Here is a 144,179-nt window from a genome sequence, read left to right on the forward strand (position 1 = left end):
TGATGAAATACCACTGTCTTCCAGCGGGTTGATACCACTTTATGAGTGATTAATGAAAGACAGAACTATGACATTGGAGTAAGGATCAGCAAAGATCCCATGATCTATCCAAATGAAGCTGCCTCAGTCATCATTTTCAGAATTCTATGGCTCGTCTTGAACAGATAGTGGCTTGCATCTTTGGAGTTGGAATAGCAGTTAGCCATGTCATAAATGGTGGATATGAGAAGCTAATGATGCATGTATTCCACTTGCTAACCATAAGTGGGAAAAATAGTTGGCAAGTTGGTGCTGCACTATTGGTTGTTATTTGAGGAAATACAATTCTTCAACGATTCTCAAATCTGTCATTCCACATGACCTGTGTCATGGATGCCAAGTTGAATCATATTGTTGTCTGAATACATTTAAAACATTGACTAAATATGCTGAAACAAAATGCTGCAGTGGGTGCTTTGTTCTGACTACTGTATGAAGAAGCTTCAACAAACATAGTGGGTAACATTTCTACTATGCGGAAATTAGATAATAAATCCATTGACATCACAGTGGAAGTAGCGGAACAACTCAGAACGGTCAAATTTTGAAGACGTTGCAAGAGTATGTTTTCAGTGGATGCACAAAGGTGGACACAGGTTTGTCTGAAGGCATTTAAAAAATCCTTATCAAGCGCAATATCTCAGCTGGTGCTTCAATGCTGAACAGAAGGAGCCATTGGGTGACTGAAGATTTATTTTCCCGATGACCTGTCAGTAATGAATCAGTCTGCACCACAGAAGGTCTCACTGAAAAAACTGCATACTCCCCACTTCATCTTGGCCCATCTTTTGTGCTCAGCCACATTTCCAAAAAGCAAAACTGCTTGACATTCATTCATTTTTTTAAAAATATTTTATAAAGTAACAGTTTCTCTTGGAAAACATAATGTGTATTTTAATATCATGTTGAAAAAGAGCATTTTACTGAGGAAAATGGTGGCTTTGATTACAGGAAAGCTGTGTTTCCTAGTCATTAAATATTTTCCATAACTTATTCCTCTGTGAAGGGTCCTGCTCAATAGGCTGTGCCAACAAATCCATGGTAAATAGATTGAAACTTTGAACTTCCTTTTCTGCATTCTGAACTCGTTGTTGTATTTCCATCAAGAATCTCTTCTGTACTGCACAGAATTTACAAGTGATTATGGCAAAATCTCATGTCAGCGTTCTAAATCCACTTTCTCTTTCTCTCTCTCTCTCTCTCTCTCTCTCTCTCTCTCTCTCTCTCTCTCTCTCTCCATTTGTTTATTGTTCTTTACTAAATTCTGCACATAAAGGGAGTTCATTCACTGAGAGTTGTTTCTATTTGAGCATTTTCCATGTATCTTACTCAGAAAACTGATAAACTAATGCAGTTAGCTTTAGTTTGATGTTATTTAATGTTAACTATAACTTTGGCAACCAAATTTTAGATTTTCACTGTCAACTTAGAAAATTGAGGCAATACTTAAAGAGATCATTTGTGATCCTAAAATGTGCAGGGAAATCATGTTCCAATAAAGCAGGGAAGTATCAGATGACAAGCTATAGGTAATGCTGACATGGTAGCAAGAGGCACAAATGTAAAATGATTGCTGACTGATTCTTAAACCAGTGTGGAAGCTTTGAATGGTTTTTCTGTTCACTTATTCTCAATCCCTTGAATAATATTCAGGCACATTGATTGCATGGTTATTCCCACATTACCCTGTGGAACAATTAGCCTTTTTCTTCTGTGTCGTGCAAGTACGGTAAGGAGAGACAAACAGTAGAACTCTGAAAAACTGAACTTGGGAGTCAAGGCAGGCCAAGAATACGAAAATAAAGTGATAGAGTTCACATACGAGCAAAATCTATTATTTGTGCACTGAGCCATTGAGGAATTCTGTGGTAAGCAGATTGAAAGGTCCACTATGAACAAAATATCAGGCATCCGTTCAAAGTATTCATTGACCTGACGATGTTAGGCCTGCCAGATTCACAGGATGCAGACAAGTGCCTTTGAGTTGCAATTGTCAGATTGTCAAGCTTGTGTGGGAGATTCAGTGCAGCAACTCTATGTGACCTTATCTGCTTCATGCCAACTTTTCTCTTGCAACTCTAACTAAAAATAGTTCTTGGTAACACCAAAACCAACAAGTGAAATATAATGAAATAGGAATTAAAAACAAATAAAAAGTGAATAATCTTTCTTCAAACATTGTTTTGTATTTTCTTATCAATAAAATGTCTAATTCTATTGCTGCAAAATTCACAGTATCTATTTCTTGGCTATTACAAAAAATGGTTTTGGTGTGTGTGTGTGTGTGTGTGTGTGTGTGTGTGTGTGTGTGTGTGTGTGTGTGTGTGTGTGTGTGTGTGTGTGTGTGTGTGTGTGTGTGTGTGTGTGTGTGTGTGTGTGTGTGTGTGTGTGTGTGTGTGTGTGTGTGTGTGTGTGTCCATGCGCGCATCTATGCAAGGTGCCACATTGGTAATGATATTTAACTATATATAATCCTGCATGGTGATCAAACAATATGCAATGCAAGGGCAACAGTGCTCTAAAATGAAGCTCAAGCTTTCACCTGATCTAATGCTTAGGCTGAAATAAATCTCTGCCAATAATGAACTACCAGCAGTTCCATTGATAGATAAAGACTCTTCTGAGATACAATGGTTCCTGACAACTGTCCATAAGCCTATTTCTCCATATGTTAGAAGCTACCATCATATTCCTCACGTACATAATATGCTGCATATTCTTTCATTTTATTGAATAATCAGCCAAGAACTAACCACAATGAAAATAACATAATATATCCAGCACCCAGTTATTAATGAATAAACTTTATTTTTTAAATATTATCCTTATTGAAAATGTTTGCATATTATGCCATTCAGTCATAGAATCATAACACAGAACAGATATTTTACCCCAACTTTCCATGAAGTCAAGCTAATATTCTGAGCTTGTCCCATTTGTCTGCATTTGGTCCATCTCCTTCCTGTCAATATATTGTTTTAAATTTTATTTTGAACATCGAAATTATACTCACTTCTATAGTTTCTTCTGGCAGCTCATTTCAGATACAGACCACTCTGTAAAAAAGTTGTCCATAACATCCTTCTTAAATCTCACTCTTCCTACCTTAAATCTAAGCCTTCGATTGGAGAATCATCTATCCTGTGGGGGGAAAAAATGGTGAGAATTTACATTCTCTGTGCTTCTCAAAATTTTCTAAACCTCCTTGAGTTTACTCTTCAATCTCGAGTGCTCTGGGAATAAAGACCAAGCCAATCCAACCTGTCCCTACAACTTAAGCCCTCTGAACCTGACAATATCCTTGTGAATCACCTCTCCACCCCTTCCAACTGATTAATATACATCTTAATATTAATATCCACAAAAGCTTGTTAACCAGAACTATTCACAGAGCTGTAAAAGGGTGGTTTCACCAACACCTTGTATAATTCTATCATGAGGTCCTAATTTTTGTTCTCAGTGCCCCTATCAATAAATGACAGATGTTTTCTTCACTTCTTTACACACCTGAGTTGAGAAGGAATTGAAGCATAGATGGAAGCACAGTTGCAGCAGAAATTCTGCACAACTGATGCCTGTGACATAGGTGCTTTGGTAGGAATTCCCATCGGTGAGCAGCATGGCTGGGAGAAAGTGTAGAGGACACACACACCAGGGAAAGTTAAAGGAAGAGGGAGGAGAAAGAGAAGATTAAGGACACTGAAATGGTTACAATGTCGGCACAGGCTCTTCAGAGAGAAATTTGCTGTGACAACAAGTGAGTACAATAAAATTCTTATTTAGTAAAAGCATCACCATTGAAACATGCCTTGAATTAAAGCAATACTCCAATCTCAGAGAAGTTGAACACTTTGTTACTAGGTCGCCACTGCCATAATGTTATGCACCATGGTCTTTACAAGGGGGAGGTATATGCACTGCAAGATTCTCTCACACAATTACCAGTGGCGTGGCCTGGTTTTGACGTTGGGAGGAGTGAGAGGACATAAAAAAGGCACTACAACCGCAGCTGTGCATGTGAGTGCATGAACACAGGTTTTACAGCCAGCACACAAAGCCTCCACACCTTCCTCCTCCCCTCCCCACCACTTCCCTCCTCTCCTCTCTCCATCCCTTTACTGCCCTTCCCTCCCTCCCTCCTCTCCCCTTTCCTCCATCCTCTCCCATTCCTCTCCTTTCTCCTTCCACTGCCATCACTCCCTTTCACCTTCTTATTCCCTTCCCTGTCTCCCTCCTCTCCCCTTCCCTTTCTCCCTCCTTTCCCCATTCTCCTTCCTCTCTCCTTCCCTCCTTTCCCCTTCTTTAGACAGTTCTCATCCCCCTCCCCTGTCCTTCCTTGAATGAAACAATGCATTGCTTTTCTTTTACACCTCTCCCAACTCCTTCAAGGGGGTGAACAACCATTGATGTTTCTGTCGAGTGCGGGAACTAAACTGATGGAGGAAACATGGTAGACAATCTGTGAAGAGCAAGTTCCCACAAAAGAAAATGATCACACAGATGTGTGTTCATCAGATTGCTCACAGGAAGTCCTGACATAATCTTATATTGAATGATCTATCATACAGGCAACACAATTTTTCTGCAGAAGTGTTTAGTGTGTTTCTTTGAGCCTGAAGCCTAATGGCATGGTACCAAGATAACAAATAACCTCAGCCTACTACCACACATGCACACTGGACTCTAGTGTGCATGTGCAGTAGGTTGAGAGGATACGCAAGGAAGTGTTTAGCATTGTGCATCAGGAGCTCTAGTGTAGGCTGAGGGGAGGGTTCGGAGCTGGGCATTAGGAGCTCTGGTAACTGGAGCTCCCAGCGCCTGACTCAGAATCCTCCCCTCGGTCTACCTGAACTGTGGTGCACAATTTTCAATTTTGTTTTTTAATCAAACAAATATTTTACACACAGCTCTCACCTCTTGGGCTCTCCCTCTCCGATTTACTGTTCGAACATAAATCTTGAATTCATTTCCCACCTTGCATTCGTGGCAATTCATGCATGCATGATATGCGATCCTTGCCAGCCAATAGCGCAACCACCAGGAAGCACTCACAAGGAGACGGCAGGGCAGAATAGTGGCACCTGTTTGTGCTATGGTCTCACAGTTCAAAAATATGCAGTGCAGGAGGACCGTGGGGTTGGGAGCAGTAGCTCCCCCTGCTCCCCTCTTAGCTATGCTCCTGACAAATGCATGTCTATCCATAGACTCATGCACTGCCAACCATGACTACCCTTGAACTGGAGGAACAATATCTTATATTCTTGCCCCCTCCTCTCCCTACCTTTTTATTCATGTGCATGTCTGCTTTTTGCTCGTACCTTGATGAAGAGCTTAGGCCAAAAAAGTTAGTTGTCCATTACATCCTTTAGATGCTGCATGACCTGCTGAATTTCTCCAGCCCATTTCTGCATTGCACTCGGCCCTAGCATTTGCAGACTTTTTTTTTGTTTATCTCCACTCTTAGCTTGCCACTGTAAGAGATTACTGGCATGATCCATTTAAAGAGAGCTGACAAAATTCCAGTTTTTTTTTCTGTCAGAGAGCTGCAGGTGGACTACACACATGGCTCTGTAATTTTACTGAGGCCCTCATGAAGCCACTGTGTGCAGTACCATCGCTTTGTGCTCAACACCTGTCAATTCAAAGAAATGCAGTGGCTACAGAGGATTCTATTCCCTGAATATCTGACTGCTATTTGACAACAAAGAGCACAGATGCTGGCAGCTGTCAGGAAAACTTCATTCTTCAGCTCTCTCCTATGAAATCTTAATTTGTGCCATTGGAGCATTTCAATATTGATCAGCAAGAGCTACCGACTGTCAGCAATCCACAGCACAATCAACCCATTAATAAATAAAAGGCATACAATGAGCTTCCTGGTGTACACAACTCCAGCTCCCCCTTCCTCTGCTGCCTACTGTCACAACTTTAACAGACTTCATGACTAAAAAAAAAGCTGAAACAAGTTTAATTTTCCTCTCCATATTCACAAATGTAAAAATCCATGCAAGTTTGTATTTGCTCAGTGGCTGCCCATTGTTGTGAAACTGTATCATCCCAATGGGTGAATTTTGGCTGATGGAAGCCTGCACTGTGGTGAAGGAGACTGCAGATTGCTTTGTGAATGATCCTCAGTTTAGGGTGACATAGGCTCAGCTTTGGATTGGATCAACTCACAGTCTGGGTTAGTGAAGAGCAGTGAGGGAACAATAAGGTTACTATTACGAGAGAGGGCAGCAGATTCATACTTTGTGGTATTATTTGCTTCTTTCATGGGAAAGCACTTGTATAATACTAGCAGTTTGTGCCACAATATATGCAGACTGTACCTCCAAACTGAGACAAAAATTACTCATTGCAGTAACCATTGCTCGAATGTTGAAACAATAAGACCTTTCAGTTTTGATCTCTTCTCACTCTGTGTTTTCACCTGGTCAGGTTGCAGATTTGAATTATTTAAAAGGGGAAAGACATAAGGGTTAAAATTAAACTGCTCAAAGAACACAATAGATCGAGCAGCATTTGTGAAGGCAAAGGGAGTCCAGGGACACTTCTTGACCCGTTGAATTCCACCAGCTCCATTTTCCAGCTTCTAGAGTATTTTTGTTCATCCAAACTTTATGCTGAGGGGACAGGGTAAAATTGAGGCTGAACACGGGTGCAACTCATTGCTGTGTACTTAGCCAGATCCAGCTCCAACAGTGTCATCAAATTTACAGATGGCACAAGAGTAGTTGGCCTCATCAGCAACAACAATGAGTCACACTACGGAGAAGAGGTGGAATATCTCATGAAATAGTGAGAAAGAAACAATCTGAGTCTTAACAACAAGATGAAGAAGATTAAAGGCTGTTTGTATAGTCTATGAACTTTGTGTCTGAATCCTTTGCACAGCAGCAGTCACAACTGGAGAACACTGTTTCATTGGATTGTATTTATATAATCAGATGACAATAAACTTGACTTGATCTTATATCTGCAGATTATGGATTAAAGGTTAATAGAGTATGAGAAGAACAGTGCTGACATTTTTTTATGGTTAATGTCCCAAATCTTATTAACACTGGGACTGGTGTTTCAACTCTGTGCAGCCACAGCTATTGCTGCCTCAGGTTGTCTGTCAACTTGTCTCACCAAAGAGGAAAGTATATAAATAAATGTCACAAACATATTTGATTACTGTTCATTTGACAGATAAATCTCTGAATATGAGTTATGAGTTTGAAAATTCAAGCTGAGCCACAATGGGGTGGAGTAACCGAGAGTTACATCTGATTCCCAATTGTTGGAGGTTGATTCTCTGAGTGATGGGGGAGTGGTGAATTGAGCAGGGTTGATGGAATGCAACATTAAGAGAAGCATCCAGGGGCTGACTTCACCCCTGATAATGAGGGAAGGCTCCAGAAGCCAGGCAATTCTTCATTCTACTTCCTTCAATAAAACCACCAGTGCAGGGATGGAAAACCAAGAAATCCATTCTTTCTTAACTCAATCCATGACAGGATGTCTCAAAATCAAATGGTGTTCCAGATCACCAGGTATTGAGGTGTAGTCTGACTTTTAGCAGTGAAATCTAACTTTAACTAATGCAAGCTGATGTCAGTAGTTGGTGCCCTCAGTTCACAAATTGGCAAGAAACTAGGGAGCAAGTTCTCCTTTCACACCGGGGTTATATTGATCAAAAGGCAGGTTGAGATTTATTCATCACATCCATCAGGCTGAACATGGATGAACAAGTCAGCAATAATATCTGATGAGCCATTTTGTCATCCTATCTTGTGTATGTATGATTAAAAATATCAAACAGGTAATGTCAATTGTGTGTTCTGTGTTTATTGGTATCACCACAACCTCTAGAAATTCAGATTTCAGATTTATTGTCACAGTACATACATGACATCACATACAACCCTGAGATTCCTTTTTCCTGCTGGCACAGCAGAATTACCACTAATTGGTAGTCCAAAAAGTAAACTGTACACAGTGTAAATATGTAAACAATCAAAAGAACTAATAACAGGTAACAAATGTAAACAACTGACTGTGCAATCCAGAGAGCAAAGAAAAATCAATAAACTGCACAAGTAAGAGTCCTTAATGAGTCTCTAATTGACTGTTGTTCAGGAGTCTAATAGTGGAGGGGTAGCCGCTGTTCGTGAACCTGGTAGTGTAAGCTCTGTGGTGCCTATAACTCTTTCCTGATGGCAGCAGCCTGTGTTGCATGATGTGGGTCTTTGATGATTGCTGCTGCCCTCTGATGACAGTGTTCCCTTTAGATGTACTCAATAATGGGGAGGGTTTTGTCTGTAACGTCCTGGGCTCTGTTGACTACCTTTTGGAGGGCTTTATGCTCAAGGATATTGATGTTCCCATACCAGATTGTGATACACCCAGTCAGCACACTTTCCACCACATATCTGTAGAAATTTGCCAGAGCTTCTGATATCATACCAAACCTCTGCAAACTCCTGAGGAAGTAAAATCACTGACGTGCTTTCTTCACGATGCCATTAGTGTGTTGGGTCCAGGAAAGATCCTCCGAGATAGTGACTCCCAAGAACCTATCACCCTCTCCACCTCTGATCCCCCAATGATCACTGGATTGTAGACCTCTGGCTTTCCTTTCCTGAAGTCAACAATCAGCTCCTTAGTTTTGGTGACATTGAGTGCAAGGTTGTTGTTGGTGCACCATTCAGCCAAGTTTTCAATCTCCATCCTGTATGCTGACTCGTCCCCTTCCTTTTCTTGTTTGCAGAGGACAAACAGATCAAGTGTGCTGAAGTGCATAGAGTGAATAAGTTAGATAGCATTTTATACAAGGTCATTCATGTGGTGCATTATGCAAGAGCAGTTTGAGACTCGAGTCATTAGCCACACTGATAAAAATGTCCTTAAATTAAATGAAAAACAATGATGCGTTTTTGTGCATTCTTGAATTTTGTCAGTGTCGGCATCACCTTTGTAGCATTCATTTTGAATGATACACATCAGTGTGATAACTGAAGACACTTGAAGTAAGCAAAGAAGGGTTTTTTGACATACAGCACGGTTACAGGCTTCTCTTAATTTGAAACCTGTGCTGCTCCAATCTCCCAATTAGCCTGCAAAGTGGAAAGAGGTACTGATACCACAAGACTTGCACAACCAGGTTCTAGAACAGCTTCTACCCCTCATCATCAGACTCCTCAGACACCTCAACAACAAACTCAATTAGGGAGCTATTTAAAGACTCCTACTTTTGCACTTTATTGATTTTTTAAATTCTCTCTCTGCATTGCACAGTCAATTTGTTTACATTTTTATTTGTTTACATGTGTAGGTTGAGTCAGATTTATTGTTTTGGCACTGACAATAAGAGATCATTCTGCCTCACATGCTGGACAAAAAAATCTCAGGTTTATATGTGATGTCTGACACTAAACCTGAAAACTGAATCAGAAAAATCTGAACCCCCATATGCTGTGAAGGGTGGGAAAAAACTGGACCTTCCAGAGGATAGCCTCACAGACGCAAGGAGAACATACAAATTCCTTATAGATAGCACGGGATTTAAACCTGGGTATTTTTGGGATGAGTCTGGCTCTGGAGTATAGAATTTCAATTATCAGTGTTGATAGAATGCTCCGCATGAGATATACGAAAGGCCAAAAATGTTCAGGAAAAGGCTTCTACACAGGATGATGGAGGAGAAAGATCAGTATAGTGTTTGAAAAAATGTGTTATACTTGAAATAAAGCGCCAAAGCAGGAAATGGAAATTATCTTGGAAATAGTCTGTCATATATGGAAGATGTCAGAAATACAAGCACATAGTATTGTCAGTCACAGACACAGAAAGTTTTATCACAATGCCTGAAGTCTAAACCTATTTAATCCACTAATCACCCATTAGTCTTCAAAGACACCTTCAACACACCACTGTAACAGTCTATCATTCCTGCAGGGTTCAAGCCAACTACCATCATCCTGGTACCCAAGAAGGTGACAATAACAAGCTTCAATGACTGTGGCACTGACCTCCAACATTATGAAATGCTTCATATGTCTGGTGATGGAACGCATCACAGAACACATCCCAAAGGCCCTGGACCCATTTCAATTTGCCTTTAGAAGAAACTGTTCCACAGACAATCCAATAGCCTTGTCCCTTCACTCCGTCCTGACTCACCTGGATTATGCTTCATAAACGATGCTGCTGTTCATTGCCATTAAATTTGATTATTCGCAGATACCGGTGGAGAAGCTGTCTTCAATGAAATTCAAAACCCCTCTCTTTAACTGGATTCTTGACTTCCTAATGGAAAGACAGTCTGTCCGATTTGGTAGCAGAACGTCGAGCACACCTCAGGGCTGTGTGCTCAGTCTGCTCCTGTTCATGAGACTGACCCATGTCTGGATCGCCAGATCCAGCTCCAACAGTGCCATCAAGTTTGCAGATGACACAACAGTCGTCATCCTCATCAGCAACAACAATGAGTCGCACTAGAGATATGATGTGAGAGTAACAATCTGAGTCTCAATTTGGACAAGTCAAAGATGATGCTTGTGGGCTTCAGTAGGACCAGGAATGACGACCCTCCACAACACATTAACAACTCTGGGGTGGAGGGCATTGAGATCATTAGATTTCTTGGGCTTCACTTATCCAATGACTATTGTGGACACGTAGGATCTCCTCACTCATCAGGAAGGTGATTTCGCTTCCTTTGAAGACTGAAGCGGGTAAAGCTACTGGCCACCATTTTGATAGCCTCTACAAGAGCTGTATCAAGAGCGTCCTGGATGGTTGCATCACAATAGGGTGTGCTTTCTGCAGAGAAATGGGTCAGACATCAATCCACAGGACCATAAGTGTGGTAGATAGGAACATTGGAGATTCTTTCCCCCCCCCCCCGCCCCCAACCCATCGATGTGATCTACCAGGACTGCTACTGTCAGAAAAGAGATCCAGGAGTATCAGAGCCAGCACCATCAGGCTGAGGAACAGCTTCTTCCCACGGGCAGTGAGAATGTTGAATGACCAAAGGAACTGCTCACACTAACCATCTGAGATTCCCATATTCATGAAACAAAATATATTTATTCATTTGTATATATGTATACTTGTCCTGCATATGTATTGTTTATTTGGTTGTATGTCAGTGTGTTTTGCACTGAGAACCAGAGAACACTGTTTTTCCAGGTTGTACTTGTGCAATCAGATGTCAATAAATGATTTGACTTGACTAGAATAACACTGGTGAACTTTATGGACATAATTGTGTACTGGCACTGCAGAATCAGACTGCACAACCTGAATGCAAGATGGATTTTGTGGATCATTATGCACCATGCAGATAATCAAGCAGATTTCAAACCTTTCTCCGGAAAAGATACTTTATATTTTGGGAACCAATGCAGGGAAATGTCATCAGACATGTTTCCAATAAATAACTGATATTCAATATTTTATCTTCCAATGAGAAGAGCTCAGCTTTTCAGCTTTTTTTTGAACAATAATTCTCAGGCCACACAGGCATTCAAAAATTGTTGTCCTATTCTATTGATGCTGCACACATATTTGAATATCATTGTGAAACCACCTTGATGAAGGGCTCAAGCCTGAAACATTGGTGATGTATCTTTACCTTTGCTACATAAAGACACAGTTTGACCTGCTGATTTTCTCCAGCATTTGTGTGGTTTTTTTTTCACTTAACCACGTGTCAACAGAGTCCTGTATTTTACCTGTGAATGCAATTAATTTTGACTTGAATTTTGATCCTTGCACTTGAAATCTTTTATCAAGAAAATTTTGTCAACTTGACCTGGCACCAATACTCTGTAATGTGGTTGAGTTTAACACCAATAGATGGCAAAATAATGTGTTGAAAAATTATTAATATTTGGTGAATGGGGGGGCGTGGCAAGATGGCGTAGAAGACAGACGTGCAATTCCACCTTCCCCCAGCTAGATTTTTAAATACCCATTTTAAAATTTATAAAAATGGTTAAAAGTAGTATTTACAGTTTTTGGAATAGTGGAGGATTGCAATGGCTACTTATGTAAAAAAGTCTAAAGCTCAATTACAGAAGAAATTACCTTATAAAAGTGTTGAAGAATTGAGGCCTACCTATCAAGTTGAAACCACAGATTCGTCAATGGGAGCCCCCAGGCCTCAGAGGACTCCTGCACAGCTAAGTATTACGCCGGCGCAGATCCTGCATCCGCAAGATGGCTCCAGCTTGACGACAAGTTTGGCTGGCACTGACTTGCGCACCAGTGAAGCCGAGAGAGGAGCCCTCAAGCCCGCAATGTTCCCTAGTGGTCCGGGGGTGCGCAGTGTAATGTCGGAGGATGCACCTGTGCAATTGATGGTTCTGCTGGGCATCGCGGTGCTCCGAGGGTGCGTGAATTACCAGAAAAGATGTGGGCTGTGGGGGAACCTGAGCAATGGTGGCCTGACGAGGTCGGTGCGTTGTCGTCAGGTGTCCAGACCTGCAGCCATACTAGAAAAGCATCAGTTGTGGTTGAAGAAGAAGAGGATTTAACTTTACTGGAATGTACACAGGAAGAAATAGGGGCTGAGACTAGAAAAGGTACTCCTCAAAGGGAGGTGATGAAATCTGGACTGGATTCTGTGTTTACTGTTTTGGAATGGATTGCTTACCAAATGGAGAATATGTCAAAGCAGATGACTCAAGGATTTTTGGAAGTGAAAACTAAAATGAGTACTATGTGTGAAGAAATGACAAATATTAAGCATGATATGACTATAGTTAAAAGTGATGTTAATAGATGTATAAAATCAGTAGACACTGTACAAGATAATTTCAAAAAAACTGAAGCAGCTTTTTTGAACGTAAAAATCAAGTGGAACGTAATAGGGAAAAAATTGGAAAAATTGGAGGATTCTTTTGTGGATTGGGAGTTTCAGAAAAAGGAATTATTGAAGAAGATTGGTTCATTGGAAAATCAAAGCCAGAGGAATAATGTAAAAATGGTGGGTCTTCCAGAAGATATTGAAGAATCTGACCCGATAATTTTTTTTTTAAGAAATGGATCTCTGAGGTGTTGGGCAAGGAGTTTTTCCGGAATGTCTGGAATTGGATCGAGCACATAGAGCATTAAGGAAGAAGCCATTTCCAGGACAGTCACCATGGGCGGTTTTAATTCGTTGTTTGAAATACCAAGATAAAGAAATGATATTACGGTTGGCGGTGGAGACGGCGCGACAAAGTCAAACTCTAATGATAATTCAAAATAATAGAGTATTCTTTTATGCAGATTTGAGTCAAGAAATTATTAGACGACATTGGGAATTTAATTCAGCTAAAGATGTTTTGTGGCAGAATGGTTATAAATTTGCTTTTCATTATCCTGCGGTGTTGAAAGTTTTTTATTGAAATTTTCAATCCCGATGTTTTGAAAATGATCAGGATGCTCATTTGTTACCAGATTGGCAAGGGAATGGTCGGTCTTCATTGTTGTCACTTAAGATAAGGGCAAATGGGAATGGGAATGGGAAAAATGGGCAGAAAGAAGAACTGACACAAAGTCTTCTTGATATTGAAGACCCAGAACATTCTTTGGGGCTGGAATCACTGGGTTGAATATACTTAGTATATTTGATTGTGTTTAATTAAACAATGTATATACATCTGGTTGGGGGGGTGGTTGGATGGCACTGAAATCTTTGATAGTCATCTGCTGCTAGTGGACTTTACCACACCCAGACTTTTAGGGCGTTACTACCTTTGGGTATTGTTTTTTTAGGGCTGATTTTTCTTTATTTTTTTCAATTTGACATTTTATAGGGGGAGGATTTATGATTTTAAGGATTTATAAGGCGAGTGATATTTTGTAGTGTTGAATATATTATTAGTTTGTAGGAATGATTAATTTGAAATTTGTAACCTTTAATATTCAGGGGTTGAATAATCTAATTAAGTGGAAGTGAGTATTGGATTATATAAAAAAAATGAAAGTTGAAATTGCTTTTTTGCAAGAAACACATTTGACTGTAAAAGAACATTTGAAATTGAAGAGAGATTGGGTTGGTCATGTGTTTTCTTTTTTTTATTTTAAGGTGAGAGGCGTAGCGATTTTAATTCATAAGAGTTTACCATTTGAATTAGAATCATTGGAAGGAAATGCTGGGAGAGTTTTGACAGTGAACTGTAATTTTTTTGCTGAATCTTGGACTTTGCTTAATGTTTATGCACCTAATATAGATGATAAACTGTTTATTTCAGAAGCTTTTCTGAAGTTAAATCAAGCTAATGAAAATATTCTAGTTGGGGGAGATTTTAATTGCATTTTGGATCCTTTATTGGATAGATCCCCGAAAAGTATAAGGAAATCAAAGATGGCAATACAAATTGGGGCCTTGATGAAAGATTTAAATTTGGTGGATATTTGGAGAAGAGTTAATCCTATGGAGAAAGATTTCTCTTTTTATTCATCTCAACATAATTCATTTTCCAGAATTGTTTGTATTTTATATCAGCACATTTACAGGGTAGAGTATTACAGGCTGAATATAAAATTAGGGTTATATCGGATCATTTTTTATTGCTCTTTTCTTGTGTAAGCTCAGAAGTGGTATATTTGTCTTACAGATGGAGATTTAGTACAACATTATTGAAAAAAAACAGAGTTTGTTACTTTTATTAAAGAATAGATTACTTTGTTTTTGGCTGAGAATGTTAATTCTGTACATAGTCATTTTGTACTATGGGATGCTTTGAAAGCTTATTTCAGAGGGCAGATTATTAGTTATATGATGAAAGTTAAGAAACAATATATGGTAGAAAATTTAGCATTGGAGAAACAAATTGCTGAGTTAGATAAAGATTTTCAGAGCGATGTTACAGAAGATTAAAAAAACGACGTTAGCAAATTTGAAAATACATTATAATACATTACAAACTTATCAATTTGAGCATTTAATTAATCAATCTAAACAGAGTCATTATGAATTGGGCAAGAGGGCACATAAGGTACTTGCATGGCAATTAAAAATGGAACAGGTATTGCGGACTATTAATGCTGTTAAAAATAATTTAATAGTTACCTATAAACCTCAGGAAATTAATGAACAGTTTTAATCATTCTATCAAAAATTATATACTTCTGAGGGGAAGCAGGACAATGGTTTTTATTGAATCTTATTTATCCAAGTTAATGTTACTGGTATTAGGGGATGAAGATGTTATGGAATTGGAATCTCCTTTTACAGATTTTGAAATTAAGGAAGCTATACAGGAGATGCCAAATAGAAAGTCACCAGGGGATGATGGATTCTCCGTGGAATTTTATAAAATCTTTTATGAAGATTTATCTTCTGTATTTGGGGATGTATTACAACAAATAACTGAAGAACAGGTGATACCGGAATCTTGTTCGAGTGCCTTAATTACTGTAATTCCAAAAAAAGATAGAGACCTGTTGAAAATTTCTTCGTATAGACCTATTTCTTTATTAAATGTAGATTATAAAATTATAGCCAAAGTGTTAGCAAATCATCTTGCTAAGTACTTACCTAAGTTGATGTATATTGATCAAACAGGTTTTATTAAGAATAGGAATGCATCAGATAATATACTTCAGTTGATAACATTGGTCAATGCATATCAAAAGCAGCCCAACTACCTAATGGTGATTGTGCTGGATGCAGAAAAAGCCTTTGATAGGGTTGAATCTTATTTTTTATTTAAGGTGTTAGAGAAGTTTAAATTTGGCCCTTTGTTTATTGGTTGAGTTAAAGCTTTATATACAAACCCAATTGCCAGGGTGGTGACAAATGGTCAAATTTCTTTGCCAATTAAATTGACATGTTCAACTCAACAAGGTTGTCCATTGTCACCAGCTTTGCTTGCATTGGCTATTGAACCATTAGCTCAGACAATAAGACAGAATGATAAGATAAGAATGATGAGGGTAATGGATGATAAATTTGAGATTAATTTATTTGCAGACGATGTGTTGATATATTTGACAGAACCAAAATAGTCATTGTCACAGTTGAAAGAATGTCTATTGCAATTTGGAGAGCTATCCAAATTAAGTTAATTGGGATAAGAGTGAAATCTTGCCAGTTGGAGAAGGTGATTATTCAGAATATAAAAATATCATAAAATTGAAATGGTCAGATAAAATTAAATATTTAGGAATAATTATAAATGCTGATTATCAATCTTTATATAAATTAAATTATGTTCCTTTATTACAAAGGATTAAAGTGGATTTAATTAAATGGAAAGATCTTCCATTAACCTTAATTGGTCAGTTAAATTGTATTAAAATGAATATTTTTCCTCAAATTCAATATTTGTTTCAATCGATACCATGCTTCCTTTCAAAGGGTTTTTTTCTGGATTTAAATAAAGAGATGAGGGTGTTTTTATGGAAAGGTAAAATTACCTCAAGTAGCATTGTATAAACTCACATGGAAATATGCATTAGGTGGACTTTAGTTACCTCATTTTCAAAATAATTACGAAGCAGCTCAGTTGAAATTTGTTAGTAGATTGATGGACTTGGATCAACCCCCAAGTTGGGCAAAAGTGGACATAGCTTGTATATCTGAAGTTAAGGTACATCAATTTATATTTTGATGGAATGTGAATTTGCTGCAGGAATGTAATTTGCTAAAGGTCTGGACTAAAAGAAATATGGTTTTAGGATCAAAAGGTAAATTATCAATTTTAACTCCATTATATAATAACCAGCTTATTCCTTTTTTAACATTTAATAATCATTTAAAGGGTTGGGATTCTAAGAGTATAAAGATAATGCAGGATTATTTTGAGGAAGGACAGTTTCTTTCTTTTAATCAATTGAAGGAACAATTTGATATATTTGTAAATTCTTTGTTTGTGTACTACCAATTTAGAGCTTTGGTAAAAGATAATTATGGTAAAGAGATGAATTTACCCATATTGATGAAATTTGAATCTTTGATTTCCTCAATACCAAAGAAGGGTTATATTTCAGTTATGTATCAAGTGTTACTAGATAGTATGGATAAACCAGAATGGGTGAAATCTAGGTTTAAATGGGAAAATTATTTAACATATATTTTTCCAGAAGATCATTGGGAGAATATGTGTTATGATAGTGTAACTAAATTGATGAATGTAAGATATGGAATGGTTAATTATAATTTTCTACATCAATTATATTTAACTCTGGAGAAATTGAAAAAAATGGTTTTAGTAATTTGGATTCTTGTTTTAGATGTGGTTTAAGTACTGGAACTTTTTTACATGCTGTTTGATCTTGTGTTAAAGTAAAACCATTTTGGGAAGGAATTAGATTAGTTTTGGAAAAATTATATCATTTTAAATTACCGTTAGACCCATTGATTTTTTTAATTGGATTATATGGTCTCTTTGAGGGGATTAGGGTTGGATAAGTTTCAAATTGCATTTGTACACTTAATGTTGTCTGTAGCATGAAAATGTGTAGCTAGTACTTGGAAAGATAATATGGAGATTCATATAGTACGTTGGCAAAATGAATTGAAAGCTTGTATTATTATGGAAAGAAAATACATATAACTTACATGACAATTATTCTTTTTTGTTAATAAGTGGTCTCCTTACTTGGAGTATATTTATTTAGATATACTTTGATTTATTGTAAATATTTTCAGTTTTTCTTTTTATTCATATCTTTGGCTCTCCTTAAGAGAACTGCCTGATGGGGTGGGTGGGTGGGGTAGGTTTCTTTTTTCTTTTTCATACTTATACAAAATTAATTTCTTTTTTGTTATTGGACTGTACGCTGTTTTTTAAAATACCTTTTAAATAAAGTTTAAAAAATATTTGGTGAATCTGTTCTTATTGATTGGAAAGTGTAAAGAAATAGTGAAATCTTTAGACAGAACCTTAATTAACTGAAATTATCCTGAAGAGCTTTACAACCATGGTAGCACTCTTGAAATACATTTATGTAATAAATTATGAAAATGCAGTAACTATTTTGTACATATCAAGCTCTTGAAGACAGGACTGACATAATGAGCAAAATGTTTATTTGTGTCAGTGTTGTTTGAGGATATATATTGCCAATGTCATTGGGAAGGAATCTGCTGTTTTGAAATAGCAGCAGGGAATATTTCACAACTGTTAGAGCCTCATTCCAATTATGAAGCTGAAAGAAGCCACCTCCAGGAATGCAAAAGTTCCTGGGACTGCAGCACCTTGCCCTTAACCAGATAACATTAAGTTTGGTGCTATTGATTAATTGTTAGGAGGGTAGTGTTTGACTACAGAACAATATTGACAAGTTTATAAGAATTAAATTTAAATGTAAAATTAAATGTAAACATACAGCATGGTACTGGGCCATATTTGGCCCATGCTGCCAAAGTACATCCAATTAACGTATAACCCCGATATGTTCTGAAGGGTGGGACAAAACTGGAGCCCCTGGGGAAAGCCCACACACACACACGGGAAGAATGTATCAACTTCTTACAGACTGCTTGGGATTCGAAACCTGGTCCCGATTGGTGGCGCTGTAAAGGCATTGCGCTAACGACTACGCCAACTGTGCCGCCTGATGGATTTGCAGAGTATTTTAAAAAAAGTTTGTAGGATGATTAATTTTGGGAGATCTAATCAGACCTGAATACACAAATTAAATTTAAAATGGCGATGCTCCCAGAACTGCTGTAACAGCAGCGTTACCACTGGTGTGCTCCTGAGAGAGCAGAGACACAGCCTGATCCAAAGGGTGCAACTGATAGGACCTAATGATGATGGCTCTGTACAGGTGTTAAATTGTCTGCAAAAAAAGGAGCCAATTATGTTTTTGACGTAAAATCTTGCAACCATGGGATGTGCTCAAGACGGTGGCGTGTGTGCTCAGCAGCAGCCATGAAGGGTTGCAGACTCTTGGAGGTCCATGGACTGTCACAGGGGACCAGAAATAGTACTAACAGCTCCTGTATGGTGACAGCTAGACACAACAGCTTCTTATCTTCTGGCAACTAACCACTACAGCCATGAGGCATAGTGACTCAGCAGCACCCTTAGGTCTATTGCGAAGTACTGTCCTACTCAACATAGCTGCGTCATGAGGTTGTTAGCACTTCAGATGTCATGACGCCTGCTCACATGTTGTGTGTCTATATCAAGCCTGATAACACTGTAATCAACGCTTCTCTCTTCACTGGCTGATAACTTCAGGTGTGGTATCATTATTTCACCACGATAGCGTATGAACAGAAATATAATCCGCCACAAAGACATATGGAATACTTTCCTTTAAGAAAGCATACTTGTCTTCAGCAATTCTTGCAGAATTGTCAGTGAAGCTGCTCAAAATCCAGGCGATTCCATAGAACAATGAAAACATAGAACATTGCAGCACAGAAAAAGACCCTTCTGCCCTTCTAGTCTGTGACCAACTATTTTGTCTAGTCCCACTGACCTACTAGTCCATAACCTTCCATACCTCTCCCATCCATGTACCTATCCAAATTGTTCTTAAATCTTAAAATTGGGCCGCATTCACCATTTATGCTGGCAGCATGTTCTCTACTCCCACCACTCTCTGTATGAAGAATTTCCCCCCTCACCTTTTCGCCTTTTACCCTTAACCCATGTCCTGTGGGTTTGTATCTCACCTACCCTTAGTGGAAAAAACCTATCAAAATTTATTCTGTCACTACCACTCAAAATTTTAAATACCTCTATCAAATCCCCCCTCATTCTTCTATGCTCCAGGGAATAAAGTCTTAACCTTTTTGATCTTTCCGTAACTCAGTTACTGAAGTCTGGGCAATATGCGAGAAAATCTTCTCTGCACTATTTCTATCCTGTTAATATCTTTCCTCTAGTTAGATAACAAATCTGAACACAATACTCCAAATTTGGCCTCACCTATATTATATACAAATTTAGTACAACATCCCAACTCCTACACTCATCAAAGAAAATACTCTCTAACTTGTACATCCAAATGATGGATTTGATCATTGGGAACAGGAGTTTCAATCTATCATACACAGATACAGATTTTACCCAGGCTGGCAATTAATCCCACCCACCAGCCACCCAAAAGTCAAGGGCCATGTTTGGGGACCCCAATGAAGCAAAAACAAATCATGCGGCTTCTGCAAAATTTGAAAGAAAATCAGAGAAATTCAGAAAGACTCAGTAGAAATTAGAGCAGGTGAAGACAGTTTGGACTTGCTTCATTCAATATGATTATGACTGATGATCCAGACGCAGTATCATTTTCCAATGTTCTCATGTCCTTTCATCTTTCTCACTGCAAAGAATTGTTTTGTAGTGGGTTGTGCGCGGGCGCAGCGACGAGACTGAGGCAACAGGCTAAGAGCTCGAGTAACACAACTGGTTTAGTTTGAATACCGCGCTGCAGCCTTTAAGCCTGTCCCCTCTCCACTCCCCCCACCCCCCCGTGTTCTGGCACTGGTGTCATGATGACACAAGCACGGGAGTTCCCTTCTGATCTGGACCAGAAAAAAACGGTTGCATGACACCATCTCTGCCGTGACTGCTCTACTGACCGCACATGACAAGCGGGGCCTGTTTGTCGCTACAAACACGTGCATTACCATACAACACAACTCCCCAAGAACCAGAACCAATGGTCTCACGATACGTTGAGGGTGAGGTCTGCTGTCTTGCCGGTTGATCCCTATATACTTGTGGGGGGGACCTGTGCTGGTTGGTTGGATGTGGCCGTTGTCCTCAGTAGCAGCCATGTAACACTCTTGATTGAATCTATGATCTAGTGCTTAGAATGGTAGAGTATATCTGCTTGTGCCGCAATCTTGCATGGGTCTCTGAAATCCCCGTAGGCCAATTGGAGTCTGATGTCTTTGGACATTTGCTGAGGAAACCCTGCTCGAACATGAGGCAGGGCTTGTGCCCTTCTGCCAGTGTGACCATTTCATCTATGAGGGTGGATGGGGTCCTATCGCCTAGGCCGTCCAAGTGAAGGAGCCTAGCAGCCCTTTTGCATCATGAGAGGCTGAATATGCTACTGAAGAGGTTTTTTTAAGAGCCATGTATTTACCTTCCTCTGGCAGCGCCTGGATGAGGTTATCGACCTGTGGTCGAGTAAGCTGATGATGTAAAAGTATCTCATTGAATTGAAAGTTATCTGTTTGATCTGGATCTGCGCCTTCACTTTGCCAAATCAAATACGGGGCCTGTTGTCCAGAATGTTGACAGCTGTACGCAATGGCACCTAGGGCTGCAGGTTTCATTGAGCCAAGTCTTCATGAGGTGGAGACTCAACGGGGTCACCAGTGCAGCAAATTGTGCGCAAGTGCAGTGACGAGACTGAGTCAACAAGCTGAGAGCTTGAGTAACACAACTACTTTGAATTCTGCGCTGCAGTCTTTAAGCCTGTCCCCAGTCCTGCCCCCCCACGTTAAGGCACTTATGTCACAATAACACAAGCGTGCATAAGGCCTTTCGGTCTGGACTGGATGAGATGATCCTGTGATGCCATGTCTGCCGCAGCTGCCCTGCTGACTGCACGTGACAAGCAGGGCGGATCGCCACTACAAACATGTGCGTCGCCACAGATTTCAATTTTTTTCTGTGTTGAGCTGTACTGATTGGACCCCAAATTTTTGATAACTCATGAGAATAACAGAAACTCTCCTTGGCTGAAAAAGATGAATCTTAAGTCTGGGATCTTTGTTTTAACTTGAGGCTTTGCACAATGGAGAACTCAGATTTATTTTATACATTAGCTGTCGTACACTGGGAACCATGAATGTGTTCAAAGCAAGAGTGAGAACATCAAGATCAAGGTTATTTTTTTTATCATAGTAATTAAACAGTGTCATATTACATGAAATTCCTTTTTGCCTGCTGCAAGGCAGACATATTTGCCACAAGTAGGAATTGCCTAAGCACCTCTTACAGTCTTACAATTAGACTTACAGTCAGAGTTACAGTCAGCGAAAGAGAAAGAGTCCCCCCAGAGTCACCGAGTGTCCATAGATTCACCTCCAATGCTTACGCAGCCTCCGCAGCCACCCAGAGTTCAGTCCAAACTATTTGCAACCTGAGCTCCAGATCCCAACCTCCCAACATGTCCCAGATGCTGCTCCCAAGTGCTTGATATGATCCAAATAAGCAATAAGTAGGTTGGAGACAATGTAAAGAATTTTTTTTTTAATTAAAAAAAAAGTTTAGACATAGAGCTCGGTCACAGGCCCTTTTGGCCCATGGGCCTGGACTGCCCAATTACACCCAATTGAAATACAATCCCTCGTAAGTTTTGAACGATGGGAGGATACCGGAGCCCCCGTTGAAATCCCATGCAGAAAATGTACAAACTCCTTACAGACAGCGCCAGATTCAAACCTGGGTTATCGTGTGTAGAAATGTTTGCTGTTGTGTCAAAATAAATCCAATGCCAAAAAATGGCCTGCTTCTGGACTGTAATACTTACATGTTTCTGCTGACAAATGTGCATTTACCTGCACTTTAGAAATTAGTTTAAAACCCCAAAGTTGCAAGAAACATTTGTTCCTGCATTTATTTATGTTAATACACATACTGCACATAACAGGCCCTTGTGGCCCATGAACTTGTGCCGCCCAAATACCCCAATTGACCTACAAACCCCAGCACGTTTTGAATGTTTAGTGCATGAACAAGAGGACCATTTTCTTCCACCCAAGATGAAGATAATTTTGAAAACTCCATGCATTTTTCTGAGAACACCCACATTTAAATTCGAAAATTAAAAAAACTATAATTACACCTGGCAGGAAAATTGATTTCTCCTTCTTCTGGTATTTTAATCAGCCATGTTTCACATTAATGTCCATTTTTGTCGCCTATGGGAAATTATGAAATTTGCTAATGAAATATTTGAAACAGCATCAGGACTGAACAAAGTCTTTATAGAACAATGTTCTATAAAGACTAGACTCAAAGGCATGCTGCGGCCAACACTTTGCCAAGCACCAATCATATGCAAGACATCAGTAACACTCCTCATGACAGCAATACATTGCCATACAAACATAGTGGCTGTCAGAGAGGAGAAAAATATAAGAAGGGTTAAGGAAGAGATCTCTACAGGTCTCAATAAGTGACCAGAGACCAGGGGACCGACTGAGGGGAGCCAATAGAGATAAAAGCTCATCAAGAGATGGCTCCAGTCAGGCTTCAGAAGGCCAAATCAAAACAATTTCCAAGGAAGTTTCAAGGTCATGTTCAAATTTATTACCAGAGCACATACATGACATAGTTGGTGAAACGATTAGCACAACACCTCCACTGCGGCAGTGATCGGAACCGGAATTCAAATTTGTGCTGTATATAAGGAGTTTCTATTTTCTCCCCATATCTTTGTGGGTTTTCTCTGTGGGCTTTGGTTTCCTCCCACCATTTGAAGTGTACCAGGGTAAATATTAAATGGTTGTAAATTGGGCAGCAAAGACTCGTGGGTTGAAATGATTTGTTCCCGTGCTGTATGTCTAAATTTAACATTTAAAATTTTAAAATTTTAAATCACATAAAACCCTACAGGCCAGGCAGGATCTCTACTTATTGGTAACTGTAAACAATACTCAAGAAAAATATATATATATATGAGAGAAATTAAAAAAAAGAAAGAAATGTAAACAAACAGTGTGCAAATTCAGAAAAATATAACTATTCATTCATAAATAATGCGCAAAATAAGAGTCTTTAAATAAGAGTCTGATTGTTGTTTAGGTGCCTGTTGTCGGAGGTGTACCAACTGTTCCTGAACCTAGTAGTAATAGTTTCAGACATCTACACATGTTTTCCTGATGGAAGTAATGAGAATGAAATGTCTCGGGTGACACAATGAAAAAAGCTTTTTTTTCTCAAAGTGATTAAGCAACAATGGAATTTAGTTGGGTTGGCATCTGTGATTAATCTTAAGGATGTACTCAAAGAAAGACAAATAAGGATCAAGGTAGAATGATGATAAGAGAGTGAAAATGAATGGAAATGCATGTATTTTTGGTTAGCTAAAATGTGGTTCCCTTTAATGTTAATTGGTATTCCACAAATAAAGGCAAAAATAACCAGTTATAAATGGTGTTCAGATTGTGTTTTGCAGTAATTATTTTTGTTCTATAATTTTTAATATTTGTGAATAACTAGGTCTCTGCCTCAGAGATGTGTATATATGAAATTCAGTCTTATTCATTGTTTAAAGACTTTTTCACCATCATTTGACCATGATTTCTGATCTTACAATTCTAGGAAAGAGGTGGGGTTTTAAATTGCTCCTACCCAAACTTTGAACTGGAGAAGAGTAAGAATGTTTGGATGCAACATGACTTCGTATGGCCCACAATCACTGTTCCTTTCTGAATATCTTACCTTCAAAATAACAATGTAAAATATTGTCAACTTCTATCTTTCTAGAAGTATAATGGCAATGTTAATATTTCATGTGAAGTTACACTAGCATGGTTTCATTAATTTCACAACACGCTTTTTTTGTCATCTTAGACAAGAGCATTTTTCCATAATCCAATTTGATTGATTAATTTTGCAAAGAACTCTCAAGATAGTATTTCTGCAGAACTGCCAGGTAAGAATCAAATGCCTTTTCTGCTATATCTGCCTTCATTATTGTATCAAAATGTAATTATCTGCATGCTAACTGAGTATAATGGGTTTTTGACTCGAACCATCAGTAAAATAAATATTGTGTACTCGGTTGATTTAACTGAATATCCACCGCTTCCTCCTCTTTTCTTCCAGACTGAGTAAAACCAAGTGAAGTGTTTAAACATATGCATCGCGCCATACATTAATTACATGGAAGAACTAGTCTTAAAACTTAAGCTGCATAAGAGTGTACTTGACACACCATTTCACCAGTTAGGAGAGGCTCCTAAATATGAAGTTTTATGTGACTATCAAATAGTTATTGGTTCTTTTATTTATTGTTCATCCAAATCCAATTTACCTATGGCATAGTGAAAGATATAATATTAAAATAAGATGTGCACCAACAACTTCATTTATATCTATATTCTTTTAACTTTCAATGGTACCTGTGAAGTAGTCTATTAACTAATAAATTTTGCATATATTTAAAGATATCTGGGTGATATGGCTAATCTGCAAAATAATCAACATGGTTGCCAGAAGATATTTGGCATTAATGCTGTTGTTGGAAAGGCAAGAAGGTAGAGCAAGATTTATTGTATGAATTAAATTTAGAAAACATATTTAGTAGTGATCAAATGATGTCAAGCTAAGGTTTTAGAAACTAAATACATTCTGTGCCTTGATAAATGGTTCATATAACACTGAATATCACATTAGATTTTAAAACAATAAAACGGAATCCTGCAGAACACATCTTAAGTGTTTAAAAGTATAAAAGGCAACCAACATTTTATATTTATATTAAAAAGGAGGAGATGATGCCTGCAAATGCGAGGAAAATGTTCCACTTGCTTTGCAATCACACAGAGCAAGACAATTTATACATAATAAGATGTATGGTACAGACATTCTTCTGTCAGCACTGAACCAATTATATCAAAGGGAATATAAACAGTCAGTATTTTTACCACTGCTTCTATGCTTTTTTTTGACCATAATTTTAAGGCCAATAATGTGAGAGAGGAAGGAATTATTCAGTAAGTTTCATTGTTGTACCAGGAACAAACCAAGATGGCTGCATACCTCACAAAGTGACATTTGTGGTCTTTTCTATGATTCTGTAGTTTAATTTCTAGCACATCATCTTTAAATTTACACTCTGTTAATTAATGAGAAAAAAATAATTTCTCAATTTGAGTGGTCATTATAATGAACAGATTCTCGTAAAGGCCCAACTGTTTGATTGATGTCATTTAGGGATAAAATTTGGAATTGTTACCTGGTTTAACCATTATATGACTCTCAACCTATTTTAAGTCACAACTAGCAGATGGATCTGGACCAGCTGGAAAAATGGGCTGAGGAGGGTGTTGTGTGATGGCGTAGGCAGAAAGCGAGGAAAAACACATCCCCCGGCAGAACTATTCAAAACTTGTTTTATAACATTTTTTTTTTAAATTTTGAAATTGTTAATTATACTGTTAAAGAATCTTACTTGCAGCTATGAGAAAGATCAAGGCTCAAATGGTGAAAAACATGGCAACTAAACAGCCTGGAACTGTGGAAGAATTTCGGCCTACTGGACAAATGGAGCCTCCAGCGTCGATTTCCGCATATCCCTGACCACAGCGATCATTGACGGGTAGTGGGGAGGGGCGGCACAGGGCATTTAAGGAATAAAATTGTAAAATAGTTTTTATGTTTTGTTTGTAGTCGGTAGAGGTTCAGAGGAAAGCGACAAAATTTGAATGTGTGGTGGCCCGCAATTGTGGAGATTGGGCCCGCACATCAGACATGGACAGAGATTGTTAAAGCCATTCCCAGGATAACAAACTGGCGGAGGTAGAAGCTGGGGCAGCATCAGACCAATAGTCCTAAAATGGCATTGGTCAAGCTGCCCAACTAACTCAGTAGAAACAGGCTGGGGAAGAAGGGCATTCATATGCATGGATGTTCCCACCCGCTATTGTTATTCATATGGCTGATTCTGTCAATCAGCAAAAAATGACAGGAACTTGAACAGTATAAAAGCAGCCTTCCCAGTCCTAATAAATGAGTGAGTTTAACCTGCTACACTGTGTGTGTGTGTGTGTGTGTGTGTGTGTGTGTGTGTGTGTGTGTGTGTGTGTGTGTGTGTGTGTGTGTGTGTGTGTGTGTGTGTGTGTGTGTGTGTGTGTCATTGAAGCAGTCAACTACAATTGGTGACCTCGACAGTTTAGAAGTAATCTAAACCTAGCAATGGAGAACAAAGCAGCAGTAAGCGCAGTCGTCCTAAATCTCCCTACCTTCTGGACAGTTCGACCTGGCTTGTGGTTTGACCAGGCAGAGGCTCAGTTCCAGATTTGGGGCATCACAACAGAGACCATCCGGTACTACCATGTGGTCAGCGCCTTGGATCCGCAGACTGGAGACGGAGTGGCCAACTTTATCCACAGGCCACCATTGGCAGGCACTTAAATTGCTTTCAAAGAGCTATTAATCGAGACGTTCAGACTTTTGCAGTGAGAGCGAGGAGCACGTTTGCTCCACCTGGATCGGCTTGGAGACAGCACTATTCAATGAGATGCTAACCCTCCTGGGAGGTGAGCAGCCCGGCATCATGTTCAAGCAGGCATTCCTGGAACAGATGCCTGAAGACATGCAACTGCTCCTGGTGGATGAGAATTTCACCGACCCCCAGAAAGTCGCAGCACAGGCAGACATTCTGTGGAAACAGAAACAGAAGTGCTTGGCTACTGTGGGGCTTGAAATGAAGTCCCGCAATTAGACCAGAGCAGTCCCAAGCAAGGAACAGCAGACAAGAGGCGGGGGCAAGTCCAGTGACAGATGGTGCTTATACCATCGGAGATGGGGCACCAAGGCCAGCCGAAGCCAGTGCCCTGTGAATTCCAGGGAAACGACAAGACCAGCCATCACTGATGGCCACAATGGCTGGCCAGCAAGAGAGCCTCCTGTACGACTGGAATCCCCTGTCTGGCAGACACTTCCTGGTGGATATAGGAGCAGAGACCAGCTTGATACCTCCAACAGAGTTGGACGCTGGGTGTAGGCAAGCTGGACCCACGTTGAGGGCTGCCAACAACAGCGGTATACAGACCTATGGCACTCGTAGGGCTGATCCGCAGTTCGGGGGCAGTCACTTATCATAGGAGTTCACGCTGGCCGCAGTGGAACAACTAATCCTCGGAGCGAATTTCCTGCAAGCCCACAGCCTCCTAGTGGACCTTAAGGGTAAGCGTCTTGTCCGCACTGAGATCTACCAGACCATCGTGCTGAGAGGTGCTAGGTTTCCAGCAATGCACCTGGACTCCATCCACAGCTCTGAGGATGAGTTCTCCAAGGTGCTAGCAGGATTCCTGGCAATCCTTTCCCATCAGTTCTCAGTGAAGATACCTCGACACAGCTTCAGACACCTCTGCACGCAAGGGCAAGACGACTTCCACCAAAGAAGCTTCAACTGGCCAAGGAGGAGTTCTGAAACCTCACGGTTGGGTGTCGTTCAACGGTCAGACAGCCCATGGGCCTCGCCCCTGCACCTGGTGCCTGAAGCAACTGGGTGCTGGAGACCATGCGGCGACTATCACTGGTTCAACGAGGCCACCACCCTGGACCATTATCCCATGCCACACAACCAGGATTTTGCAGCAAACCTACATGGGCAACAATATTCTCAAAAGTGGACCTCATGCGAGGATATCACCAGATTGAGGTGCATCCTGATGACATCCTTAAGACGACATCACTCTATTTGTGCTGTTCAAGTTCTTGAGGATGCCATTCGGGCTCAAAAATGTAGCACAGACATTCCAGTGACTGATGGTGACAGTGGACTGAGACCTGGATGGTACTTACCTCTACCTCAATGATATCCTCGTGGCAAGTAGAACTCGACAGGATCACTTTCAGCACCTCCGAAATCTCTGTAGTCATCTGCATGAGTTTGGCCTCACCATCAACCTGGCCAAATGCCAGTTTGGCCTGAACACCATTGATTTCCTGGGCCACAGGATTAAAAAGAATTGGGCCATACCACTGCCTGACAAGGTAGAGGCCATCCGAAGCTTCCCAAAGCCCAGTACAACCAAAGGTCTGCAGGAGTTCATGGGGATGATAAACTTCTATTACAGGTTTATCCCAGCGGCTGCCCGAGTGATGCACCCTCTGTTCATCCTGATGTCTGGCAAGGAGAAGGACCTGACCTGGGATGAAAAATCCACACATGCGTATGTGGAAACCAAAGAAGCCCTGGCCAAAGCTGCACCCCTGACCCACCCCAGACCAGGTGCACCCATGGCCCTCACTGTCGATGCCTCAGGAACAGTAATTGGTGGAGTTCTGGAGCAGCAGATAGAAGGAAGTTGGTACTCAATAGCTTTTTTCAGCAAACATCTGTGGCCCCCTGAACTAAAGTATAGTTGTTTCGATAGAGAGCTGCTGGTACTGTACTTAGCCATCCGCTACTTCCAGTACTTTCTTGAGGGAAGTGCTTTCATGGCTTTCATGGACAACAAACCACTGACTTTCGCCCTGGCTAAAATCTCCAATCCCTGGTCATCCCACCAACAGAGACCTTGTCTTACATCTTGGAGTACACCATAGACATTCAGCAAGTACGTGTGGCATGAATTGCAGAAACAAGTACGGGGGTGGGAAAAGGCGTGTACGCAGTGCCAAACAGCCACAGTGCAGCGACACACCAAGGTCCCCCCACAACCTTTGAGCCAATGGAATGCAAGTTTGACCATATTCACGTGGACATAGTGGGACTCTTGCCAGTCTCTCAGGGTTTCCGCTATCTGTTCACAGTGGTCGACCACTTCACCCAGTGGCCAGAAGCAATCACCTTGGCCAACACATCCACCAGGTCCTGTGCCAAAGCACTTCTCTCATCCTGGATTGCCAGTTTGAACTACCACAGCACATCACTTCTGATCGAGGCGCACAGTTCACCTAGTTTGTGAACCAACTTTGCCAACCTGTGGAGTGCTCAGCTACACCATATGACGGCATACCACCCACAAGCCAACGGCATGATATAGCGTTTCCACAGGCACCTCAAGACTGCCATCATGACCAAACTCAAGGGCACCAACTAGGTGAAACTACTGGGCATCCGAACATCGCCAAAAAAAGACCTCCATGCATCCTCTGCTGAACTCATCTATGGAGCCCCACTCATGGTTCCCAGGGATTTCATTCCACAGGCCAGATGACAGCAGGAGGAGACAACACCTTCCTGGAAAGGCTGCGCAAAAAGGTCAGGAGCCAAACTCCAATCCCACCCTCCAGGCACGGATAAGCCAAGTCCAACATCCCCAAAGAACACAAGGACTGTAAGTATGTGTTTGTACGCAGAGGACCCCACCGTTCACCACTACAGAAGCCATACGAAGGTCCCTTTCAAGTCATCCAGAACAATGGAACCACATTGATAAACCAAATTTCTTCACTACAGATGAACTCAAGCCTGCCCACACAGACCCAACAGAACCCGTGGAGACACCAACATCTTGATGCAGAGGCAAACCACAAAAGACTTTGGGGACTATATCTAAGGACACAATAGACTGTAACACCGGTTCTGGGGAGAGATCGGGCCGGCACATCTCGCGGCAGCAGATGCAGACAGAGATCACTAAAGTGACTCCCAGGACAATGAACCAGCAGGGGTAGAAGCTAGGGCAGCATAAGACAAACAGCGCTTAAGTGGCGTTGGTCAAGCTGCCCAGCTAACTCAGCAGAAACAGGCTGGGGAAGAAGGGCATTCATATGTATGGGTGTTCCCACCCGCTATTGTTTCATATGGGTGACTCAGACATTCATCAAAGATTGGTGGGAACATGAACAGTATAAAAGCAGCCTTTCCAGCCCTAATAAATGAGAGCTTAACCTGCCACACTGTCTGTGTGTGTGTGTGTGTGTGTGTGTGTGTGTGTGTGTGTGTGTGTGTGTGTGTGTGTGTGTGTGTGTGTGTGTGTGTGTGTGTGTGTGTGCGTGCGTGCGTGCATGCGTGTGTGCGTGCGTGCGTGTGTGCGTGCGTGCGTGCGTGTGTTCCTTTGGAGCAATTGGCTACAAATGCTTCAAAGAGAAGGATCTCATAAACATTGAGCAGTGTCCTACATGGGCCTAAACCAGACCGCCCTGAGTGGCGGTGGAGAGAAAAAGCTCGATAGCTCAAGGGGCACCTGAGGCAACGGATCCTCTGTTCCGGTGGGTGCCAGGTCCCTGATGGAAATGGTGTCATCCCTGCCATCCAGGTACTCCACATAAGCATATGTGGGGTTGGCATGGAGCAATTTCACCCTTTCCACCAGGGGGTCGGTCTTGTTTCTCTTCACATGCTTCTTGAGAAGGACTGGACAAGCACCAGTGGGCCAAGCTGGGAATGTAGTCTCGGATGCCGACCTTCTGTTGAATGTAAACATGAGCTCATGAGGAGTAGCATTAGTCACAGTGCAGAGTAGCGACCAAATTGAGTGGATCGCGATGGGGAGGATATCTTGTCAGCACGAGTCTGGAAGTCCATTTTGCTTCAGAGCAAGTTTTGCAGCCTTCCAGATTGTGGCATTCTCATTTTCAACCTTCCCGTTCCCCCGGAGGTGGTAACTTGTCGTCCTGCTGGATGTGATGCCCCTCACCAGCAGGTACTGATGCAGCTTGTCGCTCATGAAGACTGAGCCCCAGTCACTATGAATATAGTCAGGATACCCAAAGGGGTTAAAATAGAGTCTAGGGCCTTCATAACCGATGAGGCAGAAGTGTCTGAGCATGTGATGGCGAACATGAAGCGAGAGTACTCATTGATGACAGAGAGAAAGTATATGTTCCCATTCGTGGAGGGGAGAGGTCCCTTAAAATCGACACTGAGCCATTGGAATTACCAGCATCATTTAATCAGGTGTGCTTTCACAGGGAGAGAAAAGTGTGGCTTGGACTCCGGACAGACCTGACTTGACCTGGTAGTTTCCCTGACATCTTCAATTGAGTAGAGCAAATTGTGGAACTTGACAAAATGAGCCATGTGGGTGACTCCTGGAAGGAAGAGTTCATTGTGTATTGTCCGCAGTTGACAGGTGTGTGTGTGGAGGCACAATTTCCCCTAGACAAGGTATCTGGAGGGTCATTAAGGGTCCCTGGCTGGTAGGTGATGTCATAATTGTAGGTGGAGAGTTCAATCCTCCACCTCGCAATTATGTCATTCTTGATTGTTTCCTCTCTTGGCTTTGTTGAACATGAATGCGACAGAGTGCTGGTCCACTGATGGGTTCCGGAGTTCGTGACCTTGAAGCACCCGTGAGAAAAAGGCAATCGGCTTGCTTAACTTACTGAGAGGAGTGGCCAGGGCTACGTCCAAAGCGCCATTTTCCACTTGGAAAGGTACATTTTCGTCGACCGCATGCATGGTGGCTTTCACAATGTAACTTTGGAGATAATTAAAAGCCATCTGGGCTTCAGCCAAAAGGGAGAAAATGGTGGCCTTTCAGAGAGGACGAACCTTGTTGGTGTATTAAGGGACCCACAGGCTTAATAAGAGAAAAAACCCAGTCATCTCCTCAGAGCCTTTGTAGTTCCAGGGAGGGAAAGCTCTAACAGGGGGTGTATCCTATCAGGGCGAATGACTCAATTCTCCACCACATAGCCAAGGATAGCCAGTCATGTAGTCCTGAATACACACTTATCAGAATTGTAGGCGAGATTCAGGGGTCTCGCCACATGGAGAAGCTCTGCAGATTGGCATCATGGTCTTCCATGATGTGACGACAGATGGTGGCATTGTGGAGGTAGGGGAAGGTAGCCTTCAATCATCCTGTCCACCTGCCGCTGAAAAATAGACACCCCATTGGTAATACTGAAAGGGACCCTCTGGAACTGATAGCCGTTAGCCTCAAATGCCATATAGGGGCAGTCCTCCGAATGGATTGACAGCTGGTGATAGGCAGCTTTCAGGTTGATGGTCAAATAGACCTGATACTGCATGATATTGTTCACCATATCCGAAATTTGAGGGAGGAGGTATGCATCCAGGTGTGTGTATCAGCTAATTGTTTGGCTATAGTCAATCACTAAACTGGACTTGTTTTCCCCCTTTACTACCACTACTTGCACTCTCCACGGGCTGCTGCTGGGTTCAATGGTCCCCTTCTCCAGCGGGCACTGGGTTTCTGTCTTTATAAACTCCCTGTCTGCTGTACTGTACCTCCTGCTCTTGGTGGCGATGGACTTAAAGTCAGAAGACAGGTTTGGGAACCTGTTCAGCGTGGAGAGGTTTCAAGTGGGATCTGGTTTTGATAGTCTTCCATTCTGAACCGGTACTGGGAGAAGGGGACCAGAAAACTCCAAGGTCACACTTTTAAGGTGACACAGGAAGTCCAGACCCAACAATACTGGAGCACATAATTCATCTAAAATGTACATGCAAAATTTACAAAATCCCCCCCTTCAAATGACCAACGAACTACACAATGTTTTTTATACACATGGCAAATGGGACTGGGACGCTAGGAAGATTTGTTAATTAGACGGGTACATTTTTAAGTTATATTTTTGCACAGTCCGTGAGTCTATGACACTTTCCATGGAGCCTGTATTAATCCGCCACTTGGTCAAATGTCCATTTACCTTCACTGTCGAGTTGCTGAGCTGGTGAGGTCTATTCTGGTTGAGGACCAGCAATGTCAGGTTGCTGGAGTTTTCTTCCCTTGATTGGCCCCCTCCATCCTGAGTCGACCTATGCAGCTAAGATGGTGCCGACCTTGTGGTGCGGCAAGATGGCCACCCTCCTTCCTCCTCTGATGACTCTGAATTCAAAATCAGGCCACTGCCTATTTGCGCCATTTCCGTAGGCAGGGGTTGCACAGCAGGCAATCTCAAGTGAGTCCAGAGCAGAAGGCTTGGGGCTGGAATCGGATCCAGGAGTGGTACAGGTCATGGACTTCACCAGATCTCCCTTCATGTGGCAGATCCTCATCCAATGTCCCTTCTTCCCACAGCTGGAGCACACCGAGTCTTTGGCTGGGCTGTGGGAAAGGTGGTGCTGTCCTTTGCCACAAAAAATGCATTCCGAGGCCCGGGAAGCAGCAGCTGATAGAGTGCGGCCCGCTGTAGCTGGAGCAGTTGGTCTTTGGAGGTGCTCGCCCGAGAGTGTGAGTTCATTGGTCTCAAGGTCACCGTTCTCAAGACTGGCGTGTTCCAGTGATTTGGCCAGCTTGACATCGCTAGCGAGGTCCGTCCTTCCCGACTCGAGCAATCGCTGCCTCACATACCTTGAGCGAACCCCTGTGACCAGAGTGTCCCAGATCTGTTCATCTTCCCAGACACGGCCCAAAGTGGCCTCATACCTGCACTTCTTAGCCAGCGTCCACAGATCCAGCAGGTAGTCATCAATCAACTCTAGGGCGAGCCGGTGTCTTGCCAGGACCTTGTTCAGGCCCTTTACGTAGTGGGCCTTCAGTGCCTCAATGGCGGTCTTGTATGTCGGGCAGTCTTGGATTATTGCGTACAGCTTCACCCCTACCCTTGAGATGAGCGCTGACCTCCGGGGTTCATCTGTATGGAAGACGCCCTCATCACATTCAGGTAGGCTTGGAAACTGTCTAGTGAATATGCAATCTCTTCAGCCACGTCGGGGGATTGGGTGGGGGGGGGGGTGGGGTCTATTATCAGCATACTGGGCTTGAGTAACACCTCCATCCTTGTTTATAAGCTAATAAAATAGATAGAAGCTCACACTCAACTGGAGGGAGAACAGACATTTTTATTAGCTTACAACACAGGTAGGGTTCACGAATAGGCTTCAGAGGGGTTCTGGGTTTAGGCGGGAAACCAGGGTGCCAGGTGGAAGAGCCGGGAGGCGGGACCAGTTGTCAATACAGCACACTTCTACTGAATCCCAGTTCACTACACACTCCAACTGATTGGTAGGACCAATGCTGGTTGTACCATTTACACAAACATCCCTCAACCTTGCTCACCAGTTGGGGGATCAATCTGAGAGTCAGAACTTTGACATTGGCCAAATTATGTGGAGGGAACTACCATTCCTTGAAATATCCACCTCAATGAGGGTCACTGGATATGAGGATTTATGCTATGGGGAAAACTTGGATTAGGAATTTTATCTCCCAGCCTCCCACAAAACTAGACATCAAAACACATAAGCTGGATAGTTTCCACCAACAGTGTGTTTTTTAGTGTCAAAAGGGATCATTATCAGTCCTTCAGCAACACGGGTAGGACTCCACAGAAAAGTCCAGCAGTCTGATGGGTTCATTCTGCTGGTGTACTCATAAGCCACTCTGAGGAATATGCTGTAGGATCTCCCACCACAAATTATTGTTCTTTCTCACTTTTTTTTAATTAACATATAAATCCTACGTACAAACTCTTATAATAAAACAAATAACAGGTCATATCATATACAGATCACAAATGAAATATAAATGTAAATTGAAAACTTATCCATGATCATTTATTTTACAATATTACTTTAAAAAAAATAATTCTGGATAGAAAAATAAGCCAAACTACATTAGATTATCCGTTGATCTAAAGTTCTGTCTAATGTAATGATATGATCAAGGACAACCATATTTAAACCCATATTTAATGTTAATCTAAAAAAAAGGAAATAACAAGAAAATAAAACCTAAATCTAAATCTACTCTACCTCGTCCCTCTAATCAAGGTTTCCTTGTAAAAACGTTATAAAGATATGGATCGAATTGCGACCTTCAGAAATTAGACAGAGAATCACCAGAGCATTCAAACTTCTTAAATCTGCCAATCATGATAAGTGAACAGTCTTTTCCAAATGAAACTTTCTATCTATATTGAAACTTTGCATATAATTTTCTCCAAGTTTATAAAGGACATTTCGTCACATAATCACTGAATAGGTGAAGAGTCATCTTTCCATTTCCTTAAAATTGCTCTGATGGCTATTTACAAGATAAAAGCTGAAACCTTCTCCTGGGTTCCAGACAGAGGTATATCCAGTTCAGAGATATATCCAATAAAACGGCCTGGTCCTATTTTGATCTTAAAAATCATTGATAAAGTTTGGAAAATATTTTCCCAAAATCTTCTGAAATTGGCACATTCCCAAAACGTATAAATTAGTAAAGCTTCAATAGTTTTACACTTCTCACATGGTGGATCAACATCTGCATAAAAATGAAATAATTTAAGTTTGGCTTTATGAGTTCTGTTCACCCCCTTAAATTGTAATAAGTAATGTCTTGCACAAAATGAGGAATCATTAATCAACCTGAGGGAAGAGTTCCAATCTTCACCTGAAAATGCTATGTTCAAATCTCATTCCCAATTACTCTTCATCCCAGCCATTGAGGTTGATATTTAATCCAGTAGGTCTTTATAAATACATAATATTAATCCTCCGTGAATGAACTGTAAGTCAGAAAATAAATCAAGAATATTTGTATTTGAGATGCGTGAAAAAATCAGAAAGTTTAGTTTGAATAAAATGCCCAACTTGAAAATATCTAAAAGAAATGTCTACTAGGAAGATTAAATTTAGTTGACGATTGTTTAAAAGAAGCAAAATTATCTTGAATAAAAAGATACCTAATCTGTACCATTCCTTAAAGCCTGCATCTAACACAGAGAGATGAAAAAGATGGTTATCTATAATAGGCTAGCAAGAGAAAAACTATTATAATAAAAAAATTATAAATTGAGCCCATATTCTCAACCTATTTCTCATTATTAGTATATCACCCAAAAAGGGTGATTAACTAATTTATCAAAATGTAACAATAAGACTAGATTACGTACATTAATCATCCAATAATAAAATCTAAAATTAGTAGTGATAACCCCCCCCCCCGATTCATTAGTTTTTTTAAAGATGGACTTTATTTATATGTGGTTGTTTTCCTGCCTATATGTATCAAGAAATAAATAAATCTCATGAGTTAAAGAAGGATTTAGGAATGAAAATTGTAAAGCTTGGAAAAAGGTGCAAATATTTAGGTAAAATATTTAATTTTATAGGAATTGATATGTCCAATCATTGTAATAGAGATCAGGGTGACCATCCAAATAATAGTACATTAATCTGATTAAGCAATACACAAAAAAAATATATTTTTCATAACACTTTGTAATTGTAATTCCTAAATATTGAAATTGATCTTTCACTATTTTAAACAGAAAATTAGGAAACTTTGAAAAAGATCCATTTGGAAATAATTATTTACTCTTGTGCAAATTTAATTTATAACCTGAAAACTGTTTAAAGTTAATATATTTGGTATAGAAACATCAGAATTTGAAATTAAAAATGTAAAAGATAGTCTGGGTAAGGAAATATTTTATGATCAACTCCACTTCTGGTTATTCCTTCAAATTCTGTACACTGTTGGAGAGCAACAGCTAGAGGTTCCAGTACCATGTCAAAGCAAAGGACTTAAAAGGATCCTTGCCAAGTTCCCCTATGAAGCCTTAACTTTTAATTTGTGAATTAGAATGAATTAAAGCCATAGGACATAAAATTATTGCTATTTTCTCTGCTGCCAGCATCCAGGGAAGTGTTTAGACATACATTCATAAAGCTAGACCTAGGGGGCGTGGCAAGATGGCAGAAGGAACAGACGTGCCTTCCAGTCCTCTCCTGACTCTGATTTATTGTTTTGTTTCTAAGTGCCCATTAAAATTCTTTAAAAAGTTTAAAAATAGTAAGAAATGTTGAATTAATGTCTAATGGTACATTTGTTAAAAAAAAAGTAAAAGAAAACACTAACAGATCGTTAAAAAATTACATTTCCCGAAATTATCTGAGCCTACCTGTTTACAAGAAACCAGGACTCAGCGTGGAATGGATCCAGGAGAAGAAGCGCAGGATTCGGCATTGGAGCTCCACTCTGTACCGGTAGGGCTCTTTAAAGATGGCACTCGGCAGCCTTTAGAACAAAGGGCTGGCCGGGTACGTGTATTTCAAACAACGCCTGCTGTTGCTTTGACAGCTGAATCAGCTGGGGCGCCGCCAGCTGGAGAGTTAAAGAGCCGACCTCCGATTGATATAGTGGTGGCGCTGCGAAATGCACCACCGGTTATTACATTTTCCCCAGGTATGGATATAATGAAGGCTTTTGATGAGATATGGCTTAAAGATAACCCTGACTATCAGCCTCCTGATATTGCTGAGGAGGCTGTGGCAGGGGTTTCTACATGGAGCCATACTGCAAGAAAAGCTGTTAAACCAAGGGAAGGGACAGAAGACCCTTTGGTTTCTCAGAAACAGCAGGATCCTACTATGTCTGAATCTACTTTTGTTGATATGATTGTCAAGAATCTTGAATTTAAGATATATTCTTCAATGAAACAGCTAGGTAATTCTATGACCCACGTCTATTCCAAGCTTAATGAATTGGTGAATATCAATACTCAACAGATGGTTGACTATGGAGCATTTAAACTTGAAACCACTGAAAGACTTGATATGTGTGATCAAGGTTTAGTTGATGTACAAGACCAACTGCAAGATGTAAACAAAACAATTGAAACATTGCAAACTCAGAATAAAAATCTAACAAAAAAGGTTGATTATTTGGAGAACCAATCTAGACGGAACAACGTAAAAATTGTTGGTTTACCAGAAGACATAGAAGGGCCAGATCCAAGAAAATTTTTTACCAAATGGATTCCACGAGTGTTAGGGCAAGACAAGTTCCCTAAAGGTTTAATATTGGAACATGCTCATAGAGCTTTAAGAAGGAAACCTTTTTCAGGACAGAATCCAAGATCTGTTCTGGTCCGTTGTTTAAACTATTGTGATAGAGAGACAATTTTACGTGTGGCTATTAGAAATGCTCAGCAAAATCGATCACCTTTGATGGTCCAGAATAATCGTTTTTTTTTTATCCGGATCTGAGTCAAGAAATTATGTTTCAAGACGTGAATTTAATTCAGTGAAAGAGTTGTTCTGGATAAAAGGATACAAGGCAACATTTAGGTACTCTGCGGTATTGAAGATTTTTCAGGATGGATATCAGCCAAAGTTTATGATAATCCTAAAGAAGGTATGGACTTTGCTCAATCTTTACAGATTACACAATTTCAGGAACGATGTAGTCCTCCTCGGTCTTCAAAGAGAGTGGGGATACAAGATGGGAATCAGATTTCAAGAAGAAATGGAAGCAATGGTGGTTGAAGTGATAAAATTGATTAAAAAATAATACATCTTTTTTTAAATTTTTTTTGGAAGATTTTAGTCATTGATGATAGTTCAATACGAAATGGGAGTTGGGAGAGGGAACTGGGTGGGCACTATTTTCCAGAAGTTGTCAGCTACGTGTGAGTTATCTCACACCCAGTATTTTGTGGGAGTTACCGCATTGTGCGGTTTAAACAGGAGGAGGTAGTAGTAACCTCCTGCCTGTTTTTTTTTCCTTAATTTTTGGGTTAAGGAGTGAAGATTTTTAATTACTTTTTATTAAAAAAATATTTTATTTCTCTTTCTTTTTCCTTTTTTATTTGTTCTTGATTGTAGTTTTAAGAGGGAATAAGAGGAGGGTTTTTTTTGGGGGGGGGTTTCCTTTTTTTTCTTTTCTTTTCTTTTTTTTTCTTCTTTCTTGTGTTGAGTTGCTGTAAGGAATGTCTAAATTGAAGTTTGCTTCTTTTAATGTCCAGGGTTTAAATAATCCCATTAAGCATAAGAAAGTACTTGCTTACTTAAAAAAATTAAAAGTTGATGTGGCTTTTTTACAGGAAACTCATTTGACAAATAAGGAACATTTGAAACTCAAACGTGAATGGGTTGGTCAAGTTTTTTATTCTTCATTTAATTCAAAAGCAAAAGGAGTGGCAATTTTGGTGCACAAGAATTTACCATTTCAGTTACAGAATGAAGAGAAAAATGGTGGAAGATTATTAAAATTGAACTGTACAATTTTTAATGAAGCTTGGACTTTGCTTGATGTTTATGCTCCGAACGTTGAGGATACAGCTTTTGTTGTGGATATGTCTTTATTACTTGGACAATCAAATTCTAATGTGATGATTGGGGGAGATTTGAATGTGGTATTGGAGCCTTTATTGGACAAGTATCCAAGAGTAATTAAGAAATTGAAGATGGCAGTTCAAGTAATTAATATGATTTCAGATTTGAATTTAGTTGATATTTGGCGAAGATTTAATCCTACAGAGAAAGATTTTTCTTTTTATTCGTCACGACATAATTCTTTTTCTAGAATTGATTATTTTTTTAATTTCAACACATTTGCAGGATAGGGTTATATCTGTGGATTATAAGGCAAGACTGGTTTCGGACCATTCATTATTATTATTAGAATATCAGAGTTCACAGGATGTTCAGAGAGCTCCAAGATGGAGATTCAACACTATGTTATTGCAAAAACCGGAATTTATTAGTTATTTAAAACAACAAATTGAGGTTTTTATTAGTAATAATAGTAATTCTGTTTCTAGTCATTTTGTTTTATGGGATGCAATGAAAGCTTTTTTACGAGGTCAAATTATTAGTTATGCTTCTAAAGTAAAGAAAGAGAGAATTAAAGTGATTGAAGATTTAGAGAAAAAGATAACTGTTACTGAAAAATAATTTCAAAAAAAAATGTTACTGAAATGCAAAAGAACCAGTTAACTAATTTAAAATTTAAATATAATGAATTACAAACTTATCGGTTTGAATGTTTAATGAACCGTACTAAACTTAAGTTTTATGAATGGGGTGAGAAAGCTCATAAAGTTCTGTTATGGCAGTTAAAAAAGGAACAATTATCTAGAATTATACCAGTAATTAGAAAGAAATCGGGTATTACTTTTAGTCAAAAGGAAATTAATGAGGAATTTTGTAATTTTTATAAAAAAATTATATACTTCAGAATGTAACTGAAGATGCTATAGATTCTTTTTTGAAAAATATTAAATTGCCACAATTGAATCAAGAAGATAGACAGGAGTTAGATAAATCCTTTACAGAAAATGAAATAGAAATAGCGATAAGAGATATGCCAAATGGAAAGGCACCTGGTGAAGATGGGTTTTCTATAGAGTTTTATAAAACTTTTTTATGTTGATATATTTCCTATTTATAAAGATGTTTTACAACAAATTTATGACACTTTTCAATTACCCGAGTCTTGTTCCAATGCAATAATTACAGTTATACCAAAAAAAGATAAAGATCCTTTACAGGTTTCTTCTTATAGACCAATATCGCTGTTAAATGTAGATTACAAAATTGTAGCAAAAGCTATGGCTAATCGATTAGCTCAATACTTGCCTAAAATAATACATAGTGATCAAATGGGATTTATAAAAAATAAATATGTCAGAAAATATTTTGCGTTTAATAACTTTGATAAATAAATCTATATCTCAGATGAATTATCCATAGTGGTTTCGGTGGATGCAGAAAAGGCTTTTGATAGAGTGGAATGGAAGTTTTTGTTTAAAATATTTGAGAAATTTTGTTTTGGTTCTTCATTTATTGGATTGATAAATGCTTTATATAATAGCCCGAAGGCCAGAATTGCTGTCAATGGGCAGATCTCAGAATCTTTTAATTTAACAATGTCTACTAGACAAGGATGCCCATTGTCACCTGCTTTATTCGCTATAGTCATTGAGCCTTTGACACAATTAATACGTCAAAATGAAAATGTTAAAGGTATGAGAGTTAATTTATTTGCTGATGATGTTTTATTATATTTGGTGGATCCGGGCATTTCTTTACCAGCAATTCAAGAATGTTTAGAAACTGATGGTCAATTACCTGGTTATAAAGTAAATTGGACCAAAAGTGAAATTTTATCAATTTGTAAAAATGATTATTCAATGTATAAAAGTATTACAAATTTGAAGTGGACCACACAAATTAAATATTTAGGAATTAACGTTAATACGGAATTTCAAGATTTATATTCAATTAATTATCTTCCTTTAATAAAAAGGATTAGATTAGATTTGATTAGATGGAAGGATTTGCCTTTGGGTTTATTAGGGAGGATTAATACTGTAAAAATGAATATCTTTCCTCGAATACAATATTTGTTTCAATCAATTCCTTATTTTTTAAATAAAATTTTTTAAGGATCTATATAAAGCAATTAGAGATTTTTATGGAAGGGAAAATTTTCGAGGGTAGCGATGAGAAAGCTGATGTGGGATTTTCAATTTGGAGGTTTAAGATTACCGAATTTTCAACATTATTATGAAGCAGCTCAATTTAAATTTCTTAGTGCATTAATGAATATGGATGATCCGCCCAGTTGGGCAAAGATAGAAATGGCGGTTATTTCAGAAAAATTTTCTCATGAGTTTTTGTTTCGATGGAATAAAAATTTATTATGAACTTATGATGTCCCAATATTGAAGCATTTATTAAATTTATGGACAAGTAAACTTAATAAATTGGGGCTCAAAAATAAATGGTCTGGACGATTGCCATTATATAACAATCAACTTCTTCCTTTTACAGTCTCCAATATCACTTTGAAACAATGGGAAAGGAAGGGAATAAAAAATTTATCCGATTGTTTTTCTGAGGGATGTTTTGGTTCTTTTGATGAATTACAAAGGAAATTCGGTATTAGTGGAAACTCTGTATTTGTGTATTATCAATTAAGATCTTTTGTAAAACAGATATGTGGTCGACATATGATTTTATTGCCTGATTCTAATTTTGAGGAATACGTACTTTCAATACCACAAAAGGGATATATATCTGATTTGTATTGTATTTTACAAGAAACTGATAGTAAAAAAGATTGGGATAAAGATAAGTTGAAATGGGAAAAAGATTTAGGTTTTACAATAGCTGAAGAAGCCTGGATGGAAATTTGCCAGAATAGTATTCAGAAATTGATTAATGCTAGATTAGCGATGATTAATTATAATGTTATACATCAGTTATATTTAACACCGGAGAAACTATAGAAAGGATATCTTTTTCAATTCAGGATAGGATGTCTTTTTATATGTTGAAGTGGACTCCGTTTGCTAAATATATGCATTTAAGTTTGATTTAAATATGTTTTTAAGTCTGATATTTTAGTATTGATAATTTTTTTTGTTGTTAGTATCTTTATTTGTTATGTTTTATCTTTTTTTGTGTAAGTGGGCCTTTTTTTATATAATATTGTTCATTTTTTTTAACTCTTCACTCTTTATCTTGGAGGGGGGGTTAGACTAACTTTAAGCTAGGTCATTAATGTTGTGTACTAATTATTGGGGGGGGTTTAGTTTATTTAGTCTGCCGATGTAGTACTGTATTTTTTTATTATCTTACATTTAATCTTTTTACTATAACTTTCTATTTTATTCATGTTATAAAATCTTAAATAAAGTTTAAAAAAATATAAAAAAAATAAAGCTAGACCTACAGCACGGTAACAGATCAGTTCGTCCTGCCCAATTCCTACACCCTGGTATGTTTCAAAAGGTGGGAGGAAACTGGAGTCCCCAGAGGAAACCCATGTAGACTCGGGAGAATGTACAAACTCCTTACAAACAGTGTAGGATTTGTACCGAGGTCCTGAGTGATTATTCGTTTCACACTCCTGGATGCTTACATCCTCCCTTGAATTTCAGACATGGTAAATGAAATTGCGCAGTACGGGTCTATTCAACCATTGTCCTGAAAGCTGCATACCAGTTACCGATCCTTTCCATTTAAGGCAGACAGACAGCTCTGTCAATTTCAGAAGGTCCCTTATGGCATCACTAATGGGGTCTTAGTCTTCCAGAGACAGATGGACAAAATGGTCGACAAATACAGGTTGAAGGCCACCTTCCTTTATGTTAACAATGTCACTATTTATGGACACTCTCTGGATTACCATGACGCCAACCTCCAGAGGTTTCTCCATACGGCCAAGGCCCTGAATCTCACATACAGTTCCAGAAAGTGCATGTTCCAGACTAAACATTTGGCGATCTTGGGCTATATGGTGGAGAATGGTGTCATTGGCCCTGACCCTGATCAATTTCACCCGCTGTTAGACCTCCCAATATTGAAAACCATGAAGGCTTTAAGGAGCTGCCTGGGCTTATTCTCCTACTACGCAGATAAAGTCCGCCTCTTCATAAAATGCACATTCTTCCCAATATTGGCCGAAGCCCAGGCTTTCAACTATGTTTGGAGCTACATCCAGATGGAAAGCAATGCCTCTGACATATCTCTGGCTGTTACCCTTAACGAGGCAGGCAGGCCGGTTGCCTTTTTCTCCTGAACCCTACAAGACCACAAGCTTCTGAACCCATCAATGGAGAAAGAGGCTCAAGCCATTGCAGGGGCCATCAGTTACTGAAGGCGTTACCTGGCCGGCATAAAATTTACACTGCTCACTGACCAGCAATTGGTGGCATTCATATTTAATAATGCAAAAAGGGTCAAAATAAAGAATGATAAGATCGCTAGGTTGAGGATCGAACTATCCACCTATATTTATGACATAGCATAAAGGCCAGGTGCTCTCAATGAACCTCCAGATTCCCTGTCAAGAGGAAGTTGTCCCTCTGCACACACCAGCCTGTTACGGTCACTGCACAATGAGCTTTGCCACCGAGGCATCATTCACAAGGCTCATTTCATCAAGACATGCAACCTGCCCTACACCATTAAGGACATCAGGAAATGACCAGGTCCTTCCAGATCTGCGTGGAGTGCAAACTTCGAATGACTCAGTATCTATTTCAAGGGTCCCCTCTCTTTCACCAACAGAAATGTGTACTTTCTCAGCATCATCAATGAGTATTCATGCTTTCTGTTCGACATCCCCTGCCCAGACATGAACACCACCATGGTCATCAGAGCCTTTTACTCTGATTTTCACCCTGCTTGGGTATCCCAGCTATATCCATGATGACCGTGGCTCATCATTTATGAGCGAAGAGCTACACCAGTATCTGCTTGTAAGGGGCATTGCCTCAAGCAGGACAACAATCCCCAGGTGAATGGACGTTGAAAAAGAGAATGTGACTGTATGGAAGGCTGTGAACTTGTCTCTCCACTCCAAAGGCCTTCAAGACTCACACTGGCAAGAAGTCCAACTCATGGCACTCCACTCCATAAGGTCACTCCTCTGCACACCAACCAATGCAACTCCTCAAGAGCTTATGTTTACGTTCCAGAGGAAATCCACATCTGGGACTATCCTCCTGCTTGGTTAATGGCACCGGGGCCAGTCCCACAGAGGAAGCACCTGAGGAGGAGAAAAACAGACCCCCCTGGTCAAGAAGGTGCACCTGCTGCACGCCAACCCAATGTATGCCTACATAACATACCTTAATGCAGAGAGGACACCATCTCGATCAGAGATTTGCACCCACCCGAACTGAGGATCAGATACCTGAAGCAAGCCAGAAACTACCGACTATCCCACCCAGGGTTCCGTGACCAGAGCTGGAGCCCTCAAGACCCACTGACCCTGTTCCGCAGGGGGTCCAGGAGATTGAGGAAGCCCAAAGTCTTTCAGTACTGCAGCGTTCAACCAGAAAAACTAGACCCCCTGACTGACATCTTGTAAATATTTGTAAATTATTAGCTTTTTTTGAATGTATGGTCTCTGTTTTTCATCCACCGGTTCTATTCTGAAGGAAGTGGTTCGTGCAATGAACTGGAATTCACTGTCTGTGTATTGTTGGCTCCTCCCTTGGCTCCACCCTCACCTACCCTAATATAAACCCTGGTTTTCCCACCTTACCTCAGATTCACCTGAGAATTATTGCATCTACCGGCCATTGATTGTAAGCTATTAAAAGCGTATTTGTTATCCTCACTTTTCTCTGAGTGCAATCAGTCATGTTACACACACTGACTGCTCCAGTGATCTTCAAGACCAGACAACTACTTGGCGGAATACTCTCAAGTCTTGGTGGACTCACAAGGCTCTTGGGCAGAATTATGCATTTTCTCAATCAGAAATGGGCCAATGCCCTCATGTCATGAATGGCACCACATGGCCACTGGTCTGGACCACAGGGGCTCGAGAAAATAATTGGAGGCTGTTCACCACACTGTCCTACATCCTCCCTGTCTATCCAGTCATCTCCATTCCCCCTTCGGCCACAAATTGGCACCATCCCCCCACAATATCATGGCTTGAATCTTGACTGGGTCCAGCTACCCCGCCGAGTTGCTGCTAACTGCTGCATTTTGTCGAGCTGGCACACTAGTTCAATGTCTTTGTTCTCTAGCTCCCTAGCCTGTATTTGTGCCACCCGCACAGTTTCCCCCATGGTGGAGCAATGCAACTGCAACTTCTCCCTCTCACCTTTCAAATGGGTGTCCTCGTGATCCTGTTTCCTCAGGGTTTCATGCTGGTTTCTCATTATGGCTGCTAGTAGCCAAAAGGCACCTTGCTGCCTCTCCTTACTTCCGGAGAACCTTACACTTGTGAAGAGTGATACAAGTTAGTACCCAATCTCCTCCGCTTTTATGTCCAGATTATTGGCCCAGTCCACTGGCTCGCCATGGACTGCCAACAGGGTGGCTAAACTGCTGAATGCAGCACCTTCATTGGTCTACACCAGAATTCTATCCCCTCTGCACATCAAGCCCTTCTTGTTCACCCTGTTCACAAGAATGCACAGTAGGAGACACACACACACACACACACACACACACACACACACACACACACACACACACACACACACACACACACATACACACACACACACACACACACACACACACACACATGCTAACCAGTAACATACAAAACATCGTGACTGCACTTGTGTCCATTTAAAACTTGTTGAACTCTGCTCGCAGCATCAATTGTGATAGTGAGAAGAAGTTTGATGGGTTCAAGATGCAACAAGGTCTGAAAACGAGTTAGTAGTAAACAACAACCTATATTTACACACTGGGGAATCTTGCAACACACACAAACAAAGCAGTAGCGTGCAAATCATGCACATCGAACACTGGTTAATCACTGATAATTAAGTGAACCATGAACATTTGTAGACGCTGTGATTGTAGTAAAAACACACTGAAATGCTGGAAGAACTCAGCTGGTTTTTCAGCATCTATTGAAAACCAAAGATATATTGTTGATGTTTTGGGTCTGAGCCCTTCTTCAAAGAATGAGCAGAATTGGCCAGAAGCAGAAAACCTCAGAAAATCTTAGAATTCAGTCAATGTTGGCTGGGGGAGGAATCCAGACTGACAAAATGTGTTAATTGGATGTAATAAGTGGAGAGGTGAGAATTTATTGTGTCTGTGTGAAAGGGAAGGGAGAGATACAGCTGGGGGAAGGTGATGGGGGAAAATGTTGGGGGGGGGGGTTTAACAAACAAAAGCAAGAGAAGTAAATGCTAATGCCATCTTGTTGGAAGGTGCCCAGTTGTAAGATGAGGTGTTGTTCCTCCAATTTGCAGATTTGCGGGTGTCTCAGTCTGGCAACGCATGACCCCATGGACAGACATGTCAGCAAGGGAATAGGAAGTGAAATGGCTGGCCACTGGGAGATCGATGCTATTGCGGCAGACAGACAGCAATCACTGATAATCGCACCACCCAATTCTGATGCAAGGGTTAAATAAATTATACTCTCCATCCCCTCTCTATAACAAGTGTGCACCACACCCCAATTAAATTTCAGATTTATTGTCAGAGCACATGCATTGCATTACATACCACCCTGAGATTCTTTTTCCTGTGGGTGAAGCAGAATTACCACATATTGGTAGTGCAAAAAAAATTGTACACAGCATATACATGTAAACAAATAAAGAACTGTAAGTAGATAACAAATGTAAACAAACTGGCTGTGTAATAATGAGAATTTTAAAAAATCAATAAAATGCACAAGTTGTTTCAAATTAGGTCATAGCTTAAAATTACCTAGGCAATCTCCTTTAGAATTATTACTTACTAAGGAAGATACAAGTAAATTTATTTCTGAGATGAATAAGTTATTACAAAATAAATTGCCTAAACTAGCTATGTTCATAAATTGAGAGTGAAATGGGAATTGGATTTGAATAGAAAGATAGATGAAAGTGACTGGTGGAAGTTTGTAAAAATAGTACGGCTAAGGTCATAAATATACGATATAGGTTGGTATAATATATTTTGTACATCAATTGTATTCAACTCCTCAGAATTTTTTTAAAAATGAACTTAGTTCTTGAGATTTGTGTTTCAGGTGTGGTCAGGAAATAGGTACTCTTTTTCATTCAACTTGGTCTGGTTTTAAGGTTAAAAATTTTTGGTTACAAATCAAATCATTTTTAGAGTAGGTAGTAAAAGTGAATTTACAATTTGATCCATTGTTATTTTTATTAGGGGATATTAAGTTGATTGCTTTAGGTTTAAGATTGACTATGTATCAAATTGAATTTCTATGTTTGCTTTAGCTCTTTCCAAAAATATGTTTTGCTATTACATGGAAATCTGATTTGGTTTTAAGTACAAAAAGATGGCACATTGAAATGAAAGCTTGTATTCCTTTAGAACAGATAACATGAGAGATAAATATTTTTTTTGTAAAGTGTGGAGCCCATATTTAAAAATGTTTGCACATTAAAAAATTTGATCTCTCAGTCACTTCGGTGGATGTCTCGGCTTTCACAGCTAAAGAGTTGATTATGTAGGTGGGTAGGGGAAGAGGGAGGGTGTTAGAGGGGTGGCTGAGGGGAATTTATTTAATCATGTGATGTTTGTATCAATACATTATAATCCAACGTTAGATGATTAAAAATTTTAAATAAAATATTTTTTTTAATTGTGCAAGTAAGAGTCCTTAAATGAATCTCTGATTGAGTTTGTTGTTGAGGAGTCGGAAAGTGGAGGGGTAGCAGCTGTTCCTGAACCTGGTGGTGCAAGTCTTGTGGCACCTATAACTTTTTCCTGATGGTAGCAGTGAGAACAGAGCATGTGCTGGTGGTGTGGATATGATGATTGCTGCTGCTCTCCGACAGCGACATTTGCTATAGATGTTCTCAAAAGTAGGGCGAGTTTTGCCTCTGATGTCCTGGGGTGTCCCACTATGTTTTTCAGGGCTTAGACACCCAAGTGTATTGGTGTCCCCAAACCAGACCCATGATGCAGCTGGTCAGCACACATTCCAATGCACCTCTGTAGAAATTTTCCATGGTTTTGGAGTCATAATATATCTTCACAAACATCTGAGGAAGTAAAGGCACTGGTATGCTAGGAAAGATCCTCTGAGTGTGACTCCCAAGTACTTAAATTTTCTCATCCTCTCTACCGCTGACCACCCCACCCGCACCACCCCCCCCCCCCCGCCAAACACAATACTTACTAGAATATATACCTTTGGATTTCTCTTCCTGAAATCGACAATTAACTCCTAGTCCTGGGACATTGTGTGCAAGGTTGTTGTTGGTGCACCATTCAGCCAAGTTATCAATTACCCTCCTGTATGCTGACTAATTTTCTTTCTTTATACAATCCACTATTGTGGATTTGGCAAATTTATAGATGGTATTATGGTCATAGCGACCCACACAGTCATAAGTGTAGAGTGAGTAGAGCAGGGAACTAAGAACGCAGCACTGTGGTGCTCCAGTACTGATGGACATTGTGGAGGAGATGTTCTTGCCAATCTTCACTAATTATGATTTGGAGGTGTGGAAATCCATGATCCAATTACACAGTAGGGTGTTGAGTCCTAGGTCTTGGAGTTTGCTGATCGTTTTGAGGGGATGATGATGTTAAATGCTGAACAGTATTTGATAAAGATTATTTTTACAGTCCTGGTGTTCCAGGGCATTGTGTAGAGCCAATGAGATGGCATCCACCTGTTACTAAAATAAGTAAACTGGAATGTATCCATGTAACCACTCAGACAAGGGCTGATATGCTTTAACACCAGCCTTTCAAAACACATCATCGCTGTTGATGTAAGTGCTACTGGCCAATAGTCATTAAAGAAGGTTCCCAAATTCTTCTTGGGTACTGGCATGATTGACACCTTATTGTAATAGGTGAGTACCATACCCTGCTGTAGTGAGATATTGGATATCCATGAATATATTGGTAAGTTGGTCAGCACAGTATTTTAGCAAAGGAACACAAGTCTAGTTGCAATTTACAATAGATGAGACACAACAGTCTCACCCAGGTGTATGAAACAATAGTTCCCCACCCTTTACCAGCATACACTACACAACTGGCTCTTCACAGTCACCCATGGCTCTGAACCTGGTGTGGGGCCCTCACAATTGATCTTCCAGTTTTGTCCATAGCTCACAACTTGAAGTGGTGCTCAGGGATCATCTCAAGGAGAAAAGAGATCAAGCTGTTCCATGTGGTTTGTTTTATACTTGGTGGGGCAGGATCAGGTGTGTCCATGTGACCTGTAAGAACAAATTGCATGGCTATGTGTGGATCTCATCTTGATTGGCAGGTGAGGTAACTTCCGACATGTTTCCAGACGGAGATGTCAGCTGACCACCCGTTTAACTCAACTCAAACATTTTTTTTTCTGTGTGTAAACCTTTAAAAAATCTTTAATAGGAACTGTATGATTTTTTTTTGAAAAAAACAGATCAAATATAGATTTAGCAGATAATTTAGAGACATATTACATGATAACTATTTTACAAAATGCACAATTAAAAGATTAATTCAGATAAAACTCAGATCATTCTAAAATAATTTAATTCATCTGTTTCATAAAATTACACAGTACAGAACAAGCCATTTAGTCAACATGTGGTATCAATTCTATCAGAGAATTATAAAATTAGTAATATGCCACATCCTCACTGTCTCCTTATCACTAAAATGCACGTTCATCAGCACATGACTGTGCAAATATTTGAATTAATGGCACTCAATGATGTAAATATCTATTGATTTGGTAAATTATAGAATTAAACTGTGCAGAATGCTAAATAACTGAATTTATGTTGGTTATTTGCAATTGAGATATAAGAATTAACATTTCCGAGCACTGTTCAGCATAATAATTACAAATTGTTTGCTTTACAGAGTTGACTTTTGCTGTTTAATGCAAATATAAATTTTATTTAATATGCTGTAGGTAAAAATTTAATTTTGTTTATTATAATCAAGATATATTTGCTGAATAGATTTAAAATTATAATAGTGTCAAATGTATACATTTTTTCCAAGTTTACAAGACTCCAGCAAATCTTTAGCATCTTAATTACACCAGACAAAGAAGATTTTGTTTCCTGGACACTTTTGGGTGTGTTTTATGGCTTTTGGGCTGCTGATCACAATCTTAAAAATTACCTTTTATTTGAGACATACAGTACGATAATAGGCCGTTTCCACACAAGCCCATGCCACCCAATTTAAACCCCATTAATTTACACCCCCAATGTGTTTCAAATGGTGGGAGGAAACTGGAGACCCCATGGAAAGTCCACACAGACACGGGTGAACATACCAACTCCTTACAGACAGCACGGGATTCTAACCCCAGTCCCAATTGCTGGCACCAACCATGACTCTTTTTTTGTAGATATAACCTATTTTTGTGATTTCAAACATACAAAGCCATGAAATGCAACATGTTGTTGAAAATTGATTTTCTTCATTTACATTTGGATTTATTCCCTGCTGATCTTTTTTTTATTTTTTTTTTAATTTTTCACACTATGAACCATACTGACCAAAATACATACAGACATTTTTCTCTTGAATATATACAGTGTCATTTTCTCCACTTTTTCCCCCTCCCTTCCCTCCCCCCCTCATCCCTCTCTCCCCATTTATTCAGCGTTCACTCTATATGATACATTAAACCCATTAAACAATGTCGTCACTTAATAAAAATAAACAAGAAATTTGTGTCTTCTACTTTTACATACTGGGTCAGTTCATTTTGTTGTTTTCTCCTTCTGTCATTTTAGGTGGTGGAGGTCCATGGTAGGATTTCTCGATTGTGTTTCATGTATGGTTCCCATTTTTGTTTGAATATTGTGATGTTATTTCTTAAATTATATGTTATTTTTTTTTCCAATGGAATACATTTATTTATTTCTATGCACCATTGCTGTATTTTCAGGTTGTCTTCTAATTTCCAGGTTGACATAATACATTTTTTTTGCTACAGCTTGGGCTATCATAATAAATCTTTTTTTGTGCTCCATCCAAATCGAATGCAAGTTCTTTATTTCTTATATTACTTAGAAGAAAGATCTCTGTTTTTTTTTGGTATATTGCTTTTTGTGATTTTATTTAATATTTGGTTTAGATCTTCCCAAAATTTTTTCGCATTCTCACATGTCCAAATTGCATGTATTTTTGTTCCCATTTCATTTTTACAGTGAAAACATCTGTCTGATACTGTTGGGTCCCATTTATTTAACTTTTGGGGTGTGATGTATAGTCTGTGTAACCATTTATATTGTATCATGCGTAACCTCGTGTTTATTGTATTTCTCATAGTTCCGGACCATAGCTTTTCCCATGTTTCATTCTTTAACTTTATGTTTAGATCTTGTTCCCATTTTTGTTTAGGTTTACAGCTTGTTTCCTCGTTCTCCTTTTCTTGCAGTTTGATGTACATGTTGTTATAAATCTTTTTAATTATCATTGTGTCTGTAATCACATATTCAAAGTTGCTTCCTTCTGGTAACCTCAGACTGTTTCCCAATATGTCCTTCAAGTAGGTTTTCAGTTGGTGGTATGCAAACATTGTATCGTGAGTTATATTATATTTGTCCTTCATTTGTTCAAAAGATAATAATTTATTTCCCGAAGAACAGTTTTCTATTCTATTGATCCCTTTTCTCTCCAATTCTCTGAAGGAAAGGTTATCTATTGTGAAAGGGATTAGTTGATTTTGTGTCAATATTAATTTTGGTAGTTAATAATTTATTTTATTCCTTTCTACATGAATCTTCTTCCAAATGTTGAGCAGATGGTGCAATACTGGTGAATTCCTATGTTGCACCAACTTTTCATCCCACTTATATAGTTTATGTTCAGGTATCTTCTCCCCTATTTTATCTAGCTCTAATCTGGTCCAATCTGGTTTTTCCCTTGTTTGATAAAAATCTGATAGCTATTTTAATTGTCCTGCTCTATAATAATTCTTAAAGTTTGGTAGCTGTAAGCCTCCTTGTTTGTACCATTCTGTTAATTTATCTAGCACTATCCTTGGTTTCCCACCTTTACATAAGAATTTCCTTATTAATTTCTTTAGCTCCTTGGAGAATTGGTAATGATTGAAATAGGTATTGTATCCTTGGGAAGATGTTCACTTTAATACAGTTTATCCTTCCTATCAGTGTTAATGATAAATCTTTCCAGTGCTCTAAGTCGTCTTGTAATTTTTTCATTAATGGCTGATAATTAAGTTTATATAGATGGCCGAGATTATTATTTAGTTGTATACCTAGGTATCGCATTGCTTGTGTTTGCCATCTAAATGGTGATTCTTCCTTAAACTTTGTGAAATCCACATTATTCATTGGCATTGCTTCACTTTTATTTGCATTGATCTTGTACCCCGATACTTCTCCATATTCCTTCAATTTCTTATGTAATTCTTTTATTGATATTTCTGGTTGTATTAAGTATATTATGACATCATCTGCAAATAGACTGATTTTATATTCCTCTTTTATTTTTATCCCTCTTATTTTATTTTCTGTTCTTATCAGTTCTGCTAGTGGTTCCATAGTTAACGTGAACATTGAGGGAGTTAGTGATTAATGCAATGTGATTAAACATGCTAAATTCAATAAAAAGTTAATTTAATATTCCTCAAACTTTCGACGTGATACAGCAAATCTGAAATTATCTTTGTGTTCATCTTTAAGTTGTCAAACATGATCCCCATTTTTTAAGAAGAAAACCTTTTTAAATAAATTGCTGTTCAGTGTTATTAGTGATATTGCAGCATTACAACATGCAAAACAATTCTAAATTTTCTTCAGCATTGCTGAAGGAGATATTGTTTTATAAAAAGGATTAACATCTCTTACATTTATAATCCATTACATCACATTCTCAGTATGTTCCATTTCACTCCACTACCTATTAATTACATTTGAGATGTGATTACTCTCATTATGAAAGTTCACAGAACTATAAATATGTTTCGAAAACCACCTCACAGAAAGCTATGTGATAATGATGAAATATTCTGGTTTGCACGTCATGGCTGAGTGAGAAATGTCAGCTGTGGGAAGCATTTATTACAGTGAAATGTGCTTTTGGGAGCTTTAAATCATGCTCCAGCTGCCCTTTGTTTATGACAAATATTTCAAAAGTATAAAGGTAAAGGTAAAGGTTCCATTATTGTCACATGATACTACATTTAGATTGTAACATGCATGAAGCTCTTTAACTTTGTCCACTGTAAGGAAGACAGAGTCACTCTTTGTCAAGTGCCCCTCACAGTAATTCATATGTCATCAATCCAATGTTTACACTTTCGGAGCCCAAATGCATTTTGGTGATCATAGATTGCATTACATTAATTCCAGCAAATGGCTGTGTGCAGAGTATATATTCCCAAATGAGGTCAAACTTCTTCCTGCTTGCTTTTTTTATCCACATATATGGATGTGGTCTTTCTGTAACCATCCATTTTCATGTGGTAAGAAAGGCAATCCTTTTAATATTCTGCTTCCCAACATGTCAAGGTCTCATTACTTGTTAGTTGTCTCCCTCGAAAGGAACATTAATTTAGAATAATTTTATTCTTGCTAAGAGGTAACTCATTTATCTAGAGGATGAAATCAATTCGAAGTTTATCCTGAAATTCTCATTAGTTTTGCTTCTTGATTTCATTTCAGGTGTGGTATAGATTTCTAGCCTTGGAAACACAAGCACTTTAATTAAGAGTGCTTGTAATTGCTGGTGGCTAGATATGTTTAGCTATCAAGTCCTCACATTCATTTCAAACCAGTCTGCCAGGATTTATTTTCAATGAGTTCATGACATTAAACAATTGACCTCTTCAAAAACATATGATTAAAGTGGATGCAAAGAAACTAAATGAAGATGAAAACATTGTGATTTAAAAAAAAATGTTAATTAACTTCTCGGATGTAATGTTGAAAAATGAGCTAAATAAATCATCTTAACAAGGGGTTGTAGAATGTCATTAAACCATGCTGTGTCAATATTAAGATAGAATCAAGAAATACATATTCCAACTTTTTCTCCCAAAACCTGGAATGTGGATTTTTTTAAAAATTAGACATAAATCATGGTAGCAGGCCATTTCAGCCCACAAGTCCATGCCTCCCACTTTACACCCCATCAACCTATACCCGCGGTACATGTTAAATGGTGGGAGTACACAAGAGCCCCCAGAGAAAACCCACAGACCCAGGGAGAACTTACAGACAGCGCAGGATTCGAACCCGAGTCCAGCCCCAATTGCTGGCACTGTAAAAGCTTGCTTTGTAGAAATTTGAAGAATCTAAATGCAAGATCTGCTTTACTTGGAAACGTTCCTCCACTAAGCAGAATGCTATCACCATTAAGATAAGGTTTTTCATAAGAAGTGCCTCATACTGGAGACCTTTGTAAGTAGAAGCCTTTGTAATCCTAAGCACGTTTCAGGATACAAGGGGAATACTGTAAGTCTGCCAGTTACTGGAGCCACTTACAAATATAAACCAGTGAAATGAGAGCAATAATTAAAATGCATCTGATGCCAAGAAATTCCAATTTGAAGCTTGTTTCTTTGGAGACAAACAAATTATTTTGTTCATGTTTCTTATTCAGCACTAAAAAAAATGACTTATTTTATTACAGACACTCAGAATATATTTGCAACATTAATGTATGTGGATTAATAATTCTGCAAATAGTTCATTTTATGGCTGTTGGTACTGGAGTTTATTTCTTCGTTCATAAAATTTACATTTCTCTAGAAGTTCCGCTTGCAATAAAAAGTGTTCATTATGTAGCGACGGATGCAGATGCAATCTGGTGAAAGTTTCCAGTCTCTCTTCTGTTGTATACATACAGAGGTTTTTGTCTCCAGTTTACACAAGTTCATACGAAACTGGCAAATCCTTCAACACAGGTGTACATTATTGCACTCACATCTTTTAAGAAAATACTTTTATCCTTCTTAAAAGCAGCCACAAGCAGGTTTGGCTGTATTGTGGTTCAACAGTGAATCTACTGAACCACTTTATCAGTCCTTAGTTAATCCTGAAAATAACACGGAGGGAGACTATTTGGCCCATGAGATTCAGAAGTCATCTTAGTCTCACTCCTATCATTTTAATGTTACATTTCATACTATGATTAAGATATTGACAATCATATTTTACTTCCGAGTATTTATTTTCAATCTGTTTTATTTAATGTAATATTTTAACATTCTACAGCAGTAGTCGTCAACCTTTCTCTTTCCACTCACTTACAACTTTAAGTATTCTCTATGCCATTGTTGCTCTGTGATTTGTAAGGGATTGCTTAAGGTGGTATATGGGTGGAAAGAATTAAAAACCACTGTTTTAATCCTATCTAATTGACTCATTATGTGCAGTTTCATAACTCCAAAGGAAATGGTCCAATGACAATTTTTCTCAAGAAAAATATTTCAGTAACAATGGGGTCTTGAGCAGTGATTCTCAACCTTTCCTTCCCACCCACATACCACCTTAAGCAATCCCTTACTAATCACAGAGCTGCAATGCATAGGGATTACTTAAAGTGACATGTGAATGGAAAGATAAAAGTTGAGAACCACTGTTCTTCAAGATCATTTTCATAAATCTGTGGTGTTAGCAAACTGGACAGAAACCGAGTATGAACAAAATGACTGAAAGTCGAGTAAGTCGCTGTTACTGATGACACCACATTTGTTCAGGACCAAATGGTCTGACTGCATTAATGAAACATCATTGCATTAACTGCAACTGTGAATACTTCATCGTTTATCCTTTATATTTATGATCTTATTTCCTGACCCATGCCATATTGCATGTTATTTACATAGGACATTAGAGCACAGTACAGGCCCCCAGCCCACAACGGAAACCTATTCCACAACAATCTCATCCTTCCCTATCTCACCCATAATGCTATTCTTTTCTTTCTAAGAGTCATTTGAGTGTTCCTATTGTACAAGCCTCCACCATCAACCCTGGAATGAATTTCAGGCACCCTCTGCTCTATGTGTAAAATATTTACTTCTGATATCCTCTAAATGTTACTCCATTCACCTCAAACAGATGCCCTCTGGTATTGTCATCCTGGGAAAAGTTGTTTTTTTTTTAAATTATGAGGAGGATATACAGAGTAAATGTTGATAGGTGAGGTACAAACCAGAGAATGTGGGTTAAGTATGAAAGGGGAAAAGTTTAGGGGGAACATGAGGGGAAAATGTCTTCACACAGAGAGTGGTGGAGGTGGGGAATGAGCTGCCAGCTGAAGTGATGAATGTGGGCTGAATTTTAACATTTAAGAAAAATTTGGACAGTTACATGGATGGGAGAGTAATGGAAGGTTATGGACTGGTCAGTAGGACTAGGCAAAAATATGGTTTGGCACAGACTAGAAGGGCTGAATGAACCTGTTTCCATGCTGCAGTGTTCTATGATTCTATGGCTGTCCACACTTTCTCAGTCCCTAATAACTTCTATACCTCTATTAAGTCTCCTCTCATCCTTTTCTCTCCAAAGAGAAAAGCCCTAGCTCTCAGAATCAGAATCAGAATTTATCATGAACAAGTCATGAAATTCAACATTGCAATATTTTACTATTGTTGTTGGTGTATTTTACATGCCGGCGTGATTGCAACATGTTAGGTTTTTGAGCAAACCATACATTGTATAACAACAAAATCTCAAGAATGAACTTTCATTGTATTTTTTTATATTATTACATAATTGATACTTGGATTCAAATAATTAACATAAAATACAAGGTGCAACATATGGTGATTGAAAAAAAAATTGTCATCTGGTTATCAACTTAGCTGCTGAGAGCACACAAATATTCAGGGAAAATAAAATAATAGTTAATAGGAAAGTCAAATAATACCTCAAAAATATGCGATTTCAAAGAGAATTTTGCCATCTCTTTTGTGCATCCATTAAATTTTTGTCACTTTATTTCAATCAAAATGTGGTTCAATGCCAAAACATAATATAGTGTTTGGTGCCTGGAAATCCTCTTGAAAGGCCCATGGAGGTTTACATCACAGACACTCTGTCTGTCTCTGTTAGTTGCTTGCAAACATAACTTTAACAATTGATCTGGGGTGTCTGAGGGATAGTAAAAATAAATTATCACGATAGCATCCTAAAAATCCTCCAAATGTATCAGCTTGATCTACCAAATCTTTAGATTACAGGGTACTGATTGGTCTTAATTGAACAAATGACAATTAATCTGAGCATCCGCAAAAATGGTGAAAAGATAATTCATGAAGATAATATGGGTAATGTCTGTGGTAGTATTTTAAATTAAATTTACCATAACAGACCATTCTGGTCCATAAGACCGTGCCGCCAAATTTATACCCAATTAACCTACAACCCCCGGAATATTTTGAGGGCTTGCAGAAAACTGGATCCCCCAGTGAAAACCCACGCAGGCACGGGGACAATGTACAAACTCCATACAGATAGCATGGGACTTGAAATCCAGTCCTGACTGTGGTGCTGCAAAGGCATTGCACTAACTGCTACGCAAACCTTGCTGCCATTAATTTGTATTATTTGGTTCAATCCAGAAATGGTGTCATTTATTATATTAACTGGCAATAGCTTACAAAAAGTTTGTGCATGATACTCCATTGAACTAAACACAAATGAGAGCAGTTTTATAAAAAAGAAGGGGGAAAAGACAATGAGATCAAACCAACGCTGAGTGTGGAAAAAATGTTAAAAAATCAAGAGGTTAACTGCTAAAAAAAATCAAAGGAAAATGCAGAGAATTTGGAAATGAAGGCAACTGGAATTTAAAATGAAGTTATTAAGAAAATGAAAATATATCACAAATAAATAACTTGCAGTTAAATTAAAGAATCATATTTACATAATTGGGTACAAAACTTTGTGAAATTGAACAAAATATCATGGAAATGAAAGGATATTTATTGAAAAGGAATGATTTTCTACAAACATAAACCTATTCTGGTTTAAGAATTGGAACGGCAGTGGAAGCAAGTTCAAGTTCGGAACCTTGGCTAACCAAAAGGAAATTGTGCCTGATTTAGTTAAATTCCAGGACTTTAATTAAAATTGTGAAACTGTGCAAATCCTTCATCAACTTTTCAGAACTCATGGATAATGGATAATGTAAATTTGCAATACTCCTGCTGGAATTTAAAAAAGAAAAATTAAATGCTCATTTTTATCTTCCCGCTGTAACATATTGCAGTAATTGAATCAATCATAATAGCAATCTTTGCTTCCGAAGAGACAACTTTGTGGGGAAGTGTGCCTTGGGCTAATGCTTGAGTAATCTGAGCAGTATATTGGATTGGAGAATATTAGTATGGGAAAGGACTGCAAATCACTCACAGAATTCTGCAGCAGTCAAAGGACAAGGCCATGAATATTGATCCAAGAGATGATAAATATTGATAGAATATTCTCCAGCAGCACTTCAGGTAAGATTAGCATAGAAACAGAGAAAAGTATAGCAATGGAATCTTTAGAACTGCTGGTTAGTCTGATTTGCTCTCCTCTAACCCATCAAATAACATTTTCCTTTCAAAGGTTAATGTGCTCGCCATTGTTACAATTCAAAGTGGTATATAGAGCGCATTTGTCTAAGGCCAAATTATCTCACTCTATTCCAACGTGACTCCCTGGTGTGACAGGTGTAAGAGCAGAGAAACATCAGTAATTCATATGTGCAGGATGTCCTAGTCTAGAAAAATACTGGAGAGAGGTTCTCCATACTTTATCAAAAATTTTCAATATAGAATTAAAATCAAATCTTTTAGTGGCCCTCTTTGGCACAACGGGAGGGAACGATTCTTCTTTATCTTTAGCTCAGGGTCGCACCATTCCTTTTGCTTCTCTTTTGGCAAGGTATGCGATTTTACGTAAGTGGTGTCCCACCTACTTAGTGGTTGTGTGACATTTAAACATGGAAAAGATTTGTTTTTTAATTAATAATTCAGATGAAAGATTCCAGACATGATGGGGGTTATTTATGACTCACTATCTTACTTTATCATTTTACTCCAAATGTAATTAAATTGTCTTTTCCACGTTCCTTCATTTTTCTTTTAATACCAGTCATATAACATCTGGCTATGGCAATGCAGTTAGGTACGAAATTTGAGTTTTTCTCCTTTATTATTTTATTCTTTTTTTTGTATATTATTAGTTTTTCTTTCCAAAAAAGATGTAGATTCTATTTATATTATGAATTATGGATGTGATTTACAGTTTATGTATGTTAGTGATATACAGAATATCTTATTTTGTTCATGTAACTCTCCATACAATCTTATTGAATTGTATCCTTTTTTGTATGGTCTTTATTAAAATCAATAAAAATATTGGTGTGCAGGTGAATGATTGAAATTGGGAAGAGCTAAGGGACTGTGGGGAGAATAAAATAGGATAATCTAATAGGTGCTTGATTGTCAGGCATAGACCCAGTAGGCCACAAGGTCTCTTTACACACTGTAAGACTCATAGCATCTAGTGAATTTGTTCTTTATCCCTTACTGATGCAAATCATATATTATGAACTACTTTCTTAACATGACTGAGCACCTTCAAAGATTTGTGCCCAAATACCAACCACTGGTGAGTACTTATCAGCACCCCTCTTCCAAATAGTCCAGCCTCTCAGTTCCTGCATCCCTTTTAAATATGACACCTCCCTCTTTTTGGAATCTTTGGCTTGGCTTCGCGGACGAAGATTTATGGAGGGGGTAAAAGTCCACGTCAGCTGCAGGCTCGTTTGTGGCTGACAAGTCCGATGCGGGACAGGCAGACACGGTTGCAGCGGCTGCAGGGGAAAATTGGTTGGTTGGGGTTGGGTGTTGGGTTTTTCCTCCTTTGCCTTTTGTCAGTGAGGTGGGCTCTGCGGTCTTCTTCAAAGGAGGTTGCTGCCCGCCAATCTGTGAGGCGCCAAGATGCACGGTTTGAGGCGTTATCAGCCCACTGGCGGTGGTCAATGTGGCAGGCACCAAGAGATTTCTTTAGGCAGTCCTTGTACCTTTTCTTTGGTGCACCTCTGTCACGGTGGCCAGTGGAGAGCTCGCCATATAACACGATCTTGGGAAGGCGATGGTCCTCCATTCTGGAGACGTGACCCACCCAGCGCTGCTGGATCTTCAGCAGCGTGGACTCGATGCTGTCGACCTCTGCCATCTCGAGTACTTCGACGTTAGGGATGAAAGCGCTCCAATGGATGTTGAGGATGGAGCGGAGACAACGCTGGTGGAAGCGTTCTAGGAGCCGTAGGTGATGCCGGTAGAGGACCCATGATTCGGAGCCGAACAGGAGTGTGGGTATGACAACGGCTCTGTATACGTTATCTTTGTGAGGTTTTTCAGTTGGTTGTATTTTCCATCTTCTCATTTAAATATGACACCTCCCTCTTTTTGGAATAAAATAAAGCAGAACAGCAGAGAAAGAGGCCCATTGACCCAAAATGCCTGTGTTGAACATTACACCCAAATTAAACTAAAATGTACATGATCTATGTCCCTCTGTCTCCTGCATATTCATGTGTGCATCTATAAGCTATGTAAATGCTATTATTGTAACTACTTCCACCACTACCTGTGACAGTCCATTTCAGGCATCTAGCATTCTCTGGGTGAAATAAAACCTGCTCCACACTTTTCGATTAAACTCCCTCCATCTTATTTTAAATGCATGTCATTCAGTTGACATATATTCTCTGGGAAAAGATTCTGACTACATATCTTCTTATAATTTTATAAACCTCTGTCTAGTCTCCCCTCAGCCTCCAACTTTCCAGAGAAAACAAATTAAGTTTGTCCAACCTTGCTCATACCTTCTAATCCAGACAAAATCCTGATAAATAATTTCTCTACCCTTTCCAGAGTCACATCATTCATATCATGGGGCAACCAGAATTCCACACAAACCTCCAATTGCAGCTTAACCAAAGCTGTGATGTGACTTCCTTGCTTCCTTGTTTATATGCTCAATACCCCAAGCAATGAAAACATTGTATGTTCTCCCTGTGACTGCATGTGTTTTCTCTGAGTGCTCCAGATTCCTTCCACCATTCAAATATGTATGGGGGCTGTAGGTTAATGGGCCGTAAATTGGGTGACATGGCCTCGTAGGACCAAATTGGCCTGTCACAGGCACTATGACTAAATTTTTAAAAATGCATATCAGATGCCTTCTTCACCACCCTATTTACTTGGGTGGCCACATTCAAGGAATTATGGATCCAACCCCTCCAGATTAGTTGCTGGGAAATAGTCCAAACTTGGATGGAGTTTTGGATATTAAGGGAGTCTATGCATTTAGCCTTAGTGCAGGTAAGTAGTATGAAAGTAAATGATCAGCCATGTTATTATTGGATGATAGATAAGACATAAAAGGCCAAATGGCCTATTCCTGCTTCCATTTCAAATGTTTTTATCAATGCACTTTTTATTTTGCTATGCGCAAGGTATCATGTTTAGATTCTTATGAAATTGGCTGGCTTAAAGGGCAACATTCCTGGCACAGCATTACACCCCAAGGGCTTCACCCTTCATCGCACAGATCGATGTCAGGAAAAAAAAAGAGCAGGCGGAATTGTGTTATCATCAATTCAGCGTGGTGCACAAATATAATGCTTATGTCTAAGTCCTGCTCTCCTGATCAGGAACAATCAAGTATTGTCCATTCTCCTCACTGAGGGAGTTCACCACCATCATCTTGGTTGCAGTATCCCACCCCCAGGCTAATATCAGGCTAGCATTATGACAATAACAATGAAGAGTTGCACTACAGAGAAGAGGTGGAAAATCTCGTGATATGGTGCAAGAGTAACAACCTGAGTCTTAACATAGACGAGATAAAGGAGATGATCGTGGACTTCAGAAGGACTAGTAATAACCACCCTCCACAATATATCAGCAACTTTGTACTGGTCAGAGTGGAGAGCACCAAGCTCATTGGAGTTCATTACATTAGTGGCCTATCATAAACCCACAACATCTCCTCACTTGTCAGGAACACACGACAGCGAGTGCACTTGGTGATAAGCGGGCAAGGCTACTAACCATCATCATGTGTACCTTCGTCAAAAGTTCTATCAAGAGCATCCTGGCTGGCTCCATCACGGTGTGGTACAGTTGCAGCAAAGAAATAGGTTGTAGGTCAATTCAGAGGATTATAAACTCATCAGAAAGGATCACTGGAGTCTCCCTCTTTGCCCAACCCACCCCCCACCCAACATTGACATGATCTACCGAGATCATTGTCTGAAGAAGACGTGCAAAATCATTGAAGAATGTTTCCACCCTGAACACAGCATATTTCAGCTGGTCCCATCAGCAAAGAGATACAGGAGTATCAGAGCCAGCACCACCAGGCTTCTTCACATGGGCAGTGAGAAAGATGAACGACCAAAGGAACTGTTCACAGTAACCATCCAAGTCTCTCATGTTTATGAATCACCACACACAGAACACTGCTTCATCGTTCAACAGGTTATAAAGGTACAATCAGATGACAATAAATTTGAATAAACTTGACTTGATACTGAAGCAACTGAGCACTGACCACTGTGATCAGGAACAGCACACCCTGATGCCTTCCTGATCATTGTCGGGTACTTCAACCAGGCCTGCCTGAAGAAAACTCTAATAAACTATCACCGATACGTTATCTGTGAAACCAGAGGGGCCAACATTACTTGACCACTGCTACATTACCACAGCCTTCCAGTCCATTCCACGACTGCACTTTGACAAGTCTGATCACCATAGTGAAGACAGTGGAAGTATAGTCGAGGGAGGCAGAGGCTCCCATTGAGATGAGAATCCTCAGAGAACCTGACTACCCTGTGATATCTGTCTCTGAGGCAAATGTCCGGACAGCCTTCCAGAGTGTCAACCTTCACAAAGCATTAGACCCTAATGGCATACCTGGCAGGGTAGTGAAAATCTGTGTCAACAATCTAGCCAGTATTCTCACAGAGATTTTCAAACTCTCATTGCTGCAGTTGTTGGTTCTCACCTGCTACAAAAAAAAAAGCATCAATCAACCCAGTGCCCAAGAAGAGCGGGGTGAGCTGCCTCAACGTCTACCATCCAGTCTTCCAGTCTAGATCTTCTGAAATGTCTGCTTTCTTCCACAAATGTGGCTTCCCCTCCACTACCATCAACTCAGTCCTCACCTGAATTTCCTGTTCATCTGCTCTCGCCCCCTCTGTCTCCAGATGTAACAAATACCGGAATCCCCTTGCCATCACCTACCACTCTACCAGCCTCCGCATCCAACGCACTATCCTCAAAATGTCCGGCATTTACAATAGGATCCCACCACCAGACACATCTTCCCCTCTCCTCTCTTCCCTGCTTTCTGTAGGGGACTGCATCCTCTGTGAAGCCCTTGTGCACTCATCCCTCCCCACCAATCGCCCTACCATTCTCCCCAGCATCTTCCCCTGTGGCCACAGGAGGTGCCACAGTTGCACCCACGCTGCCTCCCTCAGCACAATCTGAGGTCCCAAACAGCCCTTTGAAGTGAAGCAACACTTCACTTGTGTATCTGCAGGACTGATTTATTGCATCCGATGCTCCCTTTGTAGCCTACATCAGAGAGACTGGGGGCTGACTAGCAGATTGCACTTATGTGCACCAGTGATAGGGACCTCCCAGTGGCCAAGTATTTCAGTTCTGCATCATACTCCCTGTGATAGTACAGATCTATCACCAATGTACATAGTGTATATAGTTACTGTATCTAGACTGTGCTTACAGCGATTGGCTGAGAGCTAAGCCACACCTATTGTTTGGGCCTTAAAGGGTTGTGTCCCTAGCCAGGTCGGATCATTCCGGACTGGTCGGCCACCTGTGAAGAGCTCCGGTCTTTTGCTAATAAGAGCCTTGGTTTGGATCAACAAGTCTTTGGTTCTTTCGACGAGCTCTACAATTTTATTAGCAAAAAGAATTTTTTTTGAAAGGGATGGAGCGTTTAACTCGGCCAGAAAAACTTGATATCGACCCACAGTCAGCTACAGCCTTCAAAGCCTTTAACTTCTGGCTGCTGAACTTTGAAAACTTCCTGAGATTCATTGAGGTGGAGGAGGATAACCAGCGTCTAACAGCATTGCTGTCTATGGTGTCCTTGAGAGTCTACGAGAACATCCAGGATGAGACCACTTACACCGCAGCCATAAAGGTACTGAAAGGACTGTATGATCAACCGGTGAACAGAGTTCATGCCCGGCTCGTGCTTGCGTCGAGGAAGCAACAGCCCGGTGAGTCCAGCAGAGCATATTTACAAGTATTAAAGGCATTGGGCAAGGACTGTAACTGTGTGGACAAAACTGCTGCCGAGATCACAAATGATCTCGTCCGGGATGCCTATGTGGCCGGGCTCAGATCGAATGAAGTGAGGCTGCGTTTGCTCGAACAAGGGGTAGAAAAACTAGAGGACGTGGCCCGGATTGCAATCACAATGGAGGATGCAGCCTTAAAGTCCACCGAGCTCTCTAGGGACTGGACCCCTCGTTCTGATGTGAGTAAAGTGCCCTTCTACCCTACCCCTGACGGCCTGTCGGCTGCTGCTACCCTGCCCCGTGCGAACCCGAAATGTTATTTCTGCGGGAGGGACAAGCACAGCAGGTCCCAGTGCCCAGCAAGAAAAGCCAGGTGCCAGAAGTGCCTTAAAAACGGCCACTTTGCTGCAGTCTGTAGGTCTAAAATGGCCGCCAGCAAACACAGTGCCTCGTGTGAAGCTCAACCGCCACTATCCCATTCAAACTCTTCTTCCCCAGAGCTCTCGTCCAATGAGAGCGAGGGCTCCCCTGCACGGCAACGCCTGACGTCACGGAGACGCCGAACCCGGAAGGGGCAACCCACCGTCGCAACCATGGTGATGGCCTGCCTCTCGCCCCCGTGCGGAACACTTGACACTACCGCCGCTGCTGCCGCCGCCACAGCCACCCCCGGGGCCGACGCTACCGCCGCTGCTGCCGCCGCCACGGACACCCCCGGGGCCGACGCTACTGCCGCTGCTGCCGCCGCCACAGCCACCCCCGGGGCCGACGCTATCGCCGCTGCTGCCGCCGCCGCCACAGACACCCCCGGGGCCGACGCTACCGCCGCTGCTGCCGCCGCCACGGACACCCCCGGGGCCGACGCTACCGCCGCTGCTGCTGCCGCCACAGACACCCCCGGGGCCGACGCTACCGCCGCCGCAGCCACCCCCGCGGCCAACCAGGTGCTCACCCTAGCGTCCATCGCTGACGACCGCCAGGGCCCGACCACCGATCACGAGCAACTACAAACCCCACTACTTACCATTCACCTGCCACAACAGCACTTCCGGGAGGTTCTCCAACCTTCTCCTCGAGCGTTGACTACGTCATCCCGTTGCGTGACGTCATCCCGTTGCGTGACGTCATCCCGTTGCGTGACGTCATCGCGCAAAACTCGCCTGTCAACTGCTTCAATAACATTAAACCAGCAATGCTCTCATCCCCTCACCAGAGCAATGGAACTGATTAAAGTGCATGGACACTACACCAATTGCTTATTTGACTCTGGGTCAACTGACAGTTTTATCCAGCCAGATCTGGCCCTCCGTTGGGGACTTGACATTATCCCCACTACCCAGAGGATCTCATTAGCGACGAGGTCGCACTCGACTGGGATAAAGGGGTATTGCATCGCCACGCTGGAAGTACAGGGCGTGACGGTCACCCACTTTAAATTATTCGTCCTTCCCCAATTGTGCGCCCCAGTGTTGCTGGGATTAGACTTCCAGTGTCAGTTCCAAACGGTGTCCCTACACTTTGGGGGACCCCACGCCCCCCTCTCGGTCTGCCATCGCCCCACTCCCGAAGCACTCGAGCAACCCGCCCCCGTGCCCCGGGGCCAATCCTGCGGCCTTTCCACACTCCGGATTGCCCCGCCAGCACTCTTCGCAAACCTCACCCCTGGCTGGAAGCCTGTGGCCACCAAAAGTCGGCAATATAGTTACGAAAACAGGCAATTCATTAGGAGTGAGGTGCGTAGATTGCTGGATGAGGGCATCATCGAACCCAGTTCAAGCCCCTGGAGAGCCCAGGTGGTGGTTGTCAAGAATGGGAAAAAACTACGGATGGTGGTCGACTATAGCCAGACCATTAACCGCTTCACACTCCTGGATGCGTACCCCCTGCCACGCATCACGGATGTGGTGAACCAGATCACCCAGTACCGCATTTTCTCCACTATTGACCTACGTTCGGCCTACCACCAGCTCCCGATCCGCTGCGAGGACCGACCATTCACGGCCTTTGAAGCGAATGGGCGGCTATATCAATTTCTCAGGGTACCATTCGGGGTCACAAATGGTGTCGCGGTCTTCCAGCGGGAAATGGACAGGATGGTGGACCAGAACGGGCTAACCGCTACCTTCCCGTATCTGGACAATATCACCATCTGTGGCCACGACATGCAGGACCATGACGCCAACCTAGACAAATTTCTTCAAACTGCCCGTCAGCTAAACCTGACTTACAATTTGGACAAGTGTGTTTTCCGGACCACACGACTTGCTATTCTAGGTTGTGTGGTGGAAAACGGAATAGTCATGCCAGATCCTGACCGCATGCGTCCCTTAATGGACTTACCCCCCCCACATACCCAGAAAGCTCTCAAACGCTGCCTGGGCCTTTTCTCTTATTACGCCCAATGGGTTCCAAACTACGCCGACAAGGCACGTCCTCTTATCAAGACCACCTCTTTTCCCCTCTCGACCGAAGCCACAGCGGCTTTCGATCGAATCAAATCTGACATCGCTGCTGCGACGCTGCACGCGATCGATGAGTCTGTCCCGTTTCAAGTCGAGAGCGATGCATCCGACTTCGCCCTGGCAGCCACCTTGAACCAGGCCGGTCGGCCTGTAGCCTTCTTCTCCAGAACCCTCCAGGGTCCGGAGAGTAGACACTCCTCGATCGAGAAGGAGGCCCAGGCCATAGTTGAAGCGGTACGTCGTTGGAGACATTACCTCGCTGGGAGGCGCTTTACATTGTTGACTGATCAACGCGCGGTCTCCTTCATGTTCAGCAACACCCAGCGTGGTAAGATAAAAAACGACAAAATCGCCAGATGGAGAATCGAACTCTCCACCTTTAACTATGACATCCTGTACCGGCCTGGTAAGCTCAACGACCCGCCTGACGCGCTCTCCAGGGGGACGTGCGCCAGCATACAGATGGACAGACTACGGAAACTCCATGAGGCGCTCTGTCATCCAGGGGTCACTAGGTTTGCTCACTTTGTCAAGGCGCGCAACTTACCCTACACAGTTGAGGAGATCCGCTCCATGACCCGAGCCTGTTCGGTGTGCGCCGAATGCAAGCCCCACTTCTTCCGTCCGGATAACTCCCACGTCATCAAAGCCACCCGCCCCTTCGAGCGTCTTAGCGTAGACTTTAAGGGACCCCTACCGTCGACCAACCGTAATACCTACATCCTTACGGCCATCGACGAATACTCCCGCTTCCCATTCGCTGTGGCCTGCCCAGACACCACTGCCACCTCAGTGATACAGGCCCTTCACAGTATTTTCACCATCTTCGGGTACCCCAATTCCATCCACAGTGATAGGGGGTCCTCATTCATGAGTGCAGAGCTGCAACAGTACCTTCTGGAGTGTGGTATTGCTTCAAGCAGGACCACGAGCTATAACCCACGCGGTAATGGCCAGGTCGAGAGGGAGAATGCCACCATATGGAGAGCGGTTACACTGGCTCTCCGGTCTAAAGGTCTCCCCACCTCTCACTGGCAGGAGGTTCTCACTAGTGCCTTACACTCCATCCGCTCCCTCCTATGTACTGCAACAAATGCCACCCCCCACGAAAGGATGTTCCTTTTCCCGAGGAAATCCGAATCGGGAACCACTGTACCGGCATGGCTCACCGTCCCTGGCCCCGTCCTTTTGCGACGCCACGTCCGGCACTCAAAGAACGACCCCTTGGTCGACCGAGTGACTCTACTCCACGCGAACCCACATTACGCATACGTGGAGTTCCCAGACGGGCGGGAGGACACTGTTTCGGTGCGGGACCTAGCTCAGGACGCGGTAGACCCAGCAAACCCCCCAACTCCTTATGCTCCAGGCCCCGTGCCACAACAGAAGGACCAACAGCACCCCAATGACTCGGGCCACCCTGCCGACAAAACGACTGGGGAATTGAGTGACGGAGCAGTCGCACCCGATAAGCCCGCTGGTGACACCACTCCAGCGACCCCAATCCCGGCACCACGGCGGTCACGCTGGATGGTCAGACCCCCTGACCGCTACAGTCCTTGACCTACCCCTTCCTTTTCATTCTCTCCCTCGTTTTTGTTTTTTTTTTTCCCGGGTCAATTCTCCAAGAAGGGGTGAATGTGATAGTACAGATCTATCACCAATGTACATAGTGTATATAGTTACTGTATCTAGACTGTGCTTACAGCGATTGGCTGAGAGCTAAGCCACACCTATTGTTTGGGCCTTAAAGGGTTGTGTCCCTAGCCAGGTCGGATCATTCCGGACTGGTCGGCCACCTGTGAAGAGCTCCGGTCTTTTGCTAATAAGAGCCTTGGTTTGGATCAACAAGTCTTTGGTTCTTTCGACGAGCTCTACACTCCCATACTCACATGTTTGCCCTTGGTCTCTTGTACTATCCCACCAAGACAATCCATAAATTGAAGGAACAACACCTGATTTTCCATCTGGGCACTCTTCAGCCAAATATCATGAACATTGACTTTCCCAGTTTCTGCTAACCTGCTCTCCTTTCCCCCTCCCTTCCCTTCCCTCTTTTAGCTCTCTACCTCCTTCCCTTCCCTCTTTTAGCTCTCTACCTCCTTCCCTCCCTATTCACCCAGCCATCCCTCCTCCCCTTGCTTGCTGCTCTGCCCTTCCTCCCTGCCCCATGTATTATCTCCTGCCTTTGAAAGCCTCCCCCTTACCCTTCTATTTGCCTGCCTGCAGAAAGTTTTTCCATACCTTGATGAAGGTTTCAAGCCCAAAACTTTGGTTATGTGATTTTATCTTTGCTATATAAAGGACACTGCTTGACCTGGTGAGTTTCTCCAACATTGTGTTTTTACTTCAACCATGGTGTCTGCAGATTTTCATGTTTTACTTCTTTACTAGAGGGAGTAGTGAACTAGGCCAGCACCATCACAGGCATCAGTGTCCACTCCATCAAAGACGTCTACAAGGGGTTGGCGCCTTAAGTAGCCTCAGTCCTGAAGGACCTTCACCACCCAGGCCATTCCCTCTTCACCCTGCTATCATCGGGAAGAGGGTACAGAGGGCTGAGGGCGAACACAGAGCAGCACAAGGACAGCTTCTTCCCCTCTGTCATCAGATTTCTGAGTGGTCAATAAACCACAGACATTACCTCATTTTCTCTTATTTCCGCAATATTTGTAAATTTCTATTTATTTATTGCAGAAGTTTTTCCCCTCCCCTTCCCAATACTGTGTGATACATTACCTCATTTTCTCCTATTTTCGCAATATTTGTAAATATCTATTTATTTATTGCAGAAGTTTTTCCCCTCCCCTTCCCAATACTGTGTGATACAGGAGTGGCAGAAGTTGCACCCACACTCCAGTATAACTGGATGGGTGAAGATATCCAGGCCAATGGGATCTATTTATTTTTAAATGTAATTTTATTGCAATATTCACACTGTGATGCTTCCTTAAAACAATGAATTTTGTGACATGTTCGTGACAATAAATTCTGATTCCTACTTCCTGTCTGACCTATTCCCTTCCTTTTCTTTTTCTCTCCCTCTGTGTATTTATTGCAGTTGGAATTTTAAGATTCAGAAACTTTCTGGTTAGTGGCAGTGTTCTGATTCCACATTTCATCAGATACTGGGCTGGAGCTAAAGGCGAATGCAACCATTTGCAATGAGACTGGGACACAGATTAGTGAGTACTCATTTTGTCTAGCACAGGAACAGAGTTTTGTTCACAGAATTCTCTGCCTTCCTATTTGTTTATGGACCATGTGGTGCTGTGGGGCAGATTTCCATTTAACCATTGTTTTTTTTTCTGCTCTGCTCCATTTTCTCCCTGGCTAGTTCCATATCGTGATTGTAAACTCCTTGTACTCTCCCTTAGGTATGGACTCAAGAACTACTGCCAGCTTTTGTGACATTGTGAACTCAATTCATAGCTCCTGCCTGCTGTTACTCTTTATTCCTCTGTATTGGGATGAAAAATCTTTCATTTTTTTATGTATTTATGGCACTCCTTTCAAATAAGCTTGGCATTTTCCATTTTTCATTCATGCTATCTGCCATAATGTTTGGACACGTTACACTGTTCCTGTACTTTTCTTTATTAATGAATCAACAAATCCTTTAAATCTTCAAAGACGCCCTTTGCAGGCAGCATTTTCAGTTCAGTCAGCGTCAGTTCTGTGCTGAATGAGTCCTCATTCACCTGATTTGAAGCTGTCAATAATCCAATTGCATGGAGACTGGCTGTAATTTTCAAAGACTTTGAGAACCTCTTCCATCATAGGTTCGATGGCTGTGTAGAATTCTCTCTTTCAGTGACCAATCTGTTCTTTGGTGGCTCCTGATAATTCAAAGAAACAAAAAAGACTCCTCCTCCTATTATTTCCACACATTGGGAAATATGCTTGTCTCCAATTCCAACCGCTGAGGTTATTTGGTTATTCCATCTACCAATAATGATATCCCTGTACTCCCCACCTACCTGCTTCCCATAATTGTTCTGTTGATGCCTTTGGTATTCTTCTGCAGCCTTCAACATATACTTAGATCCAGATACTCTCACTTACATAATTTATTCAGCAGAGCAGCAGCTTGTTAAAAGTTGATGAGCACACAACTATAGTCCAAAATGTCAAGTAGAACTGTAGTCCAGAAATCTAATTGAGCTAGGAACAATTTTCAATCAGTATAGAAAATTTTAAATGCACTGTATTTCAGGAATATGCCAAGCTTATTTGAAAGGAGTGCCATAAATACATTAAAAAATGAAACACTTTTTATCCCAATACAGAGGAATAAAGAGTAACCACAGTTAGATTTCTTCAGCTTTCCAACATGCATGTCTGTAAAACTGTACAGTATAAATTTTAATGAAAAAAAGGAAGATTGGAATCTGAAGATAAAAGTAAAAAAAAATGTTTTCCCTGGATGTTATCAAGAAATAAAGCAGAAGAATCTTCCCAGAACACTACATTTATTCTATATAATGCATGATTGGTTCCATGTGATGAAAGGATAAAATTAGCTCATTTTTTAAAATCCACAACCAATGAAAAAATGTTCTAGCTGTAAATACGAGGAACTAAATCTTCATATGTCCAATGTCAAAAATGTTGTAAATTACATCAACATGGAGTGGTGTTGTACTGTTTATTTTACTGATATTTTGTTCTGATTTCTCAGTGAGTATTTTGTACCCTCTGACTGTTGCTACAGCATTAAACTTTCCCAATGTTGACAGCAGTGCCACAGCCTGTGACCTGATGAGGGACCTATTGGATTAGCACAAAGTGTTTGACTGTCCTCGTCTATGAAGGCCTCATCAGGCCATACTGGGCGACATATGATGCAACTACACCAAAAGTTCTCAGAACCTAAATGTTTTACTTTTACCTTATCCTCCTTCGTGTGGCACTAGCATTTGTTTCATTATGCTATTCGTTTGAAAGTACATGTGCAATAATGATGCCTATGTTCAACGCATTTCTCTTGGATTGTGTTTGTAAAGATATGCATTGATGTAAAACGTGTTTGACATGCTTGCCTTTATCGTTCAGCAGTTTGACATCACGGTATGCCTGTACAAATCATTGGTGAGACCAGACAAAGAATTACATGCAATTCTTGTCCCCCAGCTTTTAAAAAGACGTAATTAAGCTGAAAAGAGTACAGAAAATATTACTGAGGACATTATTGTGTTTGGTGGCCTTGAGATAAGGAGAGGATGAATAGGAGGCAACCTTTCTGCCAAGTGTGTTGGAGGCTGGGACATCCATCTATTTAAGTCCTCGCTGAACAACACAGACATAGGTATGGCTTATCAAACAAGATGTTCCACAGCTACCTCCAGATAAGATCTTTTCTACAGGATAAATTTGTCCAACCATGGCCCTGCAAGAGTGCAGTGACATAGAGACCATGATTCGAAGGGGGAATACACAGAAGTTCATTTCAGTAATGTATCTCCTGCCCCAAACAGAATGACCCAAACCTGGCCTTCATAAATCAAGGCAAAGGTGGGATTCAGACTTAGGAGTGGCGATTGATGAGCATTGCAACCTATGTCAGACTAGCATGACTGTAATCATCAACATGCAGTACAAAGTGACGCCATACAATTTTCTGCACCAACTGTACCTGATCCCGCAAAAATTGAATAGATCTAAACCAGAATTATCAGATCAATGTTTCGGATGGGGAACCTTTGTGCGCACAACCTGGACGTGTACCAAGGTGAGGCTCTTTTGGGTGGAACTAAGTCAAGTCTGAGGAAAAATTATAGACAAGGAATTCCCGCAGGACCCTGAGTTGTTCCTGTTGGTAAATATTATAGACATAAGACTTACAATGAAGCTGTCCAAATTCTAAATTCTACTCGCAATGATCATATCAGCTGTGACCAGGAAGTGCATAGCAGTTACCTGGAAATCTGACTCCTGCCCAAGCATTGTGCATTGGAATTAAAAAATACAATTTAAGGAAAAAAATACGATACTTTCAAAAACATTTGGCAACCATACTTAAATTTCATAGGAAAACAACATTAGGTGGACAGTCGTACCACTGCCCTGGCTTCCCCATCTACTCCTCAACCGCTGAGGGGAGGGGTGGGAGGTCTATCTCATCCCAACTAGGCAAAGACAAGAAAAGAAAGAAGCCCGAGCTCTGACTGCCATGCCGTAACAAACCCACAAAATGCCAATATATGTTTTAGGCTTTTGTTGTGTCTTTAGTATCCAGTGTAATTGTAGTTATTTAAACATTAGGTGTCAAATATCAAGGCTATGTGGGAGAGAGAGGGGGATAGAAAGAGCTTGAACCCTGTTGAGAAATTTGTGTAGAGTTGACAATGGTGAACAGTAGTCAATACTGATTTGAAGATTGGTACTCTATTCCCAGCTTGATTAATGATTCCACTTTTTGTGCAAGACGCTGCTTATTATAATTTAAGGTGGTACACAGAACTCATATTTCCAAAATTAAATTATCTCATTTTTATGCAGATATTGAACCATAATGTGAGAAGTATAACAATTTAAATGCTTCATTCATTGCTTTGTTTGGTGTATCTCGTGATTCAGATAAATCTATATCAGCATTTCAGGAAAAATTTTAGTTTTTACCATGTTAATAGCCAGGTGAGCAATTTTATTGAAATGGAGAGATGATTCAATTACTCTGTTACTAAACAACTATATAGACATTAAAATTGGACCCAGGTTGGACTCCAATACCAGTGGCTGACTACATTCTACATGCTCACACATGTGTACACACTTTACAGACAGAGGCTTTCACACACATTCCCAGTTCCCTGTACCAATGGGGGCTGCAGCTCTCTTCAAGCACTGATCTATCACAGTACTATAGCTCAACTTAAGTACAGTGCACACCTTACCCATGACACTTCCAGCAAAGTCCACAGTAGCAACCTGGCACAGGGCCTGGACCATGAGGCAGAGAGAAAGAATGTGCTAGCATGGATGTTATAGACAGTTCTGATCTTGGCACCTAGCCAATAATGACCTTAAGTAATTTTAAACAAGCCAGCAGCAAGGCGTGCATGAATGGATGGCCGGAGGGCAACCTTGAGTAACAGATGATGTTACTTTTGAATAAGTTTCAGACAGGGAGGACACGTGACAACCCATAATCCACAATGTTCCAGACAGACAGTGAGGCCATGTGTTTCTCCACTATCCATATGAAACATTTCATTCCTTGGAAGTCACATCATATCACAACAAAGGCAATCAATAACAGATTTCTATATAGTAAACTCTATGTACATGTTATAACTATATATATTAAATAAAAGAAAAGTGTTTAAAAATGATGCAAACCAAGTGGATCAATATATTGACAAGTGCCTTCCGTGCACTGGACAAGACACATAATCAAACTCAATGACAATGCTTCCTTTACCAGATCCACCCTGACCAAACAGGGCCATTGTGTTCCCAATAGAGCAGGGTGCTGTGGAAACTGCTCCCCAGTGTCAGTGGAGGGAAGAGAAAGAAAATTGTCTGGTCACTAATTCACATGCTTGGTTTCTCTGGCTTAGCTGGCAAATGTGCAGACCTTTACCACCAGCATCTTTGAGCAGGCAGTGGCATCAGCTGCCAGAGCCCTCCCTTGGCTTGTGTATCCCACGCCTTGACTTCACATTTGGACAATCCCTCAGCACAGAGCTCAGATGCACGTCGCCGTTCTATCCCATGGTGAGGCAGGCAGGCATACATCCAGGGTGTACCCATATCTCCTGGGAGCACCCTGTTTTTCTGACACCAGGATGCTGTTCCTGCTCGCATTCCCTTTAAACAGGTGTCACAAGTGCCTGTGTCGGTTCCCTGTATCAATAGCCAAGAGGAATCAGGACTGAAAATTGGCCAAATGAGTAGTTTTTATTAAATAAAAGGTCCTGAGGCACTCACCCCATGTTCCCCACTAGCCCCCTGCCCCATTCTGTTAATGGGGCAGGGGGCTAGTGGGGAACAAAATATAAACAATATTTCTTTGGCAGTATTTGATATGTAATACTGTACTTATAAACTGAGGGTGCTGAGAGATATTATTACTGCAGCTCAGAGTGCAATTAGAAAGAGAGGGAAAAAAAACAAAGGTCCATTACAAAGACTGCACTTGGAATGTGCATAATAAAAGACACAACTGGTGTTGACCTCAAATGACCAAATAATGACATTTCCATGGCAACAGCTGTTGTATTTCAGCCTGAAAGTTCTGTGGCTAATAAGTGTCAACAGTTATGCTGGTTAAACAGAATGGTGTGATGGCTCGAAGGCTCTGAAGGCCAGTGGGGGGTATCGCACATGTCTGATGAATTGTCTTTGCCCTGCATGGTGGATGTGTGCAATTTCTTCATTCCCTCTTGGAGAGTTTGTTAGTGCAATTTCTCCCAGGAATATAACCAACAGGGTGCTTCCCAGACCCTGAGCAACTCTCCCCCTTTCTTGAGGATGGCATCGGAGGATTTTATCCACTGCATAATGGGCAGGAGAGCTGGAGTATAACGGTGTTAGGAATTAAAGTACCTTTAAAGAAATTGCTCGAGACAAAAATTGAGAACAAAGAACATTTATTACTACAACAATGCAAAGTTGGGTGCTTCCCCTTACCCTGGGAATACACACACATACTGGGGCTCACCCAACTTTTATACAGTCAATTTCAGTATCAGAATGCCCTCCCCCTTACATTCTTCTGCCCCCTGGATGGGTTTGGCATAGGTAATTCTTCCTGCCTACGTGCAGTTTCAGTACACTTGGAGGACCAGGGGGTATCCTGTGGGTGTCCCATCATGTCATTGTCCTTATTCACACCTTCCTGATTCTCTGGGCTACAGTCTCTTGATATGCAGAGTTGACTCATTCTATCTAGGGTTGGCTAATTTCATATGTATAAATCTGTGTATGGTTAGCTAATTAGAAATGTATGACTTGGTACTTCTGTCCAGGGCTAGGAGACCCTTATCTGATCCAGACTACCTCAACTTCCTACATTCTATTGTACCTTACCATTCCTTATCTTAGTCCTATGGTCTTGTCACAAAGGATAGAAGATTCTTATGTTAATCGTGCTGACTCTGCTTTCCTGCATCCTAAGCCCCAAACTTATCCTGTTTGAACTGGTTTCAGCCATTTTACTGATGAACTTTAGTTTCTTCCATGTTCATAATTTTAGGTCAATTTTCCCATCTCTCACAATCCTCACTTTTCTTTTAGATCAGTAATACTGATCTTTCACCATGATCAGTGTTACTGATCTTTGGTTACTAGTGTCAGTGTGACTGATCCCCCCCCCCCCCCCCTCTCCTCACTTTTCTTTTAGATCAGTAACACTGATCTTTCAAGTGTAAGGTGTAGTTTTACCCAGCTGGTCAATAACCGAATTGTAATGTCTGTGTAAAGTCTTTAGGTAGGGGAGCACCATGAAGGTCAGGGGAGTGAGTCCAGCTGCTTATTAGGGTTTGGAGTATCAGGCTCCAGTTCTCAGTAAAAAGTCTAGTCCATCCCATACGTTGAAATATTGAAGCAGTGTCTTTGAAGCACACGACCTTTGTAAGTGTTGTCCCGACGAAGTCTGTGAGAAGCGCTGCCTTCAGCAGCGAACGAGTCGCAGTCTATGAGAAGCGCTGCCTTCAGCAGCGAACGAGTCGCAGTCTATGAGAAGCGCTGCCTTCAGCAGCGAACGAGTAGCAGTCTATGAGAAGTGCTGCCTTCAGCAGCGAACGAGTCGCAGTCTATGAGAAGCGCTGCCTTCAGCAGCGAACGAGTAGCAGTCTATGAGAAGCGCTGCCTTCAGCAGCGAACGAGTAGCAGTAGTCAGGCGGTTCCGTTTGATTGTGGCTAGTATCTGATGTCCTCTTCAGCCCCGAACTCTAGGGCCACCGATCTCCGAAGGCTGTTTGGAGCCTGATATTAAAGTGTCAAGCAGCTCACGTTGTTGGAAACTGGTGCTCCCTTTCATGGGGTGATGAAAAGAGACCAAGCTGGGGGGGGATTGTTTCTTGTGATTTAACTGTGTGTTGCAGCTTGTCTGCTAACATTAGCATATGTGTCAACTCTCTCTCTCTCTGCTACATGTACAATCCTGACTACCATTCTGTCTGTCTTTGTCCCACCATGTCCTTTGTGAGGATTTTGACACCCTGCACTCTACTTCGCTCCTTTCCACGTTATATAACCACCAGATGAGCAGCAGCTCCCTGAAAACAGGTGTTCCCCTTCAGGGATGATCAGAGAGAGAGAGCCAGGTGGGGGATTATGTGTCTCGTGGTTGTGTGAAGTGTCTGTTTGTTTTGCGGTTAGCTTGTTAGTTTCCCCCTTTGTGTGAAATGTACATTGTTTGTTTTGCGGTTAGTCTGTGTACACAGGTGCCTCACTGTGTGACTGCCTATCCCCACTGTGTTTCCCTGATCCGTATTCTAAATACCTTGCCTCTATGCCCTCTCTAGCCTGTAAAACAGTACAATCTGTAACCTCTGCTACCCCTTCTCCAGAAGTACTTAAAACATCGAGAGTACTCCACTAAAACTGTTTAATTCCCCTGGTCCGTATTGGGATCCCTTATATCCCATTATGACTATACATTAAATCTATGCCATGTCTACATTCTAAAGGAGCTGAATTGTAACCTCTGCTGCCCCTATTCCAGGGGGCTTAAAACATTAACGAACAATATTCCAAAGAAATTAGTAAGCTCATTAAAATACAATAAGAACTGAATAAAACACAAAAAATGTAAAGCTCATTGAAAACAGCAATAAAATACACAAAACTGAATAAACCACGATAAATGTAAAGCTCATTGAAAACAGCAATAAAATACACAAAACTGAATAAACCACAAAAAATGTAAAGCTCATTGAAAACTGCAATAAAATGCAAGAAGAACTGAATAAAACCACAATAAATGTCAAACTCATTGGAAACTGCAATAAAATACAATAAGAACTGAATAAAACACAATAAATGTAAAGCTCATTGAAAACTGCAATAAAATGCAAGAAGAACTGAATAAAACCACAATAAATGTAAAGCTCATTGAAAACTGCAATAAAATGCAAGAAGAACTGAATAAAACCACAATAAATGTAAAGCTCATTGAAAACTGCAATAAAATGCAAGAAGAACTGAATAAAACCACAATAAATGTAAAGCTCATTGAAAACAGCAATAAAATACACAAAAACTGAATAAACCACGATAAATGTAAAGCTCATTGAAAACAGCAATAAAATACACAAAACTGAATAAACCATTAAAAAAACGAATAAAATTGTAACATTATGGCACTTTGTCATTAATTCTTTGAATGTGGGTCCAGCCTTTCTCTCTTGTTCTTACTGCGGTGTCTGTAATTAAAAGTACACAGAAGGGACCATCCCAGGCAGGTTTTAGTTGATCCTCTTGCCATGCTTTTACATATAACCAATCACTAGATTTTAATAAAATGAATAACAATCTGACTTTCCTTTGTGTTAGTGTAAAAATTGTAAAATGAAACACAAACCATATTTGCATGGGTTTTGAATATGTTAGACCTTATTAAAATGCAGTTGGAGCTGCTTGTCTGTATGGGGCACAACCCTCCAATTTGTTAGAGTGAGTACATAACAGACATTGCAGCACAAGAGCCCCTGCAAGAGAACTTGAAACATATTCAACCTTTAGTTCTGCCTTAAGTAAAATGCCTTGTGCCACAGCTCACAGGAGCTGGCCTTATTTAAAACAGTCTGTAAAACAGGCACCAAAAAAAGTTAAAAGATGTTCTTATGAAGATTGCACACACAATAATTTAAGTACAGGCTAGTTTCTATTATATTCCACTTAAAAGTTCTGCTGCATGAATCCTGGAGCTTGTGGAGTCATTATTGAATCAAGAAATATTGGTACCATGCCAATCTCATTCTAACATGCCAATTTCTCCAGTCCTTAAGTCAAGATGTACTGAATAGCATCTGGTACAAGATCTGTGAGTTCTTAATGATATTATTATTCTTATGCACCCAATTGTTCTGAACTATGCCACCAATTTAAATCATATTCCACCTATTGCAGTACTCACACAGCACCATAGACCAGTTCGCAGGTTTATTTCTCCATTAAGCTGAATCCAGTTGCGCAGGGTTTACCTCCGTGATTATTTACAATGTAACTTCCGCACTACCGGATTTAAATATAAACCTGATGAATGGGGGAAAGTTATCATGAATTAAATAACAGCGGCAATACAGAGAAATTGTGCTGAGGCATTAATTTCACTCCAGAGGAAAATGCACCAGAGAAATGAATGATTAAACTTATAGGAATCCCCATAGGAATCCCCAGAGGTATCTTTATTCTCCAGAGGTGGGTGATCTTTAAACTCACGGACCTTGACTGCTGAATGTGTAGAAGAAATGTATTAAATGTGTTGATAGGGCTCCATACCTCTAACTGCAAGACAAGAGCCTGAAGCCTCAATTTCAAGTGCCACAGTGCACTTAAAGGGACATGCACACTCCCCCTTCAACTGGCTGATCCAGCCACTTTACACATCAGATCCTTTCTTTATCTCACATACACTTAAAGTTAAGATGTATAGAACTCACCCTATTTGCGCAAACATTTCTCCCTGCAAATGTTATAACATCACTATTCTCAGGTAGTCCCTGTGCAAAATCACATTTGAATACAATTTATTTCATAAATTGGAATTAACTGGTAGTTAAATTCGCTAATTCTACAGTATTGAAAAACGATCATTTATGACATTTAATTTTTAGCATGAATTTTAATCAATATTGGTCAGTGACTGAAGTGGGAAGTCGTGATTTATGAAATTATCTCTGGTCTCTACTCTCCCACTCCCTGCACTTCTCCCAACATTCAGGAGCTGGCACACAGTCCCTGCCTTTTCCATGTTACTCATCTACTATTACTTTAACTGCTTGCATCAAAATGTTAGCCTTTGCTTTCTGCTTATCCTCAGATGTCTGGACAAATGCTTTTTGTGTGATCTGTAGAAGCTGGGTTATTCCCTGCTCATGCCAATTTTCTGTCTTTTGTAATTTTCAATGTCTGGGGCTGAGTTGGTAACAAAACCTGTTAGTACCAATTGTTCCCCTGCTGGGGATTCTATGTCGAGACCCCCATATTGTATATATATTTGGTCCCAAAAATTGGTCTAACTGTTCGGCACATCCCTGGGGATCTTCTATCAGGGAGGTCAGTTCTTTCTTAAAGTTACACACTTCAGTACTGGTCAGGGGCACATTTACGAAACCGAGACCCTCTCTCATGGGAACTTCCCGCAGCAGTGGTCTCATCCAATTGGTTTCTGGCTTATTAGGTCTGGGTTCCTGCTCCCTGGGAAATGAATCAAAGGGTTCTGCCCTTTCTTCCTGAAGAGTCTCACGCTGTTCTGAATTAAAGTTACCTCTCTCTCCTGCCAACAGAGGTGGTAATCGAGTGCTTTGTGAGCAAGTTATCATACCACTCCTGCTCTCTTCTCTCTTCTCTAGTGGTGGGGGAGGTGGGGAAGGTGCAGAAGGGTAGGTCATAGGAGGGGAAGGAAAGATAGGAGCCGGCATAGGAGGAACATAGGGTGGAGGGAGGGAATGTAACACATCCCAACCCTGTGATTCAGGGACAAGAGGTTCCTCCTCTCTCTTATCCCTGGATTCTTTCTCATTCAAAACCAGCTGTTCAATGGATCCCTTGAGCCAGCAGGCTGCATATTCCCTGCTCTCAACATTGTCTGGCTGGTTTTGATAGAGCCATAAGTTCAAAGCTTCACACATCCATTCATCCTCGGATCCGAATTTTGGCCAGTACACGGAGCTCCCTTTAACCGGGTATCCCACCCATTCATTACAACAATATCTGACCGTCGTCAGTTTGTCTTTACCGCGGGTCTTTCCTGTGCCCCACTCAGATAACATCATCCCAAGCGGGCTGTACGTAGCTATCTGGTGGTCACGTCCTGTGTCAGGACTCTCATCTCTACTGCCCGCCATTCCCATACTTAGGAACAAGTAAAATACTCTTACCGAGTTCTGGCAGTACTGCTCTAGCGCGCGTCCTTCCGCCGTTTGTTCTCAATGCCTCTTCTCGGATATCACTCGCTTCTTCCACTGACCAGCCACCCGTCGCCCGTGAGTCCAGCTGAATCAGCCGGGGTGCACCTACTCTCGTCGTCGGGGCACTCTGTCAGTGGAGGGAGTGTGATCCCGGACGAGCCCCCATTTGTTAGGAATTAAAGTACCTTTAAAGAAATTGCTCGAGACAAAAATTGAGAACAAAGAACATTTATTACTACAACAATGCAAAGTTGGGTGCTTCCCCTTACCCTGGGAATACACACACATACTGGGGCTCACCCAACTTTTATACAGTCAATTTCAGTATCAGAATGCCCTCCCCCTTACATTCTTCTGCCCCCTGGATGGGTTTGGCATAGGTAATTCTTCCTGCCTACGTGCAGTTTCAGTACACTTGGAGGACCAGGGGGTATCCTGTGGGTGTCCCATCATGTCATTGTCCTTATTCACACCTTCCTGATTCTCTGGGCTACAGTCTCTTGATATGCAGAGTTGACTCATTCTATCTAGGGTTGGCTAATTTCATATGTATAAATCTGTGTATGGTTAGCTAATTAGAAATGTATGACTTGGTACTTCTGTCCAGGGCTAGGAGACCCTTATCTGATCCAGACTACCTCAACTTCCTACATTCTATTGTACCTTACCATTCCTTATCTTAGTCCTATGGTCTTGTCACAAAGGATAGAAGATTCTTATGTTAATCGTGCTGACTCTGCTTTCCTGCATCCTAAGCCCCAAACTTATCCTGTTTGAACTGGTTTCAGCCATTTTACTGATGAACTTTAGTTTCTTCCATGTTCATAATTTTAGGTCAATTTTCCCATCTCTCACAACGGAACACCTAATAGCCTAAATATACCTGAGATTGTCTGATCTCGGAAGCTAAGCAGGCTCAGGCCTGGTCAGTACTTGGAGGGGAGATTGCCATGGAACACCAGGTGCTGTAGGTTTCTGTGAGGGGCGCTGGACAAAGTGGGAACTCTCTGTCTGCCTTATGGTTGACAAAGTAAAAGAATTTCATGCATGTTACATTCTAAATCTAGTATTAAGTTCCAATAATGGAATCTTTACCTTCATTGGCTGTTTGGTGCTCAGTGGTGAGGAGAGGCAAATGCCACACCAAGAGCTGGTGTTGAAGGGGGTGTAGCAAGAGGCATGCTTGTGTAGGATTTTTGGCCAGAGGCTGTGGAAAGTGTGGGGAACCTGACCCGCACAACAGTTATTACTTGATCCCACAGCGTGCTCCCCTCCTTAATCACTTCAGATGGCACTTGCAGGGAGTTGTTAACCAAATACTGTGTGGACAGACTGACCAGAGTGATATTGTCTAGGTGAGAAAGCCAAATATAGGAGCCCCCCTCATCTGAAAGCTGAGTAGTCATATGGTTAAATACTCACTCGACAGGTGCTGTAATCTGTCCACCAGCCCAGCCAACTCCTTGATGGAGTATTCCTGGGTCTCTACAACTTTGTGCTGGCCCCTTTCCCATCTGCTCAGACCCTTGCCATTTTTGGAATTGTGGAATTCCTCCAGGAAAGAGAATATGTGGTGCTCTATCTTCTCTCCATGGGAGTCCAGTCTGTTGACCCAGTCGACTGGCCTGGCATGACTTATCAGCCTCGCTACCAAATGGCTGAAGCCCTGATGGTTGTTGGTCCATCCAGGGATTTTATATTCTGACCCAGGGTTCCTTCCCTATCTGTGGGTCATCTCCTGCTGCCCCCATTTGTGAACAGCTACACAATAACATATGTATCTGGCAGGACACACATTCATTAGAACCATCTCACACATGGTTAGTACTCCATGTGTGTCCAGCTAAAACTCTTAGAATCACAGTGCGGCTTTCGCGCAAACAGAGGAACTACTGACATGGTCTTTGCCCTCAGACAGCTCCAAGAAAAGTGCAGAGAACAAAACAAAGGACTCTACATCACCTTTGTTGACCTCACCAAAGCCTTCGACACCGTGAGCAGGAAAGGGCTTTGGCAAATACTAGAGCGCATCGGATGCCCCCCAAAGTTCCTCAACATGATTATCCAACTGCACAAAAACCAACAAGGTCAGGTCAGATACAGCAATAAGCTCTCTGAACCCTACTCCATTAACAATGGCATGAAGCAAGGCTGTGTTCTCGCACCAACCCTCTTTTCAATCTTCTTCAGCATGATGCTGAACCAAGCCATGAAAGACCTCAACAATGAAGACGATGTTTACATCCAGTACTGCACGGATGGCAGTCTCTTCAATCTGAGGCGCCTGCAAGCTCACACCAAGACACAAGAGAAACTTGTCCGTGAACTACTCTTTGCAGACGATGCCACTTTAGTTGCCCATTCAGAGCCAGCTCTTCAGCGCTTGACGTCCTGTTTTGCGGAAACTGCCAAAATGTTTGGCCTGGAAGTCAGCCTGAAGAAAACTGAGGTCCTCCATCAGCCAGCTCCCCACCATGACTACCAGCCCCCCCACATCTCCATCGGGCACACAAAACTCAAAACGGTCAACCAGTTTTCCTATCTCGGCTGCATCATTTCATCAGATGCAAGGATCGACAACGAGATAGACAACAGACTCGCCAAGGCAATTAGCGCCTTTGGAAGACTACACAAAAGAGTCTGGAAAAACAACCAACTGAAAAACCTCCGAAAGATAAGCGTATACAGAGCTGTTGTCATACCCACACTCCTGTTCGGCTCCGAATCATGGGTCCTCTACCGGCATCACCTACGGCTCCTAGAACGCTTCCACCAGCATTGTCTCCACTCCATCCTCAACATCCATTGGAGCGCTTTCATCCCTAACGTCGAAGTACTCGAGATGGCAGAGGTCGACAGCATCGAGTCCACGCTGCTGAAGATCCAGCTGCGCTGGGTGGGTCACGTCTCCAGAATGGAGGACCATCGCCTTCCCAAGATCGTGTTATATGGCGAGCTCTCCACTGGCCACCATGACAGAGGTGCACCAAAGAAAAGGTACAAGGACTGCCTAAAGAAATCTCTTGGTGCCTGCCACATTGACCACCGCCAGTGGGCTGATATCAACTCAAATTGTGCATCTTGGCGCCTCACAGTTTGGCGGGCAGCAACCTCCTTTGAAGAAGACCGCAGAGCCCACCTCACTGACAAAAGGCAAAGGAGGAAAAACCCAACACCCAACCCCAACCAACCAATTTTCCCCTGCAACTGCTGCAACCGTGTCTGCCTGTCCCGCATCGGACTCGTCAGCCACAAACGAGCCTGCAGCTGACGTGGACTTTTACCCCCTCCATAAATCTTCGTCCGCGAAGCCAAGCCAAAGAAAGAAAAAGAAAACAACTATATAGATATTGACATCGAACCCAGGTTGGATTCCAATATCAGTGTCCACCTATACTCTACACACTCACACATATATACCCACTCCACAGACAGGGACTTTCACACACATTCCCGGTTCCTTGTACCAATGGGGGTAAGGTTCTCTACAAGCACTGATCAATCACAGTACTATGGCTCAGTTTACGCATAGTGTACACCTTACCCATGACACTTCCAGTGATGTCCACAGCAGTGATCTGGCGTAGAGTGATGTCCGGAGCTTAGACCATAAGGAAGAGAGAAAGAATGTGCTATGGATTGATGTTATATACAATTCTGATCTGGGTGTCTAGCTAATAATTGCCCTATGTATTTTAAATGAACCAAAGGCAAGGCCAGAGTCCAACTATTATTGATAGGTGATGTGACTTATGAATAAGTTTTAGATAGGGAGGACACGTGACCACTTGCAATCCATAATATTCCAGACAGGCAGTGAGGCCACATGTTTCTCAACCTATCTCCTTGAGCGCAGTTTTTTGCATTACCAATAACTGCTAATTCTATCTCGCCTGCAGGAAAAAGAATTTCATGGTTGTGATGTCATGTATGTACTCTAAAAATAAATCTGTACTTTGAATGTGATTTTTTTTTGTCTTTTTCCCAAAACATGGTAGCCTAGCACGAGATGGAATAGGTTTAAGGTAAGATGAAAAAGAATTAAATGGGAGCTGAGGGACACAATTTTTACACAGATAGTAGCAGCTACATGGACTGATCTGCTCGAGGAAGTAGTTGAGGTGAGTACAATTGCAGTGTTTAAAAGACATTCAGACAGGTGCATGGATAGGAAAGGTTTCATGGACTATGGACTAAACACAGATAATTAAGACTCATTTGGCTAGACAACTTGCTTAGCATGAGCCCTGCCCTTAGGAATTCACGTACATATAAGTACATAGTAATCTCAAGGCAAGAGTACTGGAGATCTTGTCCTTGACAGTCTTCAGGGGCTGCCTTATGAGTTTTCAGCTGAATGCCTGAAAACCAGCTGTTGTGAGAAATTCAATTAGAGCTTTGCAACAAAGCCTGTTGTTCCGAAACAGAGTGGAGCTAAATGAAGGATCTGACAGCATGGTCTTTCCAATTACACTGTGGAATTTCACCATCATTTTTGAACTTTATAAAAGGCAAGATGTAATGACCTTATAACAGAGAAATGGTGCTTCTGAGTTTCAAAGCTGCAATATTTCAACATTCTGTATCTTTGAAGAAGGGGGAAAAACAAGACATTGATTATTTCTGGTCAAAGGTTACTTAAGGTTAAAGGTTATGAGCACCTATGTCGTGTTCTGATGAATGTTTAGTGACATGTGGTAAACAGCAATAAAACTGAGCAGAGATGATAATGGATAAAACGTCCATTGATGTGAAGGTAGATCAATCAATCTTTCAGCTGACTAAAATCAGAAAGCTGGATCAGCAATATCAGAGCTTTGGTTGGAAGTCATAAAATAGGAACTTGCTTAGAAATGTAAGATTTCAGAACACAATTTTAGGAATGCTATACAATTGGACATAACAAAATAAACATAATGTTCATTTTAACAAAATGAAGCAATTGACTATATCCATTCTTAAAAATAACTTTTTTGTGACATTTTAACCATGATTTTTTTAATCTGTCCAACAATTTTCATATGCATTTTGCTTCTCTTCAATTATTTAATGTAAAAGACCTTCAAATTAAACATAAGCACAGTTGGTGTTGCAGTTGGTGCAACGTCTTTATAGCGCCAGCGATCAGGACGAGACTTGGGTTCGAATCCCACGCTGTCTGTAAGGAGTTTGTACATTCCCCCCATGTCTGCATGGGTTTTCTCCCACTGTTCAAAAATGTACTCAGGATGTAGGTTAAAGGGGAGTAAATTTGGTGGTAAGGACTCGTGGGCTGAAAAGGCCTGTTAGCATACTGCATGACTAAACTTTAAAAAAAATACTTGATAGCTATTTTTGTAAGTTTAAAAGTTACATTTAAATTTCAATCGCTTTTGTTGTTAACTGCTAAATATTTCTTTGCTTGTGTGGTTAAGATTTAGTAGCTCATCCTTGGTTATCATAGCGCAATCTATTTGCTCTGGTTTTTGTAAAGTCAAGCATGAAGAACTACAATAAGTTTCCCAGTTCAAAAACGATAAATGTGCTGACCTGACAACTCAGTTATAATTAGTGTATGACAATATTGAAATTACATTTGGCTCAAGTAGTATTGATGGTTCAAATAGTTTATTAGCAAAGGTGTCATTTTTTAACAAAAACACATTTCAAAGTGACACCTATCATTTTCCTCAGGAAGATAGTGATTGATTAACCATCAAATAAACAGCAAAAATAAGCTTAAACTGCCAATGAATGGTCAGGCAACAGAACATTTTTTTTTCCCTGAACGCTTGGATGAGGAAATAAATATAGTGTGAGCTTTTTCTATGCAAACATAACACAACCGCTGTATTGCAGCGAAATGAAACTATATTTGTATGTCAATTGTGATGGATATATATGGGTAAGGCATTGTGAAATTCAACCCTGCATATTTTATTCCTGTACAGGTTGTACCTCTCTAATCCGATGCTCTGTGGTCAAGCAACTCCTATGGTCCAGCATGTTTTGAATCTGACCCTATTAGTTTGTGGATCTGTCACCAGGGCGGCGCTGTTGGGAGCACTAATGCACCAAAATCTGTTTACTCTGCAGCAGAGTGTTTTGTTGATGCAGTCCTGTTAATTTATTTTATTCAGTTGTATGTTAGCCTTTCAGGATGTCATCCAAGAGACTAGGAGGAGCAGAAAATGGTACTAGTGCTAATAGACATTCCCTTAAGGGTCAATTTCTGTGCTCTGGCATTTTCTGTGGTCCGACAATGGCCAGGTCCCAACGTCGCTGAAATAAAGATATATTGAGTTAGCATTTTCAGTCTTTCTCACAGGATTAAAAATTTTACATATTTGAGGACATGAATTTAAGCTGGAGAGGGGGAATTTAAAGGAGATGTGTGGGACAATTTTGTTTTTTGTTACCCAGAGTGTGGCAGGTACCTGGAACCAGCTGTCTGGAGTAATGCTGGAAGCAGATGATATAATAGTAATTGAGAGGCTTCTGGATGGACACATGAATATGCAGGAGATGGAAAGAAATTTATCATGTGCAAGTAGAAAAAATTTAGTTTAATATCAGCATCATGTTTGATGCAGACATGTGGACCCAAAGGACATTTCCTGTGCTGTACTGTTTATGTTCTACTCTGGATACATCTAAAAGATTAGCTTGTATTGTTCACAGCGATACTTAATCAACAATGGAAAAAAATAATCAAATTCAATGAAAAATTCTAATTTTTATCCCCAGTTTTATTTCTGCAGCAAATACTTTAAATACTTCAACGTGATTTTTTTGCACTGAGGAAATTCATTGATGCCGTGAGATGACACCATCATGAAGAGCTCTTTGGGGCATTCTTGTTAAGCATCCACTTAAAGGCAAAGTATTGGAAGGTTCTAATTTCATATCAGAATGCAAGAAGGATTTGACAACATTGCTACGAGATTGTGGCTTAAAGCTCCTGTTAATATAGCCTCAACCTCATGTAGCTGAGGACACATTAAGCAAGAGACAGAAATACTTCATCTCTGTCCCTGACCCCATTGCTGCTGATTATATTCTTCTGGCAGCTGGTACAATTTCCTAGGTGCTTTTTACTGTTACTTCAAAGCATGAATGGCCACAGGAACCAAGTGATAGATCATGGAGGAATTTCTACTGTTTTCAAGGCCTTCAGACAATACAATCGCTTGCAAGTGAAGTTTTGTTTTTAGCTAGAATAACCCTTGTAATAATGTACAAAGATTACTTATTTGTAGTAAATTTTTGTTTTTTTTTAAATCTTCCTCTTCCTATAATTTGATCTTTAAACATAGTTTGAGAATATGGGCACAATTTAGAAGATTTTTTTTGTATTTCAGAATTTTTCTCTATTATATCTAATCACCTTTTCCTACCTTCATTTTAATGATTGGTATAGATTGGGAATTAAATGCTTCAAAGACCTTTTCATTTAAAATAATTTTGCTCCTTTAATTTTGAACAATTGGTTGTAAAATTTAACTTATTATTTGAGATATTTAGAAGTCAGGCACTTTGTTCAATCTCAGATCCCTGACTTTCCACGAATATTCTTGATTTACGTTTTGATTTACAACTTTCTCATAAAGGTTCAATATCTCTTATTTATAACAACTTGTTTGATGTAAAAGAAAATGACCTCATTAGTTAAGATCGAGAGAGTCTGGGAACAGTATTTGAATCTTTCAAGTTCTGATGAGGTTTGGGATTCCATTTGTAATCTTTCCACGAATATTCTTGATTTACTTTTTGATTTACAACTTTCTCATAAAGGTTCAATATCTCTTATTTATAACAACTTGTTTGATGTAAAAGAAAATGACCTCATTAGTTAAGATCGAGAGAGTCTGGGAAAAGTATTTGAATCTTTCAAGTTCTGATGAGGTTTGGGATTCCATTTGTAATCTGATTAATATTACCCCTCTTTGTGCACAACATTGTTTATTACAATTTAAAGTGCTCCATAGAGTACATATGTCTGAAGTTAAATTATCTCAATTTTATTCTGATATAAATCCTCCATGTGACAGATGTAAAATTGCTCAGTCTTTTTACATTCATATGCTTTGGACTTGCCCTAGTTTAGAAAAAAAAAAATTTGGAAAGATATTTTTTTCAATTATCGATGATTCTTAAGGTAAAATTGGAACCTTGCATTTTAATTGATCTTTTTGGATAATTTCAAGATGATGATGTTTTATTGACTTCAACTCAAAATTGAATTTTATTTTTTTACTTCATTGATGGCCAGATGAGCAATTTCGATTAAGATAGAACAGTAACACTCCACCTACACACACACAATTGTTAAATAATATTACGTCTTGTTTAAGTTCAGAAAAAAAAATAGATATGCTATAAAAAATTCAAATACTAATTTCAGAAAGATATGGGCCCCTTTTATGGACCATTTCCACAATCTAAAGTTTTAGGATTATTATACCCTTTGATGCTGTGCTGTCTATTTCCAGGTTGACATCACTTGATACCCACATACTAATTTAATTCCAACATTGTATAGTGGTCGGCGTTTTGAATTAACATTTTTTTTAATTGTAATTTGTATTTCAATATATAGTTTTATTTTTTTTAATTTTTGTATTATTTAAACTTCAATTAAAATATCTTAAAAAGAAAAGTAATAATGTACAACTGGGGAAAAAAAAAATAAAGCTTGGGCATGCAGAACAAGTTCAGCTGCTGAAATAGAAAGGAGAATGAGATGCTGTCAGGCAGAGTCTAGATCAGGCCAGCGGTGCACTGAATGTAATCCTCCTACCAGAAAGAGAATTCAGTGAGCAATGATTATGCTTCATTAAGGATGTTCACACTGAACTCTGCCATATGGTAGAAATACATTTGTAACCCAAAAGTAGGGTTAACAATGCCAGAGGTTGCAAAGTCTCAGTGGAAATGAAATTCGACTCATTAATGTTATATGCAACATCTCACTTGTCTTGTATGTATTGTTACACATTTCAGTTCAATATATTTTATTTTTTTCTTATAGGAGACTGGCATATGAGAATATCACCAACTGTTGCAGATGAAGGAAATACCAAGAATTCCAAACTTACTGATAAATTCAGGAATTCATTTGCTATTAGTTTGCTGTTACTTACGCTGCACTGAAATCTCCAGCTTTGGTCTTAAGATGGAGGCAGGTGCTGAAATCTAGATAATGAGGTGGGATGAACATCAAATTTGCCATTCCCACCCCAGTCTATCTTGGGTCTTTCTCACTTTATTCACCTTTTCTATTTCTTCTCATCTGTTTCCCCTCCTCCATGTTACTGAGATCAATTACCTTTCTCCACCTGGTTCCATCTGCCTATCATCCACATACCTATCCACCTGGCTTTTCTGTCCCTTGATTCTTTTTTTTTTCTATCCCCTATTATTGCCCTACCTGGTTATGTTTGCCCATCATCCATCCCTTATCCATTTCAACTGAAGACCTTCCTGCTGCTGTCTCTACCTGTTTCTGGCTCAACTTGCCTATATTTTGTCTTTATGTTTCCCTCTATCACCTGCATTTTCTATGTCACATTCCCCCTACCCCCTCTGGTTTCAGCTGCCCAGCATCTTCCCACTTCAATCTAGTTCCACCTATCACCCACTAGGTTCTGTCTCATTCCTCCCTCTCACCTTTTCCTTCTGCACTGTCAGATCAGATGCAGGGTACTAACCTGCCTTCAGAGATGCTGCCCAACCCATTGAGTTTTTTTCCAGCAATTTACCTTTTGATCTTAAGATTCCCAGCGTAAATGCCAGCTTTAATATTTGAATAGTCTCAGCACCATGCTAAAAGCAAAATTGCTGCATCATATTGACCATTGACTCTTCCATGCTTTAACCAATACATGCTACCTTGACTTCATGCAATCCAGCCATGTAATTGGCCCCCAGTTGCTGCATCTCAGTAATCAATAGCACATTTTGTGTAGCCCGAACATGACTGTCATTATAATGCTCAAGCTGCATAGAGCTGGTTCACTGGCCGCATGTAAACATCTAATGTGTCTGGCTAATCATATAGCACAATGGCCATACTTGTTTTTGGGTTTAATTTGCTTCTTAGATATTAATTTGTCTTAATAAGTGAAAATCTGTCAAAAGTTCAAACTTTTTACATCGTAACACTATTTTATTTAAAAATAGTATGATCCAAAATTTAATGTTCTAGATCTTAAAATTCAGTATTGAACAATGTATGTCCAAAGCTGAAATGCCAATATATAAATAACACAAAACGCTACCTAGAGAGAAAATAAATTTAATTACTGGAATGCTAATTTTATTGAATATCTGAGCCTTTAAAAGTCACCAAAATAATACTGACCGTGAAATAAATATAGACAGATGCATGCAGGCACAAAGGTTGACAGTGAGGCAGTGAAATACAATTAGAATGCTATATCCTCCAAAATTTAACCATTTAACCATTTAAAATGATATTGGTGCGTCCAATGAAGAAAAGGCACAGTGCTGAGAGCTCAATGACCCCTGTTAGATTTATAGCATTGATAACAATTGATGTAAGATACATTTGAGATTATTTCTGCAAAATTGCACCATAAATACTCATTTAAGAAAGAGTATGGACCATTTCTTGAAACTTCAATGAGACGATACGGATCTGTGCAAACAAATGATAATCCTGAAAGGTCTTCTTCATTGTATTTTTCATACAAGATTTTTTTTTCCAAACAGATGAGTTGAGATGAGTGTCCTTGATTCTTGCCTTGGGACTCGATATCCAAACATTTATCACAGTAATAGGTTACCTAATGTAATCCCCGCCTTTCCTGGCTGACGTGATCCCATTACACCTCGATATGCTGCTTTGACGTGGCAGAGAATTGTGCAGGCAAACTCCCTCCACATCCTGCACTTCAAGTCAAGTTTATTGTCATCTGATTGTAAAAGTACAACCGACAAAACAGCCATCTCCGGTCCTCGGTGCCAAATATGCAGTCACATAACTAGGCAAAACACACATACAGACAAATAATAAATATGCAGGACAAGTATTTTATTTATAAAAATCAATCAATCAATCAATCAATCAATATTGTTTTGTACAAATGAGAATCTCTGATGGCTGGTATGAGCAATTTCTTTGGTCATTCAGTGTTCTCACTGCCCAAGGGAAGATTTTTTTCCTCATCCTGGTGGTGCTGTCTTTGATACTTCTGTATCTCTTACTTCTCCACTGGCGACAACATACAGCCCAGCAGTCCGCACAACTTTGGGATGTGGGAGGGAAAAGGAGCGTGTGAAGAAAACCCACACAACCAAGGAGAAGACATGGAAACTTTGCCCTGACCGCAATGGAGATAAAGATTAAACCTGGTCACTGGAGCTGCAAATCTGCTGCTCTACTTTCTGCATCTCTCTGCTGCCCTGATGCAGGTTTACTCTGCTGCATTCTTTCAGCTTACATTTCTTCTTATAGAGCCTTGCTCAAGCCTGCAGTAGAAGTGATACAAATATCTTCTGCCGAAAAAAGATACAAAATTACTGTTGTGGTGTTTCTACTTTAAACCACAAGAGGTCAGATCTTGTACATGTAGTATAAGTCACCCACAATCAGTCCCAAATCTGTTTAATACATCAAAACAAGGTTTATTTGCAGTCCCAAATAACTTTCTTTCAATGTAGAGGGCTAACTGCATTGACCCTATTCATTCACAATTCAGAGATGTGGCCTGAGTGGTAGCAGTCAAAAGACCCCAGCCTCAAAGTGGACTTGATCCTCTGACAAAGGTCTGCCTCTGGTTTTACTGACTACAAATCTAAAAATAACTGTATAGCATTCAGAACTATTGAAAAACAAAACTTCAGCTGAAATAATTTGCAAAGAATTAAAAATAATTATTGGAAAAATTGATAATAGTGAAATAAAACATCTCCAAGTATTTACAATTAAAAACATTAATGCAGTGACATGAGAAAAAAATATTAATTTACTTTTGAATCATCTACTCTTCAGTCAGCACTGAAATACTGATAACAGTACTTTGTTGTCAGATCCAAGAAATGATGCCTTAACATCATGCTGAGATTTTTTTCCTGCTGAACATTATCTTAATCAATTCAGAACTTGTTTCAAAATACATTCAAAGATTCCCTGTGATGGCAAGAAATTATGCACTTGCATTCATACTATCCCCTCACCTCCAGTGAAGCCCCAAACAGTCCTTCCAACTGAAGCCACATTTCACTTGTGAAGCTGCAGGTGTCTGGTGCTCCCGTTCTGGCCTCCTCTACATCGGAGATACTTCACACAGACTGGGAAACTGCTTCATTGAGCACCTTTGCTGTCCTCCATGGCAGCCCATTTAAATCCCGCACCTTACTCCCTGACCAATATGTCTGACCATGGCCTCATGGGCCACCTGCAGATTGGAGAAGTAATAACTCATGTCTTATTTCAGCATTCTCCAACAAGATTGCATTATCAAGATGGCAGCAGATGATACTAAGATAGATGGTGTGTTGTGGATAGTGAAGAAGGTTTCCAAATCTTGCAGAGAGATTTGGGCAAGTTAGAAGAGTGGGCTGAAAGTTGGCAAATGGAGTTTAATGCTGACACGTGAGTAAGTTTTTCAAATTGTGCAGAGAGATTTGGGCAAGTTAAAAGAATGGGCTGAAAGTTGGCAAATGGAATTTAATGCTGACAAGTGAGTAAGTTTTTCAAATTGTACAGAGAGATTTGGGCAAGTTAAAAGAATGGGCTGAAAGTTGGCAAATGGAATTTAATGCTGACAAGTGTGAGGTGTAGATTTTGGCAGGACTAATCAAAATAGGACATATATGGTGAATGGTAGGACATAAAAGAATGCAATTGAACAGAGAGATCAAGGAATAATGGTGCACAGTTCCCTAAAAGTGGAATCTCATGTGGATAGGGTAGTGAAGAAGGGCTTTGGAATGCTGGCCTTTATAAATCAGATCTTAAGAGTATAAGACAAAATGTAAAAATTGTACAAGGCATTGGTGAGGCCAAATTTGGAATATTGTGTTCTGTTCTCGTCACCAAAGAATGTGAAAAAAAATAGAGAGAATACAGAGAAAATTCACTAAAATTAGACCTGAGTTTCAGCACCTAAGTTATAGAGCATAGATTCTCAAGGTGGGTATGGAATATTTTAGTGGTACATAGGAATATTGTGGGAAATAATTAAACAGTTGGTTTGAAAAAAATAAACTCGTTATATTGGTGTGAAAGATGTGACTTGGCAAAACTGTCATTACAACAGAATCGTGGTAACTTCCAAATAAAATCCCTTTGGTTTTTTTTTTATTTTCATAACGTGTTTTTGCTCTTCCGATGTTTCTCTGTTGTTTCTCCATTGTTACCCTTATTTTAACTGTTGTTATCCTTGATGAACATTTTTTTTTCTGACCGGTCTTATTATCATCCATTCCAAATTATCTCATTGGTGATGAGGATTCCAAATTATCTAAACTATCATGTCTCCATCCACACTCTTTTACTTTTTCAATTCAGTAGAGAATTAGATCTGTATGTATTGTAATAGCTTATTGATAGAGAAACGGGGGGGGGGGGGGGGGGTCTGCCCCAGGCACCAGCCTGAGGGGGATGCCAAAATCAGAAAAAAAATCAAATCAAGGACTCCAGAAACTAAGGCACGAAGCTAGTGCAGTTTTGATGCACTCTGAGAGAAAAAAAAATTCAGCAAGCACACTAGTGTTATTTTTAATGTTTTTATTTTAGGGTTAGTATTCCTCCTTTAATTGGATTATTACTTTTATTACATTTTTCAATTCTAAGACATAATAAAATATTGATTAATCTCTTTCATGGAGCTTGTGCTGTTGTATTAATCTGTTTTAAGGAGTTTGCACTGTTGTATATTTAAAATGAGCAGACCAAGCAAGCAAAAGGTTTGTCAATATTCAGTGGAGGCCTTGAAGTTTGGGTTTATACCTGCTGTATACGATGAATGTGCACCTTTTTGCCTATTTGGCCAACAGACTTTGACAAATGAAACAATGAAAGCAGGCCATCTGGAAGCTCATTTGGGGATAAAACATCCTAACCATGTCAATTTGAAATTGGAATACTTTAAATCACTGAAAAAGAAGTTTAAAAATAGATTTTAAAAATCACTTCATTATTCACTGCACAAACTACAGCCCTGAATCTTACCCTTGAAGCTAGTTATGAAATTTCTCGTTTGATAGCAAAACATGGGAATAATCATATGATTGGGCAGGAACTGATTAAACCCACAATATCATTGTTTCTCAAAACAGTTCTGCAAAAAGATGACAAAGATGTTCAAGCAATAACATTTCAGTAATAGTATTGTCTGCAACAGAATAGATGACATGGGCCAAGATGTTTAAATGCAGCTTATTGAGAAACTGAAATCACAAAAGTTTTCAATACAACTGGATGAATCTACCGTATGGGACAGTGAGGCTCTGTTAATAGCACAGGTAAGATATATTGATCAGGAAGAGTTTCAAGAAGAGATGTTGTTTTGTGATTCATTAGAAACAACCACTACTACAGTTGATACCTACAGCAAGCTCAAAAATTTTTTGGATGAAAAGAAATACTAAAAGGCAACATTGTATCTTGAGCTGCAGATGGTGCACCTGCTATGATGGGTAAAAAAAAATCAGGATGTTTAAATTTAATGAAGGATGAAAATCCAAACATGTTGGTTGTGCATTGTATTACCACTGAGAAAACTTGGTTTCCAATAGAATTTCCCCTGTTGTACACGAGATATTGCGTTCTGTAATCAAGTGTACCAATGCCACCAAATCTAATGCCAAATGTGAATGCATGTTGCAATTTTGTGTCAATAAAAATGCAGAACATGTGAGATTATTGCTTCACACTGAAGTAAGGTGGTTGTCAAGGGAAACTGCTTCAAAAGGTTTATGAATTGTTTGATCCCCTCAGCAAGTTTTTGAAGGACAAACCTGAAATGAAACTTTTGCTAACAGTAGATGGCAAAGCTTATGTGAGTTTCTTGACAGACATATTTGAGAAACCAAGTACATTGAACAAGCAACTCCAAGTAGCAAATATGACACTCACTGATGCAAAAACAATATATTTGGATTTGTGACACTTCTAGAATTATGGCAGAGGAATATTTCAGCAAGAAAATTCAGTCAATTCTATTGGTTGACAAAGTGTGAGGTAACTAATGCTACTGCAAATGTTATTGTTGACCATTTAAAAATGTTGGTTACTGACTTCAATGATATATTTTGTAATTTGAAAGGAAATGGATTTTCTCTCTTGGTTAACTCAGCCATTGCTGGTGGACTTATCTGAAGTTCCAGTGCAATACCAATAGAAGTTATCTGAATTGCAACATGATGAATCTATGAAAACTCTGTTCAAAGTGAAAGGAACCATGATGTGGCTGTCTAACTAGATCAAAAATAAATACCCAAGCTCGACTAGTTTAGTAAGGGAACTAGTTATACATTTTCTATTGTCTTAATTAGTAGAATATGGCTTCAGTGATGTTAGTGATTTGCTACAAGCTAAGAGAAACCGACTGGAATTTACAAAAGCTAGAGATTTAAGGTTGAAACAAACAAAATTAGTTCCTCGAATCAAAAAAAAAATCTGCAGCCAGCCTCAGGAGCAAAGTTTCCACTGAAGTGACTACAATTGTTGAATGTGTGTTTGAGATGGTTGAAATACGGAAGTAGTTGTTGAATATGAAATATGTGTTGCAGTGTATTTCCAACATTAATTGCATTGAAATACACTTGCAGTAAATTATTCAATTAAAACTTTTTTTGAATATATAGCATTATCCCACGAATCATGGGGCATATGTTTTTTTTTAATCAAATAAAATGGGGCCTAGAGCAAAAAAAAAGTTGCGAACCAGTGTTAAAGAGAAAGGTTAAACAAGTTAGGTCTTTATTCCTTGGAGCATAGAAGGCTGAAGGGGGATTTGATAGAGGTCTTAAATTTTTGAGGGGGATAGATTGAGTAGATGTGGATAGTCTTTTTCCATTGAGGACAGGGGAGATTCAGTCTAGAGGACATGAGCTGAGAGTTAGTGCAATCCAAGGGGAAGCTTCTTTACTCAGAGACTGGTGTCTATGTGGAATGAGCTTCCAGTGGATGTGGTGGAAGTAGGTAGAATGTTATCTTCTAATCAAAATTTGGATAGGTATATGGATGTAAAAGGTATGGAGGGTTATGGGCAGAATGTAGTCAGTGGGACTAGGAGGGTGTAAGTGTTTCAGCATGGACAAGAAGGGCCGTGATGGCCTGTTTCTGAGCTATATTTGTTGTATGGTTATATGGTTGTTTCTCTGGTTTGTTTTGCCCACCCAACTTCCCATTCCCACCCAGGTCTCTCCTCTTCCCTATCTACTTATCTCTGTTTCTCTCTCTTCCCCTTTCCCTGTGTCTCCTTTCCTTGGGCTCTGCATTCACACAGCTAACCTGTTCCTCTTGTTGTCCTCCTGTTCAGGTCCATTTATGGCCTTTTTCTGTTGGTCTGTGCTCCTCCCTCTGCCCTTTCTCTCTGAGCCTTCATACCTTGAAGTAGGTCTCATGCCTGGAATGTTGTATACATTGTTACCTCTTATGTACACTGCATGACCTGCTGAGTTGCTCCAGTAGTTTTGTGTTTTTTACAACAATCACTCAAAGATTCCAGGAATGGATTTTGATAAAGAATGGATTTTAACCAATACCTATTGTTACATTTCTCACTGTTGCAGAATTGAGAGACTGCTTCACAACAGGCAGCTGAATATAATAAAGGAAAATTTATTACTTCCTTGACTTCATGGGCTAGACTTGCTGCCTTCTTTTCACGTGATAGTATTTCACCCATGATTCACCTGGAAGCCTGGATTCTCCAGACAGTCAAGGATCGCGAATATACCAAGAATACAAAGCCTTTGGCAAAGGATCCATTTTCAAATGAAGCAATTTTATTTCTTAAGCAAGGTCAACTATTCATTAGAATCAGATGGCCAATTATGGCATGTACAGTCAAAACTGAGTTGATGGATATGAAATATATCTATTACAGGGCAATAGCTATGTTAACAGGTATATTTCATAAGCAGCCCTTTAGCAGGCGTCATTAGCGGGGTGCGAGGAGTGAGGACCACACTGGGTGACACCAAAATGACTGTCTATAAAATTTTTTGCAGTGTTTCATCAGAAATTTATTTTTTATATAAAAATATCCCTGTAGTTAGTTATAACAAAAACATTTTTCATAAGCCCAGCTTAAATGTATCAATATATCTTCAGGGCTAAAACTCCGTGCTAATTAATTTTTTGAACCTTCTAATGCACTCCAGTCAAAGCTGTCATTATTACCCAATTACAATGAATCATGTGCTTCTGTCTGTTTGCATTTAATTTTTGTTTCTGCTGGTGTTTGTATATTCACTGCTTTTGTAAAATGTTCTGGTGTTTTAGTAACAATATTGTGGTCATTAGTATTTGTGAACCTTTATCAAAAATCTTTTTGAGAATGAAGTAGTAATTAAAGAAAAATAAAGAGAAAAATAAAAAAAAGGCTTCTGCTCAGTTATTAATAATATTGTAACTAATAATGTTGTAATTCAGTGTAGAAAGATATTATTTAAAAAAATTCTCATAAAGATGGGGGGGGGTCAACTTATACGCCGGATATACATTAGAGACCTTAAATTCACCAAAAAGAAGAGATTAACGTCAATTTGGCGTCTAAGTTGATGTAGGAAGCATTTCCCCATCACCAGCACCACTGCTCCCTGACACCTCCCCACCACTAAGCGCTGCCATAACCGCTCCTACCTTGGACCATGAGGTTTTACGTTGCTGCTCCTGCCTGATAGGATGATGTTTCTGCTCCCACCAGGAGCACGATGTTGCTGCTCCAGCGCTGTGGGTTGCTACTGCTCCTGCCTGCAGACCCAAGGTTTCTGCTACCATTGGGAGCATGACATCACCACTCCAGCTCCATGGGCCATCACCTCTCCTACCTGAAAAGCCAAGGTTTCTGATACCACCAGAAGCACAATGTTGCTGCTCCTGTCTGGTAGGCCAAGGGTTTTTTTACTTACTTTGTTACTTGTGATTGGGGTGTTTTTTTACATTTTTTTGGGTTGTTCCTCAGAGACCTGGACAGCCTGAAAAATGGGGGTTGAGTTATATGCCAGATGTAACATAAAACTATTAAAATGAGGCTAAAAAAAACATGGGGGGGGGGGAGGTTTGACGTTTTTGGTGGTCGATGTATACGCCAAAATATATGGTATGATTTATGAGTTACATTATTCCAAAAAACATTACTAAGGATTCTATACGGTCTGGGATGGAAGGAGGTCCATGGGGAGGGGGTTAGTGTGGGTGACACCATGAGTTACTGCACTGGGTGATACCAACCCTAGTGATGCCACTGCCCCTCAGTTTTTACTCAATATTCTTTATATTGACATACTTCTCCCCAATCTCACCATCATTAATATATTTCTCCTTGCTGAAATAGTTATTGAGGATTTGATAATGTTCTAATATTTGAAAGAATTTTGACCCTAATAAGTCTAACCATTATTTGGTCATTGTATCATTCTCAAAAGAAAGAGTTGCATACTTCACAATACTGCGTCGATCAAGGAACGGAGACGGACAATATAATTTTGATAACCAGGAATGAATAAGATGCTAATCAACCTTATGAACTATAGACCTCTGTTTCCATATTTTTAGTAGACCTAAAATATTTTTAAAGGTAAACTGATACAGTACTTTTCCGATTATCTGAAAACCGTTTTACCGAAATTCTCAAATATTTGAAAATAATTTTGGCTGCGACATGACGTCACAAGTTGAAACAAGTATTTTTTTTAACCCACCATGCTTATGTGGGGCTCTGATGCCCGAGCTGTGCCCTCTCCCTGATCCTCCTTGCTGTGCTCTCTCCCTGCTTGCCCAAACCGCACTCTCCCCCTTCTCCCCTGGGGTGCTCCCACTATTAAATACCCTTTCCTGAGGGTCACTGAAATTCTGGTGGAGGTCAATCCCGGAGACTGTACGTGCAATCTTCTACCGCTTACAGGTGAGATGAAACCTTGGGCACCCAGCATGATTGGCAACAGTGGTGGGGAGGTGTAGGGATTGGCAAGGCTGATACAAATATTCTGTTGATGCTAGTGGACTGCTTAAAGAAATTTCTCAATTATCCAAACAGTCCGCATAACTCATACAGGTCAGGTCCCAAGCACTTTAGATACTCAGATATGTACTATATAAATGAATATTCAATTGCTAATTGAATAATGAAATAGGATGAGATGTAGCAGTTAGCACAATGCCTTTACAACACCAGAGATTGAGACAGAAGTTTTAATTCTGCACTGTATATAAGGTGTTTGTACATTCTCGCTGTGTCTGTATCGGTTTTCTCCAGGAGCTCCAACTTCCTCCCACCCTTCAAAAATGTACTGGGGATGTAGGTTAATTGGATGTAGTTGGGCAGCACGGACTCTTGGGCTGTTACCATGCTATGTGTCTATTGAAATTTAAATTTTAAAATTTAATAATCTATTGTCATTTTTTGAAGGCAATATATCCTTTTTTGTGTCTGGCAAAATAACATGGCTGGTACAGGCAAAACAAATGAAGCCAATGAAAGGTAGACAAAATAAGTATAATAAACTGGTAAAGGCTCTATCAAAGAGCAAAACTAGGCTCCTTCAGGATTAATAAATACCAGTAAGTAAAATATGTGATTCATTATCAAGGCACATTGACTGCGAAGAACACAATTCTCTGGAAGACTATAAGTAAAATGTGCAATTTGACCAAAAAAAAAAGGTAATGTCGGTGTATGAAATAAGAAATAACAAGCTAGAACGAATGAAGAGTGGGATGCTGCAGGTAAACCACACACTTGGAGTTTGAATTAAAGCAGCATGAACTGAAGCCATAAATGAGAGGTCTTACATAATTCTGCCCTGCACCACATCTATGTGCAGGAACTATCAGACAAGTAAATCACATACTGTATTACATTAAATGTACTGCAATGTCTATTTGGTTATGGTTTCAAAATAAACTGATGTCTGGAGAGACCTGAGCACCAGACAACAATGGCTGCATCAACATTTTTTTTTGTAACTTTTTTTTTCATTAGAAATCCTTGTTTAAAAAAATATAATAACTCAAGTCTGGGTCCTTGAATGCATTTGTTTCAAATGTATTTTGGGTTAAAATATTAGCAAAATCAATTTCTTTTTTTCAGGGGGTTCGATGGAATTATCAATTTTCTTTTGATTGAGTCATAATTTTGCAGCAAGTCAATATTTTTAAAAATTCTATTCAATGGATATTCAAATTCATCAGTAATATTATATTTCCATTATAGTTCCCTTGTTTATTACTGGAGGTTTGAGATTGAAATTAGGTAGCACTCTTCGAGATCAGACTGAAGAATGCAACCTATTGCATATTTTCTTGTTGAATTGCACTGTAATTCTTTGAAGTAAACAGGAGAAGGTCCAATAGTCAACATGTAGGTTAGAATGGATGGATTCAATATCATATCTGGTTCAGAAGGAGCAATAAAATCATTAGGGATTAAGGAAGAAAAAAACTACATGTCTTAAATTGGAAGTATATAAGATCACGGAGAAGCATTAGTACATTTGGCCCTTCGTATATTCCATATCATTCATAATATGGAGAATCTTTACCTGCTCTGACTCCATATCACTTGATTCCTTTAATACAGTGGTTGTCAAACATTTACTTCCCATTTACATACCACTTTAAGCCTTAGGTGTTCTGTGATTAGTAAGCAATTAATTAAGGTGGTATTGAGTGGGAAGGAAAGGTTGAAACCACTGCTCTAGACTCAATTCTACTGAAATATTTTACTTGAGAGAAGTTGTCATTGGCCCATTTCCTTTGGAGTAATGAGTATATTTTGCTGTATAAGTCAAGTCTTGAAACCTTCAAAATGCACTGAAAAATCAAGTCAACTTATATGCCAGAAACAAAAACTCAAACAACCCTCTTGACATAAATACAGTGTATAAGATGACCCCAGAAGCACCTCCCCACCAGTACTGCTGCCCCATGACACCTCCCCACCACTGCAATAACCCAACCAGACATTTCACAATTATCAAGTTCAAGGCCCCCACTTTGGCCCAGAAACCTGAGGTCCCAGCTCTTGTCCATTAGACCAAGGACCCCACTACTGCCCAGGACCCTGAGATCGCTGCTCCTGCCTGGGACCCTGAGGTCATAGCTTTCCACCACCGAGCACACAGCAGTGAGGCGACGTCTTTGATGAGGATGACGCCGCATTGAAAATGGAGTCGCGATCACTGACTCTGACTGCAATTGATGCTAAAGACTTGGATCCAGCTCCATTTGGCATATTCCTGGCCAGAAACAAAGGGTTGTTTTTTTTTTAACTGTTTTTTTTTAACATGCTTGATTAATTGACAGATTTGTTATTTGGTGATTGGGGTGTTGTAAAAAAGTTTGGGTTGTTGCTGGGAGGCCCAGACACCAGTTTCCAGCACATTCCTTGCAGAAAATTGGAGGGGAGGGGGTCGACTTATACACCCAATATATGATAAAACCTTGAAAATGAGGCTGAAAATGGGCACCTGACTTATCCAAAAGTCGAATTTTACCCCAAAATATATGGTAGGTATGATTAAAACAGTGGTTTTCAACCTTTTCTTTCCATTCAGGTACCACCTTAAGTAATCCCTTAATAATCACACAGGGATTACTTAAGGTGGTATGTGAGGAAAAGAAAAAGGTTGAAAACTATTGCCTTAATATCTATTGATATCAATATTGAATATATTCAGTGAGCACTTGGGTAAAGAATTCCAAAGATTCACTGCCTTTTGGACGGTGAAATATCTTCCTATTTCTGACTACCATTAATTAATCCTTAAATCTTAGATGAACAAACACACAAATGCTGGAGAAAGTCAACAGGCCAAACAGTGCCATTATGGAGCAAAGGTAAAGTTACATCACCAACATTGGTGATGTATCTTTACCTTTGCTACATAGAGGCACCTTATTCTTAGATGATGATCTTTGGTTCTAGACACCCCAACCAGTGGACATTTCAGCTTCCTATCTATGTATCCTGTTACGAAGTTTGTTTGTTACTGTAGGATAACCTACACACAAGTCAGTGCAAGTTTAGTCAGCTAAATCCCGTTGATAAGAAAAGATCGCCTTCCCAAGGAATCAACCTTGAGGTCATTCATTTCAATCCCTCTTTCATTAGTACAGCATATCCTTCCTTTAAATTGGGAGACCAAACCCATGCACTGTTTGCCTATAGTGACACTATTACTTCCAGGCAGATCGGGCCAGTTGATAATATTGCTCTTAATTAAATGTGTCAAATACACTTATTGGTACAATTCATATCATTTTGAGGTAAAAGCATATTCCATGCTACTTACTAAACTCGGTATCATTGTCAATAGAGCCCAATATCTGTAATCCAATGATCAGCCACCTCAAGTAAAGATAAACATGAAATACAAGCAGCTGCAGCCTATTGGCCATCCACCACCACCAACCACCCCCATCATTCCTGTGGCTTATTCCAACTTCTGCCTACTCCAAAAGAACCACACCTGAGCTTGGGTCTCAATGCCACTTACCCACATTAACTCCCTCAATGCCTAATAATACATTGGCTACTGGGAATGGAATTTCTGGCGGAAACTTTCCAGTCACTACCACAGAAAGGTTTAAATGAACCCAACTTGTTCTATAGGACAGAGCATTCAGTGAGTGCTCAAAGGTAACGATGGGGTTAACGTTTCACAGTAGTAAATGTAGTTAATATCTTATCAGTTGCATTTACTGAGATTAATATTTAATGAGCGATGCACTTTTAATCACTGTCCAGAAATTTGGTGATATTTTCACTTTGTTAAATGAGTTAATTCCTTCCATAATGGTTCAGGTATTGAATGAAATAAACCAGAAGCACAGAAAGAGGAGAACTGGCTCACTGATTTTGAAGCATTCCAGTGAATGCATGAATATTTTGTCCGGTGAACTGGGAAATGAAATCCTTGGATATCCACACTTTTTGCAATAAGAACCAAAATATTTGGTAAAATATTGGCAGACATCAACACAGATAACTTGATGCTAGTCAGTCAGGAGCGCCGGGGGCTGACTGTTCAGGAGGGCATCAGAAGAGGAAAGAAAAGGAAAGCTCAGCTGGTAGAGCAGAGGGATCAAGGAGAATAGAGGCCAGCAACTTTTTCACTATCTCAACCATCTGCTTCACCTGCAACAAGGGCTGCAGGCTCTGTCACATGGAATGGGACATGATGTTCAAAACAATGTTGAACATTAAGAATAAACTAAGGAATCTGCATAATTTAATAAAAGCAATTCATGTAAAGATTAAAGAACAGCAACAAATGACTCTCCTGCAGCAATGGAAGACTGCCACAAATCAAAGAAAATAATATTTTAAAATATTGCTTTACTTTTGTGAACTTCCAACTGTCATGTTCTCCAAATAATTTTAAAAGATAAGTCTTTCTCTTGTTGTTCTCCTTTATTATTTACATTTTGAATTTTACATGCTCTTTAGCTTATTTTTCATCATGAGAATTAAAGCAAGCTCTTCAAGGATTAATCCATATGATACATTATTGAAATGCTGAATGAATTATTGTCAGAAATTTGTCTTTTAAATATGATTTAAAATAGCTCTTCAACTTCTGTATGAGATAATCCAGCATACCAAAGTAAGCATTATTCTCTTAAATATTTTCCCTCCACTCATATGATGAACAACAAATTAGTTAATGTTTACTCTCACTGTTGATCGGGAAGTTCTGCAATACAAAAATCCTTACTACTTTTGCCATTCAATAACTTTCAATGTAGCTAATGCATTTTCAGATAATATATGTTGTTTGACTTTCTTTTTCACAGAATTCTGATGGGTTTCATCACAGCCTGATGTGGAAATTCGACTGCCCAGGAACACAAAGGTCTCCGAAAGAAAACAAACATAGCCAGGTCCATCAGGGGCTCTGACCTGCCAACCATTGAATGCATTTATGTGAGGCACTGCCTCAATGAGGCAGCCAATCTTATAACGGACCTCCATTACCCTGGTCACAAATTGCTACCTTCAGGCAGAAGGTACATTAATCTGAAGGCCAGCACCTCTAGGTTCAAGAACAGGACCTTCCCAACAGTAATGAGGCTTTTGAACCTCCCTTTGTTACACTGATGCTTGGACGCCATTAAAGAACTGTTTGCTCTATTGTTGTCAAATTATTTTTTTTTTATAATTGAATATTTATTATCTCTCTATGTTGTGTATATTTATTGCATGTTAATTCAAACAAGGTAGACAACAGACTCGCCAAGGAAAATAGTGCCTTTGGAAGACTACACAAAAGAGTCTGGAAAAACAACCAACTGAAAAACCTCACAAAGATTAGCGTAAACAGAGCCGTTGTCATACCCACACTCCTGTTCGGCTCCGAATCATGGGTCCTCTACTGGCATCACCTACGGCTCCTAGAACACTTCCACCAGCATTGTCTCTGCTCCATCCTCAACATTCATTGGAGCGACTTCATCCTTAACATCGAAGTACTCGAGATGGCGGAGGCCGACAGCATCGAATCCACGCTGCTGAAGATCAAACTGCGCTGGGTAGGTCACATTTCCAGAATGGAGGACCATCGCCTTCCTAAGATCGTGTTATATGGCGAGCTCTCCACTGGCCACTGTGACAGAGGTGCACCAAAGAAGTGGTACAAGGACTGCCTAAAGAAATCTCTTGGTGCCTGCCACATTGACCACCGCCAGTGGGCTGATATCGCCTCAAACCGTGCATCTTGGCGCCTCACAGTTCGGCGGGCAGCAACCTCCTTTGAAGAAGACCGCAGAGCCCACCTCACTGACAAAAGACAAAGGAGGAAAAACCCAACACCCAACCGCAACCAACCAATTTTCTCTTGCAACTGCTGCAACCGTGTCTGCCTGTCCCACATCGGACATGTCAGCCACAAACGAGCCTGAAGCTGACGTGGACATTACCCCTCCATAAATCTTCATCCACGAAGCTAAGCCAAAGAATTCAATTAAGTAATTTATTTAGTAGTTTTTTTTTTGTTTCCTACAAAGTACTTGTACAGTTGCAGCAAGTGAGAATTTTGGGGCAAATGTACATTATACAATGTGCATGACTATAAACTCATTCTCATTATATCAGGGTAGGTACATTTCTCCAAGTCATTACCAATGCTTTACCATTGCTCTTTTAATAATTAATTAGTCATCAAAAGTAATATTGGGGGCTTTGCACATAATTGATAAATATTAATTTTTGATATACAGCACACTAACTGGCCTTTCTGGCCAGCGAGTTGATGCCGCCTAAAATGCCTTTATTAACCAACAATATCTTTTGAAGGGTTGACGAAAACTTGAGTGCACAGAGGAAACCCATGCAGACATGGAGAGAACATACACAATCCTTTCAGAAATTGCTAGATTCGAACCCAGGTTGCTGGCATTATAATATCATTGCACTAACCGCTATACAAACATACTCTGGTTTACAAAAAGTCTATTTCCCATGGCTGCAGAAGATCAAATTAATCCTTCAATGGAAAGTAACCCACCTCTGCTTGAAAAAAAGTCTACCTTACAAACTGAACTGATTTCACAGTTTACCAATTTAACCATTTGAAGTGTAATTTCAAATTCCTCTAATGCAACTTTCTAGTCAAAGAATTTTGGAAAATTCTATCATTTTCTCCAAAGTTTCCATCAGGATTATACTTTCAAAACATGAGATTTATCCTCATTATCAATTTGATTCCTTCTGCATCTCTTTGGCTTCAGTCCTAGAACATGTTGATAACAAGGTCATTAATGTCAAACTACTGTTCATTGTTGACAGATCCATCTTCACAACAATAATCCCAAGTTTTGGAAACTTGGCCTCGACATCCTCCTCTTCAAGTGGATCCTTAGCTTGCTGTCTAGCAGACCCCAATAATTGAAGCTCGGTAACAACATCTCTTCTACGATTCAACACTGTTACTCTGCAAGAATCTCGCAGTCCTCTGCTATACTCCCTTTATATCCATGACTATACACCCAAATACTGATCCAACTCCATCTTCAAATTTGATTATGACACCACAGCAGGCTGAGGATTGGAAACAGTAGCTAAATTCAAGTTCGTGAAAATGAACATTTCCATTTACCTGATTTGGACCAACCATTTTGACACAACGGCCAAGAAGGCATACCTAAGCCTTTATTTTCTTTAAAGGCAAAGTTTGGCCTTTCCCCCAATACACTGAACAACTAGTACAGCATCAAAAGCATTCTGGCAGTATACATCATACTGTTGTATGGGTATTTCTCTGCCCAAGAATGAAAGAAATCACAGAGAGGGTGATGATTGCAGATCAGAGTATCAAACAAACTTCTCTCCGTCCACTGACTTTTTTTTACACCTCTCACTGCCCAGGCAAGTTGGAAGGATTGAAGGACTCTTCCCACCCTGGACACACTCTATTTTCCCTGATCCAACTGGACTGAACATTGAAGTGTGTAAATTCACACAAGAAGAGGGTTAAAGAGTTTCTTCCTTCAGCCATCAGACTACTGAATGAACAACAGTGTGCTCATGCTGCCCTTGCCATGCACTAATGATCAGTTTCAATGCAACCTTATGCTCTGTAAGTGTGTTCTTGCCCTACTTTGTACACCTGTACGAATATTAGATTTCACTTGCTACGCTGCCCACAGAAGAACCTTCTCACTGTACCATGGGATATAATATATCAATAAATTTAAACTTCCATTCTTTTTTCATTCCTTTGGTACCTTTCTCTGTGCATGTTGACTTATAGTCTAATCAATTACTCTCTCCTTTTAATTTTATCAAAATGATTAGAAATTCATTCCTTTTGATATTAACATTCTTAAATCATTTGCAGACACTTTCACTTTTCCTTTCTTGGGGTTGTTGTAAATAAATCAACATGTTATATTGACACATCCAAATCCTAAAATATATTCCTTAGTTCTTCTTGTCTTAGTCTTACCATAGAACATTACAGCACAGTAATAGCCCTTCAGCCCTTGATGTTATGCTGACCCATATATTCCTTAAAAAAAGTACTAAATCCACCTAACTCCATTACCCTCTTCCATCCATGTGCCTGTCTAAGAGCCTCTAATGTTTCAGCCTCCACCGTCATCCCTGGCAAGGCATTCCAGGCACTGACAACTCTCTGCATGAAAAAGCTTACCCCTGATGTCTCCCCAAAACATCCATTCCTTCACTTTATACACTCGTCCTCTGGTGTTTACTATTCCTGCCCTGGGAAATAAGTGCTGGCTGTCCACTTTATCTACGCCTCTCATAATCATATGACCCTCTATCAAGTTTCTTCTCACCTTTCTATGCTCCAAAGAGAGAAATCCCAGTTCTACTAACTTTCTTCATAAGACTTGTTTTCCAATCCAGGAAACATCCTGGAAAGTCTCCATTGCACCCTCTCCATAGCTTCCACTACCTTCCTATAATAGGTGACCAGAACTTAAGACAATACTCTAAATGTGGTCTTATCAGAGATTTGTAGAGTTACAACATGTCCTCTCGACTCCCGAATTCAGTCGCCCTTCTAAAGAAGCCTAGCATCACAAAGGCCTTCTTAATTAAAATATTTATCTATTAAGAGGCTCCCTTGTCTTTTTATTATCATAAATGTATTTAATTACATTTAATTTTCCATCTTTTCCTTTGATATCTCCTATTTTGGTTTTTTTCTAAATATTTGTATTGATCTGGGTTTCATTTATATTTTCTGTGACATAAGTGGACAAGTTAAATTTCTAACCTTACCTTGTTTTAAAATTCTTTCCCAATCTTTTTATTATTATTATAATTTATAAACACATACAGTTCAAAGAGATATGAAAAATACATAGTAAATAACGAATTAATACAGAGATATTAAACAATAATATTGCAGAATAAAAATATATCATAAAAAAATTTTAGATCAGTTTAGAGTATGAACTATCTCTAAAAAAATGATATAATTAATAAAAATATATAAAAAAGAGAGAAAAAAAACCCCAAAAAGGAAGAAAAAACAAATCTGAATTAAAAAACTTAAAAAAAATACCTACCGATATAGCTAAACCACGCCGATCACTCCGATCTCATCTAACAGCCCAATTATCATACATAATCATAAAAAGAAAACAGAGCCAGATCAACTCACCACAAATGAAAATATTGAATAAATGGTCGCCAGGTTAACTCAAACTTAGAAGGGGATTCATAGACAGAGTTTCTAATTTTCTCTAAATTTAAACATAGTATAGTTTGGGTAAACCATTGGAAAACCGTGGGAGGATTAACCTCTTTCCAATTCAATAGTATAGATCTTCTAGCCATTAGTGTAAGAAAAGCAATCATACGATCCGCAGGAAGAGATAAATAAGTCAAATCTATCATAGGTAATCCAAAAATTGCAGTAATGGGATGTGGTTGTAAATCAATATTCAAAACGGTAGATATAATGGAAAAAATTTCCTTCCAATAATTCTGTAAAGAGGGACAGGACCAAAACATATGTGTAAGGGAAGCTATTTCCAATTGACATTCATCACATATAGGATCGATATGAAAATAAAAGCGATGGAGTTTATCTTTAGACATATGAGCTCTATGAACAACTTTAAATTTTATCAGTGAATGTTTTGCACATAGAGAAGAGGAGTTTACCAGTCGCAGAATTTTATTCCAATTTTCATTGGAAATATGAAGGTTGAGTTCTCTTTCCCAATCATTTTTAAACTTTCCAAAGGTCCCAGAATTTATTTTTGTAATTATATTATATAATTTAGATATCACACCTTTTCGAGGGAATTTTGAATATAGTATATCCTCTAAAACAGTCGTAGTCTCCCGATTGGGAAAAGAGGGTAAAGTCGAAACTAAGAAACTCCTAATCTGCAAATATCGAAAGAAATGAGATCTAGGTAAATCATATTTCATGGATAATTGTTCAAATGACATGAAAGAGTTATCCAAGAATAAATCTGAAAGGCATGTTATACCTTTAACTTTCCAGAGTAAATAAGCTTGATCAATTAGAGAGGGATGAAAAAAGAAATTTAGTACAATAGGGGTTTCCAAGATAAAATGACTTAGGCCAAAAAATCTCCGGAATTGAAACCATATACGTAGTGTATGTTTAGCCATTGGATTATCAATTAGTTTTTCCTCCTTTAAGGAATGTATTAAAGGAAGAATGGGAGAGACAAGTTAGGAAAGATTTAAAGAAAGGACTCTAGACCTCAGGGCCTGAGTGGCTGAAGATATATTTGCCAGTGGTGGGATATTTAAATACAAAAAGACCAGAAATTGGGTCATGAAAAATCATCAGGTTTGTAGAATTAGCAATTAGAGTGAGAATCAATGCTATGGGAACAATTGAAAATAAAGATGGGAATATTTAAACTTAGAATTTTAAAACAATTAGTTTATATAGTTTAGTAAGAGTAAAAGGGTTATTCCTCCTTTAATATTAGAAGATTGATGAATATTATTTACACCCCTTCACATAAGTCTTCAGAATGTGTTATTTCTTTAGATGCTGAGAAGGCCTTCGATAGAGTAGAATGGCCTTATTTATTTACAGTTCTTGAAAAATTTAATTTTAGTCCAATATTTATATCTTGGATTAAACTTCTTTATAATTCCCCAGTTGCCTCGGTTTTTACTAATACCCAAAGATCGCCATGTTTTCGATTATTTCAGGGCACCAGGCAAGGGTGCCCCCTTAGCCCTTTATTATTTAACTTAGCTTTAGAACCTTTGGCAATTGCTATCAGAGAAGCACCCAATATTACTGGTATTATTCATTGCAGGGATATTCATAAAGTATCACTATATGCAGATGATTTATCGCTATATATTTCCAATCCTGAAAATTCTATTCCTGCAGTTTTATCTTTATTAGCCCAATTTAGTAATTTTTTGGGATATAAACTGAACTTAAATAAAAGTGAATTATTCCATTTTAATGGATGGGTTCCTATTTACGATAGCTTGCCTTTTAAAATAGCAAGAGACTATTTTATATATTTAGGGATTAAGATTACTAAAAAACATAAAGATTTGTTTAGGACTAATTTTCTCCCTCTATTGAACCTGATCGGTAGTTTTCTTACCAATTGGTCACCATTATCCCTATCCATGATAGGCCGAATTAATGCTATTAAGATGATGATCTTACCTAAATTTTTATATATATTCCAAGCTATACCTATTTTTGTTCCTAAATCTTTTTTTGATAAGGTCGATTCTAAATTGTCTTCATATATCTGGCAAAACAAGAATCCTAGATTGGGAAAAAAATATTTACAGAAATCTAAACTGGAGGGAGGATTGGCATTACCCAACTTTAGAATTTATTATTGGGCAATTATTATTAGTTACTTAAGGTATTGGTTGAATTATTCAGAATTATCTCTAAATCCCCATTGGGTAAATTTAGAAATTAAACTGGTACAAAATTTCTCAATTATTTCTATTTTGGGAGCTGCTCTCCCTTTTACTCTTACTAAACTATATAAACTAATTGTTTTAAAATTCTAAGTTTAAATATTCCCATCTTTATTTTCAATTGTTCCCATAGCATTGATTCTCACTCTAATTGCTAATTCTACAAACCTGATGATTTTTCATGACCCCATTTCTGGTCTTTTTGTATTTAAATATCCCACCACTGGCAAATATATCTTCAGCCACTCAGGCCCTGAGGTCTAGAGTCCTTTCTTTAAATCTTTCCTAACTTGTCTCTCCCATTCTTCCTTTAATACAGTCCTTAAAATCCGTAGTACAGTTTCTTCATGGAAATGGATCGGAAGTTAATCCATAGGACCATAAGAGTGGCAGAGAGGATCATTGGAGTCTTCCTCCCCTTCCCCCCTCCCCCCGCATTCTCTCATCAATGTGATCTCCCGGAATTGCTGTCTGAAGAGGATGCACAAAATTGTTGCAGACCTTTTTCACCCTGCACTCAGCAACTTTCAGCTGCTCCCATTAGGGAAGAGACACAGGAGTATCCAAGCTAGCAGCACCAGGCAGCTTCATCGCATGGGCAGTGAGAATGTCGAACAACCAAAGGAATTGTGCACACTAACCATCCAAGACTCTCATATTTATGAAACAATATTTATTTATCTATTTGTATATATGAAAACTGTCCTGAATATGTATTGTTTCCCTGCATGTGAGTTATGTCTGGCTGTGTGTCTGCATGTTTTCGCACCAAGGATCAGAGAACACTGTTTCATCAGGTTATACTTGTGCAAACTGTTGATAATTTAAATTTACAGCACAATAACCAGGACCATTAGGCCCACAAGCCCATGTCATTCAATTACATCCAACTGACCTACAACCCCTTTTTTGAATGCTGGGAGGAAACTGGGCACCTGGAGGAAACAGACAGCATTGGATTCAAACACTGGTCTCAATCGCTGGTACTGTAACAGCATTGCAATAAAGTTAACTTGACTTGAAAATGTATTTACTTGTTCAAGCATCTAGTTATCCACATGAAGATTTCTTTATATACAGTATGTGGTGCACTGAGGTAGGAGCAAGCAAGCACAAAACTTCAAAGACTGTACTACAGGCTTTATTCAGGTAGAAGTCTGAACACCAGTTCATGCTTTGGTAGCTCTCATGTGACTGGCTCAGGAGGGGCTGGCTCAGGTCTATATTGACAGCTGGCCAGGTGGAGTCAGCCCTCAGGTGGTCTTTCTGCAGGTACAGAGATCACCCCCTGTAGTAGGCTGGTGGTTGTATCACCACATTCATCCTCTTCTTAAAATTTTCCTGGGGGGGTGGTGTGTAAAACGGTGATGGGTGATATTTAAAAGTTTATATTTACAAGTTTAGATGATCCGGCGGCCGTCTCCGTGCCCATTTCAGGGTTGGCTTCTAGTCAAGGGTCGGTGAGGATGTGGTTGCTGCCTGAGGGCTGGCTGGGTCCAGCGTGGTTGTGGTGGGTGCTAGTGTGGGCATCATGGTGTTTATTTCCAGATTTGTCCATAGGAGGGTGGCTGGGTAGGTGTGGATTGGCAGGTGTGGGGTTCGCTGGAGGGGCGGAGAGAGTGGATCAGCCCCCTGGATCCTGGGTGGGCCAAGGTATGGGAAAGTTGTGTTGGGTAATCGTGATGCTGGGGAGGTGGTGCCCCTGCTGGTGGTAGATCCCTGGTTGAGACGGTGACCTTACGGCACTGGGCTACCTGATGTAGGTATAGTTGTGGTTGGTGTGGAGGCGGAACACCTGCTCAACCAGTGGGTCGGCTTTGTGGGCCTGCACGTGTTTGCGTAGGACACTGGTCCTGGAGATGTGAGCAAAGCTGGGAGTGAAATTCCAGTTGCCAATTTCCTGGGGAATGAGAAAAGGCTCTCGTGAGGGGTTTGACTTGTAGCCGTGCACAAGAGCAACCTAAAGGCATGGAGTGCCTCGGGGAGGGCCTCTTGCAAGTAGTTGATGGACCAGTCTTTGGACCTCAGGGCCAGGCGGACTGCCTTCCAGATCACCCGATTTTTGTGCTCCACCTTCCCGTTGCCCCTCGGGTTGTAGTCATGCGATTTGTCGCAATGACTCATGCTACCAGGTGCTGGCGCAGCTCCGCACTCATGAACCTGGACCCCCAATCACTATGAATGAATGCTGGGTATCTGAACATGGTGAAAATCTGTGTCAGAGCCCTGATAATGGTGGCTGTGGAGGTGACCGGGCAAGGGATGGTGAAGGTAAAACAGAAGTACTTGTCTACGACTGTGAGGAAGTAAACATTCTTCTTCGTGGAAGGCAGGGGGCCCTTGAAGTCGAGGCTAAGCTGTTCTAAGGGCTGAGTGGCCTTGATGACGTGGGCCTGTGGTAGGTGGAAGAAGCGCGTTTTGCACTCCATACAGACTCTGCATGACTCAGTCATGGTCTGGACTTCTTGTACGGTGAAGGGGAGGTTCCAGGACTTTATGAAATGGAACAGGCGAGTGATGCTTGGATGATAAAGGGAGTCATGGAATGCCTGCAGTTGGTCAGCCTGCACTGTGGCATAGGACCGGGACAGGGTGTTGGGGGAGTACTGGATATCTTAGCTGAACGTGGCCAGCTCAACTCTCCAATGCAAGATCTTATCGTTTTAGATCTTGCCTTTATGGGTGGTACTGAACATGAATACCACTGTGCACTGGTCAGTGAGGAGGGTGAACCTCCTGCCTGCCAGGTAGTGGCACAAGTGATGGCCCACTTCCACGATCGCCTTGGCCTCCTTTTCAATGTCAGAGTGTCCAAGTTCAGAACTTTGAAGGGTCCTGGAGGAAAAAGGCCACCCGTTTTGGCAACATCAGAGGCATCGCACTCCACCTGGAATGGGGTGTCCTCGTCCACAGCATGCATCGTGGCATTGATGATGTCCTGCCTGATGTGGGCAAAAGCTGCTTGCGCCTTGGGAAAGAGAGGTAAGGCGGTGGCCTGGGCAAGAGGGGAGACCTTGTCTGAGAAACGGGGGACCCACTGAGAGTAATAGAATCTGCCCTTAGGTGGTCTTCCTTCAGGTACAGAGATTGCTCCCTGCAGTAGGCTGGTGGCTGTATCATCACACAGTATAGAAGCAAATGTTATCTAAGTATACTTTTTTTTGTATGAACTGCAATATAGTATTTTCCAATACTAAAAACAAAGCAATATAAATTGATGATTTTGGTTGTCAATTCTTTTCTTTCTCAGTTATACTAGATTTATTTACTTTGCCCTTAGTTAAGTATTTAGTATGATGGCAGATGTCCGGTTCATTTGTTTTTTTTTTCTCTTGTTATAACTTCCTTTCTTCTACTTTGTACTCTTTTATTAAATGATAACATTTTATGCCTGAAGTTGATTCCAAAGTATAATCTACAGCAGGCCATTTACTTGTTTTTAACAGCATGCTTAGTCCTTTGCTCTACTCCCTATATAGTCATGATTGTATTGCCAAACTCACCTCCAGCACAATCTAAAAATTCACTGATGACACCACCTGTAGTGTGGATTGTGGAAGGTCATGTTACTCCTCCGTCTGGAACCTGGTGGGAATGCAGAGGCATGTGACCTTGCCATCTGGAATCTGGTCACTTCACCTGCAAATCAAGGTCAAGCCTTGCCCACAGATCAGTGCACACCTGGTCATTGGCTCCTTTAATTGGCTCATCAATACCTGGGCCAGATTCTGCAGCTGATGACACTATAAAGCTTACCACATATGATTTACCTGCCTCTTTCTCTTTTGGGATGAACCTGAGCTCCACTCCAGGTTGAGAACTATGGACAACCATGGAGGATCATTGGTAAGGTGTGTACAGGGAGAGGGTTGGAGCTGTAGTATTGCGTGCTTAGTGTTCAGAGTTTAGTTAGATAAGAGCCGTGCCAGCAGGGATATCAAGGTTGGCAGGTATCATATGTGATAATTTGATTGTAAAGCCTTCTACCCATGAGTGGTTGTGAGTGTATCATTTAATCTGGTGAGTGTATGCATGTGTGTGTCTTTTACCAGTGTAATTAAAAAAAAAACTATCATTCAATCAGTTGCATTCAGACTCATTACCTTTTCCACATACAACCACTGTTGTTGGCTGGTAATGGGAAATTATGAATCAGAATATAAGCTGGTGATAGAGAACCTGGCTGTGTTGTACTAGAACAACAAACAAGCTCTCAACATAATTTGATAAGTTTTTGATTGTTAAGGGTGCCAAAGGTTATGGGGAGAAGACATTAGAATGGGGTTACATTAGAAAGAGATCCTAAATCCTAGTTTGCACCTACTTGATGTTTAACTATAAGAATTGGCTAACAAACTTTCCAAATCAGATAACTGGTGCTTTAATCAACTTTGTGAACAGAAAACTAATAACAAAGAAAACAGTTGTATGAAAGGAATCAATTGCTGGAGTTGGCTTTGGCCTGGAGGCTTCAGTGGTTGTTGTAAGAATTGGATCTAAGTGAAAGACTGTCCACTTTCTTATTATCACCCAACAGCCTAAAGATGTTGAGTACCAGTATTTCTCTTTAAATTACTTGTTTTCATACAATGCCATCACCTCTTTTACATAATCACATGGTCAGCCCATCTCCCCCCAAAATGGGCAACCTTTGGCATCCATTGCAACCATCAATCTTCTTCCCTGCAACTGAAAAGGAACAGTTTGGGCATGGTAGAGACAATACATCACATCAATAGACCTATAAACCCCAGCTGAAAGGAAATCACACAGAGCAGGCACTGGAGTGTCTGAAGAAATGCTTTGTAACACTAACTTTTTGATTTTTTTAAATGTATTTGTAAATTAAAATAATTCATTTCAATCCAACCTTTACCGATTCAATGGTAAGTTCAACCCATGTTCTTGCACAGCCTTATGACAGTTGGATTAACAAATACTTCAATTCCTATTTTTATTGTGTTGTTCAACTTCAATTACGGTTTCTCAACAAAACTACAAACAAAATGCAAGAATCTGAGAAGCCAAGTCATTTTTTAAAATCCCCCTTCAATAGAAAATACTAGCATTTCTGAAGGAGTAATGAGGTTTTGTTGAGCACATCCAGTGATACAGATGAACACTTGCCACATGGCTTCAGGATCTAATTCCTCCAACTGATTAGTGATTATTCCTTGTGATGATACTGCTGATTCATCCAGAAATAACCAATCCTTGCCTTCGCCTGAATCAGTGAAGCCAAAATGAGTGCTGATTATGTCTTTATGGTTACAGTAAGCAATGGTTTAGCACATAAATAGGAAATGCTTTGGTAGGTTTGAGCCCTCATCAAATGGTTCACTATTCACATGAATTTACACAGAACTTGGAATACATCAACTCGTATGTCAATGATGCATCAGAATAGTTGCCTTCTGTAGCCTTGTCATGTCAACATATGGAGAAAATCCAAGGACAGAATTTGATCTGAATCTGTGACAAAGATGGTTGATTTTTCAGGACATTTTGATAAATGCAAGATGTGATTTTTCTTTTGGTTGGTGATTCATAGAATCATATAAATGTACAGCACATGCAATACTGTAATCATCAAAACTACCTCTTCAGCAAAGAAAACATGATCTACTTGATACCTTTATTACTTTCAGATGCTTCCCAATTAAATTAATAACCAGTTGACCATTGAGGCAAGAGCTTAGCTGTAAGCTAAGCAATGATTGAAACTATAATCTAATATATTGGCAAATGCATTGATATGAAAATTGCAAGTGCCCACACATCTACCAGCAAATGTGCTTTCAAGGTTCTTTAATTAGTATACTTGAGAAATGTTCTCTTTTCCTGATGGATCTCCATTAACACAAATCCAAAAGATCATTGCTAATATGATCTTTGTTCAGTGAGGAAGTTCAAATTCCAATTTTGGTTCAAGTTCACTGTCAGTGTTCTGAAATGCACTGATAGAGGTTGTTCTGTGAACGGACCAACAAACATCTCAGATATAGTGCAACAAATTTTGTAATTTTTGGACTCACTGAAAGTGGGTGAGCAAGGAATTTGGGAGAACTGTCAGGAAACAGCCAGAGGTGAGTGCAGTTTAAAGTGAAGCAGAGTGGGGACTTGGGGCATTGTAATTTTGGGACTGTTGCTGAAAGAGAAGGAGCAAGGGACTGTGTGGAGTTTAAAAAGGGAGCAGAAGACAAGTTGAGGGTTAAAGAGAATGGTGAGAGGAGTAATAAAGATAAGGGGATGTGACAAACAAAAGGAGTATCTCAAGTGGAGTGGTCAGTGACTGAGTGCCCTAGTGTAGGAGTAGGGCTCAGAGGCTTTGGCTCATGAGGCTTTGATGAGCATTGACTGAGGATGACCTTGATTCCAGTGAGGTAAGGCCAGATAAGATATTTGTATTTAAATTATGTAGAGTTTATGGAGACAACTAGGGTAGTGGGATGTTCACATTGCAGGATGTGGGAAATCTGGAGCAGCACAATTGTCCCTGATGACTACACCTCCCAGAGGTGCATCCAGCTGCAGCTCCTACTAGACTTGTTAGGGAACTGGATGAACTCTGGATCATTCAAGAGGCAGAAGCAGTGAGAGGAAAGCCTCGGAGACAGTCACCTCTAAAAGTCAGGAGGCAGGTAACTGGATGACTGTTAACGTTCACAACAAGTATACTTGTTGAGAATGTTATCTACCAGGGAAATTTGAGATGGTCATGCCTCTGGTGCAGAGGCTGGCCCCTCAGCTCAGAAAAGAAGGAGAGAGAAGAGGAGATCTTTGGTGATTGGGGAGTTATTGGTTAGATGAGTGGATAGGAGGTTCTGTGAATGAGATGGTATGTTGCCTCCCAGGTGCCAGGGATGTCTCTGATCAAGTTCACAGCATTCTGAAGGGGAAGTAGCCAGATGTTATGGTCCACGTGGGGACCAATGACATAGACAGGAGTAGAATGAGGTCCTGAAAAGGGAATATAGGTAGTTGGGTAAGAAATTAAAGCAAGTCCTCAAGGGTGGTAATCTCAGAATTGCTGACTATGCCAAGCTCCAGGGAGGGTATGAATAGGAAGTTGTTGCGGATTAATGTGTGGCTGAGGAATTGGTGCAGGGTGCTTGGGCTCCAATTCATAGATCTTTTGGATCTCTTCTCAGGACAGTCTAACCTGTACAAAAACGATAGGCTGCATCTGAACTAGAAAGAGACCAAAATCCTGGCACCCAGGTTTGCTAGAGCTGTTGGGGAAGGTTTAAAATAGTTTGGCAGGTGGTGTGGGAATCAGAATGCAAGCTCAGAGAATAGGGCAGAAGATCAAAAGCATGATGCTATGTGTTCTGAGTTTGTGAGGAAGGACAGACAGGGACAAAACACAAATGTAACCAGTTAAAAGTCTATTTCAACACTAGGATCATTAGGAATAAAGGGAATGCCTTGGAGCATGGATCAGTATGTGGAACTATGATATTGTGGCCATTACAGAGAATTGGCTGGAGAAAAGGCAGCTTTGATAATGCAGGTGCCAGGGTTTAGGTGCTTTAAAAGGACTTGGATGGGAGGTAAGGGAAGGAGGAATAGCATTACTGGTCAGGAATAGTATCATGACTTTAGAAAGGAAGAAGACTGTAGAGGGAGTGTCCACTGAGTTTGTTTAGTTGATGTCAGAAATAGGAAGGCAGCAATCAGTGTGGTGGGAATAGACTATAGGCCCCAAATAGCCCTCAGGAAACAGAGGAGCAGTTAAGCGGGCAGATTTTGAAATGGTGCAGGAAATACAGGGCTGTAGTTATGGGTGATTTCAACTTCCTTAATATTGACTGGCATCTACTAACTGCGTGGGATAGAGAGGGATGAATTTCAGGTGTATCCAAGAATGATTCCTGTCAAATATGTGGATCAGCTGACAAGAGGAGGGCCATACTGGATTAAATCTTGGGTAATGAACCTGGTGAGGTGGCTGACCTCTCAGTGGGGGAGCATTTTTGTGAGAGAGACCATAACTCCCTATGCTTTAGCATAGCCATGGAAAAGGATAAAGCAGACAAAATGAGAAAGTGTTTAATTGGGGAAGGGCGAATTATGATGGAATGAGGCATGAACTAGTGAGAGTAAATTGAAAACAGTTGTGCAAGGGAGAAAGAAGAAAGCACAGAACTAAAGTGGAGGTAGTTTAGGGTCCACTTGTACTGGGTTCAGGATAGGTTTTACCCACTGGGATAAAGAAAAAATGATAGGGAAAGGGAACTGTGGTTGACAAAACAGGTGAGGGAGCTAGTCAAGAGGAAGAAGGAAGCATAAGATATAGGAAGGAGGAAACAAGGAGGAAAGAAGGGCTCATGAGAATATATGGTAGCCAGGAAGGAGCTTAAGAAAGGATTTAGGAGAGATTAAAGGGGGCATGAGAAGGCCTTTGCATGTAGGATTAAGGAGAATCCCAAGGCATTCTATGCATATGTGAACAACAGAAGGATGACAAGAATGAAGAGGGTGGGGTGGGTGCTAAAGGATAAAGAAAGCAACATGTGCCTGGAGGCAGAGGAGTTTGGGGAGGTCCTAAATGAATATTTTTGTCTGTATTCACAAGAGAAGGTCCTTGATCCTGGTGAGGTCAGAATGTAATTGGCTTGTGTGCTGGGCAGTGTTGAAATTAAGGAAGAGGAAGTGTTAGATTTAAAAACACTAAGATTGATGTCCCTGGGGCTGGACACAATATACCCCAGGTTGCTATGGGAGAGATGGTTGGGGCAGTAGCTATGATCTTTATTGTCTTTGGCCACAGGGGAGGATCTTCAGGATTGGAGAATGGGAAATGTAGTCCCCTTATTGTTTTTAAAAAGTGTAATGGGGAGAATCCTAGGAATTATAGACTGGCGAGTCTGTCAGTGGTGTGTAAATTAATGGAAAGGATTCTTAAGGATAGGATCTATTAGAATTTGGAGAGATATAGTCTACTCAAGGATAGTCAACATGGCTTTGTGAAGGGAAGGTCATGCCACACAAACCTAATTGTTTTTTTAAAGAAGGTAACATGAAATTGAAGGCAAGTCAGTAGATGTGGTCTACATGGATTTTAGTCAGGCATTTGACAAGGTTCCCCATGAACCTTCTCGTTCAGAAAATTTTGAGGCATAGGATCCATGGAACTATAGATGTGTGGATTAAAAAATTGGCTTGCAGTTAAAAGCAGAGAGTAGTAATGGAAGGAAAGTATTCTTCCTGGAGTCAGGAACTACTGGAGTCCCACAAGGATCTGTTCTGGGACCCCAGCTCTGAGATTTTTATAAATGTCCAGGATAATGAGGCAGAATGATGGATAGGAAGGTTGGAAGAGTTGTGGATGGAGTTGAAGTTTACAAAAGAATATATAGGATGCAGAGCTGGGCAGAAAAATGGCAGATGGAGTTCAATCTGGATAAGTGTGAGCTAATGTATTTTGGAAGGACCAACCAGAAGGCTGAGTACAGAGTTAATGGTCAGTTATTTAAGAGTCTGAATGAACAGAGACTGTAGGGTCCAAATCCCTACATTCCCCAAAGTCGCTGCATATGTTGATAGGATAGTTAATGAAGCTGGGCTTCATTAATAGGAGGATTGATTAAAAGAGTAGAGATGTCATGTTGCAAGTCGACAAATCTCTGGTGAGACCACACTTGGAGTATTGTGTTCAGTTCTGGTCACCTCATTACAGGAAGGATGTGGAAGCTATGGAGAGGGTGCAGAGGAGATACCAGGATGTTACCTGAATTGGAAAATGAGTCCTATAAGGCAAGGTTAATAGAGTTATGTTTTTTTTCTTTGGAGCACAGAAGGATGAAAAGAGTCTTAGAGGTCCATAAGATTGAGAGGCACAGATAAGGCAGACAGCCAGTTCCTGCTTTGCAGGTCAGGAAAAGCAAATTCTAGAGGAATTGACTACAAAGTGAGGGAAGGGAAGTTTATGGGAGACATGAGGGGTAAGTTGTTTTACCCAGAGTTGTGGGTGCCTCGAATGCATTGCCAAGGATGGTGGTGGAGCCTGAAACATTTAGGGGCATTTAAGAGACTACTATACAGCAATATTGATGGAAGGAAAATGAAGGGTTATGGGGTAGGAAGGTTTTAGTACAGATAGATCCTGACATGATATTCCAATTCACAATATTTTAAAGTTACCATGATCAGAATCAGTTTTGAATAAAGGTAAGGTGTTGTTGTTTTACATTCTGCTTCAGACCAATTGGCACATGCAGATCGCTTTCCATTGCCACCACCCACCGACCCCCCCCCCCCCACCCCAGACTAAACATAATTTTGGTGCTCCTCTTGTGACATCAAGAAGATGTGCTTTGACAGATCCAATATCGTTTTTTAATGGTGATTTAGAATGCATGTGCAAACTGCTGTCACAGGAGAGGGAGAGAGACAAATCACAACATAGGTTGCAAGGTGATGCTGCTGCCCCTAGTTATGTGCTACCTTGAGGAGAAGATAGTGAGTGAAGGAGAGGAGGTGCCAAGAGTGGGGTCATCTTGCTTGCCGATTCAGCAAAAACCGGAGGTAGATCAGAAAGTGGGAAGGAAAGGAATGTTGTGCATCTCCCTCCAGTGAGTTGCAAACTGCCTTCTTGCTGCTGTGGAGTTCTCATTTGCCATGACACCATGGCCTGCAGATTAAACTGCAATGTGTGAGTAAAGTTTTTCAGCGTCCTCTTCTTGACCACCCAATCATCTGAGCTCCCGACCATGGTGGTCTTCTACCCAGTCACCCACACATTTAAGCTCCTGAAGCCCTGGCTTACTTATGTCTGACTTCTGTTCACAATTTTTTTTTTGTGGCTTATTTGAGGAATGCATGATAAGACTGTTACAATAATTTCAACTTGCGATGCGAGACCAGAAACCAAACCCTAATCGTACATCGAGGTCTACCTGTACATTGTTTAAGGAATATATGGGTCAGCATAATCTTGAGGGCTGAATGGTCTCTACTGTGTTTGTTTTGCATTCCAAATAAGACTCAGTACATAAGTGCAGAGTTAGAGAGATCAGTTGGTATGGAGTAAACATAATTTTCCTATTTCATTCAGGACTCTGATTACAGTGAGCACATTGTACTTCTGATTCCTTGCATGAAGCAGGATCACCTGACCTGTATATCATATTCCTGACCTTCAGTAGTGAGAGCACCACCTGGATTCTTCTTTGACAGTCAGTCTTCTGCACACTTGCTGAAGTCATTGAGGTTGGTTGCTGTCTCCTTGAAAATGGATCAATCTACTGACTCAAAGCAGTCATGTAAGATGTCCTGTCTCCTCTGTCGAATGATGCATGGCTTTTACCATTGGGTTCTCATGTCTCAGCATCTGCTTGTTGGAAGATTACTGATCTCATTTACTAAATGTAGTCATTGGAGGGAGTAGTAGGCATCTTTGATGGATGGGTAGCTGTGGTCGAAGATATTGAGGTCTCATGGGATAAGTGATGTGCTAGTGAAATTTTGGCCAAGTGCTCTTGAAGTTAGTGTTGAAGTCTTTGGCTTTGGTTAGCACAGCAGTGTAACCCTATTACACTGCTAGCAACCTGGGTTCAAATCTGTCTCTGACTGTAAGGACTTTATACATTTCTCCATGACCTACATGGGTTTCCTCCTGATGCTCAGGTTTCCTCACACCCTTCAAAAATGCATGGGGTTGTGAGGTGAATTTGGTATAATTGGGCTGTATGGGTTTCAATGACTGGAATCAGCTTCCATCATGTTGTAAATAACTTTTAAAATTAAAAATAAATAAATTTAACACATCTTCGAGGCTGTTGATGGAGGTGAACATTTTGCCAGACTCTTGTTTCACTATTACCTGGGGTGGGATATGTACTGCTATTACTGTTGCTGAAGTGGCAGGTAGTCGGGATAACACTTACCAGTTAGTTATTCCAGGTCTGGACTGCAAAAGTTCACCAGGACCATTAGTCCTCAAAGGTGAGAATATCAGAAAAGAACATGAAATAACAATCAGAAGGTGGACATTCAGCCCCACAAAGGCACTTTGTCATTCAATATGATTGCACCTTATCTGGCCAAAGCCTTATCTTTTCTTTGTTGCCATTGCTTTCTCTTTGTTGCCATTGCTCCCAATCCCCTGACCTTCCAAAAGTATGTCTACCTTTTCTTTAAGTATACCCAAAGATCTAGCTTCCAAGTTGGAGAATTTGAGATTCGCCTTGTTTAAAAAGTTCCTTTGCACCTCTTTTGTAAATTACCACCCCTTTTAATTTTTTTCCCCTAACGTTAAGACATGATATCACGTAATTATTGGATGTGGTGGGGGGGGGGGAGCATTGTTTCCAGTTCATGAAAATTCCTCATCTAGCTACCTATCAACAAAACAAAAGCTAAGATTCTCTTCTGGGTTGAGGACAGAAATCTATTCTCTGCTAGAGAAAAACAAAATAAAACAATCAAAGGCCATGGTTCTAATTTAATCTTAATAAATTTTGGAAAATCTTTCCAAAATGTGCTAGGTTCTGACACTCTCAAAACATGAATCAACGAAGCATCAAAATTTTACACTTATCAAATCATGGATCCATGTCGGGATTTAAAAATGAGATAATTTAACTGAAGACATATGTATTCTATGCACCAACTTAAATTGTAACAAACAATTTTGTGCATAAAATGAAAACTCATTGATCAAATAGAGAATTGTGTTCCAATCCTCATCTGAGAATGCTCTATTCAAATCATGCTTCCAATCATAGTTAATCTTGGTCAGCCCCTAACCGGGTATCATCAAATACACATTACACAAATTCAGTTTCATTCTCCCTATTTTTTTAATCAACTTGTTCTGATCTGACCACTTATTCATGCTCGAGTGACAACTTGTAGTGCCTCATCAACACATTACCTGCATGACAAGAAATTAGAACTTTGGGTGATGCCCTCATGTTTACAAGTACAACATTCATCTCCACTGAGAGTTGAAGGTTTAGCCTACAAAATGCTTTAAGGTAGACTGAAGATGCTTGTGGAAAATAATGTTGCAGCCTTTTAAAATAGCACGATTGCAATGCTCTCAAAAGTAGGTTTGACTGACAAATAAACTGGTGGAATAAGAATATATGTTATTCATTCCAAATACTGCTGTAGATTGCCTTCATTTTTATTGCATCCTCTGCAGAAAATTGGTAGTTTTTCAAGTGCAAATTACCAGAGCTCTGCTTTCCATAAATGCACAACTCAGTCAGAATAAACATGTTATCACATTCCACTTCATAGTATGTCCATTTTCCATTACACGATAGGCAAAAAGAATTATTGGATGATTCTAATTTACTCTTCTTCATCTTGGTAAATTGTTGCCATTAGATGGAGCTATGAACACATATCATGAAGTCAGAATCTGCACACAGATCTAGCGAAGTAGTAGAGCAATAATGTTAACAAATCTAGAAATGAATTAATAATGTCATAGTTATTCAGCATGGAAACAAGCTCTTCAGCCCAGCTCATCCATGGTGACCAAACTGCCAGCCTGAGCTACTTAGATGTTCCTGCCTTCAGCCCATTTCTCTCTAAACTATTCCTATCCTTGTATTATCGAAATGTCTTTTGCACATTGTCTCTACCTCTTGAAGCGCCAAGGTCTTTGTCTAATATTGTACATTCATTTGTTATTCCTCTAATGGCATCGTGAAGAAAGCACGTCGGTGCCTCTACTTCCTCCGGAGTTGCAGAGGTTTGGTATGACACCAGAAACCCTGGCAAATTTCTACAAAGGTGTGGTGGAAAGTGTGCTGACAGGCTGGACCACAGTCTTGTATGGGACACCAATACCCTGAGCATAAAGCCCTCCAAAAGGTAATGGATGCAGCCCAGGGACTCACAGGCAAAACCCTCCCCACTATCAAGAACATCTACACGGAAAGCTACCATTGGAGAGCAGCAGCAATCATTAAGTATCCACACACACTGTTTCACGCTGCTCCCATCAGGAAAAAAGTGTATGGGCCACAGACTCCCACCTCAAGGTTCAGGAACAGCTGCAACCCCTCTTCTATCAGACTCCTCAACAACAATCAGGAACTCATTTAAGGACTCTTACTTGTGCACTTTTTTCTCCTCTCTGTATTGCAGTCAGTTTGTTTACATTTGTTATCTTTTACAGTTCTTTATTTGTTTACATATATACTCTGTACAGTATTTTTTTGAACTACCAATAAGTAATAATTCTGCTGTGCCCACAGGAAAAAGAATCTCAGAGTTGTATGTGATGCCATTCATGTACTCTGACAATAAATCTGAAAACTTTCCAGAACACAAATAGATTTAAAAAAAAAAAAAAGTTACCAGCATAAAATGTGAAGAGATATTCTTCAAAACTCTGCAATACATACAAGTGTTGGAGAAACTCAGCAGGTCACACAGCCTCCATGGAAAGTGAAAGGCAATCAACATTTCAGGCTTGAACCCTTCATTGGGCTCAGGCCTGAAATGTTGATGGTCTTTTACTTCCTATGCATGCTACATGACCTACTGAGTTACTTGCATCAGACCCCAATATCTGCAGATTTTCTCATTTAACTTCTCGGAAATACAGTCGTATTTTATAAACTTGCATTGCGTTTGTTAATATAGAGATTTAAAAAAAAAAAAACTTTGGTTTTAAGCACATTGGAAACTTCTTTTGGGAAATGTTAAGAATTCAATATAAATTCTCACTTATGGTATCCTGTTAACTCTCTCCTATTGAACCAGCTATCAGCTCTCGTATGTTGAACTTGTTTGGATCAACAGGTATAGCAAAAGAGGGACAATGAAATCAGATCTTTAAGGAATAATTGGAGTGCAGATTTATGATAATAAGAAATTAATCAATCAAAAAGAATAAATTATATTTTTAGTAAACTGGATTTCAAAATAATCTAAAGGTTTTAATGTGGGGAGACAACCGGGGGGAGGGTGGAAGTTATTGTGAATCTTTGCAGATATAGAAGGGAAAGGAAAAAAAACATGAAATCTTTAAAGTAGGATAAATGAAGAACACTTTCCCTTATTTGGACCAGATTATAAACAATGGTGATACTGCTTCAAATACTTTAATAGCAGCACTGAGTACTGGAAAATATTTTCCAGCTCTCCTCAGCAGGATTCTACTGACCAGATTTCACACCCAACAATCCAGTATAGAGTTAAATCTCCTGAAGAATGAGGCCAGCAGTGTATATTTCACATTGGAGAACCCATACATGACAGCACCTGTGTTTGGCAACCCAAAACTTGTGGGTTCTGGGGACTGTCACTGTAGCACTTGTACAGTAGGTGGCTTCTGCTGCAGCTGAAGTATCAGCCAGCAGACATTACATCCTGTTTGGCAATGAGCTGGCCTTAACCATATTTGAATGAAGTCGATACTAAATTTAAAAAAAAGCCTCATGCAAGTTTAACATAAAAAGGAGTAGGATAAGCTACCTAAACCCTTGAGCCTGCTCCACCTTTTTCAAGATCATGACTTAAAAAAAAATCTTCATTTTCAATATTCCATTAAAATACTAAAATCTACTGATCATTGTTTTAATAAATGCAAACTGATCTCTGCAGCTCTTAAGCATGAAAAATCCCAAAGATTTGCTCAGGAGAAAAAGTCTCCTTGTCTCAAATCCTTACAGATTGCCTTTATTCTAAAATTGAGTGCCCATTCTACGTTTGTGAGCCAAGGGAAGTACTGCTGGCCGCCGAGTCATTGCCTCACAGCCCTAAAGTCCTGCCTTTATGTATTGTCCGGATTAAGTTTGCACACTCTCTCTCTGAATGCATGGGTGTCTGCTGAGTGCTTCAATTTTATCCCATATCCTGAAGCTCTGTGGGTTGGTCTGTTAACTAGCTACTGTAAATTGTCATATGTGAGTGTTAAAATCTGTGGAGGGGTGAACTGAGAATAAAATAAATGTGATCAGGGCAAGGTAAGTGGAAATTAGTGGTCGATGGTTAGCATCGATTCAATCAGCCAAAGAGCAGTTTATGAACCTTTTCTCTCTCTGAACCAAAAGTATGAGTATACTTTTGTAAATAAAATCTTTAAAAATATATATTTTTAAAGATTTTATTTACAATACTGTGTGTACACATGCGCATGTATATACTGTTGATCCCTTTAAGGATTTTTAAAATTCCAATGAGACGCCCTCTAACTTTCTGAAACTCTACAGAAACTAGTCTCTTTAAATTCTCATGTGACAAACACTGGAACCAGTCTTGTGAAACTTTACTGCACTCCCTCACAGACTTCAAAAGTATTTCCTTTTGAAGTAAGGCTATCCTTTTGTTCAGTTTGAAAAGAACTCTGCTTTAATCCCAGGCATTCTCACACATGGAGTTCCAAATCACTGTCACTTCAACTTGCAGTGTTCCAGTCAGTGAGCCTCACTTGAGAGTTGCATTCTCCATGTTTATCGGAGCTGATTTGTCGCAACTGATGAATAAGAAAACTATTGGAAGCAAACTCGTGCTTGTGCATAAAATTCTTGTACCCATGCCACTTGGACCAAAAGGGGGTGTTGGGGTACTCTCCCAAATCCAGTGGGTTTTTTAGCACAGTTTCCAACGTGATTGAATTTATTAGGCTTAAATGTTATTTCCGTGGCTTCAACTTGTTAATTGTCAAAGATTCCAAGGGTAAAGTACGAGCAACTTTGCCTTTAGTTGCACTTTAATGAGATATTGCCTCTTGGTGCCCATTCTATGAATAAAAGCAATGAATGGGAAACAATAAAAGAAACAACAAGTCATGGGGGATAGGTTGAACAGTTGTTTAATTATGTTTGAAGTATTAGTGAATATTGAATAATGCAGTTCATTTTGTGGGTTTCTACTTTGCCATGTACAAACAGTGCATTAGAACCCCCTGTGAGTCTATAATTGGTCATAATAGAGCAACCCTTTTCAAACCTAAACTCCTCATCTGTACAGGTGATAGTTGAAAATTATAATTATCTCTCTGCCATTCTCAATAAAAGCTATAGTTAAGAATTGCTCACAGGCACCTGGGAGTCTGCAGTCTGAGCAAGCATCAGGGACCAAGTCCTTTGTGTGTAGTTTTAGCTTATTTGTAATCTTTCTTTGAATGTGCATTCCACTGGCAAAACCAGTACTTATTGTCTGTTTTTAATTACCCATATTATTGTGGTGAGCCAATTTTGTGAACTTTTGCAATAGATGGCACAGTTGGCGTAGCAGAGCGCAATGCTGTTACAGCACCAGCGATCAGACTGGGATTTGAATCTGTGCTGTCTGTAAGGAGTTTGTATGTTCTCCCTGTGTTTGCGTGGGTTGTCCCTGGTGCTCCAGCATCCTCCCACCCTTCTAAATGTACCAGGGGTTGTAGGTTAATTGGGCAAAAGTTGCATTTGAGGAAGACTGTCATCTCAAGTAGACATTCCCAGGATTTTCAAATAAGCTGATAAAGGAAAGCCAACATATTTTCAAGATGTATGAGGGATCTATGGAAGAATTTATTTAAAAATGGCATTTGAATGTGAGTTGGATGGGGTCCTTCAATGGCAATCACCTAAGATCAATTTGAGAATCACCACTGATTCAACTGGCCAAGATCTGAAGATCATAAATGCCAGAATTTATCATGAACAAGACAGAAAATGTGCTGCCTTACAGCAGCATCACTGTAAAACATTCAAATAAACTACTTTACAAGTAGTAAATAAAAATAGTGCACAGAAAATCAAAGTAAACCAATGTCTTTGCTTCATTGATTAGTCAGGAACCTGACAGTGGGGAAGAAGCTGTCCTTGTGCTGCTAAGTGTTCATCGTTAGACTCCTTTACATTTTGCCAAATGGTAGCAGAGTAAAAAGGCATGGCCTAGGTTGGTGGGGGTCCTTGAGGATAGAGGCTGCTTTCTTAAGTTCACCACCTCGTGTAGATGTATTCGATGGAGTGAAGTCTGTGATGCCGCAGGCTGAGTTAACAACCTTCTGGAATCTTTTCCTGTCCTGAGCCTTGGCACTTCCTTACCAAACAGTGATTCCACCAGCCAGAATGCTCTCCACAATACACTTGCTGAAGTTTTCCCCAGAGTCTTCAGTGACATATTGAATCTCCCCAAACACCTCAAAATATGGCCTACGGCAAGCCTTTTTTGGGATTGCATTTTCATGAAGTTCCCAGGACAGATCCTCAGATGTGGACACCCAGGAATTTGAAGTTCTTGACCCTCTCCACTACTGAGCACTCATTGAGGACTGAGTTATGTTCTCCCGACTTCCTCCACCATCTCCTTGGTTTTGCTAGATCTGATGCAGGTAAGGAGTGAAACAACAAGAGGGATAAACCTACTTGACCCTGTGCATTCAAAGAAATCTCTGGCAAATCATTTGCTCAAGGAAGCATTGATAGAGGTAATCACTGCATAGCCTAATTGAAGTTAAAATCATTTTGATATACCAAGACTACTCTTCATTCTGGCATGACAGTGAATTAAATGGGATAGATAGAGAAAAGGTTTATCATCTGTCAACCCCCAGTGTTTCGAACAGTAGGAGGAAACTAAAGACCCAGGGGAAACCCACACAGACACGGGAAGAATGTACAAAGTCCTAACACAGCATGACTTTCAAAACTCAGTTCTGATCACTGGCGCTGTAACAGCATTGCCCTAATTGCTATGCTAACCTTGCCACCACTTGTAGAAAATGGAAAAATAATCAGGAAAGATCTGATTGGAATTTTTGAAGAAATAATGAGGGATAGACTGATGGATGCAGGACATTTGATAACATGGTATATTAATGGTTATCATGGAAACTAAAAGCTGATGGTGTCTGAAGTAGCATTTTGCATAGAAAATTGATTAGTGCAATGAAACAGTGAGCAGATAAATAGGTCTTTTATTTCTGGTTGAAAAGAGGCAATGAGGAGTGTGTTACATGGAAAGGTGCTAAAGACACCAAAGTATGGTTTCTGAAATAGGTCAGAAAACCAATTGTGAGGCGAATGTAAGAAGGCTGCAAAAAATATAGTTGAGTTATGTGATCTGGAAAAAAAAAAGATTTTAATGAGGAAAAAGTGCAAATGCTCATTTTGGCAAGAAAACCTATTTAAAAAAAAAATAATAATAAAAATAATGATTACTTAATGATAGATCACAAAATTCTAAGATAAAATTGTAATTCTGTTGTTCAGGTACATGATTTGAAAAAGGTTGGTGTAGTAATGTGAAAACTAGCAGAATGTTATTGAGGCTGATCAATGATGGTCATTTGAGCTATATTTAGAAATTGGGACAAAATTGTACAGGAAGTAGGTGAGGTGTGCATCAATAAGCTCAGGCTCATTAAACTGTATTAAATTGAGGTGATATAACCAAGAAAGGATCACAAATACAGCCAGCTTCAAATGAAATGGAGGCAGCATTTTATGCTACATATTTGGAACTGCACTCTCAGATCTCACCTGTGGTTTGAGAAATTTTGTCAACATCCCTTCAACCTTAACATTTTTTTAAATATGAAGAGCTAACTCCTCAACTTCAACTAAACCATTATGTTCATAGCCAATCACTTTGCTGCCCACAGTAAATTCCAGGTGATCATCTGGTTACTTGAAGTTCCTAATTTTTTTGGGGGGGTTTCTCAACTGGCTCCAAGACATCAGGAGAATTTTGCAATGAAAATGGCCAAAATAGTATACAGAATTTTGCCTTGTGAAGCTGAAGTAAACTGGTTTGTTTATAATTGTATATTCAATTTTAGAAGGTTGACTTCACCCTGCTATCTTCAATAAAAGATCAATAATAATTTCTAACTTTTTTTCTATTTTCATGTTATGATTGTAATAGTTTGTGTTTTTTTTTTACATACAGTGATTGTGTAGTCAGGAAAGTGTACAAGATGAAAAAGGATGAAGCAAGGGTATATATATATATATAAAAAAAAACACCTGCAAAAATGACAGCATAGAACATCACAACACAGCGCAGGCCCTTCAGCACTTGATTTGTGCTGACCTACAAATTTTGACCATTTAAAAAAAACTAAATCTTTCCTACCTCGTAACCCTCTATTTTTCTTTCATCCATGAGTCTCTTCTCACCTTTTGTATTGACGGTGCAGATGCTTACCCCTCCAAAAGGTGGTAAAATTAAATGTTGCATGCACCCATTTGAAACTCATTTTCCACTCAAAAGTAGGAAAATAGAGGTGTCTTTCAGAAACCTTTGAGCTAGACAAATCTTAATGTTCACTGTGAATCTTTTTTGCCTGTTGGTTTTCTTTACTACTACATGAACTGAAAAGTCACAAATAGGAATTTAATTATCTGTTGTCAATTTGCTTCCACAATATCTTGTTTCCTGTGATTCTGGGTTAATATACATTTAGTTAACAAATTGCCTTGTATCCAAAATCTGTAATCCATGGGTGATTTAAATCAATGGTGCATCGAGGGTCGAATTCAAACAGATGTATATAAATACTAATCTGTCGATCAAAAATAAAGCTTTTAATTTAAATAACAATGGACTTCTCTGTCATGCAGAGTGATTGAATTGCAGGTGGTAATGTATTTTAGAAGAGTTAAGGACATTATTGTATTAATAAATAATGCTGAAAAGAGGAATCATGAATAGCTTATTTGAATTTATTTGATAATACAATAGTTTTTCTCCCAATGGCAATGAAATAGTGTATTTAAGGACATTAATATTTAACGTTGAATGTGTGCCTTTTAAAATTCTTTGCATTAATTATAACTTCTATTTAGTACAGTACATGGGCAGAACATGGAATGTATTATGGACTTGTAAAACCTTGGTAATCACAAATTTGAAAGGAAAATAATACAAATATTTAATGTGTATGTAAGCATAAGATTTAGAACATTTTTTTTAAATTCACAGTATAATTATATTTCCTATAATATCTGTACTTGTTTACTTTAAAACTGCCAATGTATTTAAAATGAGGATGGAGGTGGTAACAATGATTCAGTAACCTGTTTAGAACTTCCTATTTCAATTCAAACACTGCTTATTATCATGCATAGTAAACAAATTTGCATTGTGGGGCACAATTTGCTTGTGTTACAAGATTCAATTGGATGCATCAGCTGTCTCAATAAAGGTTTAATTAAAATAAGTAAAGGGATGAACATGAATAAGGGAGGGTACACCTTAATTATATTCTGGTCATTTTTCTTTGTCATGTGGAGAGTTAAAATTTCTCAAAAATCTGTCTGAAGCAGCTGCACCTTATAATTTAAGGTCCATCACATGCAAATCAAATGCAATACCAATGAAATAAGCTTAGCCAACCAAACTGAGGTATTACAAAACTTGTCCAAGGAATGGTCTTGCATCCAACTCCAGTTTCAAAAATTGGCTCCACCCATTGAAAAGGGCAATGTCAAAAATTTTGTGCAGATTGATTGGGCCATGGGCAATGATAAAAAGAAATATGAAAACCATCTTAGTGTTCAATTTTCCAATTTATATTTTAATTTGTGTAGCAGGACCTCAATTTCATAAAATGAGATACTAATTAAAAAGTTGCAAGGTAGTTTTGGCTAGCTAAACAGTGGTTAAACACATGACATTTAAGAATAATGTGGATATGTAATGGATGGGAGGGGGGGGGATAAAGGATTATGGTGTGGGTACAAGTTGATTGGTCCAGGCAGAATAATATTTCATTGTGAACTAAATGGATCAACATACCCTTTTTCTGTGCTCCAGTGTTCCATAAATACTATTGCTGTGGCCATGCAATAGCACAGAAGCATTCTCTTAATCTCTATCTCACTGTCCTTTAATAAATCCATGCCCAACATTTCAACTGTTGACTGTTAAATCCCACATGTTCAGCTTTTTATTTATTGTTCACCATTCTTCAATTATAGGAAGCAGCCTGTTTCTATTGACTTATCCATAGACACACATATTTTGTGGTACTTAAGGAGTCTTTGTTTTCTATAAAGAGATATGACCTACACATTTTATGGTTCCAGAATAATTCTGCTTGACCTCTGTTTGGGACTTTCCCCAGGGTTGGGGAATGTAACCATCTCATACAGAATCCTGTACAGTTTTCTTTGCAGGTGATACTTCCACTTTTATTAAAAGTTTAAAAAAAAATTGGCTTCACTTTTGTTTTGCTGAGGTATTTGGCAACTATTGGCAGAGTTGTCCCATGTTGGGGGGGGGGGGGGGGTGGTGAGAGAGGGAAAGCTGACCTAAATAAAATGTAAATAGCAAATGTGAGGGGAGACAAATCTTCTGCATTGCCACCTGATAGATATCGAAGTTGAAGAACAAGGATTTTCCCTCAAAAACAGGATTTTGGAATGCCCTAACCATTAACAGTTTCATCCTCCACTGTTTACTTTATAAACAGGAATGTGTTTATTTCAGAATTCCAGCCTCAGCAGTTATTTGTTTTTTGAAATGTGATTGATGTCAGAATAACTTGAGTCCTTTCATCAACTAATTCTGTTAAGGCTTAACCTTTTCCTAACCACATCATAATGAAAGAGGTATAACCTAGCAATATAATGCCTAGGGAGGTCAGAATCTCCACTCCAGATTCTAATTTATTGAAATCAGTGGAAAAAGTACAAGCCAAATGCACATCTTTTTTCTGATCTATAACATCAGTGTTATACACAGAAGTTGATCTTTAGAATGAATCTAGATTAACACTTTTGCCTCTAAACCAAAACCTTGAATGATCAGAGCCAGACCTAGGAACTGGAAAACTAGCCAGACAAAACCTATTATACTGAGGGATTGTTGCCATGATGGTGCCAAATTGAAAATTAAACAAAGATATTTGAAATAAAGACTAAATGATGACAGCATTGCCAGAGCTGCTGTAGTAGCAGCACTGCTGCTGGTATGGACAGCAGTGAGCAGAGATACAGTGCTCCCACAGGGTCCATCCGCCCAGTCAACTGCCATTGGCTCTGTACAGGCTTTTAATGGCTTGTTGAGGGAGCCATATATACTATTACAATACAGAAATGTGCCATTTCAGCCCCTTTAGTCCCATTTAACTGCACTCTGCTCATTACCCTCTAATCCCCACACATCCACGCACTTATCCAACTTAAATGACAAAACTGATCTTGCTTCAACCACCTCTTCATTCCACAGGGCCACCAATCTGAGTGAAGGAGTTCCCTATCATGTTACTTCTAAACATTTGCCCCCTAAACCTTAACTCATGACCTCTCGTTTCAATCTTGCATACCCTCAAGGGGAAGAACCTATTCACATCTACTCTATCTATCCCCCTCGTTATTTTAAATAGCTCTAACAAATCTTCCCTCAACCATTACGCTCAAATGCATAAATTCCCAGTCTATTCAATCTTTCTTTGTATTCTAGATACTGCATTCCAGGCAACATTTTAGTAAATCTTTGCACGCTCTGTACCTTATTGATATCCTTCCTATAATTTGGGGACCAGAACTGCACACAGTATTCCAAATTTGGCCTCAACAATGCCTTGAATATTCTTAACATAATTTCCCAATTCCTATATTCTCTGGTTTGATGTATAAAGGCCAGTATACCAAAAAGCTGCCTTCCCCACTCTCTGCATGAAATTCCACTTTCAAAGAATGATCCACCATTATTCCTAGATCTCACTGTTCCTCTGCATTCCTCAATGTCCTCCCCTTCTTGGCATATGTCCTGTTTTGATTATCTTTTCCCAAAATGAAGCACATCACACTTATCTACATTGAACTCCATCTGCCATATTTCAGCCCACTCTTCTAAGCAGTCCAAATCCTTCTGCGGTCTCTGAAAACCATCTTCACCACCTACAACTCCCCATGTTTTTGTTGTCTGCATATTTACTAATCCAATTTACCAATCAATCATCCAAATCATTAATTTAAATGATAAACAACAAGGGACCTAACACCGATCCCTGAGGCACACCTCTTGTCATCAGCCTCCATCCTGAGACAGTTATCCACCATGACCCTCTGCCATCTACCTTCTTGCCACTGTTGAACCCATTTGACTAGCTCCTGAACTTTCCTTACCACCTCCCATGTGGATTCTTATTGAAATCCATATAGACTACATCGACTGCTTTACCCTCATCAACCTTCCAATTCACCTCAAAAAAAAATTTCAAGATTTGTCAATCATGACCTTCCCCACACAAACCCATGTTGGGTGTCCCTGATCAGTCCCTTCCCCTCTAGATGCTTATACATATTATCTCTAAGAATAATCTTCATTAATTTACTGACCACCAATGTCAAACTTAATGTCCTATAATTGATGGGCCTCCAGGTATCGGAACTAGGATGTGAGGAGATGCCAAGGGCACTGAATGGTTCTCAACCGTGTCAGAGGTTTGGATCTGGAAGTTGATTTGCTATTGGTTTGGACTGGATTCTGTGTGGCTGTGGGGGCTGTGGAAGCATTGGAGGTGAATCGACAGACACTCAGTGACTTTGGGGGGGGGGGTGGTGACTTGCTTTTGCTTCTCTCTGATTGTAAGAGATATTTAGGCAGTTTCTGCCAGCGGCGAATCTGTCTGCCTCACAGAAGGCCAAAAGGAAATTTCATGTAATATGACATTGTTTTATTATTATGATACTTGAATCTTGAAATGTCTCCCTAAATGTGTGACAATATGCTCCCTCTGAACAAGATAACCAATAAAAATGAAATCATCAGTGATTTTCATTGTGACTTGGGACATCTAATGTGTACCTCTCTATTTATAAAAAAATAAATTTTAAAAATTGCATCTTAATTGTCAACACTCAACAAAGTGGCTGACAGACAAGAGCAGGAACATTGGCAGAAAGTGGGATAATAAGGGCTGTGATTCTTAAAGAAAATACACAGTTTTCCCCACATCATCAGGACTGCACTGATCTGATCCTGGTGCTTTTCTGGAGCATGGTTGTTGGAGTGTTGTAGTGTTCCCAAAGCCTGTCTGAATGGTGGCATCTCATTTGTCAGAGTTTCCACCACAAAATCAGATTTCCAAAGCTGTCTTCAAACTGCAGTTTTACCCTCACAGGCTGGCAACATGCAGCAGGATAAGTTTTGGGTGTATAGAAACAAAAATGAAGTGCATAACATAGGGTGATGGTGATAGAAATGTGAGAGTTTATCACCATATCCTATATAATGTGCAGATTCAATGGAATTCTTGCTTGCTGCAGCACACAGCCTTGTAAAACACAACAAAGAAAATGACCACAATGTGCCATGAGAGTAAAGAAAGAAAATAAATTTGAAAGGTCAGATAAATATTCACAGCTGCAGCAGTGCAAAATCATTGTGCTGTTTCAACAGTGCAACCACATCTTTCATGGTCATGAGCAGTGCTATGGTTGAGATCAAGGGGAGGTTCAAGAGATTGATAATTGGGGATGGGGGTGAAACAGAATGGAGATTAAAATGTGACTAAATGGTGAACCAAAAACAACCTTGCACTCAATGTCACCAAAACTTATGAGCTGATTGTTGACTTCAGGAATGCAAAGCCAGAGGTATAGAATCCTGTGATCATTGGGGATCAGAGATGGAGAGGGTGAGTTCTTGAGAGTAACTATCTTGAACGATCTGTCCTGGACCCAACCCACTAATAACATCGTGAAGAAAGCACATCGGTGCCTCTACTTGCTCAGGAAATATAGGTAAATTTTGGGACTGAAGTAGAGAACTCTAGAATTAATAAAGGAAATGTAACCAAAATACCTTAAGTACAATTAATCAATGGAAAGAAAATGAAAAGCAATATTTATATTAAAAAAAATAAGAGGAGCAAAGAATGAAAATGAATTGGTTGCATACAAGCAGATCTAAAACAAATTTATGAATGTATTGTAATGTCAAAGGAAAGGCAATATCAATTAGACACTAATGAGGCCATTTTCTTCTGGAGTCAGAGGGCATAGCTGAGATCAAATAATTGCTTCATTCTGACTAGCTAAGGAAAATATCCTCTGTAGCAATAAGGGATAGGTAGCAGCTACATTAGATAAATGGAAATAGAAAAATATATAACATTTTAAAAGGTTATCATTGCTTGATTTCTAAAAGATACTCAGATCAGATTGGATGCAATTTCAGTTAGTGAAGAAAAGTGGAAATTGTGGGCACTCCAACCAAGTCTTCTCATCTTTTATCGATGTGATTCCAATGTGTGGGCACAGCTTTGGAAAAGTTGCATCCTGACTTCAAAAAGTGAGGGTGATGTAATGTCAGCTGGTCAGCATAAAGGCCTATGGAAAACTATTGGCTAATAAATGAGCCAGCATGAACTTATCTAAGATGTACCACGTTCAATAAACTTAATCTATTCAGTTGGGCAACATATAATCAACAAATAATGAAGCTATTTCAGTTAGTGTTGTACATACGTATGCTTAGAATTTTCAATGCACAAGGTTTTATTTACCACCCCAGTGCCCCAAAATAAATACATCAATTCCTTTGGATAAAAGTGTGCTTGCTGGAAACAAAATGAACAATAAGGACAGTACTAACAGTCTTCTGATGGTTGTTAAACAGATGAAATGCAATCATGAAGAATGAAGTGATGCATTTTGATAAGGAAGTGACAAGATGCTTGAAATAGACCAACACGTGTATTGAAAATGGCACAAGATATGAAGAAGTAAAGTAAGTATATTGGATCCTGATCATTATTAAGAGAGACTGAGAGTATATTTAAGAAAAAAACTACTTACTGAATTAGCCCAATTAAGTATTAAATTCTTAAATTATTGACTAGAAATTTCAGAAGAAATAAATTGAAAAATGGCAAGGGGACTTGTTTAATGCAACTGCAAAAAAAAACCTAGAACTTTTTTCAAAATACTGACAAAATCAAATATTTGATGGAGACGGTCAAAAGCATTAAAATTGTTGATGAATTGAATAAAAAACTATTTTCTGCAGATTAAGAGCTGTTTAATGGGACTAACTTATTTAAGGTAAGGAGTAAAAGTCCACTGATACTTGACTATAGAGATTTTATGTACTTCGTGGAGGTTTAAAACATTCAGTAATAAGATTTAAAGTTGAATAGATAAATGTATAAATTGGAAAGGGAAATAATGAGATCAGAAGAACAGGAATAAATGAAAACCTCTTAGAAAGCCAACAACAGGAGAAACCAACAGTAAAGGGCTTTTTTTTCTTTGATAGTTCATTCCAAATTATGTTTCTTCAATCTTGAATGGTAGCATCATCTGACCTGGAGCTGGATTGAATCTCTGCAAGAATCGGCTCTTTACAAATGTTGACAAGGCGTTGAGGTTGGCAATAGTTAATTTCATGTGTAATTAGTATAAAATGTAAGGAATAAAATTTTGGTGAGAAATGACCATACTTTATCAAATTAAGATATCAGATTATGCTAATCGGGCTTCAGCCGTATATCAATGTGGCCAGCCTCCAATGTAAGCATCTTGCCCTTCTCTCATTGGCATTAATTCAGGATCATGGATTACTTCTGCTCTTTTCTGAATACTCTGAATTGGTAAATACAGCAATATGGGACCTGCAGATGGCTTAACAGGCAACAAAAAAATGACAGCGTTGCCAGAGTTGCTGTAAAGGCAACTCTGCCACTGATGTGGACATGCGAAGAGTGAGGAACGGAGACACAGTATTCTCCCGCAGGGACTTTGTGCCCAGTCAGACTGCCATGGGCTCCATCCAGGCTGTAAACAGCTAGTTTAATGAGCTGGTGGTGGTTTATCTTAAAATTCTTCACCTGCGGAATCTGGGAATGCCTATGATTGGTAAGGCCACGAGGGTTTGCAGACTCCAGGGAAGCAGAAGACTGGTGCAGGGCACCAGAAAACTGGGAAACCATTATTAGTGTGAGAAGGAAAAGCAGAAGAGAATTACCGCAATGTGCCATGAGAGAAAATAAATATGAAAGGGCAGATAAATATTCACAGCTGCGGCAGTACAAAATTATTGTGCTGTTCCGACAGTGCAGACGGATCTTCCATGGTATGGAGCAGCGTTATGGTTATGAGAGTAAGGGAAGTTTCAAGAGAGTGATAATTGGTGGTGGGGCAGGAAATTGTTCTTAAAGCCAGAAGAGCTGGACTTCAGACTTCAATACCTTCTGCATGAAAGGAGCAGCATGAAGGGGGTATGGCCAAGTTGACAGAACAGTGTCTCACATGTAGATGTCTTAAATGGTGTGGAAGTCAGTGCTTGTGGTGGGCTTGGTTAGGCTTGAGTTTTTAAACAGCATTCTGTGCTCTTGGGCACTCGATTTTTTTCCAAATAAACCAATGATTCAATCAGTAAGAACAGAACACCCATAAAAGTTTAACAGAGCATTCAATGACATAATGAATCTCCTCAGACCCTTCAGAAAGAAGCAACTTTGGTGTGCTTTTGTCACAGTTGGCCATGATCTATGGACTTCAGGATAGGTCTTCTGATATATTGATTCATGGGGCTTGAAATTATTAATCCCTTTCACTGCCATCCCACTAATGAAGATATATGTGGGGTCTCGGCCATCCTTTCGAAATGACAATGATCAACTCCGTGGTCAAGTTGTTGTTGGAAGCAAGATTATTGCATTGAGAGCAGACAACCAGATTCTACATCTCCATCCTATATTCTAACTTATTATTTCCCATTTTCTGCTAACAACAATGGTGTCATCAGCAGACATTTTGATTGTGTGGGTGTGTTATGTTCGTAAATAAGAACTGTTTCCCAGCATGCAATGCACACTATTAGGTGGAACCCGAAAGTGACATATGAAAGAAAGTATTATTTTCCTTGAGCTGCTTCAAATGACTTCTAAAGTTGGTTAAGTGTTGAACCCACATAAAGGCTTTCTTCTTGAAAGAACAAGCATAACATGATGTCAGAAGTGTCTGAGTGAGTAAGAGAAGACAATAGTTTTAAACAAGGAGAAGTTAAGTTCACTGATGCAGTTTATTGACAATCTAGCTGATAATTGGAAAAGCTTCAAACAATGATTCAACATTTATTTAGAACTTGGTGGAATGGGAGAGACTGATGGAAAACAGAAAGCATCTATCTTTCTGCATATGGTGGGTGAAGATGCCTTGGACATCTATAACAGCTTTCAAATTGATGATGAAATTTGAGGAGTATTTTGTTCCAAGTGAAAATGCCACATTTGAGAGATTGAAGTTTTTATCCTGTGACCAGAAACAAAATACGAGCTTTGACCAATACTTAGCCAAACTACACTCATTGAGTAAGTCCTGTGAATTTGGTGATTTGAAAAATTCACTTATTAAAGACAGAATGGCTTTTGAAATCCCAGTTAGTTTGGAGAAAAAAAAACTGTTACATGAAAAAGATTTGACTCTAGAAAAGGCTGTGAATATGTATAGGGCAGCAGAGACCACACAAGCACAAGTGAAGGAGCTGCACAGCAGAGAGGCTTCACAATCTTGGTCACAGACATTGTAGACACAACAGTTAATGAGTTGCACAGGATAGACAAAGTAGTGCATTTGATGAAAACAGATGAGAAGAACACCACGAGTTTTCCAAAGCAAAGACATAAGTTCAAACTGCAAATGGAACAGGTGCAGAGGTAGAAATATTCCAAAGGTGTGTCCTGCCTATGGAAAGTCCTGTGATACATGTGGGAAGAAGAATCATTTTGCCAAATGCTGCAAAACAGAGGCTACCAAGAAAATTTTACACAGTGGATGAAGAAATGGAGGAATTCTTTGTGGATTCACTCCAGACTGCTCCTGGCAAAACAAAATGATTATTCCAGTGACTCTGAATGAGACAATAATTCCATTTAAGCTCAACACTGGAGCCCAGGTGAATCTATTATCTATGGATGATTACAAGACGCACACCATAAAGAGCAAAATTTATCCTGTGAAGTTACAAGTGACAGGCTACACTGGAGAGAACATTCGAGCAAAAGTATGACGACTTTCCAGTACAAAGAATAGCATCTAAAATCACAACTACAGATCGTAGGAAGCAGAATACACACTATGTGAGCTTGTGAAGAGCTCCATCTGGTGAAAAGAGTTTTCATAGTGGCTTCACAGATTGAAGATAAGAATAGAACACTCATGGAAGAAAGGACAACTATACTGGGGAAGCAATACCTTAATGTACAGAGAATCAACGTCATTACATGATATGAATGTCAAACTGGAAAATGAATTGGCAAATAAGAATGCCTTCTTGCACCAGCTAGAAGACAAAAATTAACTGTTACAGGAATGCCCAGAACTTGCTGAACAGAAACTGCAGCAAACAATTAAGCTAGCAGAAACATTACCAGAAGTAGAAGCTAAATTTTCCCTATGAATTGCAGCTCTGACAAAGGCTGAAAAGAGGCATGGCAATAGAAGAATGATTGAGACATTTAGAGACTCGGCTTAAAGAAAAGAATCAGGAACTGAGAAGGGCCAGACAGAGATAAAATGAATGAAGAACACAGTAAGCAACTGTCAGACACAGCAGTCAGATAGTTGACAGGGCCTAATGAGCAACTTCAGCTGCATCTAAAAGAATGGTTGCAAAGAAGATACCAATATATTGATACAAAAATCTGAACTATTAAGAAAACAACTTGAACAGTCTCTTCATGATAAGGAATTGGAAAATGCAAACCATCTTCTTTCAACTACAAAGGTTAAAGGAACAGCCACACTATCAGAAGAAGAACTGGCAGCTATGTCGCCCACTCCAGCAGCTGTGGCCAAGATTGGGAAGCCTGAAATGAAGAGCACAGAGTTGTATTATGGATAGTTGAAGCCCAAGATCAATTATTATTGGAAAAACAGGAAAATAAGAGGGGGAATAAATATTTTGATGAAATTGTGAATGAATTGGAGATGAAAGCTCCTCTTCTGAAGCACCAGAATGAAGAATATGAATGTGTGCAAAAAAAAAGTGAAATCTTTCAGCTAAATTAGAAGATGCCTCAAAGAAAATTTGCCGATGACAAAAATACACTGAGGCGAATAAGCATGCCTCATTACTCAACAGAGAGAATCAGAGATACAAAATGCAAATGTCAGATCTTTCACAGCAGAATAGGATGCTTTTGATGGAATGAGAAGATGTGCAAGGAAATCATATTTTACATAAAGATGAAGTTATTTCTCCTGACATAAGCAGTTCCTCTGAAGTGGTTTCTCAGCATCTGGTGACCTATCATAATGTTGATGAACTGCAACAGTAAAATTAATAGCTACTGGTGACTGTTCATGAACTTGCTGATACACAGGAAAAGGAAGAGCAGGAAAAAAATCCTCTTCACATTTCTGAATTTTGTGGATGCCCCAAATGAACTTGAATGAGTTTGTGAAGCCTGAAGTCATCTGATGCAACCGGTAGAAAGAGACTGACCATGGAATATCACTCATGCACTGCAAAACATGGCAGACATGCCTCTGTCCTAATCCAGTTTCCTCAGCACTGGAACTCTGTGTGATAATGCAGCAACACATAAATTATCAATACATTTGTTTGAAAGTAGATACTTTTGTTATGTAGGCATAGTATTGTATTTGTGTTTTTTTTTAAATATATATAAAGGGGAAAGATGTGCTATCATGTGTGTAAGTAAGAACTAAATTTCACAGCATACAATGCGCTCATTTGGGTGGAAACCAGAAGTAACATGAGAGATTGGAAGTTGGTTGAAGTAACTCAAATAGTCAGTTAAGGGTTAAATCAATAAAAAGTTGTTGTTCTTGAAAGAACAATCTTAACAGTTGGATCCAAATTGATTCTGCAAATATGGTATTGAGGGAAGAGAGCAGGAGACTTAACTCAGTCTTTAGCTGCCCCTGTATTGATGGTCATTAAGGAGTATGTGATCTTACCAATTTACACTGAGTGTGTCTTTGCAGTGAACTGGAATTCACTGTTTGGGTATTGTTCAGATGGCTGGCTCCTCCCTTGGCTCCACTCTCACCTATCCCAGTATAAACCCTGGGTTTCCCACCTTACCTCAGACTCACCTATTGTGTCTACCGGCCATTGATTGTAACCTATTTAAAGTGTGTTTGTGTTCCTCACTT

General features: G+C 39.9%; 1 long non-coding RNA gene across 1 annotated transcript; it reads left to right on the forward strand.

The window, feature by feature from the left end:
• Positions 1–31,852: 31,852 nt before the first annotated feature.
• On the forward strand, positions 31,853–91,489 carry LOC138739944 (uncharacterized). The gene is made up of 3 exons (XR_011342592.1): positions 31,853–32,003; positions 33,617–34,202; positions 90,546–91,489. It is a non-coding gene; the product is annotated as an uncharacterized lncRNA (long non-coding RNA).
• Positions 91,490–144,179: the final 52,690 nt, after the last annotated feature.

The sequence above is a fragment of the Narcine bancroftii genome, chromosome 7 (genome assembly GCF_036971445.1).
Source record: "Narcine bancroftii isolate sNarBan1 chromosome 7, sNarBan1.hap1, whole genome shotgun sequence".
Classification (NCBI taxonomy): domain Eukaryota; kingdom Metazoa; phylum Chordata; class Chondrichthyes; order Torpediniformes; family Narcinidae; genus Narcine; species Narcine bancroftii.